Here is a 144,179-nt window from a genome sequence, read left to right on the forward strand (position 1 = left end):
CCTAACGGCTCGCCGGTGGGAAGATGCTACCTCAAAACTGGACTACAGAGACGGAAGTAAATTCTGGCACAAATTCAAAGTCCTAACAAAACAAAAAATATCTCAACCATCTCATCTGTTGGTCAACAATCACATAGTCAATTCCCCAGATGGGAAAGCTGAAGCATTCAGAAATTCGCTTCAAAACAATTTTCAAACTCCAGACAACCCGAACTTTGATCGCTTGTTTAAACTCCACACAGAATACATAGTAAATGTTGCTCTCAACTACCACGTTCCAGTCTATGATTCTATCATGGACCCCCTCACAAACAGGGAAACGGAGAGCATTTGCCAAATAGGTAAAAACAGCGCTCCCGGATCTGATGGCATCAACCGAAGATGCCTCAAGAAACTTCCAGAGAGGATCATCCCTCTTCTAACTAAAATATTCAATGCATGTCTCAAAAACAGCCACTTCCCTACTCCTTGGAAAGTGGCCAATACCATCACGCTTCTGAAAAAAGGCAAACCCCCAACCGACGTGGAATCCTACAGACCAATTTCTTTAATAAAAACTCTGGGTAAAGTTCTTGAGCTAATCCTTAAAGAAAGGTTCAATAACTTTCTCGAAAACCACAACATCATACCAAAATTCCAATACGGATTCCAGTCAGGTAAATCTACTCAACATACATTAATAGATTTCACAACTAAAGTTACTCAAACCATCAACGATGGTTCATTCGCCATAGCCACATTCCTGGATGTGCAGAAGGCTTTCGATCAGGTCTGGCACGACGGACTTGTTCGGAAGCTTCTGGACATCGGGCTACCACTACAATTTACCAAAATTGTACACTCATACCTCCACAACCGAACTGTTAAAGTGAAAGTAAGCGATCAAAAGACCACCCCCTTCACTCCACAAGCTGGAGTTCCCCAGGGTTCAGTCCTAGCACCGCTGTTGTACATCATCTACAACAGCGATATCACAAACCAAAATATCCCAGGCACTCGGCTGTTTCTCTATGCAGACGACACGGCTCTACTCACGACAACCTCTCGATACAACCCACAACTCATCCATAGAAGAGCCCAGGCTCTGTTGGACGCGGTCGGGGACTGGTGTTGTAAGTGGAGAGTCACGCTGAACGCGAACAAAACAACAACAATTGTGTTTCGCGCCCCTTCTGTGTCACAAAGAATCATAAAATATGAAGACGACCAATATCCACTGAGATTGCTGGGAGAAAAGCTTGTTGTTAGCCCGACTGCGACCTACTTGGGAGTACTGTTCACCAGGACTCTTAACTGGGACGCAGATCTAAAGGCAACTTTAGATAGGGTAAGGAACAGGGCCAGACTTCTCAACCCTCTCTCTGGACGAATTGGCAAGACACACAAGAAGACTCTCATTCACACTTACAAGACCTTTATTCGACCCATCATTGAGTACAAATCATGCCTCTACTCTCTTTGCGCTAGAGCAAAACAAGAGAGGTTGTTGCGAGTGGAACGTAGAATCTTGCGTAGATGCAACTACGAGCACTGGAGATATCCCTCAAACGAAATCCATAACATCTCAAACATCCCCAAAATCAGCGAGAGAATAAACTCTCTGAACAGGAACTTCACAATCAAAGTAATCAACGGTCCCCCCTCCGACACACAAGAATCTCTCAAATGTTCCTGTTCATCTTCCGGCCACGTATTCTACCGAAAGCCCAAACAAAAAAAGATTCATCCACCGTCTGCTCTAATGCAAACATGCATTGACGAACTCCCGGTAGAATACGAAAACATCCTCGAGGCTACCCCGTTAACCTTCCACACCCACCTATAACACATCCTCTTCCCTACCCCGAACAGGGAGAAGTTGGTTTTTTGCGGTTTCCAAACTTCATTGCACAATTATACCTGTTCGTCGCAAGAAAATAGCCGCAACTATTTTCACCACTCGAACGCTCACTGTCCACGCTGCGCTCAAAAGTCACCTCCTGACCGCCGACGAGGGACGCAGATTCGCCTGTAGTTGTACAAGGGTTTCTAGGGAGACTGGTCTAGAGCAAAGCACGGACAGTACACGTAAATGTCTATGGAACCGACAACAATCCATCAAACTTTCTTCTCTGTTTCCTTTTTAGCCTTCTGGACACCCCGTCCGGCATAACCCAGGAACACCAGGACACGACACTTGCCCCAGTGCGTTTCTCGGACTGTTTGCTTTTGCGACCACTTTCTCGTTGTGCAACAATATACATTCACTACAAACCCTGAAGAGGACTAAACCCTAAACGGGGACAATCATTGATAGCATTTCTACATAGCAATTTTTCTATACACGCAAATCAAACAATGATATATATATATATATATATATATATATATATATATATATATATATATATATATATATATATATATATATATATATTGATGTGATCTTGATTATTGATATGAGATAATATTCTTATATGTCACTTAATTTAATCAATGTATTAATACTAATCTAATTAATTAACCAGATCACATATCAATATGTTTTCAATCTCAGGGCGAATTATAAATTAATTACTTACTTTCGTGGCTTCAAATATTTCTTAATGGTTCCTAATCGGGATAGAAAAGAAAAGAGTAAAAAAAATACACATATGGGTTACAATTATAATCAAAATATTTTTTATTTTATTTAAAAGGCAATCAATGCTTAATATTTGCTATTTCTTATTATTCTTAAACATAACATTTACAAATGGGAATCTTATTTCCTTCTGGTTTTCAATTGAAAGTTTTTATTAACATTTAACTATTAGGAGTTATTAGGAACAACTCTATTTAACTTTGATGAAGCTTTTCTGATATTATTGATTATGTTATTAAATTTTTTATGTGGAATTTAATACGAAAAACCCATACATTCATGTCCAAACAAATGAGACTGACCTTTTCCTGGTGAACTGAAAATGTCCTCACACAAGACCCGTTTCCTGCTATCCTTGGCTGCGATCAAACCTCGTCCTGGCTTCCAGTAATGTTCTCCTTTGAAAAACTAGCTCGAATAGCTCTCGTTCCTGCTTTTGTCGTGATGCTGTGTTCTACCTTTTTCGAAACTGCTATCAGCTACCGGGACACTCTTGGCTCAAGGAGGTTCTTCTACTCTCGACCTGGCCTACTTCTCGTTCCACGATAGATACTCCACACTCACGGAACTACCGGCTTTCTCACTCTCCGTACACTACCGTCTACTCCTCGACTTCACTTCTCGACAGCTCAAAACATTCTGATCTCTATTTGTCATTCATTCCCCTACTTTCTAAATATCCCTTCCAGATTCACAAATCAAACTTCCACCACCAACTCTCATTCGCAGTATTCCTCAAAACCAATTTTTAAACTTTCTAAATATGCTTAATGGATTTCAAAAGAAAAATAGTTAATTCCCATTCTAAAATTACTTTCTACTAATTACAAAATTTTAATGACCTATTCTCTATTTCTACTAAGTCTTATTTAGCATAGGCTAATGATCGAAACCTTCCGCGAAAAACGATAATGAACTATCATCTATTTCACTGAGTTTTATTTAGCATAGGCTAATGATCGACCTTCCGAGAAGAACGATAATGGTACGCGTCATTCACTTTGTTTATCTAAGCACATTGCTCCGAGTTTCGTACGCTTATTCTAATCACTTCTTAAAATTAAATATAACAATTTGTTGTATACAGGTTGTTCTAAATTTATATGCCCGAGGTTGAGAAAATTAAAAATATTTTATATTAAAGTGAATTTTGTTTATAATTATCAAATTTTAATTTTTATATCAAATAGAAATATAACAAATCCCCGCCTTGTATTCGATAAAATTTATCTGCATTTTTAAATAAATTTTCTCGAGGCAAAACCAACTCCCTGTATATTTCCTTACTTTAATCTACGTCTTATACCCCTTCTTCTTGTATTACTCTAATTAGTCCCACCTGTAGAGTAATTGTTTCCTTATTTTCAGTGTCCTCATCCTGTGTTAGAGTGTCGGCTATTATGTTGTCTTTCCCTTTTTCCCATATTAATCTTCTGTCTTTTTCCTCAGATTTTTCACATACTTTTATCGTGTATTCTGCATCCTCGTTTTCATATGCCTCCTCTTCAAATGCCACTGTTTCGATCATATCTTTTTCGCTTTCATTTTTTTGCTTTATTTCTTCTTCTCCTGAGCTCGTCTCTTCTTTTGAGGAATCCCAGGTTTCCTTTGTTTCTGATACTCTCAAATTTTCTTCTTCTGAGCTCAACTCTTCTTTTGAGGAGCCACAGGTTTCATTTTCTTTTGTCTTTTTCTGACTTTTTCTCCCTTTTCTTCTTTGTCCTTGCTTCGTTGCCAAATTCATTTCCACTGTTTGTTCTTTACCTGATTCGTCCGTATTTTGTTTCTCCTGTTCCTTGTCCTGTTCTTCTTCTTTTTCTTCTGTTAGATTCATCGTATTATTTTTAAAATCTATCACTACATGTTTTTCTGCCAATTCGTCAACTCCTACTATCATGTCATGTGACATGTTTGGCATTATTACACATTGTAGTGCATACATCTTCTTACCCAGTCGTACCATCACTCGTATGCCTTCATTTATAGTTGCCAATGTCCGTTTGTTTGCGCCCACTAAATTTACCCTAGGTATTTTGTAAATTAAATTTGTTAAGTTAACTTCTTCTATTAGTTTTCTGTTGACCAATGTTATTTCAGATCCAGTGTCTATCATAATTTTAATTGGTTTCTCGTTGATAAATCCATCCACAAATTTTAAATTAACTCCATTTTTCTTTTCGTTGTTTCTTGCCAATTTAATAAACTCCTTGGGGTTACAAAAGATTCCTGTTTGATTTTTGGTTTTTAGTGAGCGCCGTCGTGAAAAAACGCCGGTTGCTCATCGTTGTTTATATTTTCGTCATAATGTCTCTCTCCGTCATATCCATCTGTCTGGGTATTATTTACTTCTCTTTTATTTTCTCTTGGTCTGTCGGATCTGTTTCGGTTTTCTTGATATCGCTGTTCATTTTGTCTACCATTATTTCTGTTTTCTTGATTTGAGCGTGTGGTGTTTCTATTCTGGTATTCTCGATTTCTGTCCTCATTCCATTGCCTATTTCTTTGTTCATAATTTCCTCTTCCGTTGTCTCTATTTTCGTTTTCCCTTCTGGGATTAAAATCTCGTCTTGTATAGTCCCTCCTATTTTGATTTCTATCTCTGTAATCCTGTGTTTCTCGGGGCCTGTAATCTTCTCGCGACCTTCTTGATTTTGTTTCTCTTACACGTAATTCTCTTATTTGTAGGAATTGGCATAAACTATCTATGTCTTTGTAGTTTTGCAATGTGATATGGTCTTCCAGCGTTTCTTCGAAATGTCTTGCAATCAGTTCGACTAATTGTTCCGATGAGTAATTATATTGTAAATGTTTTGCGTTATAGTAAATTTGTAATGCATATGTCCTTTCTGATATACCCATCCTATCATTGTATTTCCCATTTTGCAATTCCTTGTTAATTTCCAATTGTTGCACTTTTCCCCAGAAATAATTCAAAAATTTTTGTTCAAATTGTTGCCAACGGTCAAATTCTTCTTCTTTGCAATCGAACCATAGGCTTGCTTCATTTTTGAGATGGTTTCTGATAGTTTCTTTTGCTGTTTCGAAATTTCCGATGTGCTGTATTTTCTTTTTCAGGCTATTTATGAACGGCACTGGGTGTAATCTTCTTACATCCCCGCCAAACCTTATCTTCACGTCATCTGTGCTATGTATAACCATTTCTCTTCTTTCTCCGACATTTTGTTGCGTCCGGTTTTCGGTGACTTGTTTTTCTATTTCTGTGATTCTTTTTTCCACTTCTTCTCTGTCTACTTGAATAGCATTTTCCAACTTGTTTTCCAAACTTTCCATTTCTTTTTTCTGGCAATTCGTTAACTCCTTCATTTTTATTTCTTGTTCTTGCATGTGATCTTTAATTTTCATTTCTTGCTGTTCTATCTCGTTTTTCATTGTTGTCAAACATCCTTTTATTTCCTTTTCATACTTTTCTATGCGTTCCTCTATTTTCTTATTGTTCTCTTCTATTGCTTGTTTTGTTTCCTTTTGATTGTCATCCATTTTTTGCTGTGTTTCATCCATTTTTTGATCCACTTTATCCATTTTCTTTGATGTTTCTTCCATGGCTTGTTTCGTTTCACGTTGATTATCCTCCATCGTCCTTTTTGCTTCATCCATTGCTTGTTTTGTTTCTCTTTGATTGTCATCCAGTTTTTGTTGTGTTTCATCCATTTTCTGTTCCATTCTTTGTGACTGGAGTTGCATCATTTGCAATAATTTATCTATCCCTGATAATTCTTGCTGTCCTGATGCCATGTTTGTCGTGTCTAAAATATCTTCTTGGTCTGAATTATTCTCTTGATTTGAATGTTCTTTTTGTTTTTTGTTGTCCTTGCTTTGGCTTCTTGTCACAGACATTTGTTTTCAAGAAGTACTGTCCCCGCCAAATATGAAATTTTACTAGTATGTTACCAAGACGACTTTTTCTCACCCAAATATTATAAATTGTCAATAAATATATCAAATGTAAATATCGTAAAAATAAAATATTAAATCAGTCATGTAAAATTTGTACCTAAAGAGATCTAAAATTTTATGTTATCAAATGTAAGTATCTCACTTTTTACCACAGGCATATAAATTTTCAAATACCGGCTTTACTCTTTCTATCCTTCAAATTTGCCACTAGAAATACTTTTCAAAATTCCCCACGTTGGGCGCCAGTTGATGTGATCTTGATTATTGATATGAGATAATATTCTTATATGTCACTTAATTTAATCAATGTATTAATACTAATCTAATTAATTAACCAGATCACATATCAATATGTTTTCAATCTCAGGGCGAATTATAAATTAATTACTTACTTTCGTGGCTTCAAATATTTCTTAATGGTTCCTAATCGGGATAGAAAAGAAAAGAGTAAAAAAAATACACATATGGGTTACAATTATAATCAAAATCTTTTTTATTTTATTTAAAAGGCAATCAATGCTTAATATTTGCTATTTCTTATTATTCTTAAACATAACATTTACAAATGGGAATCTTATTTCCTTCTGGTTTTCAATTGAAAGTTTTTATTAACATTTAACTATTAGGAGTTATTAGGAACAAATCTATTTAACTTTGATGAAGCTTTTCTGATATTATTGATTATGTTATTCAATTTTTTATGTGGAATTTAATACGAAAAACCCATACATTCATGTCCAAACAAATGAGACTGACCTTTTCCTGGTGAACTGAAAATGTCCTCACACAAGACCCGTTTCCTGCTATCCTTGGCTGCGATCAAACCTCGTCCTGGCTTCCAGTAATGTTCTCCTTTGAAAAACTAGCTCGAATAGCTCTCGTTCCTGCTTTTGTCGTGATGCTGTGTTCTACCTTTTTCGAAACTGCTATCAGCTACCGGGACACTCTTGGCTCAAGGAGGTTCTTTTACTCTCGACCTGGCCTACTTCTCGTTCCACGATAGATACTCCACACTCACGGAACTACCGGCTTTCTCACTCTCCGTACACTACCGTCTACTCCTCGACTTCACTTCTCGACAGCTCAAAACATTCTGATCTCTATTTGTCATTCATTCCCCTACTTTCTAAATATCCCTTCCAGATTCACAAATCAAACTTCCACCACCAACTCTCATTCGCAGTATTCCTCAAAACCAATTTTTAAACTTTCTAAATATGCTTAATGGATTTCAAAAGAAAAATAGTTAATTCCCATTCTAAAATTACTTTCTACTAATTACAAAATTTTAATGACCTATTCTCTATTTCTACTAAGTCTTATTTAGCATAGGCTAATGATCGAAACCTTCCGCGAAAAACGATAATGAACTATCATCTATTTCACTGAGTTTTATTTAGCATAGGCTAATGATCGACCTTCCGAGAAGAACGATAATGGTACGCGTCATTCACTTTGTTTATCTAAGCACATTGTTCCGAGTTTCGTACGCTTATTCTAATCACTTCTTAAAATTAAATATAACAATTTGTTGTATACAGGTTGTTCTAAATTTATATGCCCGAGGTTGAGAAAATTAAAAATATTTTATATTAAAGTGAATTTTGTTTATAATTATCAAATTTTAATTTTTATATCAAATAGAAATATAACAATATATATATATATATATATATATATATATATATATATATATATATATATATATATATATATATATATATATATATATATATATATATATATATATATATATAAATAGATGAAATAGAGAATGTGGAAAAATCCCCTTACGAACAATTCACACATCCACCATTTCGGACTATATATATATATATATATATATATATATATATATATATATATATATATATATATATATATATATATATGGCTCACAAATGATAGGAAGCCCGCTACAACCTGCCGATGAATGGAAGCCCGCGGTTTACGGGGTAAGGGGATTGTAGCACTGTCTTATTCCTACAGTCTTACGAAGCCCACTCATATAAACGCGTTCACAGTGTATATGGATTACGCATTATACGAAGCCCGACGATGTTGCCATGTTTTAATTTACGTTTAAATAATACGACTGTTCTACGAGATCCTTATATGTGTATATAAGTCGTCATATTGCCTGTTATAAGAAGCCCAATTCTATTCAGCAATCTATACGAAGCATTTTAGAAGAGTCAAGATAGAACGAAAAGATGCATTGTTTCGGAGCAATTCAAACAAGATTATCTTTTTCTAAAACTTTTTTTGTTAGTTTATATACATGTTAAAGTAAAAAAGTTCTACTCACAGATTTTGCCGCTAATTGATTATTATTTGTTTAAACAATAACAATAATTGTTTTGTACAGTGTGTCCAATTAACACGTTGTCGGACACTGCGTCAAATGTATAAGCAAGTGTTGTGACACTATATGTATTTTGCAAAGTAGAATAGGGAAAAATTCAACGTATATAGACGTTGTGTCACATTACATCAATGGAAATTAGACGACTATAGACGTTCTGTTCGTCAACGTGAAAAGTTGTGCATGGTCTAAATTAAAAATAGAACCATCAGTTCATTTTTTTTAAGCCGTATACGAGATATTATGTCAAAAAATATGAATTTTACTCAAGAGTAAAGTAGCTTTATTATTCAAAATATTAAAAATTGTTGTAATGAAAAGTTGTTTGGAATTAAGAACTATATTCTAATGTTCCACTTCATCTTTCTAATTAAAAAAAAGTTGAATTTTTTAAATTATGGATATACAACATTATTTTCAGTTATTTCAATTATGATAACTATTTTATTATAGACCAGTAAGGATTTGTGAAAAAACGTCTATTTTTGGATGTGAAAGGTGGCATTCGAATTTTTGCAGATAAAGTAAGGTGATAACTTCGTTAATAATAATTTACTTATGCTCCTTCTCAAATATGGCCGGAACATTAATAAAAAAAATAAAATATTTAAAAATTCGAAAAACGTCGATTTTCTTCTGTTTCTTTGCTTATAACTTTAAAACGATTCGTTTTGGAACAAAGTCGTAGAGAAATAAAATAAAGATAATTGAATTTTGTATGATATCCGACTGGTCAAAAATGTCTTAACTTATTACCTTTTCTGCAATATAGCAATAAATACAAAATAAGGGGGCAAAATATGCCTGTTGTTATTCAATGTTTTTAACCACTTCGGTCGTACTTAGAACCTTAGTAATTCGCTTAGGAAATTCTTTGTAACATACTTAAACTGTGTACCAAATTTCATTAAAATCGACCTAATAGATTTGGCATAATAAATTTGCAATTTAAATGTTTTTAAAAAAGTTCAAATTTTTTAAAATCTTTCTGAACAAAAAGTAGACCATTTAGAAGTTATCTAATTTTTTTACATATAAAGAGGTGCTTTACCTATCTAATACACTTTACAGAATTAAAATCGGATTATTTAAGGGGCCTCAGCAATGTTTTAAACTTATAAATAATTTTTTGGCTTATAAACAAATAGCTTTGTTTAATAATAAAAAATTAATTTTTAGCAATGCAAATAATTAAAACCGGTATAATTTGATTTATACTTTCAAATTCTGTCAGCAGAATTGCTATTTTATTTTTTAATCAAAAGTTATTCGCGTTCAAAAATTGCACTTTTTCGATTTTTTGAAAGTTCCACTGCGTTTATCTCGAAAACTATGCATCCTACGAAAAAATTTGTAAGAACATTTTTTGCTTAGACTTACCCAAGAAATATAAAAAAGTGTTTTATTTTGCGAAAAATCGATGTTATGTAATTCCTCAAGTTGTTTGTTTATAACAATTTTATTGATATCCGGATCAACTGTTACCCAAAAAAATCGTGTTCCACGGGTCAAAAAATACATAAAAATCTTGGGTAAGTGCATCTAAATAAAGGAGCCCGCAGCACCCCCTCCTGGCCACAGGACTAATTTGTTTATAAGCCAAAAAATTGTTTATAACTTTAAAACATTGCTGAGGCTGCTTAAACAATCCGATTTTAATTCTGTAAAGTGAATTAGATAGGTGGAGTGCTTCTTTATATGTAAAAAAATTGACAAATCTTTGTATACACTAGTTTTTGTTGTGCAAGATTTTAAAAAAGTTTAATTTTTTAAAAAAAGTTTAGATTGCAATATTATTATTCAAAATCTAGTAAGTCAATTTTAATGAAATTTGGTGTACGGTTTTAGCACATTACAAAAATTTTCTAAGCGAATTAGGAAGGTTCCAAGCGTAACCTAAGTGATGGAAAATAATTGAATAATAACAGGCTTGTTTTGCCCCATTATTTTATATTTATTGCTATTTTGCAGCAAGTGTGATTAATTAAGAGACTTTTAACCAATCGCATCTGATAGAAAATTTAATTACCTTTGTTTTATCCCTATACGACTTTGTTCCAGAATGAATCGTTTTAAAGTTATAAGCAAAAAAATTAGAAAAAAAAAACGAAATTTTTTGAAATTTTTAAATATTTTATTTTTTTTATTAATGTTCCGGGCATATTTGAGACGGAGCATTAATCAATTATTAATAACGAAGTTATCACCTAACTTTATCCGCAAAAATCTGAATGCCACCTCTCACATCCATCTAAAAACAGATCCTTACTGGTCTATTATTAATTATACGAAAAAAAAGTTATCCTTTGTAAAAAGTTCTGCATGGCCAAAGACCTTAAATACAACCATCTTATATCAATTTTGATTAATTTTATACGAGGTATGTCAAAAAAGATAAATTTCGATCAAGAATAAAGTACCTTTATAGTTCAGAATATTTCAATGAGAAGGATGGAATATTGGAAGATGATTTTTAGTGTTGTTCTGAAGCTATTTTCTTGTGGCATTTTTATAATTATTTTGATTCGGAAATAAGCCACAATTTAATTGAAAAAATAATTTTATTAACGTTTCGACGCCCAAATCGGATGTCATTGTCAAAATACAAAATATTACCGAGTAAATATTAGTAATATTTTATATTTTGACAACGACATCCGATTTGGGCGTCCAAACGCGAATAAAATTATTTTTTCAATTTAATTGTGGCTTATTTCCCAACCAAAGATAGATTCCCAACCTAGCGATCCGGCATTGGTCGCTAGGTAGATTGTTACGCGAGTGGTCGCGCGTGAGATTTTCTCTCACATATCCAAATTTTACCTTTTTTTACAAAATAAAGTTTTTAAAACAGTTTTTAAACTTTTTTTCTTAACTAATAATAAGAAAAAAAATGTAACATAATATAGATAATAATATAATAAAATAAAAAGAAATAATCGGAATTAAACCAATATTAATCAATCTCCGTAAATTGATAATTTACGGCACAGCACACAAATATAACAAGAACGCTCTGGAAAAATTGATTGACGACAATTACAATTTTTTTTACATTATTTTAGGTTTTAAGTGCCAAAATAAAATTAATTTTTATGTACAGTTCGTAACGCGGGTGGTCGCTTGATGAGAGAATGTCTCACTTGAAGCGCGCTGACTCAACAATTGGGTGATATTAGGTCAACTGAGTCACTATCTAAGCGGACGATTCTATTAGATTGTCGAGGGAGGATAGTTAGGAGACTAGAAGGAACTACAGATCTTATAATTTCCCAGAAAAAAAATTCTGTGCAATTTTCTGAAACCGTGAGAGAAAATCTCATATAGCGACCACTGGCGGGTTAATTATGGTTTTTAGTTCTAAACAACTTTACATAAGCACAATTTTCAATATTGTGAAAAATAAGGGTATATTATTTAAGTACTCTTGGGAAAATTCATATTTTTTTTATATACCTCGTATAAAATTGACAAAATTTGATATTAGACGGTTGTATTTTAGGTTTTAGACCCTGTAGAACATTTTATAAAGAATAACTGTTTTTTGTAAAATGAATAATAAAAGAGTTTTCCACCTACCTCTACCGAAAGTATACTTTTCCGGACCTGATTGTAGGGAGCAAAGTTGTACTTTTCCTCCCTAGGGAAGAAAAGTAAAAGTGACATCATGGTATTTCATTCATAAAAATATAACTTATTGACGCCCTGTACAATATCTATTTTCTATTACGTAAGTTTGTATACATTTTAACGTTTATTTATAAAACACTCTGTATTTCACAGAATGGTAAAAAACTGTAAATTGTTATTTTGATTTAACAATGTTTACATTTTTATTTTGACTTATATTTTACAGTTGACAGTTATATTGTACGTACTTATTAGTTTTAGTTCTAATAAATTTTGTTGGTTAGTTACACAAATAAATTAAGTAAAAATGAAAAAATGACTTGTTATTTGAGGAAGGTGGACAAACCATATGTATAACATGGGAGTAAAGTGCCTTTTCCTCCCTTGAATGATTACTGCCCTCCGCTACGCGTCGGGCAGTAAACTTCATTCTCGGGAGGAAAAGAAGCACTTTCCTCCCTTGTTATACAAATATCTATATGTATCATAATTGAAATAAAAAACTAAAAATAATGTTGATTAGAAAAATTTTCAAAATTTTTTTTTCCATTAGAAGGATGAAATTGCATATCAGAATATAGTTCTTAATTCCAAACAATCATGTTAAATTATATAATTTAAAATAATTTTAAAAATATCGTTGAATTTTGTTTCTATTTTGTTTTTGATTATGCTGAATCCGAATATGGCATTACAATTTGAAAATGCTTATAAAGAAGCTCTTCTACACTATGTCTGCGTAGCAAGGAACCATATTTGAAACATTTTTATTACAAATTTTACGAAAAAAAGTTTATTCTTCATAAATTGCCCTGCATAGTCTAAAATCTAAAACCCAATCATCAGATATCAAGTTTTATCAATTTTATACGAGGTATGTCAAAAATACGAATTTTGTTAAAGAGTAAAGTACCTTTATATTCCAGAATATCAAAATATGGGTATTATAAAAAGTTGTTGGGAATTAAAAACTATGTTTTATTATAATTACATCATTATAATTGAAAAAAAAATTCAATGTTTTCTCAAATTACGGATACCCATCATCATTATTTTATTTCAATTATTTCAACTATTTTATTATTAATTTTACGAAAAAAAGTTATTCTTCATAAAATACTCTATTCTGGTCTAAAGTCCAAAAAACAACCATCAGATATCAAACAAATATGACTTTTGCTTAACAGTTCAGTATGGTTTGTTCAACAGTAAATGGTTGAGTTAAATTAGTGCGGTCGTAAATATTATTAAATTTATCTGACCTGGCCCATTGTTAAGACCCACCCGGAGCGATAAGCAACCGAGGTAGACAGAGTTGGTCTTTTGACAATTAACACTGACTAGACGGTAATCCCATAATAAAGCAAAGAAATTGTACCAGAAAACATATTTAAATTTTACCTGAAACCGGACCTTTTATACTATTATCGGTTATTCCAGGATATTTATAGTGGTAACTAATTGAATTCGACCATTTACTGTTAAACATACCATACCTTTATAGTTCACAATATCTCATTTAGAAGAATGTAATTAAACAGTGAAACATATTTTGTAATTCCAACCAACTTTTTTTAATAACAATTTTCGATATTGTGAAATCTAAAGGTACTTTACTCTTGAGTGAAATTCATATTTTTTTACATACCTCGTATGTCAAAATGTAAAATCGTATGTAAAACCTCGTATGTAAAATTAATAAAATTTGATATTTGATGGTTGCATCTGAGATCATATACGATGCAGAGTATTTTATAAAGAATAACTTTTTTCGTAAAACTGGTAATAAAAAAGTTATTAATAGGTTCGAAGTTACGCAGACATAATGTTTAAGAGCTAAAAATATTTTTTTGTTGAAAATTTATTATTGTTCAAGCTTATTATTAAATATATTTTAGGTAAGTTTTAGAGAAAACATTTTTGATCACTTTTTATAAACAATTTTTTAGTTGGTAATTTTCGGTTTTTGTATTAGGTACATTTTTGTTATCTTTCTTAATTTTTGTCAAAAAGGAATAGTTTCATTCATAGTTTCATAGTTTCATTTCTAAAATAAAATTATTGAGTAAATTTTAAAAATACATCAAATGCTTTAAAAAATCACCTATAAAATTGTAAAAAATCTTTTCAAACTTGAGTAATACCGTTTTAAAGTGCTGGTAATTCTGTAAACTACGTTTTTCCTTAAAACTTACGTAAAAGTTTTCAAAAATTGCATTTTTGCGTCATATCATTTGAATTAAATTTTTGGCATTTTTTTGAATGAAACATTGTTTAGTAAGATGTTTGAAAGGTAAGTTGTGCAAATTTGAGAGCTTTATAAGAAAAATTTTATTAGTTACACATTTTTAAATAATGTTTAAACAAAATTCAGCCCACACCGTACTTATGCTCATACATTTTATTTCTTTTTATTATAACCATAAGATAGCTTAATTGTTCTTCTTTCCAATTAAGCTATTCTTTCTTGTTCCTTCTCTTAATTTCCTTCTTTCTTGTCCAATTTGTAAAATTTTATTTGATCCATTAATTAGAGAAATACACTGAAATAACTCAGCTGTGCACTTCGCTAGTTTACAGTGCGCCAATGTTTGTGAGAAGGGTGACTTTAGCGTTATAAATAAAAAATTATAGAAGCTACAGATTTAATTTTATAAAAATTTTAATCTTATATTTAGGTTTTTTTCAATAGTCTGAATTTTTCAAGTCAAGACAGTTTTTTTCTAAAATTTATATTTTCGGGGTTATTTAAAGAAACATCTAATTTCGCAGTTCATTTGTTTAATAAAAAATTAAGTGCCCACTTCTAGAGTAGAACTTTTTAATATGTTGTTTATTAAACATTTCTTAGGGCCATCGGTACATAATTCGCAAATATTTTAATGCTATCCCCACTCTTTCTGTCTTTACACCGCAAATTACGTGTAGTAAAATTGTCACTGGTATGGATATGTAAACTTTACTTGACAACTTCATCATTAACTGTAAAGATGGCTTTTGAATGTTCTTGGATAACTTTTACTAGTATAATTAATTGCCTTAATTGTTAATTCAGTTAATTAATATGATTATTTCATATTTCCGACCAATAGAAAGCTACAGAAATACAAATTAAATTGATCATTTTTGATAATATCCCATCGTCAAGTATATTACGTCAGTTGCCCTTCGTTGCTGTGAAAAAATACATTCAGTGACATTAATGACAATTACTGTTTTAAAACTTATAAAAGTGATGACTTTCAATCGTCAAATATTTATAACAACTATGTGTTTAATTGTACTAATTTGTACTTACATAAATAAATTACAATAAAATTTTGGTTTTAAACAGTTTTATTCATGAAATAATCGCAGCAAATTGCAGCTCGATCTCTGAAATTATTATCGAATTGTTTCCCTCGTGCCACTTGACGTAATTTCACTCCCCTTCGGGTCGTGAAATTAATACTGTCAAAGTGTCACTCGGGAAAAATTCGATAATTTCAGAGCTCTTGTGCAATTACTACTGATAATTTTTTCACTACCTATGTTTCAGTAATAATTTATCTACTGTACAACAAAAGCTAATAATCAATCGAGAAAAGAGGAAAAGTGATAAAGTGATTTTTTAATAATATATTGTTACTATGAAACGCTTACAATTTTGAACATCTGTAACAACACAATACTTGGATCACTGAATATATCCTGGTGTATTCTCTGCTTTGGATCTTCCATAAATAATAAACAATAAATAACTTTTTATTAAGTTCACGTCTTAAATCAAGTATTTATTAAACACATTATCAATATTATTTAATCAACAACTGAAAATATTCCCAATGCCAGGTCAAATATTTAAAATTGTCACTGTCTGACTGACAATATGCTGGCAATATTCTATTTACTACTGACAAAGATTTGGAAAATATTACCACGGACATTTTGTTCATTTTTTTTCAAATCCTGAAAAAAAAAAACAATAAATATTTTTGAAAAATTTAAACGCAAAATGAAAGACTAAATTATTACCGAGGGCCGAAAGTCTCTTACAATAAATAAAAAGTTTATTTTGAATGAGATATTTTGAAATTAAAAGTCACACTAAATTTTCTTTTAGTTTTTAGCCCTGTAACTTATTAAAATAAACATTATAGAAGTTCTCAGGGACTTTCGGCCCTCGCTAATAACGTAATCTCTTATTCTGAGTTTAAAATTTTCAAAAATAATTATTAGTTTTCTCAGAATTCGAAAAAAAAAATGAATTCCATTTGAGTAGCATTTCAGCAGAAACTACGTGCCCATTCCCTTAATGAAATTAAAAAACATCTATATTGTTTGATTTTTTCCGAAGGGAAAATCTATATGCATTATTGTATTAAATATTTTGTATTTGTATTAAATGAGGCGCTCAGAGCAACAGTGGCACAGTCCACAAATTGAGCATTTTTAGATTAATACATCAATAAAAGCAGAAAAATTGGATATATGGTTCAACAGTGGTCTACACAATCTAGCTCTATATTTGGCAATATGGCACTACATAATGTATTGTTGCCTTGACAAATACTAAAAATACTAATGAAACAGTGGCCTAATCCTCAATTGTGTGGCTCAGACCCATCAAACAAGTGTTCATCGTATCAGAATCAGAATAATACGCATAATTCATAAGAATGACTATTTTTAATTTTATAAAGTAATATTTAATAATAATAACTTTAACTCCGTCCTTGACTGAGTGGTAAGAGCGCCTACCTTTGGATCGAAAAATCCGAATGGTTGTGAGTTCGAATCTCACCAGGGTCAGAAATGTTTCATTTATTATAAATTAATAAATGAAAATAGTTTCTGTCCTTGTGGGATCGGTACTCACCGGAGGAACCGCAGACATTCGGATACATTTAGCGTCCCTTTGCAAAGACAATGACGTCAACTTTGCAAAGTAACAAGACACTTACTCAACACACACACACACTACACATTACACTAGGTACCTAACTGTTAAAAATTACCGTACCTACCATGCCAATGGCCATTAGTTGTCGAGGCATTAACCTTTTTTAAATAAAAAAAAAAACAATAATTTAATTTGTCATATTAATTTCCTATTTGGTAGCAAATTATGTGGCTTATTACAAACTAAAATAGTAAATTAGTAATACAAAGTATTAATTTGTATTAATTGTATCAATTAAAATAAATAATTCTTTTGCGATTCAATTTTTAAATCTTTTTTCTGTCGGTATCTTACTGTGTACAGGTAATGCTAAGAATTACCATAATCTGTTCTCGGGAGTCTTAGTACACAAGATTAATGACGATGAACGACCCAAAAATACAAAAAATGTGCATTGCCAGGTAATAATAAAAATGTTTACAAGCTAATAGTACTTTGAGGAATATGCAAAAACGTTGCCAAACTTCAGGGCTTCTTATAATCGGTAGCTCAATGTGGGCTTCCTAACGCTGCTGAACTTCTACAGAGTATATACTTCTTTTCGCAGCGCAAACTGGTGGTAGATATCATGAACTACGAGTGTATGTTTTGATAATAATTCCAGGCATAAGCAGCCCGGGCTTCGTATTGTTAATCATGATTTCAGAGCTACCTATGGTACATTTCTAAAATTTGTCCGAATATATATGAAGCCCAAGCGTATTCACATGTTCTGAGCTTGGTTAAAATATCGAGAGATGGTGTAAAGTACGTTTTTTGGGGAAATAACATTAAAGAATTACGAAGCCCGAATCCGGGCTTCGTAAGGAGGTGTCGGGCTTCGTATGACCGGTGCGATATAGCGTTTTTGTCTTCCTAAAGTCGGAATCCATATATATATATATATATATATATATATATATATATATACATCTTTATATCATACCTGAACCATCTGGAAAACCGTACAATCCTGAACCTCCTATATCTAGAGTATTTAGAGTTGCCCACGGCACGCTTATATTCATTAATTCTAGCGGGGATTTCAAAAATGTATATATACAAAAGAAATTTTTAATATTTTTAAAGATATATAAATAGGGATTTTACATAATATTGACATAATCCTGATCCCCTTGTTATTTCAGTCAATTCTGAACCCAAACATATGTGTATATATACAAACCTGAGCCTAATAGATGTTGCCAGTTTTAAGTGAAATGGGATTCTTAAGGAAATTTTCGTATGGCTTCAGTAAGTAGTCAAAATAAAAATTAATTAAAATAATTAAGAAAAGCAAGAATTGTCTTTTACATATGCATAAGTTTACACCTTTGTGGATAGTTACAATTTATCTAGTAAATTATTTGTATTGTTCATTAAGTGAACAAATAGACAAACCCTTCTGTTTATTTATTTTCCGGAGAAGAATAAATTGAATAAAACTCTTATAATGTTAGTCTCTTATAATGGTGGTCCCTGGGATTGGGATCTCAGATTACAAGAACACTCGCCTGTGGAGTAATGACAGCAGTTATTTAGTTAGTTAGTTTATTTTTCAAAATAATAAACATCCAGGCTTTAAAAAATTACAAATTATAAATATCTCAAAAACAAACTATTAAACTGATTGTAATAAAGTATTATATATAAGAAATTAAAGCAACCTCTTTTATCAAACACAATGATAAACTCGTTGGCGTAAGTTTTGATTGTATCTCAACAACAACAAGTGTTTAAAAATGCAAAAATGAAATACATAGTGGATTGCACAGTAACGTTACATAGTATTTAAAAATAATACCTAATATAAAACTCATTAGTTAAAAAAGGGTTTTAAACAGTAACAAACTTGTCGGCGAAGGTATCACATTACTGCAAAAGATCCGTCCCACATAATGAATATCATAAAGAAGGCGAACCCATCATAATATTGCAAAACGATATTATGTCCCACCGAATTAACAGCGATGGCATCATATTACTATAAACTATACGTTCCAGGTTCCAGTTCTTATAATGAATGTCAAAAATATGACGTACCTATGTTGACAGCAATTTATGCAAATTAACAAAAAAGGAATAAATCAGGAAAGTATTCGGTACAATAATTTATTCTCAAAAGTAGGTACATTTGTACATTACTTGATTTTATTATTTATTATAGCTTAAGTAATGGCAATTTCAATTGCCTGCAAGCGTAAGAATAATGTGATACAGATCAAAAATAAAACAATAATGTCTTTCAAAATAGTGAAAAAAAATTAAACATCAACTAAAAAATATTTGAAAAATAGTGTTTAATATTTAAGTTTTCCTTTATACATATATTATAAACGACAGCTTTGATACTTGTGCATTTTCTTTCTATAAATACCTCGAGACTCATATAAGTTGATGCACTTCTACCTCAACAGGAGGCTTTCTGTTTTTAATATGGTCGGAAAAATAATCTGCGATAATGCTTTTTTGTTGCTTTGTCCATGGTTGTCTCCTATCAATAAAGATTTTCTTTTTTAAATGACCCTTTTTTGGTGGTTCTTTATTATTATCTAAGTTAGCTGAAGTAGATGGAATCTGGTAATCGGCGTTTAGATTATCATCCAATATATATTTTCCATTTATTCACCTTGCGCGTCAGAGAGAGGAGGTAAGTTAATGTCAATTTCGTCTAAAGTTTTACCTTTGTATTTTTCAGCTCCTTCCATCATTAAAAGTAAAAGTTTAGAAATTTTAGCAGTTTTATATACTTTTTCAGACAAAGGATAATAATTGCAATGCGTTTGTAATGTGTGTCCCATGAATTTGCTTAATTGCTCCATATCATTATTGTAAAATTGGAAAAGTTGAGTAATGGTGGTCAAATGCTTTCGAAGTTTTGTTGCTGTTATACTCGCAGGTCTCTCCAACTGACATTTGTTGGCATATTTATGAATAATTTTAGTTCCATCAACAAATCCTCTTCCAGTGGTGTGAAATACAAAGTCACTTTCAATTACAAAGTTATTTCTACAGTGTAAAATATAATCGAAATGAATTTTCATTGATAGTGATAACAACATAGGTACTCCTCTTCCACGCTTACCTCTTATAACAAAACGACTGTAAGTTTCTAATAAACATTTTTCAGCTTGAGTTAAAACATTTTTCGAATTCGGTATCATTTTCACCCCCTAAATTAATACATTTAAACGTTTGGATCTTTAGCTGAGCCACCTCTGCTGGTCTTCGTCTGTTAAGAAGAATGACTTGCGCATACAGTGTGTCTTTTAATGAATTATAGGTCTTAAAATCATACTCATCTGATTTCAATTTGTCAAATAATTCTTCTGCAGTTGTTTGCAAAAAAATGTTAAGTTTCTTGAGGTCGTTAGTAAGCGGCAAAAGTTCTTCCTTGTTCCATTTATTCTGATTGAAATTGGTACATGCTTGTGCAGAAACTTAATTGCACCATTGGGATTCTATAAGATTTTTCAATATTTTAAGGTCTTTTCTCTCATCGCTTGTGTCCTCAATCTGAACAAGATTAATATCTGCTAAGTCGCAAGATTTCTTTATAAATGTCCCAAAATTTATGGCCAACGTTGGTGACTCATAATTTTCTGTTTCTGGATTATATTTTGCCAGTTTATTAACTCCAGAAATTATTAGTTGAAAATTCTTTAGGCGAAGAATACCTACAAGTTTCTTAATCTCTGGATTTTTTAGTCTTGCAAAGTGTAAGAGTTTTGCAAGTCTTCGCATATTCTTTCTTACCAAATCCATATTGCCTTTACTTTGACGGCCTTTTATGTACGAATATGTATACTGACAAATTAAGGGATCTTTTTTGGCAATAATATTTTTGTCATCTGCGTGCATCCTGAAAATTTTTTTTGATTTTAATAAATCGTCATGTTTAAGAAAATGGTGTAGAAACAAAGTAGTTTGTCCGTCGCTTTGGGTCGTTCGTCTTCTATTATTATCCTTATCATAATTATTAGACGGACAAATTTTGGTATGCCTAAGTAAACATTTTTTCTTATAGTATCCCAAACAATACTTGCACGGTAGATATTTATCTGCACTTGACGACTTATCAGTAAGATTTGTCCTTTAACAGGTCTTAATGCGGCGTCTGCCCGATTTCCGATAAAATTTACCTTCTTAAGTTTGACAAAGCCAATCGTCTTTCAAATTAACTTTATGACATAATATTTAACTACCTCAATTTCTTTTGAGTGCCATTTAGAAATATGTCTAGCAAAATGAGATTGTACATCCTTTTCGCAATAGAAGCAAAAATCCCTTGGATCTTTGTAATTTTTCCTCAACGTTTTTTCAACAAATGGCTAAAAAAATGTACAATGAATCAAACACGTTAAAAGAAATAGGAAAGATTTAAGTAAAGTAACATTAAAAAAATAATCATAGTTGATTTTAACTTTATTAGACACAAAATCTTGTGATCAAGTTATTTCGTCATTTACGACTTGTCAGATAGGCTTTTTATACATGTAGCTAAGTTTGGTTTGTTTTGTTGGACACAAAAAACCGTCTTACGAGCCGTAAACGACAAAACAAAGTTACCAGGGTATGTCATGTCTAATGGATTAAAATCAATTCTGCTTCTTTCCTTACGTTATAGGCTTTCTCACAGATTGTTAGTTTGACAATTATTGGAGTTTAGGAAAGCGTAAAATACCAAATTGTTTTGTATGCCATATTATACTGCTTATATCGTAATTTAAAGCCATGGAATAGAGCCTCAATGTTAGGCATTTCTCGTAGGAATCGAATTACGAACAGGGAGATAAGACGGAGAAGAGGAGTGACGGATACCATACTAAAGTGGAACTGGGCTGGACACATAGCTAGAATGTCGGATAACAGATGGACACAGCAAATAATACACTGGAGACCAAGACAAGAAGCATATCGAAGTAGAGGTCGTCCGCCAACCAGATGGTCTGAAGAAATAAAACGGATCGACAAAAATTGGATGCAAACAGCACAAAACAGAAATGCATGGAAAATACTGAGGGAGACCTATATCCAACAGTGGATAGATCCGGGTTGAATGATGATCATGATCGTAATTTAATTGAGTTATTACCTTCTCTTCTAGAGCAAGAGATGATATCCTTTTAGCTACAGAACTGCTGCTTGTCTGTTGCCCCTTTTCACTTTCCTTCTCCACTTGATGTTCACTTTTTTGTTTACTATCAAAATTTAAGAGTTTCTGTATTATTAGGGATTCGTCCTTCTCGCGCTTCTCTCTTTCAACCGGTTTTTTTAAATGGTATTGAAGAAACGTTATTCGCGTGATCCGCTCCATCAACCACTTCTTCAAGTATTAACGAATCGTTCTCACGCTGCTTGCTGTCAACCAATTCTTCACATATTTGTGGATGGCTCTTTCTTAGTAGAATACTTAAATTTGAGAACTGCAAGAATAGTCTGGGCAGATTATCGGAGAATAAGCAATTTTTGGGAAAAGTTATTTACCAGCAATTTTATTGCTGGAATCGAATCTTATGATCCTATATATTAATAATATAGGTACGCAAAGTCCACAGATAGTGTGCTACTTTTCTATAAACAAAATGGCGCCCGAAAATCGTGTTTTTTTCAATCTTTGCACTACAACTCCAAAGATTTTAACTTTACACCAAAAACACCCAAATAAAAATTCACCCTAATGAAATTCTGCAGACAGATTTTTCTCGATTTACTTCGACGAAATTTTTTTTCGGTAAATGCGGGTTTTTTTCAAGAAAATTTTTAATTTTCAACTAAAATTTTAGGTTTGTAATTATTTATCAATAATTAAATAACTTAGTGATATAAAAGCTCTTTTGGTATCGACTTTATTTCCAGAAGCCGATTCGGGTCGCCATAATAACCACAATAATTATGATGCATAAGAATAACTATGAATTTTGTATAAAATGGCACTATACCTATCTAATGTACTTTACAGAATTGAAATTGGACTATTTGAGCGGCCTTAGGAATATTTTAAAATTATAAACAATTTTTTGCCTTATAAACAAATATAATATCTCGGAAAATATTAAATTAAATTAAATTATGAAAACGGTCTTGGAAAGAAAGCGGCAGGACGCTTCTTTTAAAAGAAAAACTGTTTAATTGCAATGCGTGGTTCCTCAGATACAACCGGTATGTAGTTGACCGGCATGTACGGCGAAGATATACATAATAGGATGGTAAATTTTCGAATCATCACCTTTCTATTTCGGTTCTCTTTCTCCGCACAAATTTTCATATCGTCAAAAGACATAACATATATTATAATAATAAAAACTATCGGTATTACGAGTGAAAAATACCAAAAATACCAAAATTTCAATAAAACATCAGGTTGGAGAAAATGGAATGTCAACGTTCAAAATCGGTATACGTTAAAAAAGATGCATTTTCTCGGCTTCCCATGGAGCAATTTTCTTCAATTTTTTTTGTTCTCAATTTTGTTCCTTTGACATTAATAAATGTCAAAGTTGTTTTTGTTTTGTTAAATAAGATTTAAATTTTCTGTTATGTTTTCTCTAGAAATTTAATATCCATTTAATCCTTAAACCCTTTTTCTCAAAGTGAGAATTTATTTTAATCCCTTCTGTATAACTTAACTTTACCTAACTTATAAACACATATCAACCATCAATTTACAACGTCCTTTATTATTCATATTCACTTTTAAATCGAGCGCACACAGCGACATTCCTGAACCAAAACAAACGACTGTTGCAAAGTTACAAAACTAAAGAATATAATATATACCTATTAACAAATCTGTCAGGCTAAAAATAGAATTCGCCGAATCTTTACACAAAATTACGACAAAGCAATGTTGCCACATGGTATGGATCAGGATGGTATTAATTGTGATATATACATAAAGATCATGTATATTCGTGAAATTGTTTCCAGCGCCAAAGTGGCAAATGTCTGAACTAAAAGATACAATGCTGAACCATACTACAAACAGGTTTCTCTCGGATTCCAAATGGCATATTGAATTGAAAGTTAATCAGTTTTGTCCGCTGATGACACCACTAGTTTAAAAAAATTATTTATATTGTAAGTTTCAAAATATATGTCAGTTATAAAAGGAAAACTATCCTGAACCAATATACAGGTTCAGGATGGTTAACGTGGTTCAGGTTTGTGTTTAAGTTTTACTATCGAAGGCTCAGGATTGTACTATAAATGAATGTATATATATATATATATATATATATATATATATATATACATCCTACTATCAATTTGGCATCGATACATTATGCATTTACCATCGATTTGGCATCGTCTTGCAAAGTGGCATCTGTATATCGATGCCACTTTACACTACCTTAATAACTTTTTTTCTGCACTTGTTACCAGAAGTCTAATCAACTCTGTAGTTAGAGAATTGACTTCTTGATGTTACTTTAATATATCAGCTTTCTTTGTTTATCCCTTACTAAGTTATATAAGTTTATTCCATAAAATGTTTGAGTCCAAAATGATGGTACAGTGAAAATATTATATACATTTAGTTCAGTGTTTTACCGTTTTGTCGCTGCCGCTATATACATGAAAACGTATATCCCACTTTCATTATCAATCATTTTGGCATCAGAAATTTGGCATCACTGTTGAATATAATATTATCCACACCGAAAAATAGGCAACTTGAGAATGTATATATTATTTTCATCAACAAATCATTCTGGCATCATGTTGTTTTCACCCAATTTTGAAAAAATGTGAAAACTTTGTATTATCCACGTCCGTCTGTCCGTCCGTCTGTCTGTAATCACAACTCCTCCGTCAACATACCAGCTAGAATGACAAATGAGGTGTCAACTGAAAGCTGATAATCCAAGGATGGTACTAAAGGTGAGATATTTGACCTTGGCGGTCTGTTTGTCGGTCTGTCCGACCGCGAATATAATTCCACCATCATTATACCAGGTAGAATGACAAATGAGGTGTCAAATGAAAGCTTATAATCCAAGGATGGTACAAAAGGTGAGATATTTGACCTAGGCTGTCTTTCCGTCGGTCCGTACGACCGCGAATATAACTTCTCCGTCATTGTACCAGGTAGAATGACAAATGAGGTGTCAAATGAAAGCTTATAATCCAAGGATGGTACTAAAGGTGAGATATTTGACCTAGGCTGTTTTTCCGTCGGTCCGTACGACCGCGAATATAACTCCTCCGTCATTATACCAGGTAGAATGACAAATGAGGTGTCAAATGAAAGCTTATAATCCAAGGATGGTACTAAAGGTGAGATATTTGACCTTGGCTGTCTGTCCGTCGGTCTGTCCGACCGCGAATATAACTCCTCGATCATTATACCAGGTAGAATGACAAATGAGGTGTCAAATGAAAGCTTATAATCCAAGGATGGTACTAAAGGTGAGATATTTGACTTAGGCTGTCTTTCCGTCGGTTCGTACGACCGCGAATATAACTCCTCCATCATTATACCAGCTTGAATGATAAATGAGGTGTCAGATGAAAGCTTATGATCCAAGGATGGTACTAAAGGTGAGATATTTGGCCTAGGCTGTCTTTCCTTCGGTCCGTACGACCGCGAATATAACTTCTTTGTCATTATACCAGGTAGAATGACAAATGAGGTGTCAAATGAAAGCTGATAATCCAAGGATGGTACTAAAGGTGAGATATTTGACCTTGGCGGTCTGTCCGTCGGTCTGTCCGACCGCGAATATAACTCCTCCATCATTATACCAGCTTGAATGATAAATGAGGTGTCAGATGAAAGCTTATGATCCAAGGATGGTACTTAAGGTGAGATATTTGACCTAGACGGTCTGTCCGTCGGTCCGTACGACCCGGAATATAACTCCTCCGTCATTATACCAGGTAGAATGACAAATGAGGTGTCAAATGAAAGCTTATAATTCAAGGATGGTACTAAAGGTGACATATTTTACTTAGGCGGTCTGTGCGTCGGCCCCTCCGACCGCGAATATAACTCCTCCATTATTATACCAGCTTGAATGATAAATGAGGTGTCAAATAAAAGACTATAATCCAAGGATGGTACTAAAGGTGAGATATTTGACCTAGGCTGTCTTTCCGTCGGTCTGTCCGACCGCGAATATAACTCCTCGATCATTATACCAGGTAGAATGACAAATGAGGTGTCAAATGAAAGCTTATAATTCAAGGATGGTACTAAAGGTGACATATTTTACTTAGGCGGTCTGTGCGTCGGCCCCTTCGACCGCGAATATAACTCCTCCATTAATATACCAGCTTGAATGATAAATGAGGTGTCAAATAAAAGATTATAATCCAAGGATGGTACTAAAGGTGAGATATTTGACCTAGGCTGTCTTTCCGTCGGTCCGTACGACCGCGAATATAACTTCTCCGTCATTATAGCAGGTAGAATGACAAATGAGGTGTCAAATGAAAGCTTATAATCCACGGATGGTACTAAAGGTGACATATTTGACTTAGGCGGTCTGTGCGTCGGCCCCTCCGACCGCGAATATATCTCCTCCATTATTATACCAGCTTGAATGATAAATGAGGTGTCAAATAAAAGATTATAATCCAACGATGGTACTAAAGGTGAGATATTTTACCCAGGCTGTCCTTCCGTCGGTCCGTACGACCGGGAATATAACTCCTTCGTCATTATACCAGGTAAAATGACAAATAAGGTGTCAAATGAAAGCTGATAATCCAAGGATGGTACTAAAGGTGAGATATTTGACCTTGGCGGTCTGTCCATCGGTCTGTCCGACCGCGAATATAACTCCTCGATCATTATACCAGGTAGAATGACAAATGAGGTGTCAAATGAAAGCTTATAATCCAAGGATGGTACTAAAGGTGAGATATTTGACCTAGGCTGTCTTTCCGTCGGTTCGTACGACCGCGAATATAACTCCTCCATCATTATACCAGCTAGAGTGATAAATGAGGTGTCAAATGAAAGCTTATAATCCAAGGATGGTACTAAAGGTGAGATATTTGACCTAGGCAATCTTTCTGTCGGTTCGTACGACCGCCAATATAACTCCTTCGCCATTATACCGGGTAGAATTACAAATGAGGTGACAAATGTCAAAGTTTAGTAAAAATGACTCAAAATTAGTAAATTCGTATATCAATCCACGCAAAGTTACACGTAAAATTCAAATATCGTCTTCCAGTTCTACTTTCGATTACTTTGGGTGAAAACCTAGGACTTACGAAGTCCAATTACTTGTTTTGTTTAAAAATAAGGCATATCATAGACATGCCTTAGGCATCATAGAAGACAATGACACAGAAAAATCAAAACACAGCAGCATGTCAAAAAGGCCTTAGTTATGTATCTTCGGTCCTGTTAGTCCAATCGTGATGTATAGCACCTCAAATGATAGGATTTGACAAACAGAATACAATGACATAGAAAAATCAAATACAACAGCATGTCAAAAGGGCCTTAGTAGCGTATCTTCGGTCCTATTAGTCCAATCGTGACGTACAGCATCTTAAATAATAGGACTTCATAAATAGAATCAAATTTGACACAAACAAATCAAATACAGCAACAAGTCAAAAGGGCCTTTGTTTTGTATCTTCGGTCCTATTGGTCCAATCGTGACATACAGCAACTCAAATGATAGGGTTAAACGAACAGAATACAATGACACAGAATAATAAATTACAGCAACATGCTAAAAGGGCCTTATTTACGTATCTTCGCTCCTATTGGTCCAATCGTGGAGTACAGCACCTCAAATAACTGGATTTGTCAAATAGAATACAATGACATAGAAAAATCAAATACAGCAGCATGTCAAAAGGGCCTTAGTCTTGTATCTACGGTCCTATTGGTCCAATCGTGATGTACAGCACCTCAAATAATAGTATTTGACAAATAATATAAAATGGCACAGAACAATCAAATACAGCAACATGTTAAAAGGGTCATGCAGCTTCGCTACAATTGATCCAATCGTGACGTACAGCGCCTCAAACGATGGGATTTAACGGGCAGAATGCGACTGTAGACAAATCAAAATGGCGGCATGTAATAGCACCTTAAAATTGTAGAAATAAAATGGATTAACGCACAGAGGTGTATGACATATTATGTGACAGTATTTAACAAATTGAATACGATTACATATGTCCAGTTTTTGACAAGTGACTTCTCTACATGATAAACGCGAAAAGGCTCCGTTCGGTCACTGTTCGACATAGGCCTCCCGTTCACTGCATATATCCACTGCTTCCTGAAGCCGTGACATAAGAGGATAGAATTTAACGAATTAAACGACAAAGAAGACTAAACAAGGCAGCGTGCGGGAAAAACAGGATCATCCTTTGTATACTCCACAGGAAAGCATTATATATTCAACGTTAGAATTATGTTATAGTATAAGGGTATATATTTTTAAATGATAAAAATATATTTTTTTATTTAGTACATTCCGTACGTTTTTTAAACATGATCAGGAGAATTTGTTGCCTGAAGTCTATAAAAGAATTTCCTAACAATCCTTGTGTTATGGATAATTTTTGAGAATGTGTTTAAAAGGTAGCTTACATGCTTATTGTTCAATGGTCTTATCACTTTTAAGCGCTTGTCTTTTTGTAGGGCTATTAATTGTGATTTCAACCATTCTTGCGGGGCAATGCCTTTTCAGTAAATGAAGTGAATATTGTTATACATTTAATTTTTTTCCTCAATTAATTGGATGCCCCCTACTGGTGTTTGGTCTAAGCTTACAGCTTTTCCCCATTGAAGCTATTTTATAACTAATTATAATTAGGGGTACGGAATTTTCGCAAACAAAAACATGAATTTCGCATTTACTTTTTTTATAATTACAAAATTTCGCATTTATTTTTAACTACGAATAAAACAACAGAAAACATTAATTAAAAGCTAACATCGTTGTAATTTCGACATTCGACTCTTTAAGAGCTGTTCTTCGATCTGTCACTACAATATTATATGTGCTGAAGAATCGTTCTGCGTCTACGCTGTTCGTTGGACTCCAAATGCTCTGTAATGCTGCTTTAGCAAATGACGGAACACTGCACTGTGTAGCAATTGTGTCTTGTGTCACACAGATATAGGTCATCTGTTGCAAATTCTTTGACTCGATCACTCAAAATTGTTTTAGGGCGTCCCATTTTAGGGGATACTTTAAGTAACTTTATGTTACTATGGAAACTTTTTTGATAGACCATGTTCTTAATAAAAATTGACGGAATGAGCACTGATTGTCCTGTTTGACTAATTTATATGTTTAGAAAATAAGAATTAGCCGACTTTTATTCCTACTTAGATTTTTACCAATACAAAAGACCGAAATGCAGATAACAACAGTCGGATTATTTATATTTCTCAAAGAATCAACATTGAAAAATATCAATTCCTTATCTTATCTTTATCTATTTAGTGATGAACAATGAAAGTTCCTTCTGTTTCAACACGTGTTAGAAAAATAAACAACCTTTCAAAAATTATGTACAATAGAAAACTTTCCGTAAAATCTTTCCATGCCTTATTTACTACGTAACTACCTACTTATTTACGGGCGAGTTGGGCACCTGCAGGTATTTCGCGGAAATAAACAAAAACTCCATATTTCACATTTATCGCATTTATGTTCAAAATTTCGCCGAAATTCGCATCTATTTCGTAAAAACGAAAATTCCGTACCCCTAATTATAATAAAACAGTTGGTCCAGAATCATTATCTCGTTGACTGTTTCTTGTTTATCGTTGATAATTCTGCCGTTTGAACCTTCTGATAATCCATATATTTTCTCTATCTGCTCTTAAAGTGTGTTTATTATATTATTTTCTTTCTCATTTAATTTACACCGATCCAGACTAGTATAGCTCCATATAACAGTTCTAGTTCTGCAGTAACGAATCAATACTTTTATTTAGCACATTAATTTTTGTTTTGTCTTCGGGTCTATCAAATAATTTTCTTGCACTGTTTCTCGCAATTTTTAATTATCCATTTATTACTCTACTTGTCTTATTTTTTGAATATACGACTTGAATAACGACTTTAATGTTTTTCCAGTCGTTATTGTTTAGTAGACCGGAATATTGAGATATTAATTCTTTACATTACATATTTGTCTTTCGGTGATTTTCTATTATTAATATGAAGCTGGAAGTGTTAGGTTACACTGGTTTTTGATATTTGGTCCAGAGTTCCCTCTCAATTCTTTTGTCGGGTTTCTCTTTAATATTATCGCAGCTGCATGCAATGGTACTAGGTTCTGAGTGCTCAGGTGACCTTTGAAGGACTCCCAATTACTCTATTTCGTCCACTTCTTCTGAGGTGGGTTCAGAAGTGGATATCAACTTCTATTCCATTATTCCATATCTATTTATATGCCATCTAATGATTTTACTTTAAATTTAGCTGCTTGATCTTCTTCATGAGTAATAAAATTTTTGTTATTTTTGCTACTTAGCATAAAGCATTAGAAAGTCTGTAAGTTTTTTTATGAACTGCTGAAGTGCGTCCTATAAAAGTAGACATATTTTCAAGAAAAACATGTTTTCATGAAAATTCTTTAATTTTATTCAATATGTTCAATACAGCGATTTTAACGGTTTTACAAATTTTTTATGTCAATGCCGTGCGCATAATACGATTCTGAAAGCTCTGAAAAATAGTTATTTTTTTCTTCAATTATCTCAGCTGATTTCTTTATTTACGAGTCATTTCTTCAGATTTGGGAACACTTAATAATCGGAGGGGGCCAAGTCAGGAGACTAAGCCGCATGAGAAAGTAATTCGAACCCCAACTCGAATTTTTGCTACTGTGACAACGCTCTTGTGAGTCGATGTATTGTCTTAGGTCTTGAGAACACTTTAAAGAACACTTTTTTCTTCTGCTTATGGAGTCGTTTTTCATTCATCACATACCGGAACTCACCACATAAATTTTGAAGCCCCTGACATCAAAACTGTATTAAATTATATGTGATCTAAGTAAGTTATAGAAAAAGTCAGAATAGATAGAGTAGAACACTTATAAAAAAATTGTAACAAGCAATTGGACATCGTAAGTTCTAATTTTTCACCCAAAGTGACCGGAAGTTGAACCGGCAGTCGATATTTGAACTCTTCGTGTAACTTTTTGTCAGTTGATATGACGGATAAATTTTGTTCACCGACAGACATGGACGAACAGACAGGCATGAAACCGGAAGTATGTATTTGTTCTGGTCTTTCTTAGTCGCGTTGAATAATAGTATGTACTATTTCGACGAATTTAAAACAGTACTTTCGGTTGCAACTCTGGAACCGCCAGTCCGAGGTCAAACTTCTCACATGTAATATCATATTTTGGTTATAGGCTTTCATTTGACACCTTATTTGTCATTCTTTCTGTCCTACTAACAGAGGAGTTGTGTTTATTGACGGACAGATATGGATAATTCTAGGTTTTCACATTTAATAATAAAAACAATAATTATATAATTCAGTTAACCTGACTATGTCATTGTGATAATGACTTCTTATCTAAAAGTGACAACGGCAATCATTCCATTCACTCACGGTAAAATATCGCAAAACCTCCAGATTTTAAAGAACCGCTTGGATTGACATGAAATTTGGCACACACGTAGCTAAAATGCCAAAGAAAAAATGAGATTATGCCGATATGTTCTCTTGTCCTGGATGTGACTTTTACCCCTTCTTGGGGGTGAAAAAACATACGTTCAAAATAAGTCCGGGAGTGGATAAACTGACTAATTCTAATTCTAAGCAAATTTTGTTCTATAAAAGTTTTAAACGGCTGAAAATATTATAAGAATTTTTTGCTCTACATTGTGCTTTCTATCTATACCTTTAAGGAACGCACTATTTTCGGGGACACCCTGTATATGATCTGTAAGTTGCATTGGTTAAAAATGCTTATTTTTGAAAGGGGTTTTGTTGAAAGGGCTCGAACGAATCACTAGTCACAAGTATGTATATGCAAATTTTAAACAGCCATATCTTAACCAAGTTTTGTCTTCCAGAAAATCAAAAAATCCCAAATATTTAAAAAAGCAAAATCTACATTTTTTACTTTTTAAGATATTTGGTATCACTAATAATTTTAAAGTTATTTTGAAAAAAGTCTTTTTTTTCAAAATTAAAGATTTAAAATTTACTTTAAAACCAAATTTTTTCACAAATAAGCACTTTGAACTGATGAAACTTACAAACACAAACAATACATAAAGTTACTTGTGAAGTGGTAACGATTAATTCCATTTGGGCTGTTAATTAGAGGGAGATTTTTACGATATTCTTAACCAAAAAATAAGGAACAACTGTATTTTGAGCGTAACTTGCTTACTCTTGCTGCTAGAAACTTTTTAAAAAAATAAAAATAAACGTTTTCTTAAACACTTTAAAAAAGTTGTAATAAGTTTTCCCAGAAAAGTGTTTCATTTTTTTTATTTCACGTTAAAATATTCGATTTGGAATTTGACATATAAGAGCTTATTTTTCACTATAGTCTGTGTTTAAACCAAGAGGAGTAATTCAAATTTCCCGCGCCGTAAACCTTGTTTGTAATTGGTACAACCTCAGGCAATTTTACTCATATCAAATTTTGACAATAATGACATTTATAAAATTTTAACACTATTGGCATTTCATAGGTTAGTTTATTTATTTTATCAGCGATTTTTGCATTTTCTGCGTTATTCCTTTTATTTTTAGATTTTTAGTCAATATTACCGTCAAAGGCCGATATGATCAACCAAAAAAGAAGATGTATCTGAAGATATTTCTAGTGACTTTCTTGGGTGTGAATCTGTATTTTTACCCTAATAGCACAAGGACGTCCAATGGACGTCCATATTACGTCCTTCACGGACTTTAAGGACGTCCGTTTACGTCCGAGGAACGTCCTTTATACGGACGTATACGGACTTCATAGGACGTCCCAGTTTGGTCCAATGTCGTGCTGCCGAACGTCCATCTAACGTCCTGAGAGGACGTTCGGTGGACGTCTAGCGACGATATTTAGACCTGTGGAGAATGTATTGTGGGAAATAAAAAATACATTTTTTAAGGAACTTATATTACATCTTATATTAAATTACAATTATTGCATATTACATTATTTACATTAAATTACAATTACACTTCTCCAAGAAATTAACGCACCACCTTAAAATGATGCATTTTTGATGTCTCGAATTTCCTAAACCTGTTGTCCAATCTCAGTGATTTTTTTTATAATATTATAGCCTAGGCTACAGGTTACCTCCTTAAGCTTGTCATGAACGGGGAGCTATACTGTAATATATTATGTATATTATATCATATCACTCCCTATAGAAATGAGTGAGCCTGGAGACACGGAACTAATGGTTCCGTGTGTGCAGGCTCACTCATTACTATAGAGAGCGATGTGATATAATATATATTACAGTATATAGCTCCCCGTGCATGACAAGCTTAAGGAGGTAACCTATAGCCTAGGCTATAATATTATAAAAAAAATCACTTAGATGGGACAACTGGTTTAGGAAATTCGAGACATCAAAAATGCTCAATTTTTAAGGTGGTGCGTAATGGGCTCTATATTATACATATACATATTATTTCAAATCGACACCTTGCTCATTTGGAGATAATGGATAATTTCTTAAAAAGAAGATATTCTATCTATGTATACTTATTATACAGAGAGCACGTAAAGGTTGGAATAAATTCATTTTTTTTGAGAATGGAGGATTTTGGAGAAAAATCCCGAAACAGGTCAATTTTTGTTTTTAAATTACGACTTTTTGGCATATATATCATACTAGTGACGTCACCCATCTGGGCGTTATGACGTCATCGATGATTTTTTTAAATGAGAATAGGAGTCGTGTGATAGCTTATTTGAAAGATAATTCAATTCTCTATTCAGTAATATAAACATTAACATAATTATTTATACAGGGTGTCCAAAAAATTTTTTTTTGATTAAATTAATTGACATGGAAAGAAGAATGTATGTAATTTATTTAATTCAAAATACATTTTACTGCTCTCAGAAAACAAAAAAATGTTTATTTGAAAAATATTCATGGCTTTTCGCTTAAATTAAATATTCAAACTGTCACGAGGCTGGTGGGTGGCTGCTTTAATATTGAATTTAAGCCAAAAACAATATTTATTTGCCAAATAAACATTTTTTGTTGTCTTCTGATAGCAGTAAAATGTATTTTGAATTAAATAAATTACGCACATTCTTCTCTTTATGTCAATTAAATTAATTCAAAAAAATTTTTTTTGGACACCCTGTATAAATAATTATGTTAATGTTTATATTACTGAATAGAGAATTGAATTACCTTTCAAATGAGCTATTATACGATCCCTATTTTCATTTAAAAAATTCATCGATGACGTAATCACGCCCAGATGGGTGACGTCACTAGTATAATATATATGCCAAAAAGTCGTAATTTAAAAATAAAAATTGACATGTTTCAGGATTTTTTTCCAAAATCGTCCATTCTCGAGAAAATGAATTTATTCCAACCTTTACGTGCTCACTGTATAGTGTAATATTATATTATAATATTATAATAATCATTCAACTTTTGTCTAATTTTTTTTCATCCGCCTTCGCTTTCTGTCTTTAGATAATTCAATATTATTAATAGATTATAAAATACTGAGATAAATACTTTTTGCTTACTAGGTACAATAACCAACCCAATCTGTTTGACAAAAGAACTTTATGGGTAGAGGTAATAAGTTAAGACGAACAAAAGCCGACCGCGGTAGCGAAACTTTCCTTTAACAATTGTAATTCAAAATTCAAGGAAGTCTATACTTTATAGAAAATCAAAAAGATTGGCTAGAATACAAATATGTACTTATACAGAGTGTTTGGTAAAGAATAGGCCATAGATTAACCTTAGATTTCGGAGGGTAAAATAGGTCGATTCAAGTTAACTTACGTTAGTACTAAAGTTGATAATAACCGAAATACAAGGTGTCAAATTTAAACTTTTATTTTATTTATTCTTGAATATTTCCTAACAAACATGGGATAATATCACGAAATTTGGTAAGCGGGGTTTTTTTGGGACAAGAAATCTAATTTCAACACCAAAATTGATGTAATGCCCAGGAAATAATCAAGAATAAAATAAAAGTTTAAATTTGACACCCTGTATGTCGGTTATTATCATCTTTCGTACCTACTAAAGTAAGTTAGCTTAAATCGACCTATTTTAAGCTCAGTAATCCAAGGTTAAGCTATGGCCTATTTTTTACCAAACACCCATAAGATTGAAAAATGTATGAAAAATATACCAGAAAGAATAAGAAATATATATCAAAGAGCATGAAAAAATATGCAAATGTAATAAAAAACGTAAATAATACCAATGTTTGGATACCAGTTGTCCTGGCTGGTGGTTTTTTCCATCATTCTCGGTGAGTTTGTCCTCTAGGCCATCAGGGATCGATAGGCTATGTCCAGACGGTTGTAGCAGCAGAGTCTGAATGCTTCCTCTTTGGCGTTCACTTACCAAGAAGTGACTGGCTGCAACGTGGAGCTCCAGTAGCTGTCTGGGGTTGATGGCTCCGAAAACTCCTCATCTGATCGAGGAATCAGGAACATAGACTGTTTCGGCACTTCAGAAAAACTCCAGGAGCAGGAATCCTCAGGGTGGTAGATAAAATGGTGTGCGCCTATGTCAAAGGGGCACATAATAATCCATTGGATGGGCTTATGCATTGATGCTCTAAATGGCCCGATGAGGCGGTCGGACTCTGTGTTATGTTGTGAAACAGCGTCTTCATAGTTTTACGTAATATATAGTATATGTATAAGTATATTATACTTTAATTCATATATAATATAATTTCTTACATTATGAAAATCAGTGGTTAATGAATAAAACTCTACGCGGGAGCCCTAACGACGACAACGACTGAGAGATCAACTCTCCAACTTCGAACTGATATCGGTGGGTGAATCGAAAATCTATCGCCTATCGTTAGTGGGGGTGATTTTCAGACGTCCACAAAAAGTCCGTATTTCGTCCAGTACGGACGTCCAAAGGACGTTCGTATTTATTCCACCATCGGACGTCCACCATCGGAAGTCCGAAGGACGTATATATTTAGTCCACCGTATTCATATTTATTCCACCCGAAGTACGTCTAACGTCGGACGTCCAAAGGACATCCATTTATAGTCCATAGACATTAGAACTAAGACTGGACCTATTTTGGGCACGGACACGTATATTCAACTTCAAAAAGATGCTCTTAAGATTCATTTTTAGTACAGATACATTGATAAAAATTATATTTTTGCTTACTAGAATTAATTAGCAAACTTATGTCATCTTGGTAACTAGAATAATAAAACATTGTAACAAATAATTTACAAAAAGATTTTCACACTTTACAAAAAAAAAACAAAAACATGTTTAGAATATTAAACTGCGCAATTTTGAATTAAATATAATTATCTTTTCGATGTAAACTATTTTATTAACATAATTAAGTTAATATTTTATTGAATTATTTTGCTATTTTATCCCGTAATTCGTATAATATGTCGAATATGGACGATCAGCAAACGTCCGTATTTCGTCCAGTACGGACGTCCAAAGGACGTTCATATTTATTCTACCCGAAGGACGTCCAACATCGGACGTCCGAAGGACGTACATAATTAGTCCACCGAAGGACGTCCAACGTCGGACGTCCGAAGAAAGTACATATTTAGTCCACCGAAGGACGTCCAACGCCGGACGTCCAAAGAACGTCCATTTATAGTCCATGGACGTTAGGACCACAAAGGGACCTATTTTGGACGTCCAGAGGACGTCGTGTGCTATTAGGGTTAGTTTACCTACTCCTCTTGGTTTTAAAACAAAGTTTAGCAATAACTCTGCTTCTACTGGGTCTACAGACCTGACACATATACCATTTTTTCACTTTTCTATAAGCTATATTTGCTATTTGCTATTTTTTTTTTTTCAATAAAGTAGGTACCTAATTTTTGAGTTATTTGCGAAAAACCATCTAAAAACATGTTTTTTTTTTGTTGAAAAATGAACATATTCACTCGCAAATATCTCTAAAAGTATTGACTTAGTGAAAAACTCTATAAAATAGAAGTTGCTTAGAATTAGTCAGTTTATCCAATTCCGGACTTATTTGAACGTATTTGTTTTCATCCCCGATAACGGACGAAACTCACCTCCAGATCAAAAGCACATATCGGCACAATATCACTTTTTTTCTTTAACATATTAGCTATGCGTGTCCCAAATTTTATGTCAAACCAAGCGTTTCTTCAAAATTCTGAACAAAAACCGTAAGTAAATTAAATGAAAATGTAAAAGGTACATTCCATGTCAAATCACTCAGGCAAAAAAATTTGGATCTCCGATTTGTCTGAAAATTGGTATATAGCTTCTGCGGGACGTAAAAAGAAGATATTTAAGGTCAAAAAATCTTCTTCTTCTTTTTTTCTCAAAATGTTATTTTATGCGATTTTACAGTGATTTGGTGTTTATTTAAACAAATTTGCATTTTCTGTCGTAAAGTATCAATGAAAAACATAATATTTTAATAAAAATGACACAAAAATGTCATTATATGGCATTGTAACAAGTTATTTTGAATCAAAACAAGATTTTAATCAAATTTTATAGTGTAAAAAACGCTAAAATACCGTTTTTTACATTTTCCTCCATTCCCAAAATACATCATCATCGATTTGGCTAAAAATTTTCCCGCAGATAGCTAAAAGATAGGACTTTAAGTGGTTAGAAGGATTTGAATTATACTACAATACCAAAAACGTTACATGCAGTAATATCATACTCAAAAGTATATATTAGTCCAGTCGGGATAGCATTTGACCTTGAATGCCAAGCTGCACAGAAATTTATTTTTCTGATCTTTAAGGGAGTCAATAGTAGCCTAAATTTAAAATCGCGAATGAATTCCTCCGTTACGTTAGCGGCCATCTTGATTTTAAAGGAGAACCTGTTTTGCTCAATATCTCCGCCATTTTTAACTTTTCGACAAAAATGGAAGGTACTGAAATTGTTCCAAATAAATCGTATTTACAATTATTACAATTTCTTTTTAAAAATTTTTGTCGTGAGGTCGATATTTTCGAGTTAATTTTACTTACAGTAGACGCCTATATTTTTGACTATAATATTGCATGTAACTTTTTGGGTATTGTAATATAATTCAAATCCTTATGACCACTTAAAGTCCTATGTTTTGTCTATCTGTGGGCAAATTTTCAGCCAAATCGATTATGATGCATTTTGGGAATGGAGAAAAATGTAAAAAAAAACGGTATTTTAACGTTTTCTACACTATAAAATTTGATCAAAAGCTTGTTTTGAATCAAAGTAACTTGTTATATTGCCATATAATGACATTTTTGAGTCCCTTCTATTAAAATATTATGTTTTCCATTGATACTTCACGAGAGAAAATGGAAATTTGTATAAATAAACACCAAATCACTGTAAAATCGAATAAAATAACATTTTGAGAAAAAAAGAAGAAGAAGATTTTTTGACCTTAAATATCTTATTTGTACGTCCCGCAGAAGCTATATACTAATTTTCAGACAAATCGGAGGTCCAAATTTTTTTTTGCTCCAAAATTGAGTGATTTGAAATGGAATGACACAAAATTAATTTTTCAAACAAATATTTTAAGTCGTTATGAGAAAATTATAATTTAACAGATGAAATAAAATCAACACAATTCAACTCGTAAAATATTTGGACCCTTACCAGCCGAACAGGTAAAGAACCCACCTTTTATAAATAGTTTATAATATACCTTTTCTACCTGGCCTCAAACGCTCGATATTTTTAACTCGTGGCAACATCGATTGACGGCAAATACACCGCAAATACACATTTTTATGTGGTGGAAGTCAAAATGGCTGTGAAGTGTAAAAATTTTTGTATATAATTTAAATTTTTAAAATCAAAATTTTAGAAAACTGAGAACGATACAGGGCATTAAAAAATGCGCTCAACAAACATACACGAATTAAAATTCGAAAATGATAGTATTTCTTAGTGATGCCAAATGACTGCAACATGAAAAGATGACATAATGATAGCGGGATGTATATATATATATATATATATATATATATATATATATATATATATATATATATATATATATATATATATATATATATATATGGCTCACAAATGATAGGAAGCCCGCTACAACCTGCCGATGAATGGAAGCCCGCGGTTTACGGGGTAAGGGGATTGTAGCACTGTCTTATTCCTACAGTCTTACGAAGCCCACTCGTATAAACGCGTTCACAGTGTATATGGATTACGCATTATACGAAGCCCGACGATGTTGCCATGTTTTAATTTACGTTTAAATAATACGACTGTTCTACGAGATCCTTATATGTGTATATAAGTCGTCATATTGCCTGTTATAAGAAGCCCAATTCTATTCAGCAATCTATACGAAGCATTTTAGAAGAGTCAAGATAGAACGAAAAGATGCATTGTTTCGGAGCAATTCAAACAAGATTATCTTTTTCTAAAACTTTTTTTGTTAGTTTATATACATGTTAAAGTAAAAAGTTCTACTCACAGATTTTGCCGCTAATTGTTTATTATTTGTTTAAACAATAACAATAATTGTTTTGTACAGTGTGTCCAATTAACACGTTGACGGACACTGCGTCAAATGTATAAGCAAGTGTTGTGACACTATATGTATTTTGCAAAGTAGAATAGGGAAAAATTCAACGTATATAGACGTTGTGTCACATTACATCAATGGAAATTAGACGACTATAGACGTTCTGTTCGTCAACGTGAAAAGTTGTGCATGGTCTAAATTAAAAATAGAACCATCAGTTCATTTTTTTTAAGTCGTATACGAGATATTATGTCAAAAAATATGAATTTTACTCAAGAGAAAAAATAGCTTTATTATTCAAAATATTAAAAATTGTTGTAATGAAAAGTTGTTTGGAATTAAGAACTATATTCTAATATGCCATTTCATCTTTCTAATTAAAAAAAAGTTGAATTTTTTTTAATTATGGATATACAACATTATTTTCAGTTATTTCAATTATGATAACTCTTTTATTATAGACCCGTAAGGATCTGTGAAAAAACGTCTATTTTTGGATGTGAAAGGTGGCATTCGAATTTTTGCAGATAAAGTAAGGTGATAACTTCGTTAATAATAATTTACTTATGCTCCTTCTCAAATATGCCCGGAACATTAATAAAAAAAATAAAATATTTAAAAATTCGAAAAACGTCGATTTTTTTCTGTTTCTTTGCTTATAACTTTAAAACGATTCGTTTTGGAACAAAGTCGTACAGAAATAAAATAAAGATAATTGAATTTTGTATGATATCCGACTGGTCAAAAATGTCTTAACTTATTACCTTTTCTGCAATATAGCAATAAATACAAAATAAGGGGGCAAAATATGCCTGTTGTTATTCAATGTTTTTAACCACTTCGGTGGTACTTAGAACCTTAGTAATTCGCTTAGGAAATTCTTTGTAACATACTTAAACCGTGTACCAAATTTCATTAAAATCGACTTAATAGATTTTGCATAATGGTAGGGGAGCCCAAGCGGGGATTTTTGCAGTTACTCGAGCGCGTCAGATTATCATATGGGGAGAAACCTGGTACCCTGCAGATGTATCTCTACCATATATTGGCTCTTTACACAGGGGAGTTCGTTAGGGGGGCCCGAAAAAAAAAATCTATCCTTAAAAAAACTCGAAATGGTCAGATTAAGATAAGGTAAGTTAAGTACCTGCAAAAGAGTATATATTTAAAAAATCTGACGATTTGAGCCGGGCGTAACGAAATGGGCGGGTCCCAAAATTTCACAAGAAAAAAGTGAATATTTCGCGAAGTGAATGACAGATCGAAAAACTAAAAAATATGTGCTCAATATTTTTTTAAAATCTATCGAATGATACCAAACACGACTTCCCACGGAGAGGGGTGGGGGGTAAATTTAATATTTTAAATACGAATCCCGCGATATTTCGCGAAATGAATATCAGATCGAAAAACTGTAAAATACACTTATTTAATATTTTTAAAAAATCTATCGAATGGTACCAAAAACGACCCCCCACGGAGGTGGGGTGGGGGGTTACTTTAAAATCTTAAATAGGAGCCTCCATTTTTTATTGCAGATTTGAATTCCTTACGAAAAAATAAGTAACTTTTATTCGAAAAATTTGTTCGAATTATGAATAAAGGGCGTTATAATCGGAAAAAACGATTGTTGGAAATGAAAAATTAAATTAAAAAATGGCAAGCGCCCACTAAAATGGAAAATGTTACTTAACTTTTTTTGGTTTTAGGACCTACTCTTCACAACCCAATAGGTCTCCAAAGCGCTCGAGTGACTGCACATTTAGCATACTTTGCTCCCCTACCATAATAAATTTGCAATTTAAATGTTTTTAAAAACGTTCAAATTTTTTAAAATCTTTCTGAACAAAAAGTAGACCATTTAGAAGTTGTCTAATTTTTTTTACATATAAAGAGGTGCTTTACCTATCTAATACACTTTACAGAATTAAAAGCGGATTATTTAAGGGGCCTCAGCAATGTTTTAAACTTATAAATAATTTTTTGGCTTATAAACAAATAGCTTTGTTTAATAATACAAAATTAATTTTTAGCAATGCAAATAATTAAAACCGGTATAATTTGATTTAAACTTTCAAATTCTGTCAGCAGAATTGCTATTTTATTTTTTAATCAAAAGTTATTCGCGTTCAAAAATTGCACTTTTTCGATTTTTTGAAAGTTCCACTGCGTTTATCTCGAAAACTATGCATCCTACGAAAAAACTTGTAAGAACATTTTTTGCTTAGACTTACCCAAGAAATATAAAAAAATGTTTTATTTTGCGAAAAATCGATGTTATATAATTTCTCAAGTTCTTTGTTTATAACAATTTTATTGACATCCGGATCAACTGTTACCCAAAAAAATCGTGTTCCACGGGTCAAAAAATACATAAAAATCTTGGGTAAGTCCATCTAAATAAATGAGCCCGCAGCACCCCCTCCTGGCCACAGGACTAATTTGTTTATAAGCCAAAAAATTGTTTATAACTTTAAAACATTGCTGAGGCTGCTTAAACAATCCGATTTTAATTCTGTAAAGTGCATTAGATAGGTGGAGTGCTTATTTATATGTAAAAAAATTGACAAATCTTTGTATATACTAGTTTTTGTTGTGCAAGATTTTAAAAAATTTTAATTTTTTAAAAAAAGTTTAGATTGCAAAATTATTATTCAAAATCTAGTAAGTCAATTTTAATGAAATTTGGTGTACGGTTTTAGCACATTACAAAAATTTTCTAAGCGAATTAGGAAGGTTCCAAGTGTAACCTAAGTGATGGAAAATAATTGAATAAGAACAGGCTTGTTTTGCCCCCTTATTTTATATTTATTGCTATTTTGCAGCAAGGGTGATTAATTAAGAGATTTTTAACCAATCGCACCTGATAGAAAATTTAATTACCTTTGTTTTATTCCTATACGACTTTGTTCCAAAATGAATCGTTTTAAAGTTATAAGCAAAAAAAATAGAAAAAAACGTAATTTTTTGAAATTTTTAAATATTTTATTTTTTTTTATTAATGTTCCGGGCATATTTGAGACGGAGCATTAATCAATTATTATTAACGAAGTTATCACCTAACTTTATCCGCAAAAATCTGAATGCCACCTCTCACATCCATCTAAAAACAGATCCTTACTGGTCTATTATTAATTATACGAAAAAAAGTTATCCTTTGTAAAAAGTTCTGCATGGCCAAAGACCTTAAATACAACCATCTTATATCAATTTTGATTAATTTTATACGAGGTATGTCAAAAAAGATAAATTTCGATCAAGAATAAAGTACCTTTATAGTTCAGAATATTTCAATGAGAAGGATGGAATATTGGAAGATGGTTTTTAGTGTTGTTCTGAAGCTATTTTCTTGTGGCATTTTTATAATTATTTTGATTGGGAAATAAGCCACAATTAAATTGAAAAAATAATTTTATTAACGTTTCGACGCCCAAATCGGATGTCCTTGTCAAAATACAAAATATTACCGAGTAAATATTAGTAATATTTTATATTTTGACAACGACATCCGATTTGGGCGTCGAAACGCGAATAAAATTATTTTTTCAATTTAATTGTGGCTTATTTCCCAACCAAAGATAGATTCCCAACCTAGCGACCCGGCATTGGTCGCTAGGTAGATTGTTACGCGAGTGGTCGCGCGTGAGATTTTCTCTCACATATCCAAATTTTACCTTTTTTGACAAAATAAAGTTTTTAAAACAGTTTTTAAACTTTTTTTATTAACTAATAATAAGAAAAAAAAAGTAACAATATAGATAATAATATAATAAAATAAAAAGAAATAATCGGAATTAAACCAATATTAATCAATCTCCGTATCTTGATAATTTACGGCACAGCACACAAATATAACAAGAATGCTCTGGAAAAATTGATTGATGACAATTACAATTTTTTTACATTATTTTAGGTTTTAAGTGCCAAAATAAAATTAATTTTTATGTACAGTTCGTAACGCGGGTGGTCGCTTGATGAGAGAATGTCTCACTTGAAGCGCGCTGACTCAACAATTGGGTGATATTAGGTCAACTGAGTCACTATCTAAGCGGACGATTCTATTAGATTGTCGAGGGAGGATAGTTAGGAGACTAGAAGGAACTACAGATCTTATAATTTCCCAGAAAGAAAATTCTGTGCAATTTTCTGAAACCGTGAGAGAAAATCTCATATAGCGACCACTGGCGGGTTAATTATGGTTTTTAGTTCTAAACAACTTTACACAAGCACAATTTTCAATATTGTGAATAATAAGGGTATATTATTTAAGTACTCTTGGGAAAATTCATATTTTTTTTATATACCTCGTATAAAATTGACAAAATTTGATATTAGACGGTTGTATTTTAGGTTTTAGACCCTGTAGAACATTTTATAAAGAATAACTGTTTTTCGTAAAATGAATAATAAAAGAGTTTTCCACCTACCTCTACCGAAAGTATACTTTTCCGGACCTGATTTTAGGGAGCAAAGTTGTACTTTTCCTCCCTAGGGAAGAAAAGTAAAAGTGACATCATGGTATTTCATTCATAAAAATATAACTTATTGACGCCCTGTACAATATCTATTTTCTATTACGTAAGTTTGTATACATTTTAACGTTTATTTATAAAACACTCTGTATTTCACAGAATGGTAAAAAACTGTAAATTGTTATTTTGATTTAACAATGTTTACATTTTTATTTTGACTTATATTTGCCAGTTGACAGTTATATTGTACGTACTTATTAGTTTTAGTTCTAATAAATTTTGGTGGTTAGTTACATAAATAAATTAAGTAAAAATGAAAAAATGACTTGTTATTTGAGGAAGGTGGAAAAACCATATGTATAACATGGGAGTAAAGTGCCTTTTCCTCCCTTGAATGATTACTGCCCTCCGCTACGCGTCGGGCAGTAAACTTCATTCTCGGGAGGAAAAGAAGCACTTTCCTCCCTTGTTATACAAATATCTGTATCATAATTGAAATAAACAACTAAAAATAATGTTGATTAGAAAAATTTTCAAAATTTTTTTCCATCAGAAGGATGAAATTGCATATCAGAATATAGTTCTTAATTCCAAACAATCATGTTAAATTATATAATTTAAAATAATTTTAAAAATATCGTTGAATTTTGTTTCTATTTTGTTTTTGATTATGCTGAATCCGAATATGGCATTACAATTTGAAAATGCTTATAAATAAGCTCTTCTACACTATGTCTGCGTAGCAAGGAACCATATTTGAAACATTTTTATTACAAATTTTACGAAAAAAAGTTTATTCTTCATAAATTGCCCTGCATAGTCTAAAATCTAAAACCCAATCATCAGATATCAAGTTTTATCAATTTTATACGAGGTATGTCAAAAATACGAATTTTGTTAAAGAGTAAAGTACCTTTATATTCCAGAATATCAAAATATGGGTATTATAAAAAGTTATTGGGAATTAAAAACTATGTTTTATTATAATTACATCATTATAATTGAAAAAAAATTCAATGTTTTCTCAAATTACGGATACCCATCATCATTATTTTATTTCAATTATTTCAACTATTTTATTATTAATTTTACGAAAAAAAGTTATTCTTCATAAAATACTCTATTCTGGTCTAAAGTCCAAAAAACAACCATCAGATATCAAACTTTTTCAATTTTATACGAGGTATGTAAAAAATATGACTTTTGCTTAACAGTTCAGTATGGTTTGTTCAACAGTAAATGGTTGAGTTCAATTAGTGCGGTCGTAAATATTATTAAATTTATCTGACCTGGCCCATTGTTAAGACCCACCCGGAGCGATAAGCAACCGAGGCAGACAGAGTTGGTCTTTTGACAATTAACACTGACTAGACGGTAATCCCATAATAAAGCAAAGAAATTGTACCAGAAAACATATTTAAATTTTACCTGAAACCGGACCTTTTATACTATTATCGGTTATTCCAGGATGTTTATAGTGGTAACTAATTGAACTCGACCATTTACTGTTAAACATACCATACCTTTATAGTTCACAATATCTCATTTAGAAGAATGTAATTGAACAGTGAAACATATTTTGTAATTCCAAACAACTTTTTTTAATAACAATTTTCGATATTGTGAAATCTAAAGGTACTTTACTCTTGAGTGAAATTCATATTTTTTTACATACCTCGTATGTCAAAATGTAAAATCGTATGTAAAACCTCGTATGTAAAATTAATAAAATTTGATATTTGATGGTTGCATCTGAGATCATATACGATGCAGAGTATTTTATAAAGAATAACTTTTTTCGTAAAACTGGTAATAAAAAAGTTATTAATAGGTTCGAAGTTACGCAGACATAATGTTTAAGAGCTAAAAATATTTTTTTGTTGAAAATTTATTATTGTTCAAGCTTATTATTAAATTTATTTTAGGTAAGTTTTAGAGAAAACATTTTTGATCACTTTTTATAAACAATTTTTTAGTTGGTAATTTTCGGTTTTTGTATTAGGTACATTTTTGTTATCTTTCTTAATTTTTGTCAAAAAGGAATAGTTTCATTCATAGTTTCATAGTTTCATTTCTAAAATAAAATTATTGAGTAAATTTTAAAAAATACATCAAATGCTTTAAAAAATCACCTATAAAATTGTAAAAAATCTTTTCAAACTTGAGTAATACCGTTTTAAAGTGCTGGTAATTCTGTAAACTACGTTTTTACTTATAACTTACGTAAAAGTTTTCAAAAATTGCATTTTTGCGTCATATCATTTGAATTAAATTTTTGGCATTTTTTTGAATGAAACATTGTTTAGTAAGATGTTTGAAAGGTAAGTTGTGCAAATTTGAGAGCTTTATAAGAAAAATTTTATTAGTTACACATTTTTAAATAATGTTTAAACAAAATTCAGCCCACACCGTACTTATGCCCATACATTTTATTTCTTTTTATTATAACCATAAAATAGCTTAATTGTTCTTCTTTCCAATTAAGCTATCCTTTCTTGTTCCTTCTCTTAATTTCCTTCTTTCTTGTCCAATTTGTAAAATTTTATTTGATCCATTAATTAGAGAAATACACTGAAATAACTCAGCCGTGCACTTCGCTAGTTTACAGTGCGCCAATGTTTGTGAGAAGGGTGACTTTAGCGTTATAAATAAAAAATTATAGAAGCTACAGATTTAATTTTATAAAAATTTTAATCTTATATTTAGGTTTTTTTCAATAGTCTGAATTTTTCAATAGTCAAGTCAGTTTTTTTCTAAAATTTATATTTTCGGGGTTATTTAAAGAAACATCTAATTTCGCAGTTCATTTGTTTAATAAAAAATTAAGTGCCCACTTCTAGAGTAGAACTTTTTAATATGTTGTTTATTAAAAATTTCTTAGGGCCATCGGTACATAATTCGCAAATATTTTAAGGCTATCCCTACTTTTTCTGTCTTTACACGGCAAATTACGTGTAGTAAAATTGTCACTGGTATGGATATGTAAACTTTACTTGACAATTTCATCATTAACTGTAAAGATGACTTTTGAATGTTCTTGGATAACTTTTACTAGTATAAATAAGTGCCTTAATTGTTAATTCAGTTAATTAATATGATTATTTCATATTTCCGACCAATAGAAAGCTACAGAAATACAAATTAAATTGATCATTTTTGATAATATCCCATCGTCAAGTATATTACGTCAGATGCCCTTAGTTGCTGTGAAAAAATACATTCAGTGACATTAATGACAATTACTGTTTTAAAACTTATAAAAGTGATGACTTTCAATCGTCAAATATTTATAACAACTGTGTGTTTAATTGTACTAATTTGTACTTACATAAATAAATTACAATAAAATTTTGGTTTTAAACAGGTTTATTCATGAAATAATCGCAGCAAATTGCAGCTCGATCTCTGAAATTATTATCGAATTGTTTCCCTCGTGCCACTTGACGTAATTTCACTCCCCTTCGGGTCGTGAAATTAATACTGTCAAAGTGTCACTCGGGAAAAATTCGATAATTTCAGAGCTCTTGTGCAATTACTACTGATAATTTTTTCACTACCTATGTATTCAGTAATAATTTATCTACTGTACAACAAAAGCTAATAATCAATCGAGAAAAGAGGAAAAGTGATAAAGTGATTTTTTAATAATATATTGTTACTATGAAACGCTTACAACTTTGAACATCTGTAACAACACAATACTTGGATCACTGAATATATCCTGGTGTATTCTCTGCTTTGGATCTTCCATAAATAATAAACAATAAATAACTTTTTATTAAGTTCACGTCTTAAATCAATTACTTATTAAACACATTATCAATATTATTTAATCAACAACTGAAAATATTCCCAATGCCAGGTCAAATATTTAAAATTGTCACTGTCTGACTGACAATATGCTGGCAATATTCTATTTACTACTGACAAAGATTTGGAAAATATTACCACGGACATTGTGTTCATTTTTTTTCAAATCCTGAAAAAAAAACAATTAATATTTTTGAAAAATTTAAACGCAAAATGAAAGACTAAATTATTACCGAGGGCCGAAAGTCTCTTACAATAAATAAAAAGTTTATTTTGAATGAGATATTTTGAAATTAAAAGTCACACTAAATTTTCTTTTAGTTTTTTAGCCCTGTAACTTATTAAAATAAACATTATAGAAGTTCTCAGGGACTTTCGGCCCTCGCTAATAACGTAATCTATTATTCTGAGTTTAAAATTTTCAAAAATAATTATTAGTTTTCTCAGAATTCGAAAAAAAAATGAATCCCATTTGAGTAGCATTTCAGCAGAAACTACGTACCCATCCCCTTAATGAAATTAAAAAACATCTATATTGTTTGAATTTTTCCGAAGGGAAAATCTATATGCATTTGTATTAAATATTTTGTATTTGTATTAAATGAGGCGCTCAGAGCAACAGTGGCACAGTCCACAAATTGAGCATTTTTAGATTAATACATCAATAAAAGCAGAAAAATTGGATATATGGTTCAACAGTGGTCTACACAATCTAGCTCTATATTTGGCAAGATGGCACTACATAATGTATTGTTGCCTTGACAGATACTAAAAATACGAATGAAACAGTGGCCTAACCCTCAATTGTGTGGCTCAGACCCATCAAACAAGTGTTCATCGTATCAGAATCAGAATAATACGCATAATTCATAAGAATGACTATTTCTAATTTTATAAAGTAATATTTAATAATAATAACTTTAACCCCGTCCTTGACTGAGTGGTAAGAGCGCCTACCTTTGGATCGAAAAATCCGAATGGTTGTGAGTTCGAATCTCACCAGGGTCAGAAATGTTTCATTTATTATAAATTAATAAATGAAAATAGTTTCTGTCCTTGTGGGATCGGTACTCACCGGAGGGACCGCAGACGTTCGGATACCGTTAGCGTCTCTTTGCAAAGACAATGACGTCAACTTTGCAAAGTAACAAGACACTTACTCAACACACACACACTACACATTACACTAGGTACCTAACTGTTAAAAATTACCGTACCTACCATGCCAATGGCCATTAGTTGTCGAGGCATTAACCTTTTTTAAATAAAAAAAAAACAATAATTTAATTTGTCATATTAATTTCCTATTTGGTAGCAAATTTTGTGGCTTATTACAAACTAAAATAGTAAATTAGTAATACAAAGTATTAATTTGTATTAATTGTATCAATTAAAATAAATAATTCTTTTGCGATTCAATTTTTAAATCTTTTTTCTGTCGGTATCTTACTGTGTACAGGTAATGCTAAGAATTACCATAATCTGTTCTCGGGAGTCTTAGTACACAAGATTAATGACGATGAACGACCCAAAAATACGAAAAATGTGCATGGCCAGGTAATAATAAAAATGTTAACAAGCTAATAGTACTTTGAGGAATACGCAAAAACGTTGCCAAACTTCAGGGCTTCTTATAATCGGTAGTTCAATGTGGGCTTCCTAACGCTGCTGAACTTCTACAGAGTATATACTTTTTTTCGCAGCGCAAACTGGTGGTAGATACCATGAACTACGAGTGTATGTTTTGATAATAATTCCAGGCATAAGCAGCCCGGGCTTCGTATTGTTAATCATGATTTCAGAGATACCTATGGTACATTTCTAAAATTTGTCCGAATATATATGAAACCCAAGCGTATTCACATGTTCTGAGCTTGGTTAAAATATCGAGAGATGGTGTAAAGTACGTTTTTTGGGGAAATAACATTAAAGAATTACGAAGCCCGAATCCGGGCTTCGTAAGGAGGTGTCGGGCTTCGTATGACCGGTGCGATATAGCGTTTTTGGCTTCCCAAAGTCGGAATCCATATATATATATATATATATATATATATATATATATATATATATATATATATATATTGATGCACGTTAAGTTGTGACTTCCGGTATACAGACGAGGCTGTCCGACTTCCACCTTTTCTACTAGGAATTATTTTTTAAAAATTGTGTATTTGGTAAAAGGGGGGCTTATAAAATGGGTCTACCTATTGAGGGGAAAGGATTTACCAAAATAAATTTTGTATATATATACGTATATACCGAAGCGTACAGCATACGTTATGGCTTCCATATATAGGGTAGTTCAAGGCGCGTTGTCACTTCCAGCGGTGTTGTCATATTTTGGAAGTCACAACGACTCGTCTGCTAGATTTACCTCCTATTTTGAGCGTAATGTGTGATCTTTTGAAACTTTTACTGTGAATACAGGTGTCTGTGTTTTAAAGTTGTCTATTTAAATTAAAATATTGATATTCTTTTGATTATACAGGTTTACAAAAAAATACATTTCGGACTATTTGACGAAACCATATGACTAGGGGGGTTTTTGGGTCGCTGGTTACGAATCCGGGGTTCGCTAACCTCTATCACGTCAGGTAAAGGTTATTTCAAGGACAAATCAAGATAAATCGACAGTCGCTCTGAAAAAGTATATTAGAAGGTTTTTGGGGTCGCTTATAGCGAATCCAGGATCCGCTGACCTCTATCACGTCTAGCTGAAGGTCATTTCGAGGTCAAATCAAGATAAATCAACACAATCGCTGTGAAAAAGTATATTAGGGTGTTTTTGGGGTCCCTGATCACAAAACTGGGGCCCGTTGAGTTCAACCACGTCAGGTAAAGGCCATTTCAAGGTCAAATCAATTTTGTTAACTCCTCCTGATTTGAACTTGAAATGACCTTTACATGACGTGGTAGAGCTCAACGGACCGCAGTTTTCATGATCAGCGACCCCAAAACTCCCTATACTTTCAGAGCAATTGTGTCAATTTATGTTGAATTGACTTTAAAATGACGTTGAACTAGACGAGATAGAGGTCAGCGGACTCCGGATTCGTCTTCAGCGACCCCAAGAACCCCCTAATATACTTTTTCAGAGCGACTGTCGATTTATCTTGATTTGACCTTGAAATTACCTTTACCTGACGCGATAGAGGTGAGCAGACCCCGGATTTGTGATCAGCCACTCCAAAAACCCCCTTGTCATATGGTTTCGTCAAATTGTCCGAAATTTAGTTTTTTTTTTGTAAACCTGTGTTATTTATGATAATATGATTGATATTTATTTTACAAAAATACTAATATATTATTATTGCTGTAAAATGGATTTATTTTAATTAATTAAAAAAGTGTTAATAGTAAGTCATTTATTTATGAAAATTATATCAAAAATGTTAATAAATAAATTTGAACTTATAGAAAATTTTAATATTTTAGGTTTTATTACAGGCACCGTTCTTTTAATTTTTGATGTACCAATATTAATATGTAATCAAAAATTAAATGGCTAAACCCTCCAGGTGGGGATTAGCCGCTAAAAAGCTATCTAGATCCATCTTTTTGGAGCAGATTTTTCCCAATCTGCTACTCGATACTATTGACTATGCTTCTCCATTTCTTTCTATCCTCTTTTGTTTTTCTGCTAGTCTCTAATTCCTGCCCTATATAAATCTTCCTTTAATTCCTGTAACCATTTATTCTAGTTCCTCCGCGTCTCCTTCTAACTCCGGGTCTCCATTGTAAAATTGAGTTTATAGTTGTTGCGCTACCTGCTCTACATATATGCCCCAACAATCCAACTCTGTGCCCAAATCTGAAAATCTGGAATAATATCTACCCGGGTCGAAACATTTTTTTTAATATATGAAAATAGTTATTTATGAAACGGAGCGAGTGCTATACATCGCGAAGTTCGCAAAAAGTACTTCACGCACAATTTCATACAATATTTTATCTACGATAAACAAATAAAAATACTGTAACTCTTCGTCACTGGAATTCATTTCTATTCTACAATTCTTAGAACTTTGACATATAAAAATTCTAATTTCTTTCAAACCACAAAACTGTCAAATTTTTTTTTGTAATTTATTGCTCATTATGTCATCACCTCTCTTGTGCTCTGCACAAGAGGTCTAAGGTTAGAGCTAAGAATAAGGTTGGCTAGGTGCTACGTTTTCTCGACTCTGTTTTACGGAATGGAAGCTTGGACCTTGAATGCGGCATCAATGAAAAAACTGGAATCATTCGAGATGTGGGTATATAGAAGAATTCTAAAAATATCATGGACAGAACACGTCACAAACAAAGAGGTTCTGAGAAAGGTGAATAAAGAAATGGAAGTCTTAAATACAATTAAAACCAGAAAATTGGAATATCTCGGACATATTACACGTGGAGAGAGATACAACTTGCTCCAACTCATTATGCAGGGAAAGATTCAAGGAAAAAGAAGCATAGGGAGACGCAGAATATCGTGGTTGCGCAACCTGAGAGAATGGTACGGATGTACATCAAACGAACTTTTCAGAGCAGCCGTCTCCAAGGTCCGAATAGCTATGATGATTGCCGACCTCCTTCGCGGAGATGGCACTTGAAGAAAAAGAAGATGTCATCACCATGAAACGCGAAAGTTAAGAAAGAATATTTGATTATATGAAAGTGTGTCAAAAACAGTGAGAAAAAGTAAATCCCATTTAAAATACATTGTTACTTCATGCTTACTTTAAAGCACTGCTATCTATAATGACAGTTTTCACAAACTAAAAATTTATATATAATATGACATAGAGTAGACAAAAGTCATTTATTAATTATTAATTGATTATAGTCAGAAGAAAATTAGATCATGCACCCCTTGTTCTTTATAATTGTTAACATACTAAATTACATATCCAATAATTATTGTTATCCATTAAATAGATCGATGCAGATCGGCCTTATATCGCATCCTCTTCTATTAGTCCGTTCGCTGACGGTAAAATATTGCAAAACCCATAAATTTTAAAAAACGACTTAAGATTGACATGAAATTTGGCATACACATAGGTAACATATCAAAGAAGAAAATTGATATTGTGCCGATGTTTTCTTTTGCCATGGGGGTGACTTTCACCTCGTCTAGGGATGAAAAAATATACGTTTAAAATAAGTCCGGAAATGGATTAACTGACTAATTCTAAGGAACTATTGTTCTTTTTTGTTCTTTTTTCAACAAAAAAAAAACACATTTTAACGGTAATGCAATTAACTCAAAAAGTAAGTATTTTATCGAAAAAAACATTCTTAAGAAAAATACAGCCCATAAAAAAATGGTGTACTTATGTATGAGATCCCTAGACCCAGTAAAAGAAGAGTTGTAACTAATGACAAATAGGTTCATACACGTCAAATTTCAAATTGAATATTCCAACGTGAAGTGTCAAAAACTAAAGCACTTTTTGGGGAACACTCATTACAACTTTTTTGTAGTGTTTAAAAAAAGGTTAAAAAGTTTTTAGCATTAAATTAAGGAAGTTAGCAAATAAAATTTATCGTCACCACTTCACAAGTTGATTTACTCGTGTATGTATTGTTTATAAATATGATCTGTAAGCTTCATTGGTTCAAAGTGCTTATTTTTGAAGGGTATGTAATTGAAAGGGATTGAACTAGTCACTAACCAACTGTGTATGCCAATTTTGAACAGCCATATCTTAACCAATATTTGTCTAAAAGAAAAAAACATAATCCTAAATATTCAGAAAAGCAAAACCTACATTTTTTACACTTTGTAATTTTTGGTAGCACTAATAAATTTTATGTCATTTTGAAAAAAAAAATCATCTCTTTCAAAATTTAAACAATTTTACTTTAAAACCCAATTTTTTCAAAAATTAGCCCTTTACTTAGCCCGAATTAAGGGGTGATTTTCGGAGTTTTTTAAGAAAAATAGGACCTACTATTTTGAAAGTATCTTTCTTAATTTTAACGCTAGAAACTTTTTTAGAAAACATAAAAAAAAATTTTTTTAAACTTTAAAAAGTTGTAATAAGTTTTTTCAGAACAGTGTATCATTTTTTAGTTGCTATCATTTTTTGGTTATTTCACGTGAAATTATTCATTTTTAAATTTGACGAATATGAACCTGTTTCCTGTTTTACATTAGCTACAAAGCTACAACTTTGCTTCTACTGATTCTAAAAAGTTATACGTACATCAATTTTGTTACTTTATAAGCTATATTTTTAATGTTTTTCCCGATAACATACCTACTTACTTTTTGAGTTATTGGCAAAAAACCGTATAAAAGTGTTTTTTGTTGGAAAATTGACATATCGACTAGCCAATAACTCAAAAAGTATTAACTTAGTGAAAAATTCTATATAACAGAAGTTGCTTAGAATTAGTGTGTTCAGGGTCGGCGATAACGGGCCTGCAAGGGATGCACTGCAGGCGGGCGCCCCTGTTTGGGGGGCGCCAAAATGAGCTTGTTTCTGCTGGTGTTATGTAAAATACTAAGATAAAAAAATTCATTTTTTAAATGTGGTTTAAATTCGTCATAATACCCTAATCTGTGTTTGTTAATTTTGATTATCACACAACATGTAAAATATACAAAAATATGCAATGCGGCAAAGAATTCTTTCCGTGTAGTAATATAATTTATTGGCCAAAGATATTATATCTCAACCAAACAACCTTGCTCTTAATGGGAATGCTTTGTTTATTTTCTCCAAATTTCTTGCAAGTTGTAGTTTAGTCAGCAGTTATGAGAGGAAGTGAATCATTTCTAGTAAAATAAACAAGATTGTGATACTGCTTTCTTGCGGCTTGTCTAATTTAAGTATTATGTATTTTACCTCTTAATTTAAGTATCGAGCTAAGGATTAATTCCATAAAAACATAATGTTTTGTATTTAAAATAAATATTTTAGTATTGTTTCATGTGATTATAATACAGAATAGTTTGTCAGTTGTATACTCTTCATCTGCAGTTAAAGAATCCAGTGTTGTATTCAATTAATATAAAATTATATTTGTTAAATACTCAGTACTATTATTAAAATATACTTTCACATTACTACAGAAGCATAATCTTGAGGTTTTAAAGTTATTATTTTTATGTAGGTAAATAAAAATGCATTCAAAAAAAAATTAGCAGAAAAGCCGAAAAAGAAGAAATGACAAAAGACAATCTCAGTTCTTTTAGCTAATTTCTTAAAAGAGTTAAAGTGAAGTTGTTTTGTCAGATGATGGGTTCAATAAATCTGTACGGAACTTTATTTACCGGGGACATTTGCGGATAGCGGGACACCGACTTAGTCGGTGCCCGGAACACACATTTTTAGGACACAGTCCAAAATCAAGCATTAATAGAGATAAAAGCTCTTCTAGCTACCCCTAAAATCAGGTGGTTTAACCATATAAAGTAAACCGAGGTAAACAAGGGCATCCTAGCAAGGGAATGCGAGGGCATCCAACGTAACGATTAGTACAAAGTCTCCTCATTCGTTATATACTGCGAAGGGGGATAGTGGTATAGCTTGGGGGTCAGATAGGTTACAACTCTAGGTTACGCAGTGTGACCGGTTTGATTTTCGTACATGTGGGTCTCACTGTTCCATTAGAACCCACATAATGTCCCCGAGGCTGGGGTTGTACGAGTATCTGTGTGTATGTGGGGGGGGGGGGCGCCTTTGCTAGTTTTGCAGGCGGGCACCTTATACCCTAGCGCCGGCACTGAGTGTGTTTATCCATTTCCGAACTTATTTTGAACGTATATTTTTCACCTCCGATTAGAGGAGAAACTCAACCCCCAGGGCAAAGTTTTCTTTTCACTTTTTTTCTTTTACATGGGTCCTATGTGTAAGCTAAATTTCACGTCAATCCGTTCTTTAAAATTTGGAGCAAAAACCGTTAATGAACTATACTATCTCCGTAAGATCGTAAAAAACGAATCAGAATATTTTTCCTATCGACTAAGATACAACCTGGAATACCTACTTTCAATACACCAATAATAATTATTGCGTTTTTTATAAATGCATAAAAGCATAATATTTTGGTGCATATTTCAATTCAACTGTTTTTTGCATAATTTAAGGTTTTTTAAGTGCATATTTCCCGATCTCTATTAATTTAATGTATTTCTCCACGTAGTCCTGTCGCCAGGGGGGGTACAACGGCCTCGTTAATTCAGATGGACTTACCCAAATTTTTTTTATGTATTTTGACCCGTAGAACACGAATTTTTTGGGTAACAGTTGATCCGGATGTCGATAAGATTGTTATAGACCAAGAACTTGAGGAATCAAATAACAGCGATTTTTGGCAAAACAAAACAATATTTTGTATTTTTTGGGTCATTTTAAGCAAAAAATATTTCTACAAGTTTTTTAGTAGGATGCACAGTTTTCGAGATAAACGCGGTTGAACTTTCAAAAAATCGAAAAACTGCAATTTTTAAACCCGAATAACTTTTGATTAAAAAATAAAATAGCAATTCTGCTTAGCGCCTTTGAAAGTTCAAGTCAAATTATGTCGGTTTTCATTATTTGCATTGCTAAAAATTTATTGTGTTATTGCTAAACAAAGCTACAAACAACTAGTGCGTGAGTGATGTTTCTATGATTTCTCATTTAAAATCGAACGAGTAGGTAGAATAGGTACTAGTGCAATCAAGACTATTTCTACGTTACATGCGTTAAAACGCATGTAAAAGCACGGGAAACCCTACGTGTTTATAGCTTTGTTAAACAATAAAAAAATAAATTTTTACCAATGCAAATAATCAAAACCGATATAATTTGACTTAAACTTTCAAATGCGGTAAGCAGACTTGCTATTTTATTTTTTAATCAAAAGTTATTCGGGTTCAAAAATTGCAATTTTTCGATTTTTTTAAAGTTCAACCTCGTTTATCTCGAAAACTGTGCATCCTACGAAAAAACTTGTAGAAATATTTTTTACTTAAAATGGCCCAAAAAATACAAAATATTGTTTTGTTTTGCCAAAAATCGCTGTTATTTGATTCCTCAAGTTCTTGGTCTATAACAATCTTATCGACATCCGGATCAACTGTTACCCAAAAAATTCGTGTTCTACGGGTCAAAATACATAAAAAAAACTTGAGTAAGTCCATCTGAATTAACGAGGCCGTTGTACCCCCCCTGGCGACAGGACTAACGAGTTTACAGCAAAAATCTTGATAATTATGTTTGTTTTGACTGTTTTGTTTGTATAATTATTGTTTTATCATAGAGTCAAAGTCTCCCTTCAATCCCAAACATTTTTAAACGAAAATACAATTTTTATTGGATATGTTCAATCAAGCAGACATTCCGTTAACATTTTTAGTCACAACATAATATCAATGTTAAAGTATTATTAGAGCAACGCGTTATGGTGTCACATTTCTTTTAAAGACCGACACACAAAATATTTTAATGACGGATCCCACACTAAGAGAACCAGATTTTTATTACCTACTGCTCATAAGGTAAAGAGTTGTCAAATATCACTCGTTGTCATCTCTGTGTTAATTTGAAATAATAAAATATAAAAATTTTAGTTTTGTATTCTAAAATATTTGGAAAAAATACCTATGTATTTTTTTTTTCATTTAGGTACACATCATTTTAAGGGATTGTCCGGAAGAGTACAGGCTCAACATATCGGCAAATGAATTTTGTTTTAAATACCGTCCGTATAGAGGAGATGCTCGTTGGGGATAGGCGCAAAATCTTAGTCCAATGCTAATTAAATGCATTAATTTTTTTCGAATTCTGAGAAAACTAATAAGTATTTTTGAAAAATTTAAACGCAGAATGGAAGCTTACATTATTACCGAGGGCAGAAAGTCCCTGAAAACTTATATAATGTTTATTTTAATAACTTATATTCCTAATATATGTTTATTTTAATAAAGATAATGAGATGAAAAAACAAGAGAAAAGTTAGTGTGATTTTTAATTTCGAATGTTTCATTCAAAAGAAACTTTTTTTTATTCTAAGGGACTTTCAGTCCCCCGTAATAATGTTATCTTTCATTCTGGGTGTATGTTTTAAAAAATATTTATTAGTTTTCTCAGGATTCGAAAAAAATAAATGTATTTAAATATCATTGGACAGAGATTTTGCGCCTACCCCCTTAAGAGAGAGTTTACTGTATTTTATATTATTACTAGAATTTATTACTTTAAACTTTTTATCGCTCTTGATTCATTTTATCGTGTATTTAATTCCATTCAATTGTAATTGTACATTCAATTTTTTTGTAATTTTTACACGTTTTATTACTTTCGAAATAACAATAACTATAAAATCGATTTTTCAGCCTACTTGGGTCAAAAAATACACAATTTTCGGAAATTTCGTTAAATGAGAACATTTACCTACATTTCTTGTATTTAAGCTTTTAATAAAATTTTTAAAAATAATTTAGATTATTTAATAGATACATTCACTTGCACGAAAAACGGGCACCCCAAAAAATGGGTCATTTTTGATGGCTCGTATCTCCTAAACCTATTCTCCGATTTAAGTATTTCTTTAATATGTTATATGTTATAGCCTTATTCTTTAACTATATCGCTGTAATAATATTGTTTCTAGACAGGTAAATTATCATTGTATACTGGGCGTACCAATCAAACTGTTTTTTTTTTCAATTTTCACAACACTCTGTGGAATATTCTAGTCTTTATACAATATTGAAATTAAAACCCAACTATAGCCCCAGGTTTTCTTAATGTTCTGTTTGTTATTCATTCGCTTATGTTGGATAATAAAAAAGTTAGGGACTTTAACAACTAAACATGTTCTTTATCAATACATGGTGTTTCTAAATAAGTGCGACAAACTTTAAGGGGTAATTCTGCATGAAAAAATAATGATCGTTTACTTGATAAAGCTATGTCTGCAAATGCTTGCAAATATAAAATTATTTTGCCAAACGGTCATTATTTTTTCATGCAGAAATAACCCCTTAAAGTTTGTCGCACTTATATTTAGAAACACCTGTATCGATAAAGAACATGGCTAGTTGTTAAAGTCCTTAACTTTTTTATTATCCAACGTAAGCGAATGAATAAAAAAACAGAATGTTAACAAAACCTGGAGCTATAGTTAGGCTTTAATTTAAATATTTTATAAAGGCTAGAATATTCCACAGGGTGTTGTGAAAATTGAGAAAAAAAACCCAGTTTGATTGGTACACCCGGTATACAATGAAAATTTACCTGTCTATCAACAATGTTATCATAGTTATATTGTTAAATAATAAGGCTATAACATATTAAAAAAATTACTTAAATCGGACCAAAGGTTTGGGAGATACGAGACATCAAAAATTACCCATTTTTTTGGGGAGCCCGTTTTTCGTGCCGGTGAGTGTAGATTAAATTAGAAGTTCATTGTAAAAAAGGAAGTAAACAAAAACACGAGAAAAATGAATTTATATAAGTAAATAGGTAAGTAAATATTATAGATTAAAATAAGTACAGAAAATATATAATTATAGAGATATATAATCACTTATTGTACCTTCATTTAAGGCTAACTTTAAAAGTAAAGCAGATCTGCTATTATCCATGTTTAAAAATAAAAGGCACACAAAACACTAAGTACGATTAGGACCGCGAATCTACAACAGATAAATGTCTGGAAACCGTTACACAGGGTTGCCAAAAAACGGAAGTCACACCGAGCGGTGTGGTATACGGAAGACGCTACGCGTTGTGTACATAACCTGTACAGTAGCACGGGAGCGACACTAGCGCTGGTGATATACCGTCGAACTAAAATCTGATCTTATGAGTATGTTAGATACGATATGACTTCCAGCGAAATTTTTAATATAAGCCTTCTGATACCATCTAGTAGCCAAATTCGTAAAAATATAGGCAAAACGTTGTGACTTCCGAAATCGGAAGTCATAACGGTATATATGAAGTAACAACGTATTACGAGAATCTACTTTGGAAGTCACATGGATACATGTATCAATATATATATATATATATATATATATATACAGGGTGGTTCATCTTATTCGCCTCGGTGTCTGTACGGAAAACCACTTGATATTTTAAAAAAATTTCTTCACAGTAATATACAGGGCCATTAATACTACAATCTAAAAATAATATGAATTATACAGGGTGCTCCAAAAAAGAGTGGTATATCAAAGTTATATTTTTTCTTATGGAATGCCCTATATCTGATGGCATTACTGAATTGACCTTAAAAAATAAGCTATACTTTTATAAGGGTTCCCTATACCTAAATACAGGGTGTTTTGATTTATTTCGATTTTTATGAAAATGTAAGGTTTTAGAAAAAAATAAATATCTACGAATCTAAGTATCAGTAACAAATTCCTTCTTGGATCTTAATAATAGACTATTTAGCATACTTAAACAGATGCTTACTGCAACAAAATTTCTTACAGGGTGGTCAAAATATGAGATTGTTCTATTAACAAATTCAAGCTGTAATAGCTTACTTAATTTAAATGGAACACCCTATATCTTACTAGTCTATCGCGTAGAAAATATATTTTTCTTTCAATTTGTATTAGGGTTTCCTACACCTATCTTTTTACAGGGTGGTCAAAATATTAGATTGTTCTATTAACAAATTCAAGCTGCAATAACTTACTTATTTTAAATAGAACACCCTGTATCTTACTAGCCTATCGCGTAGACAATTTATTTAGCTTTCAATTCTTATTAGGGTTCCCTATACCTATCTCCCTTCATTTGTTAAATATTTAAAGATTTCCTAATTTGCAAGCTTTAAAAATTAGAATTAAGTAAATATGTCGTGGTTACATATTATGTACAACACATCACCAACACCGGCAATATACTTAGACATGATACTGTCAATAATAAAATTTTCATTGTTATCATGTAATTACACAGAGTGTTGTATTATTTTAGTTGATTTTGGCCTACATGTGACATTGAATAATATGTTTATATTAAACTGCATACCCTATATTAGATGCCGTATTCTGGAAGATACTTAAATTATATTTCATTCCGTATAAGTATTTTCCATATCTTAAACCAATGGTTATTAAATAAATTTAAGAACACCACTTTTTGTTTGAATCTTTGAATCGCAATTACAGACAATTAAATGCAATGGCTACTATGACGAAAACGAGCCTATTGTACAAAAATATGTAAAAATGGGTATTTACAGAATAACATGGGAATTAACATTTACAGAATAACATGTGCATTGAGAATGTTGACATGGAATTGAAGAGATTTTAAATATCTTCCATTATAAAGAATAGAATATCGAGTATGCCATTTAAAATAAGAACACTCTGTGTGATTAAATGATAAAAATATGAATTTTATTTATTAACGAAAGTATCTTGACTAAGATATTTAAGTACATATATTGCCGGTGTTGGTGATGTGTTGTACATCACCACGACATAGGTACCTAATTCTAATTTTTAAAGCTTACAAATTAGGAAATCTTTAAATATTTCAAAAATGAATACTACTAAATGAAACCCTAATAAGAATTGAAAGCAAAGTAAATTTTATACGCGATAGATTAGTAAGATATAGGGTGTTCCATTTAAAATAAGTAAGTTATTACAGCTTGAATTTGTTAATAGAACAATCTAATATTTTGACCACCCTGTAAAAGATAGGTATAGGAAACCCTAATATAAATTGAAAGCTAATTAAATTTTCTACGCGATAGACTAGTAAGATACAGGGTGTTCTGTTTAAAATAAGTAAGTTATTACAGCTTGAATTTGTTAATATAACAATCTCATATTTTGACCACCCTGTAAGAAATTTTGTGGCAGTAAGCATCTGTTTAAGTATGCTAAATAGTCTATTATTAAGATCCAAGAAGGAATTTGTTACTGATTCTTAGATTCGTAGATATTTATTTTTTTCTAAAACCTTACATTTTCATAAAACTCGAAATAAATCAAAACACCCTGTATTTAGGTATAGGGAACCCTTATAAAAGTATAGCTTATTTTTTAAGGTCAATTCAGTAATGTCATCAGATATAGTGCATTCCATAAGAAAAAATATAACTTTGATATACCACTCTTTTTTGGAGCACCCTGTATAATTCACATTATTTTTAGGTTGTAGTATTAAAGGCCCTGTATATTTCTGTAAAGAAATTTTTTTAAAATATCAAGTGGTTTTCCGTACAGAGACCGAGGCGAATAAGGTGAACCACCCTGTATATATATATATATATATATATATATATATATATATATATATATATATATATATATATATATTATTATATATTTTTGAATTGTTAATATTTTTAATATTTTATTTTTATTTTATTTATATTATTAAACACTTTTTGTTATATCATTATTGCATTTTATTTTATTTATTGATTTGTATTGAATCTATTGGGCGCCATCTATTGATAAATTATTGTACCTACCAGCTCAGTTGATGTTTGAATCCATATATTGCAGGAAACTCTTTTCTTTAGAGGTGTGGGGTGAAATTAATTCTGTAAGAGGGATTAAGGACAAAATTGTGCAAATGTGTAACCAAAAAGATTGAAGAACACACTGTGATGGAAAATTTTATAAATATATTTAAGTGAAATAAAAAAAATACGCTTAATGCAACATCAATTTAGGTAAATACACAGAATAGTGTTAAATGTTTAATATTAGAACATGTCTATGATACATACTCTGGTTTATATATATTTTTATTCGCCACATGAAGGCATATGAAACAAAATGGAAGGTCAATGACTCTGAAAATTTGTGTGGTTATGGAATATAAACCAATTTATGTAAGTAAAGAATATTTCTCTCTTAAATTTATTTTACCAAAGCGGTAAATGATATTAAACTTATTAATTTTTTATTTTGATCATGCATGCTTTTCTTTTCAATTTCTAATTAATCATGATATCATGTTATAGTTTTGTAATGTCACCTGATAATTGTCCATCGACGCCCTATTTTATCTTCCAACACTTCCAGATGCTGCTTTTCTGTTGAAATCCAGGCTCTCCCAAGTCCATTCAGCTTACAATCCCATTTTAAGTGACTTTTTAAAGTCCAATCTGCTTAAAAACACTTTCCATACGAAAAGTAACCCTTAATGTTTATTTTTGAATACTTTTTTGATTACATTTTCCGAAATTTCTGTTTTAAAATCAAAATCTTTTGGGAATAGCTTCACAAAGCGTCTGTCCCCTTCGAATCTCTAGAAGCTTCCTCTTGAATTCAATTTTTTAAGCTTGGCTTCCTTTTTACAGCCAATCATATTTAAACAAATTAATAATTCATGCTTTGGAAATTTAAATGAACCAATGAAATAATTTTACAAATTATGACATTTAGTCAAAATGGTATTTTTTATCTAAAATTTGGAAATATTTGCCTAAATGGTGATTTTATTCTCTTATTTGAGTAAAATGGAATTAAAGAATTAAATTCATTGAACTTTATAGATTCTTTTCATATATTTTGCATATTTGAGGATACTCCCAATAAATTGTTATAACCACTTAATGCGAACACTGTCCGTACACTTTCTATACCTTTAATCACTACCTCTACAAATTAAAGTCCAAATATTTTCACTATTAATACATATAAAGTACTGAAATAACTTTCATATTATTCAGAAATAAATTACCAATCGATAGTGCATTAGCCATATCTCAGAAAATCATTTTTCCACCTACCTCTACCGAAAGTATACTTTTCCGGACCTGATTGTAGGGAGCAAAGTTGTACTTTTCCTCCCTAGGGAGGAAAATATTTTTCCTCCCTAGGGAGGAAAAGTAAAAGTGACGTCATAGTATTTCATTCATGAAATATAACTTATTGACGCCCTGTATAATATCTATTTTCTATTACGAAGTATCTATACATTTTAACGTTTATTTATAAAACACCCTCTATTTTGCAGAATGGTAAAAAACAGTAAATTGTTATTTTGATTTAACAATGTTTACATTAATAATTTGACTTATATTTGACAGTTGACAGTTACATTGTACCTACTTGTTGTTTTAGTTCTAATAAATTTTGTTGGTTAGTTACATAAATAAATTAAGTAAAAATGAAAAAATTACTTGTTATTTGAGGAAGGTGGAAAAACCATATGTATAACATGGGAGTAAAGTGCCTTTTCCTCCCTTGAATGATTACTGCCCTCCGCTACGCGTCGGGCAGTAAACTTCATTCTCGGGAGGAAAAGTTACACTTTCCTCCCTTGTTATACAAATAGCTATTTCTTTGTTAAAATTGATATCGAATTCTGACATTTCCCAAACCTACAACTTTAAGAACTATTTTCAACATTTTGGTCAAATTAACATTAATAAAATCTAAAATTGATCTAACTATTATTCTAAATTTTTAGATTGGAGCCTCTTCTAAGATACTTTCATAAATTTATAAACTTAACCAAATCATGGAGACCGTAGTACATCAATGAACATTTTCTCCAAGTGATCTTTAGAAAAAAGTAATTTTTTATGATTATTAAACAGAAACAAGGTCATCATGGAACAAATTTGTAAGTTATTCTTTTGGTAAGACTAAATTTCAAACTATTGCATGTTTAGCAACAAATTCATACATTCAATGCCTTTTACATAGCTTCCTTTATATAGTACGGTCTATTTCAAACTTTCTTGTTACTTAAACTGTATAACTCTAAATAAATTCGTTCTATAACTATTAAATTAATTAAAATGCAACTTTAATTTTAATTTCCTTTAGTACTCTCATTCTATTCAACTCTCCAAACCAATCACGTTTCTCGAACAAAACCTATATCAAGATACTTACTTAACTGCTTTGGGCAGTGCAAAATCATTAAATTGTTTATTATTTAACTTATTCTATCAATTTGGTATCTTAAAATCATGACAACTTGCCCTAAATGAAAAATTTACAATTTTTTCTAAATCAAATTTAAATTTTTCATTTAAAATTTTAAACTATTCACTAATCATATTTAAAAAATTTATACTACATCTTATTATCTATTTTATACCCCAGGAAGGTAACACTATCTTGGAAAAATTGACATTCCTTTATATTGATTTTAAGACCCGCTAAATCTAATTCTTTTAATAGTATCTCAATATGTTTTAGGTGTGATTGTTCGTCTTTTGACAGTATCAAAATATCATCAATGTAGTGGAGGATAAAATCATCATACTTATTTAAAATATTATGGAGAGCGCGAACTAAAGCACTACAGGAACTCTGCAAACCATAAGGCACAACACAAAATCTGTAAAGAACACCATCAATCATAAAAGCAGTATAATCTCTGGATTCATGGGCTAAAGGAATTAACCAAAAACTGTGTCTCAAATCTACTTTGCTAAAATATTTTGCCCCCGTTATTCTCCCGAAAATAGTTTCTGTTGTAGCAGGTGCTTCGTATTGTGGTATGGTATGATTATTTAAATTTCTTGCATCAAGACAGAGTCTTAATTCTCCACTACTCTTTTTAACTACAACTATTGGATTTATTATTCTTGAATTACATTTTTCTATTATTCCATTTTCTAACATCTTTTCTACTTCTCCATTCACCTCACTTCGGTATCTATATGGTACCGGATATGTTTTTGGGCTAAAATCTTGAATGTTTCTAACTTCTATGTTGTGAACATAATCTTTAGCGAATCTGTTTTCCTCATTTATGAGTCCATCATATTTTAATAATATTTTCTTCACTTCTCCTATCCACTCTTTCTTACATATTAATTCCTCCTCCATTATATTCATACTACCTTTACATACATCACCTTCAATATCTTCATATAATACATTATTAATATACATCAATTCCTTGTTCTCTTCTGGACATAATTCATTAAATATTTCATCATCTTCCATATACATTCTCCTCATATTCATTAATTCCTTGCCCTTTTCTGGACATAATTCTTCCTCAAATTTCACACACTCCTCATTTACTTGTACCAATCCTTTCTCATAATTGATCACCATACCCATTTTATCTAACATATCCGATCCTATCATAATATCATATTTCATCTTATCAATGACAATCAGTTGTATTATATAAGCTTCTTTAATTAATTTAATATTACTAACAATACTTTTATTAACATGAGTAGTCACTTTATTATTTGCACCTACTAAACTTAACTTAGGAATCTTAAAACATGAATCTTCTAAATTTAACCTTTTTATAACTTCTTGACTAATTAAGGAAATCTCTGATCCTGTATCCAATAAAACTTTAAAATATATACCACAAAATTGAATTCTAATAAAAATTAATCCCCTGAATTTTTTAGATACTACATGAGCTCCCATGTCCAAAAATCCCCTATGATGTTCATACAGTTTGGTTGCAATATTGCCTAGCTGGTGCGATCTACAAAACCCGGTTCAAATGTTTCCATCTGTCCGGATGACATTGATGGTTGACCTGAATCATCACCATCCATCACTACATTATTGACTTCAAACCGTGCCCTCCTATCATTGTTACCACGACTATTTGGAGGTTGATCAGAACTCGAGTTGTCGTAATCTTGTCTTAATTTGTTATTACCATTGTTATTGGAATTATTATAATTGTTATTGTGGTTATTTTGATTATTAAAAGAATTGTTATCTGTGTTATTGTTATTATTGAATCTATTATAGTTGTTATTCCTATTATTGTTATAACCTCTATTATTGTTATAATTATAGTACCCTCTATTGTTATTAGAATTATAATTTCTATTGTTGTTATTATTTCCCCTATTATTATATTGACTATTAAAACCCCCACGTTCATTATTATTGTTATTATTTGATCTATTGTTATTTTGACTTCTCTGGTTATTATTATTAAAATTACCATCCTTAAAGTTTTGTGAATTATTGTTATTATTATTTCTTTGCCTGTAGTTTTGCAAAGCTCTTTCTTTTTCTATTAAAAAATTACAAAGCATGTTAAAGTCTGTAAAATTAAAATTTAGTCTAATATTTTCAATTTGATCTTCAAAATGAACTATTATATGGCTAATCAACTCTTTCTCTGTCAATTTGCCATCTAAATATTGGGCAGCACTAAATAATCTCATAGCATATAAATGCATACTTGTTCGCGAGTTAGAGTTATATTTTCCTCCGAACAATTCAGATCTTACTACTTGTTGTCGAGATCGTCCCCAGAAAAATTCTAAAAATTTTGTTTTAAATTGCTCAAAATTTTCTAATTCATTTTCCACATTTGTATACCAAATTAATGCTTCTCCTCTTAATTGGTTTCTTATAACCTCCCTAAATTCATCAAACTCATTATACTGTAAATATTTTGTCATGAGAATCTTTATGAATGGTACTGGATGTTGTGATTTATAATCCCCATTGAAATATATCCTGTTATCTGAGGTTTCAATTGTGTGTATTATTGTTCCTTTTGTTGTATTTCTTATTTTCTTCTCCATTTTTTCTATTTCTTGTTTCACTTCTTTTACTTCAATCTTCCATTTATTTTCCAATTGATCCTCCTTTTCTTTAGATGTTTTCTGTTCTTTCTTTATTTCATTTATATTTTCATCTACCATCATAAATCTCTTGTTCGTCCATTCTGCTTCCTTTTCCATATCTTCCTCTACCATATTAATTCTTTCTTTATGCTGTTGTATTTGAATTATTATTTCTTGATTTTCAGAAGTTAATTTTGTTTCTAATGTTTCATGTTTATTCATCATTTCTTCATATAACATTTTTACTTCTCCAATACTCCTGCTTACCCTTTGTTCAATCTGTTCTTCTAGTCTCTTAGAGGTCTCCTCAAGTTCATATTCCATCTTCTCTAATGTTTCTTCTAATTTCTCCCCTAATCTTTGTTCTAATAATTTATTGTTTCTTTCTGATTTTTTACTATTTTCTTCTAATTTCTGCTCTACTGATTTATTATTCTCTTCTGCTTTTTGACTATTTTCTTTTAATTTTTGTTCTACTTTTTGGCTATTTTCTTCTAATTTTTGTTCTAATGATTTACTATTTCCTTCTGCTTTTTGACTAGTCTCGTCTAGTTTTATTCTCATTTTCTTGTTGTTTTCATCCAAGTGAATTAATTTTGTTTCTATTTTATTATTATTTTCTTCCATTTTTGTTAGTATTAATTCCATAAATTTTTCAAGGTCAGATTTCTCTTCCTTCTGTTCCTCTCCCTGTGTCGTCTTCGAAACAGATCTACGTCCATCCGCCATTTTGTATTTTTATATATCAAACTCTAACTTTTATTTTTAATCTGACAATTTTGCCCTTTATCTATTTATTCGTGCCACAACGTTGGGATATTATATATTTTATCTATAACGTTGGAATTATTATATATTTTTTATAATAATTGACCTTAATCTGACAATTTTGTCCTATATTTATTTTATCGCCCCACGTTGGTTGCGACAATTATTATATATTTTTGAATTGTTAATATTTTTAATATTTTATTATTTATTTATTTATATTTTATTTTTATATTTTATTTTTATTAATTATTTTATATTTATTTTTATTTTATTTATATTATTAAACACTTTTTGTTATATCATTATTGCATTTTATTTTATTTATTGATTTGTATTGAATCTATTGGGCGCCATCTATTGAGAAATTATTGTACCTACCAGCTCAGTTGATGTTTGAATCCATATATTGCAGGAAACTCTTTTCTTTAGAGGTGTGGGGTGAAATTAATTCTGTAAGAGGGATTAAGGACAAAATTGTGCAAATGTGTAACCAAAAAGATTGAAGAACACACTGTTATGGAAAATTTTATAAATATATTTAAGTGAAATAAAAAAAATACGCTTAATGCAACATCAATTTAGGTAAATACACAGAATAGTGTTAAATGTTTAATATTAGAACATGTCTATGATACATACTCTGGTTTATATATATTTTTATTCGCCACATGAAGGCATATGAAACAAAATGGAAGGTCAATGACTCTGAAAATTTGTGTGGTTATGGAATATAAACCAATTTATGTAAGTAAAGAATATTTCTCTCTTAAATTTATTTTACCAAAGCGGTAAATGATATTAAACTAATTAATTTTTTATTTTGATCATGCATGCTTTTCTTTTCAATTTCTAATTAATCATGATATCATGTTATAGTTTTATAATGTCACCTGATAATTGTCCATCGAAGCCCTATTTTATCTTCCAACACTTCCAGATGCTGCTTTTCTGTTGAAATCCAGGCTCTCCCAAGTCCATTCAGCTTACAATCCCATTTTAAGTGGATTTTAAAGTCCAATCTGCTTAAAAACACTTTCCATACGAAAAGTAACCCTTAATGTTTATTTTTGAATACTTTTTTGATTACATTTTCCGAAATTTCTGTTTTAAAATCAAAATCTTTTGGGAATAGCTTCACAAAGCGTCTGTCCCCTTCGAATCTCTAGAAGCTTCCTCTTGAATTCAATTTTTTAAGCTTGGCTTCCTTTTTACAGCCAATCATATTTAAACAAATTAATAATTCATGCTTTGGAAATTTAAATGAACCAATGAAATAATTTTACAAATTATGACATTTAGTCAAAATGGTATTTTTTATCTAAAATTTGGAAATATTTGCCTAAATGGTGATTTTATTCTCTTATTTGAGTAAAATTGAATTAAAGAATTAAATTCATTGAACTTTATAGATTCTTTTCATATATTTTGCATATTTGAGGATACTCCCAATAAATTGTTATAACCACTTAATGCGAACACTGTCCGTACACTTTCTATACCTTTAATCACTACCTCTACAAATTAAAGTCCAAATATTTTCACTATTAATACATATAAAGTACTGAAATAACTTTCATATTATTCAGAAATAAATTACCAATCGATAGTGCATTAGCCATATATCAGAAAATCATTTTTCTTTGTTAAAATTGATATCGAATTCTGACAATTCCCAAACCTACAACTTTAATGAACTATTTTCAACATTTTTGTCAAATTAACATTAATAAAATCTAAAATTGATCTAACTATTATTCTAAATTTTTAGATTGGAGCCTCTTCTAAGATACTTTCATAAATTTATAAACTTAACCAAATCATGGAGACCGTAGTACATCAATGAACATTTCCTCCAAGTGATCTTTAGAAAAAAGTAATTTTTTATGATTATTAAACAGAAACAAGGTCATCATGGAACAAATTTGTAAGTTATTCTTTTGGTAAGACTAAATTTCAAACTATTGCATGTTTAGCAACAAATTCATACATTCAATGCCTTTTAAATAGCTTCCTTTATATAGTACGGTCTATTTCAAACTTTCTTGTTACTTAAACTGTATAACTCTAAATAAATTCGTTCTATAACTATTAAATTAATTAAAATGCAACTTTAACTTTAATTTCCTTTAGTACTCTCATTCTATTCAACTCTCCAAACCAATCACGTTTCTCGAACAAAACCTATATCAAGATACTTACTTAACTGCTTTGGGCAGTGCAAAATCATTAAATTGTTTATTTAACTTATTCTATCAATTTGCTATCTTAAAATCATGACAATATATATATATATATATATATATATATATATATATATATACATATATATATATATATATATATATATATATATATATATATATATATATATATATATATATATATATCTCACTAATTGTCTCACAACATTGTTTCACAAAATCTTAGATAGAGCAGAGCTACCACAATATTGGCATACCAGTATCACAATGCCGACTTTTAAGAAAGAACAAAGACCATGTTCAGGCAACTACAGTGGAATAGCGCTTTTAAATACGACTATGAAATTATTCACACGCATACTAAATGATAAATTGGAATCACAGATAAAGAACAGGGAAGAACAGCAAGGACTCAGATAAGACAGGTCGACGACGAACGCAACATTTGTCATGAAACAAGAGGAAGATCAGTCGATAGAATATAACAAACCCGCATATATTTGCTTCATAGACCACACCAAAGCATTTAGCAGAGTCTGACTTAACGTTATATTACGGAAAATTAAACAAAAAAGAATACCGGCCAAAATTGTGGAAGTCATATAGTCCAGGGTAATAAGGTTTTTTCCATGACACTCGAGCAGCCAGGGTACTGAAGCGTTTTTTCGACAGGTAATACCTATAAGAGCAAATTGTAACTATTTCCTGCGTAGGATCTGGCGGCCATTTTTATTTATAAACAATTAACTGTCAAAAAATGGGATTTCTCCATTGTTTTTCAAATCAATGGAAAACAGTGAAACTTATGATTTTTTTAGTAGAAACATCATTGAGATTATGGAAAAAGCTTTAAAATGACATATTACAAAGTTTAAAATACCCATTTATTGTTAATATAATTGCGAAAAATGGTCGGAATTGCAAAAAAAATTAATTTCGCAATATCTATTGTAAAAATTAGAGTATAGCTTTGAAATTTTTGTCATATAAGGGTTCTTTGGTGCTTAATATGTGATAAAAATTTTAAAGAGATTCATTCAATTGTTTAAATTTTATTCAAATTGTTTATCCCGGAGAGCATTTTTTTTACAATAACATAAGTCAGAAAAAAATGAAGAAAGAACCATTCCACAGGTGTCAAATGAAAGAGCATGAGCTATATTTTCAACTTGGTTTCAAAAAAGCGAATAAAAATTGCATTTAGTAGTAATAAATAATTATGCAAAAGTATCGTAAATCTTTCCTTATAAACTTTTTATTTTGTTATATAAGAAATTATATATATTTATTACAATTTTTTATTAATTATGATATAAATAACATTACTTGGTAGTTGTGCACTTAAAACAGTTTAAAAAAGTTAATTTTTTTGGAAAAAGTTATTCAAAAAGTTTATAAGGAAAGATTTACGTTACTTTTGCATAATTATTTATTACTAATAAAAGCATTTTTTATTCGCTTTCTTTAAACTAAGTTGAAAATATAGCTCATGCTCTTCCATTTGATACCTGTGGTATGGTTCTAACGTCATTTTTTTTCTTACTTGTGTTAGTGCCAAAAAAATGCTCTCTGAGATAAACAATTCGAATAAAATTTAAACAATTGAATGAATCGCTTTGAAATTTTGATCACGAATTAAGCACCAAAAAACCCTCATTTGACAAAAATTTCAAACCTGTACACTAATTTTTACAGCAGCTATTGCGAAAATAATTTTTTTTGCAATTCCGACCATTTTTCGCAATTATATTAATAATAAATGGGTATATTAAGTTTGCAATATGTCATTTTAAAGCTTTTTCCATAATCTCAATGATATTTGTACTCAAAAAAATCATAAGTTTCACTGTTTTCCATTGATTTGAAAAAACAAGGGAAAAATGCCATTTTTGACAGTTAATTGTTTATAAATAAAAATGGCCGCCAGATCCTACGCAGGAAATAGTTACAATTTGTTCCTATAGGTATTACTTGTCGAAAAAACGCTTCAGTACCCTGGCTGCTCGAGTGTCACAAACAGGGTATATTTTTGTCTTATTACCCTGGCCTAATAAACGAATGTCCTCAAACGATGTCTCCAAAGCAATTTTTAGTTGTTTGTTAGTTATTGACGGTTATTGTGATGAGTGCAGTAGAAAATTTGTCGTGTATAAATTATTGAAGTTTATTGCATTAATTATTTAAAATATGTTTTTAAAATTCAACTGGTTGTTACCTATTAATTATCAAATATGAATAAAAATCGAATAATTCATTTAATAGTAGACATAATAAATATGTTCATATTATGAAATCAGAACAAGAATGGTTCCTCGTATGGAGAATCATCCATACTCAAAGGTAAGAGATTGATAAAGAACTTTATTAAAACCATGACAGTTTCGTGGCGGATCAAACTACACGCACGTATATATTATATACATGTATATTTATATATTTTGACCGGCTTAATTTGAATTTCAAACTTGGATTTGCGTCGGAAGTAACGAGAATTTATTATAAACCATTTAATTGTTTATTATAATTCGTAAAATGACAAATATAAATCATCCTTACCAAATGCATTTTGTTCTTTTAAAAAAATCTACAAAATGATGTTTGGTAAACCTTGACCAATAATAATTAGAACCACGGTTGCTGCAAAATTAGTGCAAAAACATTGCAAAATTACAGAATTTAGTCAATTTTCTCTTGTAACTTGGCTGTATTTTGAGTAAAATAACTTTATAATAGCCCAAATTAATACAAAAACTACAAGCTGTAAAACTAAACCACAATCTAAATATTATATAAAACAAAGTTATAACAATAAACGGAAATTTTTTATTAAAAAATGTATAATATAATTTGTTTACATAGAAAATTTAATATAATTTGTATATGCATACAGAAATAATAGAGAAACTTATTTCTTTGATGCCTGAAAACGGAAAATCGTTTTGGCGTAATTGTTCAGTCTCTGAGATCCAATTGCACAAGTTTTTCCATAACCCTGGATGGCAGTAATTACATGACCCAGACATTGACCATTAAATTGTTGCAATTTGTTATACAGGGTGTGCGAAATGATTGGTCGTACATTATACCACACATTCTAGGGTCAAAAATAGTTCGATTGAACCTAATTTACCTTAGTACAAATATGCTCATAAAAGAAGTTACAGCTATTTGAAGTTACAAAATGAAAATCAATTTTTTTCAACATATCGAAAACTATTAGAGATTTTTTATTGAAAATTGACACGTATCATTCTTATAGTAGGAACATCTTAAAACAGAATTATAGTGAAATTTATCCAAGCCATAAAAATTTTATGGGAGTTTTGTTCCTTTAAACCCCCAAACTTTTGTGTACGTTCCAATAAATTCATTTTTGTGGTACCATTAGTTAAAAACAACATTTCTAAAAAATTTTCCCTCTTAGTATTTTTTCGATAAGCCAGTTGTTATCGAGATGCGGCTTCTTTTTTAATAAATTTACATAAAATTTTTATGAGGGTTTTGTTCCTTTAAACCCCCCAAATGTTTGTGTACGTTCCAATTAAACTATTATTGTGGTACTATTAGTTAAACACAGTGTTTTTAAAACTTTTTTGCCTCTCAGTCTTTTTTTAATGAGTCACCTTTTATCGAGATGTGACTTCTTCTTCAAAATATACCTAAAAATTTAAATTATAAATAAATTTTCAGATTATCAACAGGTCTCTATAAATCGTACTTAACCATACACAAATATGTGGTGAATTCGAAAAATATTCAAAATATCTCGATAAACACTGGCTTACCGAAAAAGTACTGGGAGGCAAAAAAGTTTTAAAAACATTGTGTTTAACTAATGGTGCCACAATAATAATTTCATTGGAATGTACACAAAAGTTTGGGAGGGTTTAAGGGAACAAAACCACCATAAAATTTTGATGGGGTGCACAAATTTCACTTTAATTTTTTTTAAATGTTGCTGTCATAAGAATGCCACATGTCTATTTTTAATAAAAAATCTCCAAGAGTTTTCGATATATGAAAAAAAATCGATTTTCATTTTGTAACTTCAAAGGGCTGTAACTTTTTTTGTGTGTACTATTGTAAATAGGTAAGTGAGGTTCAATTAACCAATTTTTGACCACAGAATCTGTGGTATAATTTATGACCAATCTTTTCGGGACACGCTGTATATATTTGTTAAAGGAATTTGAATAAAGTATCATTTGTAGTACTTAATGTCTTTAAAAAGTGAGATGCTATATTTTCAGGTTTCCCAAATAAAAACACTGTATGTGTTCAAAACCTAGTGAGAAAATAAAATACAGGCATAAAAATATTTACTAAAAAACAAGATTATTTTTTGCTAAATTAATGTCTGTTCAATTTTATTAACAAATCAGAAATTTGAAAAGTTGAGACCTTTACGTTTTCTACTCTGGTGAACATTTTTCGAATTGACGCTTACATTTATTCTACTTGGGACAGTCGAAGTGTTCTCTTACACCAGATACCTTTTCTTAACTTATATTAAGCTCGATATGAATTTGCTTATGGAGCGTACTATTTAAATCCTGCAACAAATCCTGTTCTCTATTTGACCAAACAACTTCACAACAGAAATAATATTTGCTCCAGCACGACACATCATGCCACTGTAATTCAGATCCTTCTCTGTGAAGACCAATACATTCTTCCTGTCCGCCATTGGGTTGGTTTCTATGCCAGTTCAAATAGGTAAGTGTTTTGCCACTTGTTAGAGAAACATATTTACCGTCAGGTATTCTTGTGAAAGAAGTCAACATATAATCATCAGAACCCTCTAAACCATCTAAAATTAAGAAAGGTTATATTTGGGAAAGTAATTAATGCCTTGTTGCACCAACAGATCTTAAGTTCCAGATTAGCTAAGCTCTACTTTTTATAACCTCCTAAATAGGGCCTCCTTGAGTATCACTTACGTTGCACCATAATTTTAGATTCTTACCTTATTATCAATTATATCTATTATTATATTATGGTATTCTTATTGTAATATATTATAATTATATTAAGTTAATTGTTATGATATTCTCGACTTAAGCTTAAGATGTGTTGGTGCAACCGGGCATTACAGATGTAAAATAAAATTCGTGTAAAAACAGAAATATCTCAAAACCACTTCGAATATATCCGCAAGGCGGATCAACAAACATAGACAAGGGCCGATTGTTCGAACGCTAATCAATATTGATCACTATCAGATATTTAATTACTGTCACAACTGTAAATGTCAACTTTGGTTGGGTTGCTAAAAACATAGTTAATTATAATTATGAGATTAGTTAGTCAATTAACATAACAATTATTAACATAATTGATTAACTAAGTTCATAATTGTCATCAATAATTATGTTTTAGGCAACCCAACCAAAGTTGACATTGACAGTTGTGACAGTAATTAAGTATTTGATAGTGATCAATGTTGATTATCGTTCGAACAACCGGCCCTTAGGGCCGGTTGTTCGATCATTATCAAATATTTAATTACTTTCACCAACTGTCAATGTCAACTTTGCTTGGGTTGCTGAAATCATAATTATTGATTACAAATATGAAATTACTTAATCAATTATGTTAATAATTGTTATGTTAATTGATTAACTAATCTCATAATTATAGTCAATTATGTTTTCAGCAACCCAATAGAAGTTGACATTGACAGTTGGTGACAGTAATTAAATATTTGATAGTGATCATTATTGATTAGCGTTCGAACAACCGGCCCTAAGAGCCGTATAGGAAAAATTTACTAATCATTTTAGGCATCATAAGAGTATATAAATGAAATAGTAGAACCTAAAAGAAAACGTTTGAGCGCTATGCCGTCACTTTTCAGTGGCACATGTGCTGACAGTCGCGCATCAAATTTTCCACTTTTGGACCAGAAAAATAAATTATTTTTAAATTGTAGGCATTAAGATATAATAAAGATATTACAAAAATAAGACATTCAAACTATATGCCGTACACAAATAATGGTTCTGTAACGTAAAAATAATTTTCATTTTCTACATATTTTCACTGACGAAAAAATTATAGAAAACTGTACGGCATGTATAATTTTAAGTAAATATATCTATTTCAAAGCTATATTTTACTATGCCGTACGAATGCACTGGCGCAAATGGTTTCAACCCTTTTGTAAATATCCTCATTTCAACCCCTATTGAAAAAATTGTTCAGAAAAGTACGGCACCAATTTTAGGGTATTACTTACACTGTAAAAGTATGAAATACATAAGTGCCGTACAAATTATTTCGCGAAAAAAATTATTATTTCATAATTTTGAGTGTTCTATATTAAACGCCATTTTTTGTGTTGAAAAATTATTACTTCCTGAACGGCATACATTTTAGAAGATAGTTATTACAGTTTATAAACTTTATGTGAAAGTGCTCTACAAAAAGGAGGACACAAAAAAATTTATGGTTAAAAAAAAATTATTTTTTCAATTTTACTATTTGGAAAATTCATTTCCCAGCTACTATAATACTATTTAATATTTCCACACATTTTTAAAATATTATATGGCTAATGATGACGAAAATATTCATGCCGTACATTTTTAACTTTAGGGTTTCCCAAAATAAGTAGGATTTTTCAAGCAATTTTCATCACCTTATGAAATCATATATTCCTGTGCGGCACACACTTTTTAACGTTAACAATATCTAAATGATGATGAAAAAATATAACGCCGTTTATTTTTAATGGAACATTTATCGACAGTAATAAAATATATTTAAATGATTTAGTCTCAATTTTACTATACAGTGAGCACGTAAAGGTTGGAATAAATTCATTTTCTCGAGATTGGATGATTTTGGAAAGATCTCCCGAAATAGGTCAATTTTTATTTTTAAATTGCGACTTTTTGGCATATGTATCATACTAGTGACGTCACCCATCTGGGCGTGATGACGCCATCTATAACTTTTTTAAATGAGAATAGGGGTCTTGTGATAGCTCATTTGAAAGGTAATTTAATTCTCTATTCAATAATATAAACATTAACATAATTATTTATACAGGGTGTCCAAAACAGTTTTTTGAAATAAATTTATTGATATAAAAAGAAGAATGTGTGTAATTTATTTAACTCAAAATACATTTTACTGCTATACAGGAAATAATGTATATTTGACAAATAAATGTTGTTTTTTGCTTAAATTCAATATTAAAGCCGCCACCCACCTTCCTCTTGACAGTTTGAACATTTAATTTAAGCAAAAAGCAATGATTATTTTTCAAATTAACATTTTTTTCTGTTTTTTGAGAGCAGTAAAATGTATTTTGGACTAAATAAATTACATGCGTTCTTCTCTTTATGTCAATAAATTTAATTAAAAAAAAAATTTTTGGTCACCCTGTACAAATAATTTCATAAATGTTTATATTACTGAATAGAGAATTAAATGACCTTTCAAATGAGCAATCACACTACCCCTTTTCCCATTTAAAAATCATCGATGACGTAATCATCCCTTTATGGGTGACGTCACTAGTATGACATATATGCCAAAAAGTCGCAATTTAATAATAAAAATTGACCAGTTTAGGGATTTTTTCCAAAATCGTCTATTTTCGAGAAAATGAATTTATTCCAACCTTTACGTGCTCACTGTATATCCAAAAATTCGCAATACTTACCTGTACGGCATTCATATCAGATTATGAAGAAAGTAATGTTGAAAAATCATATTGCCTTTAAATCATGAAACATTTATAGTGTGGTTTATCGAGAGAAACATGCTTCAATTTGATTTTTTTCAATAAACCTCTTTTGTCAAACTGCTAGTCATTCTTATGCATACAAAATTTGACAAAATTTTAAACATTAGTGATTTTCTCAAAATAGGTTTAATACTACAATTGATTCCAGTTTCTGAATATTTAAATGTACTATGTACTTTCACAATTTAAATGTGAAACAGGTTTTCACAAGTGCACAGAATTCGCAGATTAGTGGTTAGAGGTTCCCCTGAACAAAAATTATCCAATACATATAATTTCAATTTCACATCAAAAAAATATATAATCCTTATTGAACGCCTAGTTTTTTATTACATGTTTTAATCTCCAACAAACCAATTAAATAAATATTTATTATTAACTAAATTCCAGCCATAATTGGTTGGATGAATCATAGTTGGAGTCTTCATAATACAATTAATTATTATAATACTATCCAAGAGTCGATTTCATATATGACTACCTCCCCTAGTTTCTTAAATGGACTGCTCCGGACTTACTTAACCTAGCCACAATCTAACTGCAGGGCAGCGGTACCTAGATCGGTACGTATTTTCGGCTGCAATGCTATTCAAATGGGGATTCATTTTTTTCGAATCCTGAGAAAACTAATAAGTATTTTAAAAAAAATTTAAACGCAGAATGAAAGATTACGTTATTAGCGAGGGCCGAAAGTCCCTGAGAACTTCTATAGTGTTTATTTTAATAAGTTACAGGGGTGAAAAACTAAGAGAAAATTTAGTGTGATTTTTAGTTTCAAATATATCATTCAAAATAAACTTTTTATTTATTCTAAGGGACTTTCGGCCCTCGGTAATAATTTAGTCTTTCATTCTGCGTTTAAATTTTTCAAAAATATTTATTGGTTTTTTCAGGATTCGAAAAAAATGAACACAATGTCGTGGTAATATTTTTCAAATCTATCTTTGTCTTACAACGCACTCAGCCGAATATAATATTGTCAGCATATATTGTCAGTCAGACACTGACAATCAGTGACAATTTTAAATATTTGACAACATACATAAATTATTACAATCACTAAATACATAGTTAGTGAAAAAATTATCACATTTATTAACTGAATTAATAATTTGCAATTATAAAAATAACAGTTATCCAAGAACATTCAAAACCCATCTCTCTAAATTAATGATGACATTTTCAAGTGGAATGACATTCTAGTAATGTTTACATATTCATACCAGTGTGAATTTTACTACACGTAATTTGCCGTGTAAAGACAAAAAAAAGTAGGGATGCACGTAAAATATTCGCGAATTATGTACCCATAGCCTTAATAGTTATTTAAGTTAATAGATTCTCATGGTGCCCAAAATGGTTTTTAGCTTGATTGTTTTTTTAGATAAATTATATTTTTAAATAATACATAATATTATAAAAATAAAAATTAATATAAATTTTACAATTTAGGCTTATTCTGTATCAATCACCTTTGTGTGTTGAACTATTTTAAAAATATAATATAAGGTTTTATTTAAAGTTAAAAAAAAATTTGTTCGCAAAACCAATTGTGTCGTAGCCGCGCGTACAAAAATTAAAAAAAAAATGCATGAAAAAAATTATTACAGTGAATGTACAAACGGTTTTCGAGAATATTTATACGGGATTATCTTTTTAATAGTTAATTTTGAATAAATTTGAAAAGGAAAATAATGCGGTACAGGCATTTTTTACTAACTCTTAAACGGAAAATTTATTTTCTTACTGTAACGTCATGTGCCATTCAAAATGTACGGCATGATAATTTGAAAAATATTTTTATATATAACTTGCTAAATTTTTTGGTTTTAGGGTGCCTGAAATATATTATCTTATTTTACCTAAAACATAAGACTTGCGCAAGGATCAAAATGCACTTGGGCTAATGAATTTGTACGGCATAGTAAAATATAACTTTAAAATAAATATATTTACTTAAAATCATGCATGCCGTACAGTTTTCTATAATTTTTTCCGCCAGTGAAAATATGTAGAAAATGAAATTTCTTTTACGTTGCAGGACCATTATTTTTGTACGGCATATAGTTTGTATGTATTATTTTTGTAATATCTTCCTTACGTCTTAATGCCGTCAATTTAAAACTAATTTATTTATCTGGTCTAAAAGTGGAAAATCTGATGCGCCACTGTCAACACATGTGCTACTGAAAAGTGACGGCATAGCGCTCAAACGTTTTCTTTTAGGTTCTACTATTTCATTTATATACTCTTATGATGCCTAAAATGATTAGCAAATTTCACCTTCACATGCTTGCGTGTGTAGACACCAGGGTGTTGAAATCAGTTAGGGTTTGGAGAAACGGTACATTTACAGATGCTAGCGCGTGATGACACCACGGTGTTGAAACCAGTTAGGGTTTGGAAAAACAGTACGTTTACAAATACTAACAGATTTGGACACCAGAGTGTTGAAACCAGCTAGCTTTTTTAGTGGTTATACATGCATAGATGCTAACGGCTATTGACTTTGATTTTATATACCAACTGTTGTGGAAAAATATTTAAGTGATTTAGGTATTAATAAATAATTAAACGTTGTTGGGATATAAACAATAATATATTAACACAAAAAACAACATAAAAAATAATGTTGTTCTGAAGCTTTGTGCTTGTGGCATTTTTATAATTAACTATTTAGATGGAAATAAGCCACAATTAAATAAAAAAAAAAAAATTTATTAACGGTTCGACGCCCAAATCGGGTGTCGTTGTCAAAGTACAAAATACGTACTACTAAATTAAACAAAAATGTTGTTGTTTAGTAAAAAATACTTTAAAATGTATAATATATGTATGAATTGCCAATATAAATGAGTCAGATTAAAAAAATTATTGGTAGAATTTTTTACTAAGCAACAACATTTTTGTTTAATATACAGGGTGTTTGGTAAAGAATGGGCCATAGCTTAACCTCAGGTTCCCGAGGTTAAAATAGGCCGATTTAAGCGAACTTACCTTAGTACAAAGTTTATAATAACCGAGATACAGGGTGTCAAAGTTAAACTTTTTTTTATTTATTATTGAATATTTCCTGACAGATGAGATAACAACATGAAATTTGGTATGTGGGTTTTTTGGTGTCAAGAAAACTGAATTCCCTACCAAAAATTATATATTGCCCAGAGGGCGCCACATACGCCTTTCAGAACTTATTTATTACGTTAAATTTTTTTTATCCCTCACTCTGTATAATTTTCACATTAAAATTTTTATTCTTCTATTAGTTTTACTTAAAAAAGCTATACTTCTTTCATCTCTCTAAACTCAACGGTTTTCGAGATAAACGCATTTTAAATCTGCGATACACCATCATTTTTAGCATATGTAGTTAAACTCGAAAAATAACTTAAAACCATAATAATTGTGCCAGTTCTCAAATTTATGGCATTGCATCGCAAATTTCATTTGAAGAAATTTGCGATACATTTTCAGATAATTTTATGGTTTTAAGTTATTTTTCTGATGTAACTACAATGATATTATGCTAAAAATTATGTTGCACCGCAGATTTAAAATGCGTTTATCTCGTAAACGGTTGAGTTTAGGGAGATGAAAGAGATATACCTTTTTTAAGTAAAACTAATAGGGGAATACAAATTTTAATGTCAAAATTATACGGAGTGATGGATAAAAAAAATTGAACGTATTAAATGAGTGCTGAAACGCGTATGTGGCGCCCTCTGGGCAACACATAACTTTTGGTAGGGAATTTAGTTTTCTCGTCCCGAAAAACCCCCACATACCAAATTTCGTGTTGATGTCTCATGCCTGTCAGGAAATATTCAATAATAAATAAAAAAAAAGTTTCATTTTGACACCCTGTATCTCGGTTATTATAAACTTTGTAGTAAGGTAAGTTAGCTTAAATTGGCCTATTTTAACCTCAGGAACTTGAGGTTAAGCTATGGCCCATTCTTTACCAAACACCCTGTAGTAGTATTTTTTATTTTGACAACGACACCCGATTTGGGCATCGAAACGTTAATAAAATTATTTTTTTCAATTTAATTGTGGCTTATTTCCCATCTAAATAGTTAATTATACAAATTCCACAAGCAAATAGCTTCAGAGCAACATTATTTTTTATGTTGTTCTTTTGTGTTAATATATTATTGTTTATATCCCAACAACGTTTAATTATTTACTAATACCTAAATCACTTAAATATTTTTCCACAGCAGTAGGTATATAAAATCAAAGTCAATAGCCGTTAGCATTTATGCATGTATATTAATTACTAAGAAAGCTAGCTGGATTCAACACTCTGGTGTCCAAATCTGCTAGTATTTGTAACTGTACTGTTTTTCCAAACCCTAACTGATTTCAACACCCTAGTGTCAACACACGCTAGCGTCTGTAAACGTACTGTTTTTCCAAACCCTAACTGATTTCAACACCGTGGTGTCAACACGCGCTAGCATGTGTAAATGTACTGTTTTTCCAAACCCTAACTGATTTCAACACCCTGGTGTCTACACACGCAAGCATCTGTAAATATGCATCCCGGCTCTTAGTCTAATACTATTACAAAACGCTCCTATGGTACTCATTAATTTTTAACGAGCATATGGTAGAATTTATACCATGTTCTAATATTTTAGATGTTTAGTGAGCGCTAGATAAGAAACGAGTTCCCAGTAAATATGCCAAGAAATTGGAAGATACTCATTGGAAAATAATAGATTATTTTTCGGGCAGATGAAGGACAGCCTGAGAAATTTTATTTGAAAAATTGTGTTTTATTTTATTTATGTATCCATTCCAGAATTCCGAGAACCCGGTACCAGTTTATAGGTCTAGTGCTAGTGGATTGGTACTAATTGCACTAATTGGACGTCTTGCAGTCAAGTAATACATGGTTGTCCCTTTCAGATTTTCTATTAAAAAGGCTATTTCTGAGTCACCCTAATGGTTTGAAAATGTCTGTTGACTGACGCATGTCCCATAAGCAAGCCTGTTATAACTCCAAGCTGTTTACGGCTTATGTTTTTCAGTACTTCAACTCTATTAGTGCATGTTCCTTCCAATATATATTTTGCCATATGCTTGGCAACAATTCAGAGCGCAAATTATAAAAGCAAACATCCTAAAAATTTTTTTAGATTTTTTTATTATGAAAATGTCAGAACCTCGAGTATATGATTAAAACTTATCTACACTCACCGGCACAAAATTCCACCACCCAAAATTTTTGATTAAATTTGACAATCCATAACTTTATTATTTGTACTCCGATTTTCAAGATTCTTGCATCAGTTTGTAGGTACATGTATTGGAGTCGTTTGTTATTATTCCGGTAACAAAAGTATTTTGCTTAGATGACATTATACGGGGGTGAATGGAAGCGTTGTATTTTCTCCTAACTTTAAAAAATTCTGCGGAAAAATTGGAGGGCTGATTTTGTTTCGTACTCCTTTTGTATTATCCTGAAGATATCACTAAGGTTTTGTTTTTTGAATTATCCGAATATCTCTTTTCTTGTAAGAGCTGTCAATAAAAACACCGCTTTTAAGGTTCATTTAATTAAAACTATCAAACGCACTAAAATTAACAACAAAACCAAACAATTCTATAGCGGGTATGTCTACCTCTTGCATCAACGACTGCTTGCAATCTGTTTGGCATCGAATAATGATTGGTTATCCTTGCCTGGGGAATAGCCCGATATTTCTCTACTAGGGCCATAACTGTACCAAATTTTCTGGAGGCCTAGGATGACGGCGAATAGCTTTAATTAATTCATCCAATAAATGCTCAGTAGAATTGAGATCTGGGCTGCATGCGAGCCATTCCAAACTTATCAATCCAACCTCTATTTTATGAGTCAATCAGTGTTTTTATTTACAAAAAATGGCACAGGTCTTACCAGAAAAGAGATATTCGGATAATTCAAAAAACAAAATTTTAACGATGCCTCTGGAATAATATGACAGAACTATGAAACAAAATCAGCCCTTCCATTTTTCACATAATTTTTTAAAGTTAGAAGAAAATACAACGCTTCCATTTCCCCCTGTATAATGTCAGGCAATCAAAATTTTTGTTTTATCCGAATAATACCAAACTATATTAATACATTTACCTACAAACTGGTGCAAGAATCTTGAAAACCAGAGCACAAATAATAAAGTTATAAATTCTCAAATTTAATCAAAAATTTTTGGTGGCGAAATTTTGTGCCGGTGAGTGTATTAAGTACTTTTATGATTAAAACTAATATAGGAGTTACTCTCAGTAACCTTAAAATCGCGGAATAATAATTTTCAGCAAATTTTACGACTTTCCATAAAATTTCCGGATACGACGTAGATAGATGGCAGCAGGTAGCACGTACAGCATCGTTGATGCAATATTCGTGTTCAGCGACTTCAAAAATCCCGTCGTAATAAATTGCAGCTATTTTCATAACGAATTTTCATAAAACTCCATGAGATGATGTAGATACCGGACACCAGGTACTTCTTACAACTTTGTAGACGCGATATTCGGGTTCAGCTACCTCAAAAACTCCCGAGTATGAAAATTGGTCTCATTTCCATGATTATCTTCCGAGTTGTGAATTTTTACTTTTTGAACACTTTGAGATGCACTTTGGATAATTCATTTTCTGTTTTAAACAATGCAATGTTCATTAGTCCGTCATGCCAAGCCTTTAAGAATTTTCCTGAAGTTCTGCTGAATCGAATACAACAGATTTCATAACGATTTGTTTTACTTGAAAAAAGTTAGAAGTTTAGGCGATTCTTTATTTCCTCGCCTGTATGTAGAATGTAGATATATGCAATAATAAGCTTAAGACGGAAAAATCGCCACTTAAATAATCAGGCGGCATCAAAGAGGTCGTCAGATTTCAATAGAATTTCAGCCACGATTTTATCCCATATAGCTTTGGGAGCACTAAATTATGAAGGTAACGAGAATAAAATACGTGAAATATATGGGATTGTCTAGGGGTATCTGCGTAAAAATTGAATTTTGTAAAGAAAATCGCATATGTTGCGACGATTTTCTTCCTTATGCTCTTTTAGCGAACGGCTCCACGAGCGACAAATTGACGCTAGCAGTAGTAGTAAAATTACGGCGGCAGCACAGCTGTAAAATCATGGCTCCATGAGGGCGACATTTTACAGCGCGCATAGCGCCGCGTCTTGGTCTTGAATTTTTGAAGGTCCTATTTTTATCACAATTGCAAAGGCACGTGTTAATCTTACAACAATAGGAATTTTTAGAAGTGACCATCCCTATATAAAATTAAGGTATAAACTGGTAGATTTACCAATATTATACTCATAGGACAGAACTATAATATCTAGAGATATTGAAACATCTGTCTGCGACATGACCTTGACGACGCTCCTTTTCCCGATCTTGAGCGACAATTTACAGCTCCGTGGAGCCGCCCAGTATTATCGCTGTTAATAACTAACTATGAAAATGTAGTGTCAATAGGTCAGTGTCCCAGAGAAAGAGGATATTAAGAGACCCTCTTTAAAGTATTCACTTCCCGTGGTCGACGCAATTGACAGGTAGTCACAAATATCAGGCAAACAATAGCCAAACCAAAACGGACTGACTGACCTCTGACGAGATCTTTGGTTCTCACAAGGTCAAAAAGGTTATTGAAACTTTTCCTAAGCTTCCTCAAGCGGGTCTGGAAATAACCATGGGTCCACTGATCACAACATTTTGATCTAGTCCTGCTCTGGGATTTATTTCCAAAGCTTGGAGAAGGACAAGGGTGGCGTTTATTCCCAAACAGGGAAAACAGATTACACCTTAGCAAAATTCTACAGGACTAGAAAACTATGGAAAAAATCTTGAATGAACATCCAAGAAAAACAATCTAAATGAAAATCTACTGCACCAACGGCAACTGACGTATCAGGCAGGAAAATCAGGTGAAGCTGCCCTCCACAATCTAGTGTCGGAACTTGAAAGGAGTCTGCAAGATAAAGAAGTCGCCCTTGCTGCATTTTAGATATAAAAGGTACAATTGATAATACCTCAATCGAGTCTATACAAAGCGAACTAGTGATGAAGAAAATCAATTACACAACATGCAAGTGGATTATTCAGATGCTTCAGAGCAGAATAATATGCACAGACAAGTATGAAGATGCCATAAATCCGAGGGCAACTAAGAGATGCCCTCAAGGCGGTGTATTGTTACCGTCATTATGGAGCATAGTTGTCGATGATCTGATTCATGGACTAGGGGAAAATTTCCCAGCACTGTTGCGGATCAGATACGACATGCCTTGCATTAGATGGAGAACTGGTGTTTGAAATTGAACCTCTCCGTGAACTTTTTTAAAACTTAACTGGTAGCCTTTGCAAATTAGAGAAAGCGCACTGGAATGAGTGAGCTAAAATTACTTGGAGAGAAACTTTAAGTAACCAATGAAGTTAATTATCTAGGGGTAACCCTGGATTCGAAACTCAATTGTTATACTCATATTACCAGTATAACCAATATTGCTAAGCGACTCTTCTGGAACTGCAGACGAGTTGTAGTTAAAACCTGGGGATTGAAACCAAAGGTAATCTCTTGGTATACACATCAGTGATACGACGGATAGTCACTTATGGTTCAGTACTCTGGTGAAGAAAGACGGCTTTGCAATTTTGTGCGACCACTATCACCACCCTACAACGACAAGCGCTTCTAAATATAACAGGAGCCTTGAATAGTACAGAAACGGCCTCATTAGAGGCTATCACAGGTTTCCCTCCGAGGGAATTATATATTTCCCGCATTTGTAGCATTTATGACTAGTCTGACTCAAAGGAAACCATACTTGGAGGAAAAACACTACTGGGGCTATACTTGAGGAATCTTTTTGACGAACTCAGATATGATGACACCAGAACTAATCTTTACTGAGAAAATTAACACAATAATATCTAGAGGACAAAAAGTCCCAAATATTAATGTGGACTTAATGTGGTTCACTGACTGATGGATCTAAAATTGCCTATGGTACTGGATTAGGAGTCTTTGGGCAACCATGTGACTATAATAAATCTTACAGCCTAGGTCAACATACAACTGTGTTCTAGGCTAAATTTTTTGCTTTGGTTGCCTGCATTGATGGAATAATTGATGAAATCATTTATGAAGACCCTAAAGCTAAGAGAATCAACATTTACACAGATAGCCAATCGGTTATTCTAAGGTGATTCTATACCAATTCCAAACTGGTGAGAAACTACAAATATCTACTGAAAAACCTCGCAAAAGGCAGTAAATATCTTTAATATGGGTGCCGGGTTATGAAGGGGTGCATGGGAACGAACTAGCAGATATGTTAGCAAAACAAGACTCGAGAAAATTTTTTGAAGGCTAAGAACCTTTCTGTGGCATCAATAAAGATGCTACGAAAAACTAGATATAGAAATGGCTGATAAAGAATAATCAAAAGAAACGCGGAACCACTCAAGGGCATATCCAGACTAAAAAATAATCAAAAATATTGATAAAAGAACTCTCGAACAGTTAGATGAATCTCAATAAACAAGAGGTCAAAACGGTAACTAAAATGGTGACTGGACATTGCCATTTAAGAAATCACCTATACGAACTAGGTAAAGTGAATGAACCATGATGCAGAAAGTGAGAAATGGACGAAGAGACTGCCATACGCGTACTGTGCCATTGCAGTGTGCTAGGTGTGATATAAGGCAGGAATTCACTGGTCAAATGATATTTCAACTAGAGGAGATCCTAAAACTACTAATAAGAAAACTGATGAAAAACTGAAGGTACAAATGTATTACGACTAAGTGCCAGAGACTAACGAGTGTTGCCTGAGTTAAGAAAGAAGATTTTTTTGTGATTTTCTCCATGGCAATTAAAAGTTTATCAGCATAACGAACCAGCAAAAACAAGCCATAACGGCAGGTCGTGTCAACGAGAAATTTTATATTCGAAAAGTTGCGAAAAATAAGGAAAATTGGATTTTTGGAAAAACGAACTAGGTTGAATTCTAAATTTTCTTTTGCTTACCTCATATAAAATTTTTGTTACACAAAGAGGCATAAGGGATAAAATCGTGGTTAAACTTCATATCGAAATCCGACGGTCTAAAATCTAAAATCTAAAACAATCAAGACGCGCTCAACAGTAAAAATGAATAGAAAAAAAATAAATAGAAAAAAGTTTATACGTGCAGACTAATGACTAAGTAAATAGATATTTTATTAAGAGTCTTACCTCTCAAAACTTTTTACTTACCTCCTAAACTACCTGTTTCAACGATTATTTTTTGCAAAAAGTCGTTCTCTTCAGTTGATTCTATATTCACCAAATTCATACCGTGGTATCTGCAAAATTGCTCGGCTTTAAGTAGGTTGCCCTGCAAAGTCAAATATTTTTATGAAATGTTTTTTGAAAAGTGTAGTAGTCTAAAAAAGTTTTAATGTGAAACTGAAATCACAAGAAGTACAATGGACAGGCCACCGCATAATCCAAAGATGAAATCATGATATTCATTATTGTTGTCACAGCAAGTGACATGAATTTGAGACAGCCTTTAGTGAAGCACTTATAGATTCTCTAGGCAAGCTAATAAGTCCACGAATGAGCTGCTCAAGAATTAGGGGCTCATTAAATCAATTTAATTAAACTTGATAATACCCCTCAAGAAATTCCTTGTGATACGCCCGCGATCGATTTTAAAACGACATTTCTTTGCTCACGCGCGACAGCCTCTTTGAAGTGGAAAGGAATCGATTTTTTGATTGGGAAGGTTAGTTGGTCAAGAATAACTCTATCATCACACGGTATCTTGAGAATCCATTCTCACCTTTAAGTGACATATTTGGACCGGAAAATATGGGATAAGAATGAAACATATATAACAAAAAGCAAGGAGCACTAGCCAAGATCATTTTTAGAATTGGTATTCAATCAAAACTACATTTATCTTTGGGTTTTTACACATAAAGGATATACCGCCGGCGTACTGCTTGTTTCAAGTAAGTAATATATTGACATATCTATCATTTCTTTGTCATAAAATCCAATTCACCATCGTAGATATTCCGTTTTGTTATCCGTAGATTAATTATTTTGGTTAAGAAACCACATAAATTCCAAATTATAGCATAATATCCTTTATTCATTTGCAAAGAACATAATAAGGTTATGTTTTTTCTATTGCCAAACTTTAATTTCAATTTATTTCATGTCTTATTATTAGGTTTTTTCTTGTAATTTTTTATATGTGAAGATATATAAAAAAAGTTTCAACAAGTAGTATACAGCCTTCTGTCATGCGCATATACGGGGCAAGTCTCTGTCATGTCTGCATTGAAAGTAGCTTCAGAAATTCTGACATGGCATATACCTAACCTGATGTTTTTGTTTTGGTCCAGTACGGTGAACCAGTACTGGTACACAGGTTGTAATTAAGAATGTATATAAATTTGATAAAATTTAAATTTTGGATTCCGTCACTTGAATACTTACGTATTTAATTATGTACAAGTATAATTGGTAGCAACTGGGTTATGGTTTACCCGTAGAGTGTGCTGTGTTTTTTTTTTGTTTGAGAAGACCAGCAGAGCTGGGCCGGGTACTGATAAATTGTACTCAGGTACAGAGTACCGGGTACTTTTCACATTTGAGTAACGAGTACAGAGTACCGAGTACATTGCTCAAAAAAAAGTACTCAAAGCACAATTACCCGAATTTCTCAGGTACTTATTTCGAGTACACTCGAATATACGACCCGAAAATAGTAAGAAGGTAATAATTAGGGAGCGGATTTATATGCGATTAATTTTGATGAAATATGCGCATACATATATGCAGTAAAACATTTTGAAATATGCACAAGGTTCGTACAAAATTCAAAGAATGCATATTTCTTGAAGCCACATATTTTCTGTTCTATTCAGTGAGTTTTATAAAAATATCTTTCAAATAAAAACATTATGTTTTATATAATATAGGTACGCAACAGGTAGAATCTTGAAAGTAACTATTTAGAATAAAACACAATATGACTAACATAATGTATATTATACAAATTTGTTTCAAACGATTTTCTACTGTCAATGGATAACTGAACAACTTTCGATTCGCTCATCTTTTTGAATTTTGACTTTCTGTCCTGACATATTTCTGTCCTGACTTGTTGTGTGACCGAAAATTTTCGCTGAGATGGTATCAACGACAATAACACGTACTTTTTCAAACTGTTTAAACTTTGAAAGTTGAGGATGCAGTCAAATATTATTTATTAAAGAAAGAAGAGGAAAAAAGTAATGTTAAAACCCACGTTGGTGTAAAGAATAAACCAGGCTAGAGTCTTTCCGCATAATGCACTATTCACAAATAGAAGTACTTTTACACAAAAACTAAGCATTCGGATTGACCGACTAAAAGTGGCTAATTTTACTGGCTGATTTACTTTCCCCTTTAGAAAATTATTACCATCAGAAGCATTATACCCATTATTAGCAAAACCAACGGATGTTTCCATACATTTAATAATATCTTCTTTAATAATAATAACATCCCCTCTTATCGGCTTGAAATACTTTGCAATTAATCGGGTGGTTAATAGGTCTGGATCCCGCGTATGAAAAAAAAGTTGATTATTAGCAAGCTGAAAATTTGTTAATAGCTTAAGGGTGTCTAGTCGGACAAACTTTGATATATGGGAACACTGGAACAGGGGAAGTTTTAATTGTGGAACAGGTTAAAAATTTTGAACGGTCAAACCACGAAAACGGCACATGTATTTTGTCCGACAGAACAGACTTAAACTCTTCGAACAGAGATTAAACTCTCATGCAAAAATCAAACTGTTATTTATCACCAAATGGACGTTTTAATGAGTGGAACATGTAGAATATGTCAAATGACAGGAATTATGACAGGTGATAAATAGCAGTCTGATTTTTGCATGAGAGTTTAATCTCTGTTCGGAGAGTTTAAGTCTGTTCTGTCGGACAAAATAAATGTGCCGTTTTCGTGGTGTGACGGTTCCAAATTTTTAACCTGTTCCGCAATTAAAACTGCCCCTGTTCCAGTGTTCCTATATATCAAAGTTTATCCGACTAGATACCCTTAAGCTATTAACAAATTTTCAGCTTGCTATTAATCAACTATTTTTTCATACGCGGGATCCAGACCTATAATAGATACCTACTCTCAATGGGTGGTCAATACTTTTTGTTCGACGAACAAAACGGGACCTGATTTAAATCATATTATTAAATTTCCGTCAAAGAATCACAAAAGGATGGTTAGAGGTGTAAATATTCTCTTAACAATAGGGTACCTATTTAAAAGGATCGCCAAAATTATACCTACTAAGAGTAATAAAATTTAAATAAATCCGAATTTCCTGATCCTTACAATAATTTTATGACGGCGTACTATGCGGTCTTTGTGGGTAAAGATCGGGTGTTTTCTAAGAAAAACCGAAAAGGCGGTGAATTAGCCGTTCCCGAAAAGGTACGACCGCATATGTGCAAGGAAATATTTTGTGTTGAATTAAAAAAATTTAGAATTTTTTTTGTATAGACAGAAATGTTTTTAAATAGACACATAATAATAATATATGCATGTTTCTTTAAAAATATGCAAAATTTGGTAAAGTTCTCAAATAGGCGATATATCAAGCAATCTGCTTGTAGCATAAAATCCACTGCCTAGTAATAATTATTTCTGCATTTCTAATAGTTATTTATGTATTACGAGCGAAAAGTGATACATTATTGCTTGAGAGTAAAAGTTACATTAGAGTAAGTGATACATTATTGCTTGAGAGTAAAAGTTGCTCGACGCGTAGCGGAGGTAATTACTCGAAAGCAATAATGCCATTTTGCGCTTGTAATACATACATTTTTTCTACAATCACGTAATAAAATGAAAGTATGTATTTTTAAATCATTAACTTTATTGTAGCTATTTTATATCTGTCATTATAATGTCATAACATTAACTTTTATATCTATCAGTTTGAATGTTCAATGTGTTTGTATTGTATGGTTGTACGGTTGCTATGGACAACGCGCGTAAAATCAAACTTTACACGCTAGAGTGATAAAGTGACGGTACTCAGTAAACGTCAACTTTTCGTTGCCATTGACAAGCGAAAAAGTCTTCTTTATCAAGTGATTGTAGAAAAAACTATTTATTTATGAGCCATTAAAACATAAAATACCGTACAATTCCAACTAAAATAAAAAATTTAGAATTTTACAAATTGATCATCGATTAATAATCAGTATAACCAATGGAAAGGATACCAAATGGGTAAAAAACAACTTAAAATAATCTGCTATCGGACGATGCAATAGTAATCTCTCAAAGTGAAGATGATTTACAACTATGCTACACCAATTCAACATAATCGCCAGAAAATTTGTTAATTTCCTAATAAAAGACAAAATGCATGGCTATAACAGCAGATCCAATAAGATGTACATTGGAGCTGGAAAGTGAAATATTAGAACAAGTGATAGAGTTAAAATACCTAGGCATCACACTATCCAGCTACGGAAGGCTCGAGACTGAAGTTGAAGATCAAGTGAATAGAGCAAACAGAGCCGCAGGTTGCCTGAATGACGCAATATGGAGAAATACATATATCGGAAGAGAAATGAAAGGCAGAATTTACAAAACAGTCATCAGACTAATAATGACAAACGCGGCAGAAACACGATCCGACATAGAGAGGACAAAAGATTGCTCGAAACAGCGGAGATGAAAACCCTTCAAAAAATCGATGGTAAGACTCTGTGGTGCAGAGCTAGAAGTACAGATATACGACTGAGATGCAAGGTGTGTAACATTAATAACTGGGTAAGAAACATAAGAATAGAATGGAATGACCAAATAAGCCGAATGACAACAAATAGGATAGTGAGGACAGCGAGAGTCGGTTCCCCAATAGGAAGACGATCAGTGGGAAGACCATAAAAATGATGGAACGACAACTTACTAGAGGCACATTGAAAAAACAGACAGAGCCATGTCTATACAAAGAGAAGAAGAAGAAGAAAAATGATGTTAAGATAGTACGTAGTCGGAGATCTGAATGCAACAATAGAAATGGAGAAAATATATCTACCCCACATTGATAATAATAATAATATAATAATATTTATTCATCCTTTAAGACATACAATGTATAGGACATGTCATTAGTTTTACAAACAAACAAACAATAAAATTAATACATTTATAAATTTTATAAACATTTTAAGGTAGATAGAATTGATAACATTTAGGTAATATTTCTGTCCGAAACAAACTCTTCCACAGTATAATAACATTTGGTAAGCAATAAGCTTTTAATGGATTTCTTAAATAAATATTTATTCATTGTTCTATATTTTTTTGGTAAAACGTTAAACAATCTAATGCTCATAATATACTTTACTGACATTTCAAATTTACTCGATCTATGACCAGGTACCCTCAGCAAGTCGCCACCTCGTGTCGAATAATTGTGGAAACTAGAATTTCTGTCATACATATGAATATTATCAACAGCATATAGTAACATTCTGAAGATATAAATACATGGAAAACTTAAAATATTATTCTTAATAAATATGGGCTTACAGCTCTCAAGAGGTCTAATTCCAAACATTTTTCGTATTATACGTTTTTGTGTTATAAATATTCTGTCACTGTTGACTGCATTCCCCCATAAAACTATGTTGTAACAAAGTCTACTTATAGTAGGCTATAAGGCTATAGTATACATTTAAAAGCGCAGAGATGGGCATAATATTTTTAATACGGGATAATGCGTAGTACGACTTATTAAGGGACTTACTGAGCATGTCTATGTGAACTGACCATTTTAATTTTGAGTCGAGATGGATACCTAAAAATTTAGTATGATTTGAGGAATCCAGTAGTACATTGTTAAAACTTAGATGTAGTACAGGATTAACAGAATTTAAGTTATTAAAATATATTACTTTTGTTTTGTCTACATTTAAAATTAGGTTATTAGATCGACACCGGTCATTAAACCGAGCTGAAAAACTATTGCAAGTAGATGCCAATTTCTCATAGGTCTGTGCTGAGACCACAAGAGAAGTATCATCTGCAAATAACGTCAGGTCCAAAATATCAAACTGGTTAGATGCATCGTTAATAAACAACAAAAAAATCAGGGGTCCTAATACAGAGCCCTGTGGAACTCCCAGATTAATAAAACGTTCCTCCGAAATAGCTTCATTGATTTTAACAGAAATGATCCTATCTGATAGATAATTGATTAGCCAATCTAAAAATATGCCTCTAAAACCAATATTATACAGTTTATTGCTAACAAAACGACTATCAAGACAATCAAAGGCACGGGTTAGATCAAAAAAGAGACCTGCCACATATTCACCTGCATCCAAAGATCTGTAGACCCTTTCACAAAATCTGCAGGCAGCAGACTGAGTGGATCTACCGGTACGGAAGCCATGTTGACAATCACTTACAATTTTAAATCTACCCAAAAACTCAGACATACGGTTATACACAATTCTCTCAAATACTTTGGAAAGTACACACAATAAGGAAATAGGTCTATAATTTGAAATGTCTTCCGGATCGTCTTTTTTGTAAATAGGAATAACGATTGCTTTTTTTAGAATACTTGGAAAGACTCCTTTACCTATTGATAAATTTATCAAATATGCAATGTGGTTTATTATATCAGATGACATAGCCTTTAATACTCGTATCGAGATAGAATCAAGTCCAGTACTTTTTTTATTTTTTAAATTATTGATCACATTCATTACCTCATTACCAACAACAGGTCTAAAGAAGAAACTGTTTTTAAGAATAGTAGAAGATGTGCAACTATTAGATCGAGAATTCCCAAAATGATTTGACAGTTTCTCTTCGGTTACTGTAGCAAAATAATCACAAAAAACTTCAGACAACTGCTTAGAATCAGTACAACTTTCACCATCTATATTTAATGCTATGTTTTTTTGGATAGACTTCCTGCCAGTTGCCTTGTTAACAAGATTCCATACAGTCTTATTTTTATTACTTGAATTATTTATCAATTGATCATGGAATTTTAATTTAGATTTTTGTAATAGTTCCGCGTGGTCTTTCTTAATTTTGTTATAATTTGCAAGAGAATTGGCATCTTTTAGTTCCTTATTAAGCCAGTAAGCATTTTTTAAATGAACACTAGACTGCTTAACTTCCGGAGTAATCCATTTTTTATTGCAAGTATGCTTACTGATATTATACCGTTTTACTGGACAGCAATAATCTAATACATATATTAAACTACTTATAAAATTTTCAAAGGATTTATCAACATTATCGGTTAAATAAATATCGTCAAAGTCAGTTACAGATAGCACAGAAGAAATTTGTTTAAGGTTGTTGTCAGACAAGTCTCTAAAATATTTATAATTAGGCTGGTCATTGGATTTAGTACAGCTACTATTAATGTCTACTACAAATTCCAAACTGATTGCTCTATGGTCACTTAAATGCGCTTCAAAAACATTAGAATTGCATTGAAGTATATTAGCTGTATTGGTTAAAATATAGTCAATCTTACTGATAGAAGTTTGGTTCAAACAATTTGTCGCTACCCTTGTGGGAACCATAGAGGTTATGCTAAGATTGTAGCTCATTAGAACATCGTTAAAAAGAATTTTAAATAAACTATTTTCTAAATAATCAATGTTTAAGTCACCACAAATAAAAATATCGTCAACATACCTATTACAGAGTTCAATCGTATAGGAAAACTGCTTCAAAAACAAATAAAAGTCTCCACTGGGAGGCCTGTAGATACTGATGACTGCAACTTTTCTCTCACAAAACATTATTTTTACCGCACTGCACTCATAATGCATCTCCACAGCGAACTGGCACACATTGATGATCTGATATTCATACCCACATTTCACATACAGAACTGATCCGCCATGCTCATGGATAGATCGACAATAACTGGTTACAAGATCGTAACCCGGAGTTACCATTAGAGATATTTCATCCTGCTTACACCAGTGCTCCGCAATACTGACGACAATGGGATTTTCTTGGTCAAGCAGAATTTCCAACCTTTCAAGTTTGTTTCTAATAGACGCTATATTTAACTGTATAATTTTAAAAATTGCCGTATGTTTTGTTTCATTGTCGATAGATACTTCTACTCGATTTGCTCTTTCTTTTTCCTCAATTGAAAAAAATTTCGTATACAGGCTTTGTTTGGCCAAATCGAGGCATCCAACGCCTTATTGTAGTTTGCTTTCGAGATTTCCACTTTGAAAGAAGAATATATATCAGGACGACGAGATGGAAGAGCTGAGCAGCTGGCTTCTGGCAGGTTTTTTGATAAAAATGATTGAAGGTCTTCTGCAGATGTTTGCGGTTTCAGATTAAATACGTGTAAAGCAACTGTTTGATCCACTCCTTCTACATTAGAATTTCCAGAATAGTTACCCACTAATAAGTTTTTTTTGGGTGTTCTTTTTTTGTACGTCACTTTCTGCCAATCAGTAGGAATGTTACTGTTTATTTGCATGTTGGCATCTCCAGTCTTTTCGGTTCGGCTAGATGCAGGTATTATATTTTGCGCTCGGTTTATGGCTTCGCTGACATCTTTAGCGCTAATTGAATTGTTCTCCTTATATTTCTCCTGGCCTATTGTTGACTCTGGTGAATTGAAGACTTGTTTATTGCTATCAGCTTTGTGTTTAGATTTTTTAAATAAAGAATAGTCAGTTTTTTCCGGAACTTGTTTTGTTTCTAATTGTTTTAATGAGTCAATTTGGGTATTTAATAGAAATATTTTTTCCTTTAGTTCTGATATTAAGAGATCTTTTTGTTTGATAATATATTTAAAGATGTGTATATCTACCTTATTTTCTGTCGACGCAGCTAAGTTTTCGATGGCATCGAAAAATTTGTCATCACAGTCGCCGTTTGCTTTATCTTCGGTTTTTTCACAACATTTAGTAAAAACTTTGTCAAAAATTTGTAACTCCAGTTTTTTGGCACAACTGGGATGATAACAGCTATCACATATTATACACTTTACCGGTGAAACTACTTTAGATTTACATTTTCTGCAAACTATATTACTACTGATATCGGCAGTGTTATTTGAACGTGCTTCTCCTGCCATGGCTACTGACTGAATGCATAGTCTCTACATCTTATTACCAATTCGAATGGGAACCGACTAGTCAGTTCTGCACCCGCTGAGAACATCTTGTTCTTCTTCTGGTAGCACTAGAACCCGGGGTGCGTCTTAGCTGATTGCACAACTCGCTTCCATCTCGAACGGTCGTCCATGATAGTTGGGTCAGTGGGTAGCCCCATTGTTCTTAGATCTAACCATATATTTTCTCTCCATCGTATTCGTGGGCGCCCTAAGGGCCTTCTTCCTGTGGGGGCTTCCTCCCAGATCAGTTTGGTAAGGCGGTTATTAGGGAATCTATGACATGGCCAGCTCATCTTAGACGCTGAGATTTAATTTTTTGGACTATGTCACTCGCCTTATACATCTGCTTGACCTCAGCATTTGTTCTCATTCGGTATTGGTGGCTATTAGGGTCGTGATAAGGTCCAAATATTCTTCTGAGGATTTTTCTCTCAAAACATCTAAGTTTTTTTTTAATTGCTTTGGTCAGAGTCCACGTCGCACACCCATACATGAGCACCGGTCTAATGTCGGTTAGATAATATAAAATAAATGAATATATATTCTGCTCTTTGATGCTCGTGTTATGCTCTTAGATTTAATAGTATTGTGGAGGCTATACATACATCTGTTTGCTGCCTGAATTCTCCATTTAATATGTTCCGTGATATCGTTATCTGCAGTGATTGTTGCTCCTAGGTATTTAAAACTCTCCACTCTTTCAAAGTTATATGGGTCTATCGTAACATTTTGCCCTATTCTATCTCGTCCCTTTTGTCTGTTGATGCACATGTATTTGGTTCTCTTTATTTACTCTTAAACTAGTTTTTTTGCCTCTACCTCCAATTTATTGAAAGTTTCCTTTACATTGGCGACTGTGTTTTCCACAATGTCGATGTCAACCGCGTATGCTAGTAGTAATTTTGGTCAATTTACTGTCAGTAATTATGTTCTAATTTGTACTGTTCTGACTACATACTTTCTCCAGGATTATATTAAAAAAAGAGGTGACAGCGCATCTCCTTGTTTCAGGCCACTGCTTATCTCGAACGAACCTGAGAGTGTGTTACCTATCCGTACTCTGGATCTACAGCCGTTTACGCATATCTTAACAAGCTGGATAAGTTTTTAGAACTGATAGTTCTGCCATTGCATTCCATTTTTTCTTCTTCTTCTTCTTCTTCTTCTTCTTCTTCTTCTTCTTCTTTTTCTTCTGTTTATGTAGATAGGACTCTGTCTGTTTTTCAATGTGCCTCCAGTAAGTTGTCATTCCATCTTTTTCATGGTCTTTCCACTGATTGTCTTCCTATTGAGGAACCGTCTCTCGCTGTCTTTACTACTCTATTTGTTGTCATTTGGCTTATGTGGTCGTTCCATTCTACTCTTCTATTTTTCATCCAGATATTAATGTTGTCCACCTTGCATCTTCGTCGTATATCTGCACTTCTAGCTCTATCCACAGTGACTTACCATCGATTTTTCGCAGTGTTTTCATCTCTGCTGTTTCTAGCATTCTTTTATTTATTTCTTTTTATATCACAATTTAATATGTTTTTCCTCTTTTGCGCTATTTTGCCGGTTGTTAGCCCGCTCGTCACTGTATACTAATTTTATGCCTACTGTGACTTGCTACAAACAATATTTTTTGTAAAAGTAAATAAATAAATCTATCTATCAATACAACGGTTCTTAAAGTGTTTAGCCAATTTAAAAAGTACGTAGTACTTCTGCCGTGTAACCATATTTGTGTTATAACACAGGCTAAGGCGTCCTTTCTTTCTCGAAGTACCCATTACTTACTTTAAAAATCTTGTATTCTGTATTAATACATTCTTACACGGTTTTTGCTGTAAATTTTAAAGAACCGCTTGGATTGATATGAAATTTGGCATACCCATAGCTAACATGTCAAAGAAAAAAAGTGATATGGTGCCGATGTGTGTTTTTGCCCTGAGGGTGACTTTCACCCCATCTCGGGGGTGAAAAATATATGTCCAAGATAAGTACCGAAGTGGATAAACTGACTAATTTTAAGCAACTTTTGTTCTATAGAGTTTTTTCATCAAATCAATACTTTTCGAGTTATTTGCAAGTGAATATGTTCATTTTTCAACAAAATAACCACGTTTTTAGACAGTTTTTAGCAAATAACTCAAAACTTAAGCATTTTGTCGAAAAAATATTCTTATCAAAACAATAGCCTATAAAGAAGTGAAAAAACGGGTGTATATATTGGGTCTCTATACCTAGCAAAAGCAGAGTTACAGCTAATAAAAAATAGGTTCATATTCGAAAAATTCCAAATATTCCAAATAATTCAATGTGAAATATACAAATAATAAAGCATTCTTGGAGAAAACACATGACAACTTTTTAAAGTGTTTAAAAAAAGTTTTATTTCTGTTTTTATAAAAAAAATTTCTAGCATCACATGTAAGCAAGTTACGCTCAAAATAAAGTTGGTCCCTTTTGTTTTGGCAAAAAAAATCATGAAGATCACCCCCCAAATTAGCAACTTATATGAAATTATTCGTTACCGCTTCACAAGTAACTTTACTTATGTTGTGTTTAGATGATCTCTAAGTTTCATCGATTCAAAGGGCTTATTTTTAAAAAAATTTGGTTTTAAAATAAAATTTTTAAAAATTTTAATTTTGAAAAAAAAAATTTTTTGAAATTTTTCAAAATAACTTAAAAATTGTTAGAGATACCAAAAATCTTAAACAATAAAATAGTCGGCTTTACTTTTCTGAATATTTTTTAATTTTTTGTTTTTCTGTAAGACAAAAATTGGTTAAGATTCGGTGTTTCTAAATTTGCATACACTCGTGATAATTGACTCGTTCAAGCCCTTTTAACTATAGCTCTTTCAAAAATAAAGATTTTTGAACCGATGAAACTTACAGATCATATGATCAATACATATGCGAGTAAAAAACTTGTGAAGTGGTAACAGTTCATTTGAAATGCTAATTGGGGGGTGATTTTCCCGATTTCTTACCAAAAGAAAGGGACCAATTTTATTTTGAGCGTAACTTGTTTACTTTTAATGCCAAAAAATTTTTTTAAAAAACAAAAATTAAACAATTTAAAAAAGTTAAAACAAGTTTCCCCAAAAAAGTGCTTCGTTTTTTTGGTTATGGCACGTTAAAATATTGAATTTGGAATTTGACGAATATGAACCTATTTTTTATTAGCTATAACTCTGCTTCTACTAGGTATAGTGATCTAATAAATACACCATGTTTTTCACATTTTTACGTACTATATTTTTTATTAGAATTTTTTTTCGACCAAATACTTACTTTTTGATTTATTTGCGAAAAACTCTCCGAAAACGTGGTTATTTTGTAGAAAAATTAACATATTCACTCGCAAATAACTCGAAAAGTATTAACTTGGTGAAAAAACTTTATAGAAAAAAAGTTGCTTAGAATTAGTCATTTTATCCATTTCCGGACTTATTTCGAACATATATTTTTCACCCCCAAAAGGGGGTGACACTCACCCCTAGGGCAAAAGCACACATCGGCACAATATCACTTTTTTTCTATGACGTGTTAGCTATGTGTATGCCAAATTTCATGTCAATCCAAGCGGTTCTTTAAAATTTAGAGGTTTTGCAATATTTTACCTTTAAAGAACGTACTATAATATGTATGTGTGCTTTGCTATTTACGAGAAGCAATAATAAAGCACTGAACCTCCGAAAAAAAAACGACAAGACGGATCTTAATAATTCTTTTTACATTCGATTCGTGAATGCGCAAGGAAACTTTGTGACCCAGAGCCATGATATAATATTACAAAATTGAATAGGTACAAAAAATGCATTCTCATAGTGCATCTCAAACAGACAATAAAAAAAATTCAGAACTCGTCCATTATCGGCGTAAATGAGTTCAATTTTGTTACTCGGGGGTTTTTGAGGTCGCTGAAAACGAATATGACGTCTAAAGTGATCTCCGGAGTACCTGGTGTTTAGGGTACCTACTGTTTACCTCGTCTTGTGGAGTTTTTGACAAAGAATTTATCAAAAAGTTAGTCAAAAATAATTACTCGTGGGTTTTTGGGGTCGCTAACGACGAATATGACATTGGAAGTGTTCTACGGAACACCTGGTGTCCAGCGTACCTACTTCTTCTGGAGTTTTCAGCAAATTCATTAAAAAATTAGACAAAAATCATTACTCGGAGGTTTTTGGGTCGCTGACGACGAATATGACATCGGAAGTGATCTACGGAGTACCTGGTACCCAAGGTACCTTTTCTATCATTTTATTAGGTGCAAATTTACAATCTACTCTAATTACAACACAGAGTATTTAGCAAATAGTAGCAAACAGTCTTGAATCCTGGCATGCTTTGGGCACCATACATCGATGGTTCTCCAATGCACCTAATCAGCCATGTCCTTTTCAGTCTTCTTCCCACAAGTGGCGGCTGGTAGAGTTGTTGAATAGTTTGATTTTCATGGGCGAAATTTCTTTCTTGGGCTTTGTTTGCGTGTAGTTTCATAACATCTTCGATGAATGGTATCTCAAGGTAATTATGGATAGTTATATTGGAAACGTACCATGGTGCATTCGCTATGATGCGCAGCGTCTTTGACTGGAAAGTTTGCAGTATTTTAGTGTTGCTCGGTTTGCTGCAGCCCCATAACTCTATACCATAACTCCATACCGGCTTTAGTATAATTTTGTATATTAACACTTTGCTTTCTAATGATAACTGGGATCTTTTACCTAGCAGCCAATACATTTGTCTGACTTTTAAGTTTAGTTGTATTTTCTTGGTTTTGATATGGTTCTTCCATGTCAGCTTTCGGTTCAAATGGAGTCCCAGTTACTTGACATTTGATTTTAAGGGTATAGGAATGTAATTAATAACCCAAGGTACCTACTGTTTACCTCGTTTACTGGAGTTTTTGGCAAATTTATTAAAAAATTTGTCAAAATTCACTACTCGGGGGGTTTTTGCGGTCTCTGACGACGAATATGATATCGGTAGTGTTCTCCGGAGTACCTGGCGCCCAGGGTACCTACTATTCATCTCGTTACTAATGATTTGTGACTAATTTTTTTAATGAATTTGCCTACGATTCCAGAAGACGAGGTAAAGAGTAGGTACCCTGGGCACCAGGTACTCAGGAAATCACCTTCGATATCATGTCCGTCGTTAGCGACCCCAAAAACCCCCCAAAGTAATGATTTTTGTCTAATTTTTTAATAAATTTGCCAAAAACTCCACAATACGAGGTAAACAGTAGGTACCCTGTGCACCTGGTAGTCCGGAGATCACTTTCGACGCCACATTCGTTTTCAGCGACCTCAAAAACCCCAAGTTACAACATTAAACTCATTTCCGCTGATAATTGACGAGTTCTGAATTTTTTTATTATCTGTTTGAGATGCACTTTAAGAATGAATTTTTTTGTATACAATTTTTCAATATTATATCTTGGCTTTAGGTTACAAATTTTCCTGGTGCATTCACGAATCGAATGTAAAAAGAATTAGTCTTGTAGTAAGATCCGTCTTGTCGTCTTTTTTTTTTCGGAGGTAAGGCCGATTTTAGTGCTTTATTGCTTCGCCTAATTACTTACTTTAAAAATATTACCCAAGTAATAGCTTTTCTTTCCTCGATGATGTAATTTTAATGTTGGTATTGGTTCTTTTAATCCAAAGGATTCTAAAAACGAAAATTTATTATATATTGTTATAAGTAAATTAAAATAAATTAATAGCGTAGGCGTAAAAATTCGTCCCAATGCTTTTTAAAAGCGTTCATTTTTTTCGAATCCTGATAAAAATAATAAATTATTTTTGAAAAATGTATTACTACTGACATAGAAAATCCCTTAAAATTTTTATGATGTTTATTTTAATAAGTTATAAGTTATAAGGGTGAAAAATTAGAGAAAATTGGTTGTGATGTTTAATTTTAAATAACTCATTCAGAAGAAACTTTTTGTTTATTCTAAGGGACTTTCTACACTCAGTGTCTGCGGTAAATTTAAGTGTAAAATGCAAATAAACAATAATTGTTTATTTGTTTTAAGTATTAAAAATGCCGAAAAAAGCCAATTAGCGTTTTTTGAGGCCATATGTCAATGTCTTGAACATCGAATTTAGATTACAAAAAATTTGAGTTGAAAACTTATATGTCAACCTGTTTGAAAATGCACAATAATTATATTTTGACTTTACTTGCAAAAGTCAGTTTAAAATATCCATAAACAAATTGAAAGACTATTGCGTTTCGCAATATTGTCCATAGATTTGACGATCGTCTGAACTTTAATGTTCGAAACACATTGTTTATTTGTTATTCACAATCTGAATATTATTATTAGGTATTAAAAATAATACTTGGACAAAATTTCGGTCAAATGGTATTTAAATGCATTAATTTGATTCCCATAAAGATATGGGAACAGGGAATGGGAACAGGGAATGACTTAATTCCTCAATCCCAGAATAGAGAGAAATTTGCCATATTGATCACCAACCTCAATAGAGAAGGCATTTAGGAGAAGGAGGATCAAAAAATATTCAAAACCTGAACGGAAATAGCTATCTCTGATGTTGCAGATGACGACATCGCTGTCAACTAATGTTTACATCCAGTACGTACCTTATGCGAATAAACTGTACAATAAAATCGTTATTCATACGATCTGTGGCTAATAGATTAAGTCCGAAGCCAACCTCCTCTATGTACACACAATGAATATCGTATAATGCAAAATTTTGTAATATTACATAAAATTTATTTAGTACATTAAAAACATACCTTGAACTCCATTGGGATGACCATCACCGTACGAAGATTGTAAAATTAAATATATGGACAATACAATTAAATTTATGCTTCTTAAATTCATTTTAAGTGATGTATACCACGTTTAATTTTTAAACTAATTACAAGTAAATAATCTGCAAATTGACTGATACGTTGGTGCTTTTATATCACGTGCAAAATACAAGTAGGGGAGACTGTGATGAAGATCGTTTTGATTTTGGTAATTCCATTCTGGATATTTCCAATTTTTATGGGTCATTGAGTTCCATGATAATTACGATAAATATTGTATATTTTATTCCGTTGGATTTTTTTTACGAAATTTACGTATTACATCATATTGAAACAAATTATGTATCTGTTAATATTATAAAACTCATAAATAAACAAGACAAGTAAAATATTGCTACATTTCTCAAGAATGAATAACCATTTTCAATTTCTCATGTTTACTGTGATTTTAGTACAATAGTCTAGTAAAATGTAAATCAAAATGTAAATTCGTACAGGTTGAAACAAATTTTATATCAAAGTTTAGGTGGGTACAAAAGATATTTTCAAGAAAGTATCCAAATCATACAAGGGGATCATTGTTTAAATAATTAAAAAGGGGTCATTTTTGTAAAAAAAATTACTTTTAACTGCTGAAATCATTCAATTACTAATGAAGGTCTATAGGATTGTTTTCTGTAAAGTTGTAAATCTTTCACATAAGTCTTACTAAATTAAATTTGACCCCCTATTTATTTAAATAATTATACATAAAACTTTAAAAACAAATTCGCAAAAAATTATTTTTAGCGTTTTAGATAAGCACTATAAGATATCTTATTTTACAGGATAAATTGTGCTATGTTATCAGTATTAGGCAAAAAAAATTGGTGGAAAAATATTTAATATTTTTTGAGATATTCAATTTGTTTTTTAAATGTTACTATATTTTCTATTGCAAAAACGCGGTTGGTGCCAAAGAAATATTCACCTGTATTAAATCTTATTATTTTTATTTTTATGTATATTCTCGATAAATGTATTGATAAATTTAAATTTCAATTAAACTGCCCCCTTAAATTGCATTTGAAAATAATTCAAATTTGTTTATAATTTGTTGTTTTAATAACGTCGCGGTGATTAAATATTTTAAAATGCCGTTTCGATAATTGGGTTCCTGGGAATTTTTCACTAATTAACAAATTTTTTTGTCTTTTTTCCTCTTCTTTTTTTTTTCTTTGCATTGTATTACTACGGGCCCTTTTTGGGTTAAGTTTCATTAAGAATGTCGAATGTCTAAGTTGTAGATTCTAGACCTAAAAATATTAAGATTGGTCTAAAATCACCTAAATAAAATGTGGCTACTTACTGAGTTACAGGGTGTTTTATTTAAAAATTTAAAAATTATTTTCACCAAGTACTTTCAAACTATTTGACGTATCCTTATCATACTTTACAGAAAGTGTGGGTACTATACAGTCTACTAAATTGTGATAAATAAAAGTTTCTAGCTACCACCAGAGGCGTACGACAGGGGCCAGTTAATGGTTGATCCTTCCCAAATTCTACGCCACTGAGGGTATTACTATTTTAGCGAAATTTTTAGATTCTCCAATACTTTCTATGTAAATAATATACTCTTTACTGGTAATGATTAAGTCATTAGTTTTCGAGATATTGGACGTTAAAAATGAAACGGCATAGTTATTTTGATTCATTCATTCATTCATTTTAAACTTCCAATATCTCTCAAACTGATGACTTTATCAATACCAATAAAGTTATTTACATACAAAGTATTGGAGAATCGAAAAATTTCGCTACAATAGTAATTCACTCAGTGGCGTAGAATTTGGGAAGGGTCAATCATTCACTATCCCCTGTCGCACGTCTCTGGCACTAGCTAGAAACGTTTATTAATCACAATTTAATAGGGTGTATAATAGCCACACTTTCTGTCAATTATGATAAGGATACGTCAAATAGTTTTAAAGTACTTGGTAACAATATTTTTTAAATTTTTAAATAAAACACCCTGTAACTCAGTAAGTAGCCACATTTTATTTAAAAGATTTTAGTTAAATCTTAATACAAGAATAAAAAACCGCTAAACGCCGTAAAAATGAGTGGCGCATAAAATATTCCAGCTACAAAAGATCTGATATGAATATTACGTGGCGCGAAAATGGATTTTCATTTGATGCAAAACAAAATTCTAGTTTTATTTTAAAAGATTTTTCCATAATATTTGCTAAATTTTAAGTAAACGCGGCACAAAAGAGTAACTTTGATACAGTTTGAATTTTGAAACTCTTTTGTGGCGCGTTTACTTAAAATTTAGCAAATATTATGGAAAAATCTTTTAAAATAAAACTAGAATTTTGTTTTGCATCAAATGAAAATCCATTTTCGCGCCACGTAATATTCATATCAGATCTTTTGTAGCTGGAATATTTTATGCGCCACTCATTTTTACGGCGTTTAGCGGTTTTTTATTCTTGTATCAAGAGTTTTTCAAAGTTTTTTATAAATTAAATGTATGAAGTTGAATACAATGTTCCTCTATTACACGTCAAGCTTTATAAATGGTCACCTTTGTTGCATTATCTCCCAAATGATCTAGTGTCCATCGAATTGAAAAAAAATATTGAGTTGGCCGGTAAATGAAGTCGGATTGCCCGTTGCCAGATCAAATTTAGCGTCTTAACCACTACAACTACATACATTAACATACGTAAACTATTTAGGGAATAATCGTTAATTGGATTATACTTTGTAGCTTAATAACTCCAAACGGCTTAACCGATTTTGATCAGTAAACATGAGTTTGAAACGTATTGACCAGTAGTATCGGATGGATCTAAGGTCAAGTATGATAACTGAAGCTATTACAGGAATTATTGAGCTTGAGAAACCGTTTTTCCCACATGAAATAGATTTTATCATACTTATGAAGCCTATAACCTAAAAATTCGAATATTCCCGGATATGAGGTATACACCGTTATATTCGTCTTGAGTCCTTCTACAAACGCTAAGTTATTGGCGCAATTCGTAGGTTGAAATGTTGAGTAATTGTCGAAAAAACAAAATTTTCACAGTTTAGTTTTTCAGTTTTTCGGCTATACTGAGTCGTGTGTATGTCTGATCCTGACGGCTTGAACACCATTTGAAAGCTTAAGTCAACACTAATGATTTGATGTATTTGCGGTTCTTCGTTTTGTACATACCAAGTCCTATAGCTGGCTTATGGGTGGTCAAAAGTCACAAACTACACCGGTTCTAAATCGGCCCTGACCTCCTCTTCAAACACGGAGAAAAAATAATCAAACATACATATCCACGAACATTTTCCCTTTTTTAAATAAAAATTGAGTCACATTTCTAAGCTCTATAACTTTTGAATGGTATAACCGATTTTCAAAATTAGACATCCGTTGGAAAGGTAATGATCAGTACTGTTAGAAGCCGCAAAGGTCTGACTTAAATTTTCGAAGTTTTTGGGAGTTTTGGGGACCAGAATGAAAAAGAGACCCTAAATAGGAAGGGCATTTACGGTCAAAATATAAAAAAAATTTCCACCCTCGAGATGAGGTGGCAACCATCCCATGGTAAAAGCGTCTTTCGGCAATCATATAGATTTTGATCCTTGAACTATCCACTACTTATTGTCAAATTTTCAAGCAAATCTATCCATTCTGTAAAAATTGCGAAGTGAAAAATTTCAGTTCCTGGACTAATTATACATTTGGAGCTCTATAACTTCTGAACGGCTTACCTGATGTTGATTACTGAACATGAATTTGAAACGTATTGACAAGTAGTATCTGATGCATCTAAGATCGAGTATAATAACTGAACGTATTACAGGAATTATTGAGCTTGAAAAACCGTTTTCCCGTAAGAAATAGATTTGATCATACTTATGAAGCCTATAACTTAAAAATTAGAATTTTTCCAGATATAAGGTATATACAGTTAGACGCATCCTGAGTCCTTCTACAAACGCTCAGTTACTGGCGCAATTAGTAGGTTGAAATTTTGAGTAATTGTCGAAAAACCAAAATTTTCAAAGTTTAATTTTTCAGTTTTTTGGCTATGGTGAGCAGTGTGTATGTCTCAGCTTGATCGCTTAGGCGCCATTTGAAAGCTTAACTCAACCCTATTGATTTGGTGTATTTGCGGTTTTCCTGTCTTTCCTTGAACCTAAGATATATACGCCCAAAAAATATGCTATTTTGTATCTACCTAGCCCTCTAGCTGGCTTATGGGTAGTCAGAAGACTAAAATTAGACCGGTTCTGAATCGACCCTCACACCCTCTTGAAACACAGAAAAAAAATTCAGATCGGTGGAACTTTTCCACATACATACATACATACATACATATCCACAAACATTTTCCATTTTTTCAATAAAAATTGAGTCATATTTCTGAGCTCGATAACTTTTGAATGGTACAACCGATTTTCAAAATTAAACATGCGTTGGAAAGGTAATGATCTGTGCTATCAGAAGTCGTAAAGGTCGGGCTTAAATTTTTGAAATTTTTGGGAGTTTTTGGGGACGAGAACGAAAAACAGGCTTTAAATGGGAAGGGCCGTAAAATCCACACCCTTGGACCAAAGTGGAGAGGTAACATATGGTTGGACGAGTCTTTTCCTAAACTTTAAGATAGGATTTGGACCAATTTTAAATTCAGTCAGGTTTAGAAAATTGAAAATTTCGTGTATATATGGTGTCGCATGTAGGGGTGTTGTGCGCCACTGGTGAAAACTGCCGTTCTCTGTGGATTTTTAGGTCTAGAATCTATAACCCAGAGATTCGACATTCTTAATAAAATTAACCATAAAAGGGCCCGTAGTAATATAACTCCAAGAAGAAAAAACGACAAAAAAATTTTGCTAATTAGTAAAAAAATCCCAGGAACCCAATGATTGAAACGGCATTTCAAAATACTTAATTCCCGCGACGTTATTAAAAAAAATTATAAACAAATTTAAATAATTTTCAAATGCCATTTTAGGGGGGAGTTTAACTGAAATTTGAATTTATCAATACATTTATCGAAAATATATATAAAAATAAAAATATTGAGATCTTAAGCAGGCGAATATTTCTTTGGCAACAACCGCGTTTTTGCAATTGAAAATATAGTAACATTTAATAAACAAATTCAATATCTCAAAAACTATTAAATATTTTTCGACCAATTTTTTTTTTGCTTGATACTGGTAACATAGCGCAACTTAGTCTGTAAAATAAGATATTTTATAGTGCTTATTTAAAACGCTAAAAATAATTTTTTGCAAATTTGTTTTTAAAGTTTTTTATATATAATTATTTAAGTAAATAGGGGGTCAAATTTAATTTAGTAAGTCTTATGAGAAATATTTACTCTTCAACTTTGCAGAAAAAAACCTATAGACCTTCGTTGGTAATTGAATGACCTCAGCAGTTAAAAAAGTATTTTTTTTGCAAAAATGACCCCTTTTTAATTATTTAAACAATGATCCCCTTGTATGATTTTAATACTTTCTTAAAAATATCTTTTATGCCCACCTAAACTTTGATATAAAATTTGTTTTAACCTGTACGAATTTACATATTGACTTTTTTTATTTTATTAGACTACAAAGGGAACCATTCTCGTTGGAACTTTACCGCGCTGAGCAGAATGGACGTGAATTATAAATTGTAAAGTACCTTCATCTTCTTTTTTTAGTCTCAGCATCCTTTATGGCTTGCAAATTTTAGAAGCCTCGGAGGTGTAACCAGAGAAGATTCCCATTGTTTTCAATCTGGTGGGATGTAGAGCTTAGACCATAAACACTGATAGACACGCCGTAATGCTATTCTCTCGTCTCGAAGAGTGAAGCCAACATAAAACGATTCGCACAGCTGTGGGTGACGTCAGTTTACGGCAGAAAACGTTAAAGATTAGAAGTGTTTATAGGCGTTGTGAACTATTTAAAGTGTACACAGTTAAGTTTTTAAAGCGAACAATTTAAAATTTTCCCAATACATTAATTTTTTAATTATGGTGTTATCTTGCAATGCATTTAATTGTACACAGCGACAAATAAAAGGGACAGATATATCATTTCATGGGTAAGTAAATTCACAAATTAAACTTAGAAAACATACCAGAAATTTGGCACCTATTATTTTACTTTTCCCTTCCAGTGTATTTAAAATAGATGCATATGAGAGAGAGAGAGAGAGAGAGAGAGAGAGAGAGAGAGAAAGAGAGAGAGAGAGAGAGAAAGAGAGAGATAGAGAGAGAGAGAGAGAGAAAGAGAGAGAGAGAGAAAGAGAAGTAGTAGCTTGTAACCCTGGGTTTCAAAAAGAAGCAGTGAATGTATTAAAACAAAAAGTAGTTGAACTTAAAAATAAAGGAAAATCGTGTATCTGTGCTTTGATGGTTGATGAAATGTCTATACACCAGAAAATAGAATGGGATGGTGAAAAGTTTTTAGCGTAGGTGTAGCTTATTATTTATTAGCAATTATAAAAAGTATCGTAACATTATATTTTCTATATAAATAATTGAAAACATTAATTTTAGGTATGTTGACATAGGAAGTAAACCTCAAAGCGATTCTTTCGAAATTAAAGCAAAAGAAGCAATTGCTTTCTTAATTAATAGTTTAAATGATTCATGGAAGCTGCCGATAGGCTACTTCTTAATCGCTGGGTTATCAGGTGTTCAAAAAAGTAATCTAATAAAAATATGCTTAAAAATAATGCACGAAGCTGATGTCACAATTACCAGTTTAACGTTTGATGGTGCAGTATCAAATATTAGCATGGTTAAGGAACTTGGAGTTGATTTATCGATTAATTCCAATAAAGTGTATTTTCTACATCGAGCAACAAATCAACCAATATATGTAATATTTGACCCTCCCCATATGTTAAAACTTAAGGTTTATTTACTTTAGGTTATTACAAAATTTTTTTTGACGGGAATAATAAAGCGATTAAATGGGAATATTTGCAAAAATTAGAAGACATTCAAGAAAAGGAAGGCCTTCATCTTGCAACTAGGATAACCCGAAGGCATTTAAATGGGTATAAGGAAAAAATGAAGGTGAAATTAGCTGCCCAAACGTTCAGCCAAAAAGTTGCTAAGGCAATACATTATTTGAGAAATAAAAGCTCGAAAGAATTTGTACATAGCGAAGCTACTCAAAATTTCATTGAACAAATCAATGATAGTTTTGATATTTTCAATAGCCGAAATTTATTGGCAAAGCACCTAAAATCCAGTTTATAGCAGCATAATAAACGAGCGATTTTTCAAAAAATTGAAGAATCCATAAAATATCTTAGTTCACTTAAATGTTCCAAAAATGGTGAACCCCTATACCTAAGCCAAAGAAAAACGGGTTTTATTGGTATGATCATTAGTTTAAAGTCACTAATGGAAATTTGGAAAAATTACGTGGAGGATATGGATGGAGGTCTGAAGTATCTTTCGGCCTATAAACTTACACAAGATCACTTAGAAGTTTTCTGTAGTTCTATTAGGTGTCATGGAGGTTACAACAACAACCCAACGGCAAAACAATTTAAAGCTGCATATAAAAGGCTCTTAATGCACACAAGTGTTACAGGATCTACCCAGGCTAATTGCATAGAACAGGCACCTTCCATAATTTTAGCAATGAGCACAACAAATATAGGTCTGGATCCCGCGTATGAAAAAAAAGTTGATTAATAGCAAGCTGAAAATTTGTTAATAGCTTAAGGGTGTCTAGTCAGATAAACTTTGATATATGGGAATGCTGGAACAGGAGCAGTTTTAATTGTGGAACAGGTTAAAAATTTGGAACGGTCACACCACGAAAACGGCACATTTATTTTGTCCGACAGAACAGACTTAAACTCTCCGAACAGAGATTAAACTCTCATGCAAAAATCAGAATGCTATTTATCACCTGTCATAATTCCTGTCATTTGACATATTCTACATGTTCCACTCATTAAAACGCCCATTTGGTGATACATAGCAGTTTGATTTTTGCATGAGAGTTTAATCTCTGTTTGAAGAGTTTAAGTCTGTTCTGTCGGACAAAATAAATGTGCCGTTTTCGTGGTGTAACCGTTCCAAATTTTTAACCTGTTCCACAATTAAAACTGCCCCTGTTCCAGTGTTCCCATATATCAAAGTTTATTCGACTAGACACCCTTAAGCTATTAACAAATTTTTAGCCTGCTATTAATCAACTTATTTTTCATACGCGGGATCCAGACCTAATACTGTTAAAATGAAAACTGTTGATCATCAACTCATTGACAACTTTATGACTGATGAAAATAATAGGGATACAATAAGTAGTAACCACGATTTTACTATAAATAATTTAAGTTTTTCAAAAACATTGTCTTCTTATGTTTGTGATGTTGTTGACTATATCGCTGGGTTTGTAGTTAAGAAAGTTAAAAAAACATTAGATTGTGACATATGTTTGTGTGCAATTGAATGTAATAATTTACAATCTCCATTCATAAGACACAAAAATTATAGCGTATCAAAATTTTTTTTAATTCAACCTTCTAAAGACGTAATTCATATTTGCAAAATTGCTGAAAGTGAAATTAGAATTATGTACAATTCAAAAAAATTAAACGATTCTAAATGAATGACAAAATTGATCTTAAATGTCATGAGTAACGTGCATAGTTCTGTATTTAACGCATACAAAGAACATATGTTTGATCATGATTTTGAAACAAACCATTTGTTTAATCTAATAAAGATAATTTGTTTTCATTATTGCAACATCAGATTGTACCACGAAGGTGAAAAACTAAATAATGTAATAAGAGTTAGAAGTAAGTTAACAAAAGCTATTTTGTTTAGTGGTCAATAAATTAATCAATAAATTAATAGATTTCCTACATATTTTTTTCACCTAACCTGAAACTTCCACCCAAAAGAAAATTACTCTCCTTTAAATTTATTTTTGATTATCAAGCAAGAAGAGATATACCAACGATATAAAATATGTACTTTCAAATAAAACATTTATTTTTACAAAATTACTTTGAGTCAAAAATATTTATTAATTACTTTGCTAAATGATTTAGGTATCTTCTATATTTTTTACAAAATATTGAAGTTTTATTAAAATGAATCTAAAATTGGGTAATTTTATTAAAGTTTTGCTAAGAATCCAAACGGGTTCTTGCCGTATTGTGACGTCACTTTCGCGGAAGGTGTTTGCTTCAACGGTTGGGTACAAAGCGTGTCTATCCGTTTTTATGGTCTAAGATGTAGAGTAATATTTTTAATGTTATTTTATATGCTATTAGATTGAAAACTTAGTCTTTTTTCTATATACATTTCTCTTTGGCGTTTCTATTTATTTACTTATTTTTCCATATTTTTAGTCTGTTTTGCAAGAATATTTTAAATATATCTGAAAATTTGCAACATATGTGCAAGGGGTCCTTGGAATTCCCTATTAGTCAAGTATATAAAGCAATAAACTATTATTAGTCGAAAAATTACTATTTAAAGCATAAACCTACCAATTTTTTAAAGTTGGTAGGTTTTTTGCAATGAACATTTTTGGCATTCCATTCTCAAGAAGCTAAGGAAACTTTGTGAACATAACTGATGATGACGAAATAAAAATAACATTATTGAACAGGGAATATGCATTTTCCAAATTCAGAAATAATTGAAGGAAATGAGTTTAATATATTACTCGAGAGTTTTTGGGCTCGCTAAAAACGAGTATCATGTCGGCGATGGTACCATGTACCCATTATGGTGTTCATAATGATGGGCTTCAGTTGGAGTTTTATGGAAATTACATACAAAATCAGTGAAAATTGCCTGCGCAACTGGTGACCAGTATGGGCTTCGTCTACACGAGTTTTTTGAAGATTAGATACAAAATCATTTAAACCTGGATCCCTCGTACCAAAAAAAGGTTATTAATAGCAAGCTGAAACTTTGGTAATAGCGTAACGGTGTCTAGTAGGACAAAATTTGATGGATCGGAACACTGGAACAGGCGAAGCTTTAATTGTGGAACAGGTTACAGGTTTCGAACATCAGACTACAAAAACGTCCTATGTAATTTTTCGGACAAAATTTCCAATTGATTTGTTACCCTTTCATTAAACTCTCATGCAAAAATCCGACTGCTATTTACTACCAACAAAATTCCTGCCATTTGACATGTTTTTCGTGTCGGACTTATTAAAATGCCGTCAACATATTTGTCGGAAAACATTTTTTCATATATTATACATATAAAGTTTTCTATTGAATTAACTTAAAAACAACCTGCTAGTTTTCACAACCATAAACTTGTAATGATGACACGTTCCACAATTAAAATCATGTTCCACAATTAAAACTTCCCCTGTTCCAGTGTTCCGGTACATCAAAGTTTGTCCGACGACTAGATACCGTTAAGCTATTAACAAAATACCCCGCACAAACCTTATGGAAATTAGGGCCCAGTGGATTTCGTTCATACTTTGGGAAAATACTCTTTGAAGCATCCTGATAAAAAGTTCTCATGGGTTCAACTCAATCGTATGAAGAATTTTCAAGATATAAAGGCACAAACTCGGAAAATTGTAAGATTTACTGGGTATTCCAATTCCCTGAGTTACTGGTTATCTGGCAACATGTAGAATTTTGGATCAAAGAAAAGTACTGGTAGTTTAGAATTTTTTCTTGGTTATCCAATGGCGACCTTTACTTTGACCTTGACCTTCAACGGACGTCATCTTCTAGAGTTTCGAAGGTTTTTGGCATTAAATTGATTTAAACAGATTACTCATGGGTTTTTGGGATTGCTAAATACGAATATGCCATCAGAATTGACCACCGGAGGACGTGGTGGCCAGGACCACTGCAAGGGACATCATCTTCTAGATTTTCGATGGTTTCCGGGATTTAATTGATGGAAATGAATTACTGGAGGGTTTTTTGAGGTCGCTAAACACGAATATGCCACCAGAACCGACTCCCGGAGCACCTGGTTTCTCAGGTCAATGAAAGGCGCTCCTGGAGTTTCGAGGATCTTTGGTACTACATTAATGCAAACGGATTTGTTATGGGTTTTTGGGGTTGCTGAATACGAATTCGTGATCAGCTCAGACACAGGAGCATCTGGTGCCTAAGGCAGGTTATCTTGTGGAGTTAAAAACCTAAGAGTAATCCATTTGATTCCTTCATTTGATTTCTCCGAAACTCCAGAAGATAACCTGTCTTAGGCACCAGGTGCTCCTGTGTCTGTGCTGATCACGTATTCGTGTTCAGCAACCCCAAAAAACTATAGCTAATACGTTTGCATTATTGTAGTACTAAAGACCCTCGAAACTCCAGGAGCCCCTTTCATTGACCGTGGAAACCAGGTGCTCCGGGAGTCGGTTCTGGTGGCACATTCGTGTTTAGCGTCAGCAAAAACGCTCCAGTAATTCATTTGCATCAATTAAATGCCGAAAACCATCTAAACTCTAGAAGATGACGTCCTTTCCAGTGGCTCTGGCCACCACGTCCTCCGGAGGTCAATTCTGATGGCATATTCGTGTTTAGCGATCCCAAAGACCCATTAGTAATCTGTTTATATCAATTTAATGCCGAAAACCCTCAAAACTCTAGAAGATGACGTCCGTTGAAAGTCAAGATCAAAGTAAAGGTCGCCATTGGATAGCCAGGAAAAAATTCTAGACTACTAGAACTTTTCCTTGATCCAAAATTCTACATGTTGCCAGATAACCAGAGAATTGTAATACCCAGTAAATCTTATAATTTTCCGAGTTTGTGCCTCTATATCTTGAAAATCGTTCATACGATTGAGCTGTGCCCATGAGAACTTTTTATCAGGATGCTTCAAAGGGTATTTTCCCAAAGTATGAACGAAATCCACTAGGACCTAATATCCATAAGGTTTGTGCGGGGTACTTTTCAGTTCGCTATTAATAATCTTTTTTGGTACGCGGGATCCAGGTCTAATTTTGTAAAGTGGTTAATAGGAGGATTTTGGGTGGCTCATCACGAATATCATATCGGCAATAGTCTCCGACTCACTTGGTAATCATGGCAGGCCTCGTCTCTTGGATTTTTTTAGAAATTTGATACAAAATCAGTGTCCACTCGCTGCTCAGAGTTTCTTGGGATCGCTGAATACGATACTATGACATCAATGATATCAAATCCACCTGGACCTAGTTTTATGGGATCCAAAAACCTCCCATTAATGAGTTTGCACCACGATGTGCATCAGGAACCATCGCCAGAATGATAGTGGTAATCAGCGACCCCCAAAAACTCCCCGATTAATGACTTTGCACACTGATTTTGAAAATAGTAGATAAAAAATCAAATTGTATTAATAAGAAATCTGACATCAATAATTTAAGCATTATGTATAATAACTAATAACATTTCGTCTTATTAATTATTAAATATTTTTAATATTCAAAGAAGTAACAAATCAGAAATAAAAAGAAAACTCGTAATAATAATTTGGTTACCTTATCTATTAGTATTTTAATTCCATTTTTTTATTGCTACTAATTCTACTTCAAAAATTTTCTATCTCCTTTTTATCATTTTTGTACACAATGTTTGTTTTATTTCCGTTTTTCCTTTCTAGCCTATGAAATTATTATAGTAGTTTAACGAAGCATTGGAGTGATGTCTGTTTGACATATTTTACAATCATGTTACGTTTATTTTTATATTTTTTAGCAAAAATCTTCATGTTTTTCATTAGTAGCATTGTATTTATTTTGTAACCACGAGTAGTTTTATCTAAATTTAAACATATTTATTTTTAGAACGTCTTGATAAAAGCAATAAAATATCTAAATTCGCTCACGGTAAAATATTTCAAAACATCTAAATTTTAAAGACTCGCTGGGATCGACATGATAATATTTTGCGCACGCATAGTTAACACGCCAAAGAAAACAAGTGATATTGTGCCAATGTGTGCTTTTACTCCAGAGTTGAATGTCACCCCTTCTCGGGGGTGAAAAAAATACGTTCAAAGTAAATCTGAACTGGATAAACTGACGAATTCTAATAACTTTTGACACATAGATTTTTTTCGCCAAGTCAATAATTTTTTCGCTAAGTCGCTCTTTTCATAGATCAATATAGGTTAGCGGCACACCCCTAATTTGAGGCTTAGAAATCGAGAAAGCGACATGATAGGTGAATGGCAAATTTTAGTCATTATTTATTTTCAAATCAAGATTTTCAAAATTCAAATTTTAAGCAAAAATGCGAAAAATCAATTTTAATGATTTTTCAAATTTAAGTCAGTATATCTTTGGTCGCTGTAATTATTTGTTTTTGAAAATGTTACTGTATTATCCATTAGGTATTTAGAAAACAATGAAGTTTGTCCGAGATGTCCAAGAATTAAAAGAGGAGTTGTTAATTTTTAAAAATTTTGTCGTCAGATTTAGTTAGTTTCATGTTTAATTGAAAAAGTTAAGTGACAAACTTTTTAGTTTATAATTTTAACCAAGACATCATTGAAACATAAGTCATGAAGAAGTTTTGTGGAAAGTTTCAAGTCAAAATATGTAATAGGAAAAAGTTATGTGATACCCCAAAAATGCTTTTTTCTCGAGATACTGACCACGGTGTGGTGAACGGCTAATTTTGGTCATACTTAATGTTTTGATGGTGCCGAAAACGAAAATGAAGTTTATATATATAAATTCGGGTTCAAAACGTCCTCCAACGTTGTCCGATGCCTTGTTGCCAATATCTTCTATCATTTCAGTTTTCATCTTCTAATCCTCGTACACTCATTGATCGTCTTACTCCTTGTATTCATGTCGTTCTTGGCCTACCTCTTTTTCTGTTTTCTGTGGGTATCCATTTCATAATTTTCTTTGGCAGTCTTTCCTCCCCCATTCTCTGAACATGTCCTACCACGTTAATTGTTTCTTCTCAATGCATTCTACAACCGTTTCCTGTAAATTCACTCTTCGCTTTACTTCCTCGTTTTTAACCCGGTCCAATCTCGATGTTCTACTTGCTCTTCTTAGGGCGTCCATCTCAGTAGCTTCTATTTTTCGTTTTAGGTGTTCCTTTATTCTCCATGTTTCGGATCCGTATACCAATGTGCTCTTAATCATGGTGTTGTATATTCGCATTTTTCTTTGTTTCCCTATCTCGGTACTCCAGAAAACTCCGTTCAATGATTTAATTATCGTTCTTGCTTTATTTATTCGGCTCTGAATTTCTGCATCGTCAGTACCTTCCTTGTTGAAATTAATGCCCAAATACTTATATTTATCACAGCTAGTGATTTTCTGATTATTGTCCAATATCATATCAGTTGAATCCTCACCTAGGCATAAATATTGTGTTTTTTCTACATTCATCTGCAATCCTCATTTTTCGTATTCTTCCTTTAATTTGCGAATCATATATTCCAAATCTTCTTTATCGTTTGCACATATTATCTGATCGTCTGCAAACTGAAGGGTGTACAGGCAGGTGTTGTCGTCGATTTGGATGCCCATTTCACTGCATTTGCTTTTCCATATTGCAAGGGCTATGGCGATATAAATCTTAAACAGACTCGGTGATATGCAACATCCTTGTCGTAGACCTTTGTTGACTGTAAACAAATCTGTTATTTTGTTTCCTAATTTTACTGCAGATTTCATGTCACTGTATAAATTTTGGACAGCTTTTATGAGAGTAAAGTTAATGTTGGAGTTTTGCAGTACTTCCCATAGTTTCAGTATCGGTATATTGTCATATGCTTTTTGTAAATCTATAAAAACTAGGTGTATTGGCCTATTCCGTTCTAATTTTTTTTCGATGATTTGTTTCAACGAAAATACATTATCCGTACAGGACCTTCCAGCTCTAAACCCACATTGCTCTTCTTCTTCGTATCCTGAGTATTCTTGTTCAATCAGTTCTCTTAAAATTTTTGTATATACTCTGCTTATTGTATTTGTTACTGATATTCCGCGATAATTGATACATTTTAGTTTATTGGTCTCTTTATGAATCGATGGTATATAAGCTATTTTCTAGTCACTGGGTACATTTTCGCCATTGATGTACTTTGTAAATACATATGCCAGAGATTCGAAAAGTTTTTTAGTTCCATTTCTCAGTAGTTCGGCATTGATTCCACCTGGACCAGGAGATCTTCCATTTTTTAGTTGTTAAATTGCATTTAGTTGTTTAGTTGCACGAAGGCGATGAGCGCAAGAGATCTTAGAGAGGGCCAATGGGATGATAGAGTGTCATGGAAATTAGGCATCGGACAACGTCGCAAGACGTTTTAAAACCGATTGATATATATATATATATATATATATATATATATATATATATATATATATATATATATATATATATATATATATATATATATATATATATATTAATTGCATTTTTAACTGCTACACTGTTTATGTTTATTTCTTCCCCTACAATTTGTATTTCCATCTCTGTTGGTTGTGAGTATTCGGGCCTTTGTTCCGTTAATAAGTCCTTATAATGTTGAACCCATTTATCTGTTGGTATTAATTGTAGTTTGTCGTTGCGTGTTTCGTTATTCTTGATCTTGTTCAGAAATTTCCATGATTCACTGCATTTTCGTCCTCCTATGTGTGCTTCGATTTCTTGGCACTTTCGATCCCAGGTCTCTCTCTTACTTTGAATGATTTTATGTCTTGATTCTCTTTTCTTTTCTCTGTATCTGTTGTAGTCTTCTTCATTTTTTGTGTTAAGCCATTTTTGGTATAGTATCTTTTTTTCCTTGACTAGTCTCTCTGTCTCTGAATTCCACCAGTGTTTGTTACTTTTTCTAATTTCTCTGATACCAAGGGCTTCCTTTGCAGCTGCTTTTATGCTGTATACTATATTATTATAAACCTCTTCTGTTGTTAGATTATTCGGGCTTAGTATGTAATTGTCGAGTCTCGTTTGATAGAGATATTTAACACTTTCATGTAATAATCTCTCTAAGTTATATTTCTCGTCTGTTATATTTGATGTATTTTTGTCTGCATCCGGGATTGTTTTCGTCTTCGTTATTGTGTGTCTTATCGGGAAGGATATTTTAGCTCTTAGGAAATGATGATCTGATATGTTACATATTCCTCTGCATACTCGTATATCTTCAACTTTCAATAAGGTTTGTTGTTTTTATAGTATTGCGTAGTCAATTATTGATCTTAAATTTCTTGTAGGCTGTGTCCATGTATACCTTTGTACCTCTTTGTGGTTAAAATAGCCGTTGTTAATTCTTAACTGAAGTTGGTCGCATAAGTCTATAAGTCTTTCGCCATTGTCGTTGACTATTTCTTCACCAAAAGGTCCTATTATGTTGTTGTTTTCCATTTTCCCCGTTCGATTATTGATGTCTCCTAATATAATTATTTCTCTAGTGTCACCAATTTTCGATATCTCTTGATGTAACGTTTGAAAGAATATTTCTTTTTCACTGACGACACTATCATTTGACACACCGTATACTGCAAAAACAGTGAGTTTATGATGTAAGATATTTATGTTTACTCGTATGATATTTTCATGTATTGCATCCCAATCTGTTATTTTATTCTTTAATGTCTTTCTAATTAATAAAGATACACCTCTACTTGCATGTTTACCTTTTGTGACGCCACTGTAAAGATGAAGGTAACTGCCAATTATTTCGATACCGCTTCCTTTCTTCTTTGTTTCAGTTAGTGACAAATGAAGTTTATTATTAATTTTATATGGGGGCACATTGCCCCGACATAAAAATTAAAAATAAAAATTAAAAAAAAAAGAAATCAAGTTTTTTGCGTTTAACTCGCTACAACTTTCTGAAGACAATAGGACCTGTTTCAATCTTTCAGTCATATTGTAATAAAAGTTATGAGTTTTTTTAAATAAAAAGTGCAGATTCCTGAATTGCAAAGTTTAATCGCAAAGGTTGAGTGACAAAATTTGAAATTTAGCTTTTTAATCGAGTTTATGATAAAATATAGAGTACAAAGAAAAAAATGTTTATAAAAAAAAAAACAACTCATAATAATTAAAAAAAACATGATTTCATTTTTTTTATTTTTAGGGTAAAATTGCCATTTTGATAATGTTTCCCCACTTAAAATTAAAAATAAACCTTAAATTCGTTTTCAGCACCATCAAAAACATAAAGTATGGACAAAATTAGCCATTTACCACACCCTGGTCAGTATCTCGGGAAATAAGCGTTTTTTGGGCGATTGCCACTTGTCTATAAAGTCACATAACTTTTTTCCTTACACCAATTTAACATAACCACCAAAAAATTTAACTTGTTAATTTCCCCAAATAATACAAAATGCATAGTTATAACAGCAGATCCAATCAGATGTAAATTGGAGCTGAAAGCTCAGATAACAGAAAAAGTGATGGAGTTTAAATACCTAGGCATCACACTATCTAGCTACGGAAGGCTCGAAACAGAAGTGGAAGATCAAGCGAATAGAGCAAACAGAGCGGCAGGTTGCCTGGATGACACAATGGAGAAATAAAATAAAATGGAGAAATAAAAATATCGGAAAAGAAATGAAAGGCAGAATTTACAAAACAGTCATCAGACCAATAATGACGTACGCGGCAGAAACACGACCCGACACAGAGAGGACAAAAAGATTGCTCAAAACAGCGGAAATGAAAACCCTTCTAAAAATCGATGGTAAGTCTCTATGGGACAGAGCTATAAGTACAGATATACGATGGAGATGCAAGGTGGATAACATTAATTAACTGGGTAAGAAACAGAACAATAGAATGGGGTGACCACATAAGCCGAATGACAACAAATATTGTAGTCAGGACAGCGAGAGACAGTTCCCCAATTGGAAGACGATCAGTGGGAAGACCACGAAAACGATGGAGCGACAACTTACTAGAGGCCCATTAAAAAAACAGACAGATCATGTCTATACAAAAAGAAGAAGAAGAAGAACTTTTTCCTATTGCATATTTTAACTTGAAATTTTTGAGAAAACTTCTTCATGACTCATGTTTTAATAATGTGTTGGTTAAAATTATTATAACCTAAAAAAGTTTGCCACTCAACTTTTTTAAGTAGGTAAACATGAAACTAACGAAATCTGACGACAAAATGTTTAAAAATTAACATCTCCTCTTTTAATGTGTCTATACCTTTCGAACAAATTTCATTATTATCTAAACACTTTATAGATGATACAGTAATATTTTCAGAAGGAAATATTTACAGCAATCAAAGATACAGCGAGTTAAATTTGAAAAATTATCTAAATTGATTTTTCGCATTTTTGTATAAAATTAGATTTTTAACCATGTTCCACCAATTTTCGATGAAAACAAACTTCATATTCGGATTCAGCGACCTCTAAAACATAAAGAATGACAAAAATGGTCATTCACCTAAAAGTTGATTTTCGTGGTCGGTATAATGTGATTTTAGGGGTTGCTGCCTCATTTTTAAACACTTCAAAATACATTTTGAAAAATACATTTTTCGGATGCCATAATGCAATTCTCAATTCATTACCATAATTTTATTTCACAAAGTTTCCTAAGACTATTACGAATTAACTGCAATAAATTTTATTGAGATGCGTCCCTCTGCAAAAATAGTGTAGGAACTTTTACGACGTTATTGCCTCGCCTAACTAAAAAAAATAATCATACACCTTATAAAACCTAAGCATGCATTATACTTCTCCCAGTTGAAATGGCTAATGTAAATTATCAACAAGGTATATTCTATTTTATAAACAACGTTCTCTTTAACAACCAAAATGTTTTAATAATTAAAAAGATAACTAACATTTCATTTCCTAATTTACGATTTACACTACTTAAGAGCTTAGGCGCAAATACACTGGCTGGCAAAAACTTTAGGTCACATTTAAATCTTGTATTTTGAGGTAGTAATTTGTTTACGGTTGTATCGGTTCCTTAGTAGGCGCTGATATATTGCTTTCCAAGAAACGATGTATCATTTGTTGTTATTATTTGTCAGTTCAGTTTCGTACTGTCATTGCAAAAATCTGCAATCTATCTAGTGAAAGATTTACAGTTATTGATAATTTTTCCAATTAAGCGTTATTTTTTTTTTTCTATAAAACCTATCAACGATACAGTGTATTTTTATTGGTGGATATCTAACGAATCATGATGTATTTAGATCCTGTTACTACGGCAAGAATTGTAGCATGGACAAAAAATGACAACGGACAACTTGAAACTGCAATAATTATTAGCAGCAGTCTATGTGTAGTTCAAAATATTTACCAGCGCTATGAGGAGATTAGCCGTATAACCAGAAGACCAGGATCCAGGCGAAATCTAATCACCACCCAAACAGAGGATCGGTTTGTGTTGTCTGCAAGTTTGCGGAATAGAAGAGCCTCTGCGGTTTTCTTGTGGAATCAACTAGAGGTGAGAAATGTTAATGTTAGTGAATTAACCGTTAGGAAAATATTTCGAACTGCTGGATTATCTTGCAGAAAGATGGCTACAGGCGCACCATTGCAACGGCAGCATCGTATAGGAAGATTAAATTTTGCCCAGACTTACCTGTATTGGAATAATGTAAGTTGAAGCAACGTACTGTTTTCAGCTGAGTCGCGATTTTGTATCAACGGGTTACACGAATGTCGTCGAGTATGGAGAGGATCCGGAGAAAGATATGCTGCGGCTTTGTATTGATGAGTGACTGCCATTTGGCGTGAGCGGCCGTGGAGTAACGGCATATTCGTTGGCCTCATACGCCAGTCCACGTAGGTTCGAGCCCTGCCAAAGACAAACCATTTTCATTTCCAATAATAACACGAGCCGTCTCACCGTGCCTCGAAGAGCACGTAAAGCCGTCGGTCCCCCTGGGCTAGTGTACATCGGCACTAGTTACTTGAAACAGGGTTAAAGATGTAAATGGCGCCGGAACTGTCCGAAAGGATCTCCCCGGCAAAAATACCATACGATATTATTATTATTACTGCCATTTGGCGGTTGTTCGGTTATGGCCTGTGCAGGAATTACTTCACGAGCACGCACAGAGTTGGTGTTCACATAAAATGGCCCCCTTAAGGATCACAGATACATTACAGAAGTTTTAGATGATATTGTATTGCTTTTCTTGAGTAGTATGGGCGAACATGGCATTTTCATGCAAGATAATGCTAAACCCCACACTGTGGGAATTAGGCGGCTCGGTTGGCCACTACTCAGTCCAGACATGAATCCTATCGAACATGTCTGGGATGAGTTGGGCCAAAGTATTCGAAGGCGTAGACCCGCTCTAATGTGATTCGTAATTTCATTGAAAGTAGACCTCGTCATCTAGAAACTGTCATTAATGCAAGAGGAGGAAACACACGATATTGATGAACTTTTTTTTTCAATAATGTTAATTTTGATCATTTTTTTGTCAGTTTCTTAACAACAAGTCGCACTTTGTTTTAACTCTAAAGTTGTTACTTCTCCTAAATAAAGCACAAAAACCAAAATATTGCTAATAATGTAATCTTGATTATTAAGGTTAGTTTACAAAATACATTACCAAAGGTATACAACCGCAAACAGAAGTTTACAACAGAAAATCTCAACGAAACATCACAATTTCAATGTGACCTAAATTTTTTGGCCGTTGTATATTACGGCTATCCTTATTTTTATTTCTTTACACGGCAAATAAAGTGTAGTAAAATTCTCACTGGTATGGAGTTGTAAAATTAGTTGACAATGACATCGTCATCATTGACATAGAGATGGCTATTTCGTTCAGTTTTTGAATGTTATTGGATAACCGTTACTATTATAATCGCTTAAATTATTAATATTAAGTTAATTAATAGGATTATTTTTTCACTATGTATTCAGTGACTATAATAATTTATATACTATAGATACAATAGAAACTAATAATTGAGCAAAGGGAAAAAGTGGTAAAGTGCTTGTAATATTATATTGTCACTATGGAACGCTTAGATAAATTTTGAACATTTTAACAACAAAATACGTAGATCACAGGATATACATACTTACACTCGTGTATTTTTTGCTTGGATCCTTCATAAATAATGGACAATAAATAACTTTTTATTAATTTCACGTCTTAAATGAATTATTTCTGTTACTCCGGTGAATAAGTGGTTGAGTCGATTTTTTGCCAAAATGGGTTAACTGCACCAATGGGTGCAGAATAACTTCTCAGATGTTGTGAATAAGTAGTTAAGCTGTGAGAGAAATCTAGACAAGGTTATACGGATGTGTATCTTTGTCCATCTTTGAAATTGATGTACTATTTAGATTAAGTCGACATACCTAAAAACTTAATAAAATAATATCTTAGGAAATAAATGGTTAAATTGACCTGCCGAGTTACGACAAATAATAGTTTACTGTGCTTAACAGGTTAACTCAAGTTGACGTCTTTTGGTCCACTCTGACCACTGTGCATAACTGGTTTACTATAATACTTATAGTTATTACATCACGACATTTTATGACTAATTTACAATCGAAAGCAGATATATTTTGTCATTTCCCACTTACGAGAGCCACTATTGTCAAAATCGAACTAATAAAAAAATTTTACAGTCCAATTTGACTATTTCAAAAATGTTTGATTTGTATAAAGAAGGACTAAAGAAGACTGAGTATATTCTGCTTGCCTAACTATTTACACTAAAATCTTTCGTGATTTAGGTTTAGCTATTAAAAAACCGAAGCAGCACACATGTCACAAATGTGAGAATTTTAATTTACAAATTAAATAGTCCTCAGGAGAAACCAAAACCCAATTAATAGCCGAAAGAGACGAACATCATAGCATGAGAAAAGCAAGCAAGAGCAGAAAAGGCAAGACAAGGCAATTGCTAAAGAAAATCAATCGAAAAAAGTTTATGGATTTGAGTTGCAACAGTGCCTGCCTAGCCCTTACCTTACAACCGAAGTTTCTTTACTCAAGAGGTAGCTGTGGAGCTTTAACCTCACGGTGCATGACATGGTAACACACAATCAGACAAAGCAACTTGCTATTTGTGAGATGAAACCATATCTGGCGGGGGAGCCAATGAAATCGCCTCATGCCTTAATCATTTTTTAACACACTTGCTTTATGAAAAACAGAAGTAAAATTTTATTCCGATACGTGTGGTGGTCAGATTAAAAATAATTTCGTTGCATTAATGTTTCTTAATTTTATTAATCAAAAATCAATCCTGAAGATCAACCACAAATTTTTGGTTAGTGGTCATACGCATATGGAGTGTGAGACTGACCACTCCGCTATTGAAAGAGCCAGGAAAAAAACCAATTTAAATAAATAACCTTGACGACTGGGTACAGCTAATCAGAATTGCTAAACAGAAAAATCCCTTTGAAATTGTGATGATGTTGAAAGGTAACTTCTTCGATTTCAATTCACTTGTGATGATGGCGAGAGGTTTCTGTAGAAATCAGTCTAATGGCTTCAATATGTTAAAAGCGGCAGCCAAATTTCATTTAAATGCTCAATAAAACAATAAAATCTTTTTAAAACAATAAATTTTGCTTAAAGTAGACGTCCAACTATATTATTTTGTTTACCTAACATTAACATGGAATCAGTACAGATAGCCACAGACAAGAAAAAAACTTATTGTCTTTAATGCCTTTAATACAGCCTTCACTCCATGCATTTTATCAAAAACTGAAAACGAAAAAGGATGTCGCCAATGATCCTGAGCTAGAGGAATTGGATCCTGACCAAGATATACAACCTAATTCAGAATAATAGTTATTTATGATATACGTGTTAAAAGTACACGTTTAGGGCACGCATGTGAAAGTTTGCAGAATGAGCGATAGCGAGTTCTGTAACTCACATGACTGCCTTAAAAATGTACTTTTTAACATGCATATCATACAATATTTTTTCTACAAACATAATTACAGGACAATATCTACAAAAAATTTTACTTGAACTTGACTGACATTCCATTTTTATATTTTTTTGACATTACATCAAAATTGTCTATACGGCCAATACGAACTGCAGTTCCTTAAAAAATTTTTAAAGCACTAGTGCCTTAAAGTAGCATTTTTAACGCTCGTATGGAGTGCTAAAAATTACATTTTTAACACGGTTGTAGAAAAATGTTTTTTAAACTATACCTAAAACTGTTTTTGTTAAGTTTTAAATAAGGAAATAATCTTTTTAAGTCATTAAACTGAATAATAAAATACATAAATGCACTTATTTTCATTAACATATTGAGGTGAATAACTGGGTAAGTCGACGGTGAATAAATGGTTAAGTCTCATATCTCATTAACCTAATCACTTAGCAGTAATAGAATGAGACCAATAACATGTCTGCATTCTATCTTAATTTTATGTAAAGTTTTAGCATTCTATCATATAAAATCGATTTATGACATGTCAAAACTTGTAAGTCGTCTCCTGAAAACTATGCAAAATTGACTTAACCACTTATTCACTGAAGTAACAGATTTATCAAATACACTATCAATATTATTTAATAAACAACTCAAACTATTCCAGAAGCCGTGTCAAATATGTAGTAGCCTTGTTTGTCATTGTCTTAGCACCACATTCTGTTCGACTGAGTGCGTTGTATGACAAAGATAGCGAATGTTCGATTTATAAAATATCACCACGGACATGGTGTTCATTTTTTCCGAATCCTGTAAAATCTGATAAATATTTTTGAAAAATTTGAACGAAGAATGAAACATCGTCCCTTATAATATACAAAAAGTGTCTTTTGAATGAGATTTTTGAAAATAAAAATCACACTCAATTTTCTCTTCTTTTTCACCCCTGTAACGTATTAAAATAAACAGTATGTATAGAAGTTTTCAGGGACTTTCTACCTAAGGTAATGATGTTATCTTTTATTCTGTGTAATTAAAATTCTGTTATTAACGAAACCCGATTTGGGCTTCGAAACGTTAATAAAATATTTTTTTTGTTAAAAATGTGGCTTATTTCTCATTAAAAGTAATTGATAATCTTTTATTCTGCGTTTAAAATTTCAAATATATTTATTAGTTTTCTCAGGATTCGGAAAAAATGGATGCATTAAAAAAGCATTAGAAGGAAATTTTACGACTACGCTCTTAAAAAATTGTTTGTGAAAACCTGCATTCGAATCGAATGTTTCAAAAAAAAATGTAAGTCGTTTTTGGTTAATAAATATTACAGTTGCATTTGTTGTTCTGTACTACTTAACAAAGCGGAATGGTAGTCCCAGAGTTTCCGTCATGTACAAAACGCGCAACAATAACAACATAATCTTAATTAAATCTAATTGTGTGTGGCTTAAATCCTAAGCAAAAATAAGCGAGTGTTACACGGAAGCTCACACGCCCCTGTCCCGCGTCAACTATAAAGGGCACACTAATTACCAACTTCCTAACTCCTTCCGTGTAGTAAAACTTACCTTTTGCAACTTCCCCGCCAGGGAATTGAAATTCGCACGTGTGTAACTCCTAAACAAAGGGGATGCAACAACCCCGGCGAACTGCCATAGAGTCAGAAAGTCGCAGTCAAAGACATGGCATCGCCAAGGGCATTTCAATTAAAGTTTCAGCCCTACTAGGGATCGCATTTTTCATTCGCTTTTCAGGGCAGTATATTGTTTCTTGTCTGTTTGGTACACATTCCTCCGGATCCCAAAGTCTTAAATAATATATTGGTTTTATTGATCCACACTTTGGCAAACGAATCAGAAAAAGTCAACGGAAAAATAAACTGAATTGCATCAGACTGCAGGAAGTAGAAAATGGATCAGATAATCATTTTTAAAATATTATTTTATTTTTTAATTGAAAAAAAAAACAGCTCGAATGTGCATAATAACATAACCAAAATAGAAAAAAGAGAAGCTATGAAACTAAAAAAATTTGTTTTATATCACATTTTTTCTGGAAATTCTTTTTTTCTTTTTTTTGCACTTACCGGTACGAAAATAAAGTATTAAAGCGTTTAAATACATACTTCTTCATGCAGGTGATAAATCCATTATTATTTTTTGTGTATCTATTATAGTTTTTTAAGTTCAATTTTGTACAATCAGGAGTATGTAAACTTGTAATATTTATGGCTGTAATAATTTTTTTAACTCCTCTGAATCTAAGTCTGCATTTTTCAGAATTAACTAAAGTAATAATTGTTTAAATAAATCAAAAGACAATATACAGAGAGGTTCAAAATTATGGAATAAATTAATTATTTCGAGAATAGGCCACCATAAAGAAAAATCCTAACACAGGTCGATTTTCATTTTTAAATTATGATTTTTTGGCATGTCATACTAGTGACGTCATATGAGAATAGGGATCATGTGCTGGCTCATTTTTAAGGTTATTCCAAATAGTCAAATTTTAAAGTAATTTAATTGACACAAAAAGAAGAATGTATTTAACTTATTTATTTCAAACATTTTACTGTTGTCAGACAACAAAAATATTTTTTTTCACGAATAAATTGTTGTATTTCGCTTAAATTAAATATTTAAACTATCAACGGGCAGGTGGGTGGCAGCTTAAACATTGAATTTAAGGGAAAGTCAATGCTTACCTACCAAATAAATATTTTGTATTTTTTTTTCTGACAGCAGTAAAATGTATTTTCAATTAAATAAATTAAATACATTCTTCCTTTGTGTCAATGAAGTTAATTATAAACAAATTATTTTGGACACCTTGTCTAAATAATTAGGTTAGTGTTTATATTACTAACTAAAAAATTGCATAACCTTTCGGATTAGCTAGCACACGACCCATATTCTTGTTTAAGAAAGTAAGAATGTCATCGATTACGTCAACACGTACAGATGGATGACGAAACTGGTATGGCATTATGCCAAAAATCATAATTTAAAAAAAAAATCGACCTGTCTTGGAATTTTTCTCCAAAGGGATATATTTTCGAAAAAATTAATTTACTCCATAATTTTGAACTTCTCTATATAAATTGTATAGAGTGAAGTCAAAAACTTCCCATGTGATTGGTTTATTTTTGTTAAAATAATTAAAATAATGAAACTATCCAAACCGAATATAATTTTTCAAAATGTTGTCGATCCTACGAGACTATTATTAGTGAAAACCTGAAAGTAAGTAGTCCTACTTAAGGAGGTAGGCGCAAAATCTTGGTCCAATTTTTTCCAATCCTGAGAAAACTAATATATTATTTTTGAAAAATTTAAACGCCGAATAAAAGTTTACATTATTACCGGGGCCGAAAGTTTCTTAGAATAAACAAAAAGTTCCTTTTGGATGAAATATTTCAACCCTGTAACTTATTAAAATAAATATTATAGCAGTTTTCATGGAGTTTCGCCTCTCGGTAATAATGTATTCTTTCATTCTGCGTTTAAATTTTTCAAAAATATTTATTAGTCTTCTCAGGATTCAGAAAAATGAATACATTTAAATAGCATTAAACCAAGATGCCCTATCCCTTAATATAATAAAGAAAAAGTAAATAAAATTTTGAACTCTAATCTAAAAACATGTGGTTTTAATTATTTACTTGAGTTCTTGCATAAAAGCCTTCAGCAAAAAGGGTTAAACTTGTTTAGATTACATTTTAAGGTTGAAAAGATTCAAATTAAAAGGACACAATGATATTAGATTTAACTGAATGGGAACATATCGGCCCTTCCTCAAAAACACTACCCACGTGTGTCTGACAAAAGTGACCACCCAACTTAGTTGGAGGACAATGAAGTAAAATTAACTGAATAAATGGCAAAGAAATTAAGATACGGTTGACAGATTGTTTTTAGACAGTAAATAAAGTTAAAGACCTTTATATGGGTATTGTTTAGAACTAACTTAATATATATTTGAGTTTGCATTTATCAAAAATTATGTGATGTTTGTATAAATTGACTACTTATACAATTAAGGAGTTAGAGGAATATTATGAGAATTAAAAAGAAGATATATAATTCGATGATAAGATAAGCAAGTGTGGGGAGTTTGGAGAGACAATGCTCAGAATATCTTGGGTTCAACGCATTTCAAACAGAGAAGTCTTAAACAGAGTACTTTAAGGCGAAGGTGACTTAATCAAGATAATAAAAAAGAGAAAGCATGAATATCCTGGGCATATAATGAGAGGTAGCAGATACAGGACACTGCAGTTAATACTCAACGATATCGGAAAATTGCCATGGAAGCTACCCACGCCTAAAATTTTTAGCACGTTATTTAAAGAAGGAAAAGGACAGTTGACAGACTATCTAAATTAATAATTGTAGTAAGAAATGTGTGTTGATGTTTATATGTAATTATAATGAATACAGTAAAAGAGTGTGTGTATATCCATGCACTCAATTAACCATTAATTAGCAATAATGCGTTTAAACTACTGATAGCTTAACTTAAACTACTGATCTAATGGTATGTATGATCTGGATTCTGGATCTTGAGCAAATAAATGAGAAGAGTAGTTATTTTTACAGAACAAGAACTGATAACTTGTAAGAGAGTAACTTCAAATTATTTTTTTTAATGCAAGTTGCAAGCTGCATTCCATCGAAGCGGTTCTATTAAGAGGAATAACTTTCACTACATAGTACTATTCAACAAGTAATTTATATCATATTGTAAAACATTTTTCAAACAAGATGTGGCTAAATTTGTGGGGATTTGTCGTTGATAAAATTATGTAGTAGAACCATATTTTTTTAATATAACTTGTCATGATTAAATACTGTTCCGCCTCCTTATGGTTTAATTAATTTTTGTTTCGATTTTATTTTACATGTAGATGCATATCAGAACGTTCCTAAAGCTTGGGTAAATTATTTTCCAGAAAAATCTTAATAGATTAAAATACATTCATTCTTACCCATAGTTCTGGTAATATATGTCAATTGTATTCCTGATTCTTTTTATAAAGTTAGGTATTTGGAAAGTTTGTGCGAGGCAAGCTATGTTGCTGCTTCTTAGAAGGACAGTGATGACGAGTTGTTAATTACGTTTTTTTCCAAAGTGAAATTTTGTAGAAGAGGTAAAGACATTTTTGCTTTCCCCACCACACGGGATTTCTGGTCGAGCGCTTTTTGTAATTTTAGTAGTAGTAGCGAACAAAACTTTGATCTGTAAACACCTCTAGCAATCAATAAAGAGTTCTATCGAAAAGTGTCGCCGAATATTATTTTAATTACTAAAGTAATATTTAATAGCATCGTATATTCACGGTAAACTAATCGTGAATCAAACAAATACTAATCTAACATACAATAATAATGTTAAATCAGCGGATACAATTAGCGTCTCTTTGCAAAGACAATGACGTCGACTTTGCAAAGTAACAAGACACTTACACAACACACACACTACACATGCCACTAGGCACCTAACTGCAAAAATTCATCGTACCTACCATGCCAATGGCCATTAGTTGTCGAAGCATTAGCTAAATAAAACAAATGTTAAATCAGTTTTTAACAAACTAATCAGGGCCAACTCACAATAACTATTATTTTAAACATTTAATACGATAATATCTAAAAATAATAACTTTAGACCTTTAAATAATTAAAGTTATGCGTACTTTTAGATAGTGATATAAAATACAGGGTGATCTGTTTAAAAATTACATAGAAAAATAATGTAGATTAGAATGACAGTGGAGATGTACAAACTCTATGAAATCGTACGAGAGATCGATTAGCGGGTTTATTGATATATCAGGTGGACATATGCAATTACTCTAACTGTTTAATCAATATTACACTAGATCCAGAACAAGATATACAAAAATTGTGGGATAGAACAGACCGGAACAGTTTTCCTTAAAATAAGAGAAATTTTTATTTTAAATGATCTTAAACTTATGATCAGATACCGTATGGTAAATACGACAACGTAACAACAGATTCACTCAGAAAAGAAAAAGTTTCATGATAAAGGGCCATATGTCGTTACAAAATCAAAAGATAGCTTAAATTCGACAGAGGGATATAACTTTCTACAACTTAAAAAATAAAAGAAAACCAGTAGATTGAGTAGACCAGTTCTGAGCAGGCGACAAATAACGTAAAAACAATCAACAATGGACCCGCTTAGTTACCTATTTAGTCACTAATAAAAAAATCTCAAGTAATATAATAAAGTAATCTCAACAGTTCTTAATAAGTTTTACCGCTTGAAAGATTTAAATAATGAGAAGCCTACAGTTGGTAAAGTGCTAAGGGCATCGACCGCTATGATGCCTGATAACCAAGAGGTATTCTACTGAAAGACCAAGCTACCAGGGCATATTGGAAAACATATATATTATATCAGAAGATTATATGAAACATTATTTAATTGATTTTACGAAAACATAATGCACTTCAAAGTTAGTAAGCTATTAGATCTAAGGTAGCTCCTCCTATAGTAATATCTAGGCAGTGCTCTCTAAGTGTTTAGTATTTACTATTTAACCGAAAAATTTTCTTCCAAATATTTTTTTGAATTTATTCCAGAACTTTTTTCAAAATTGCCAAATTTTTATTATTACCTATTTGCAAATTCAAATTCGCACTAATAACAGGAGAATATACGTAAACCAAATTTTTACAAACAGATTTTTATATTTTACACAATATTTTACTGAAACTTTGTCTATAACTTTTTTCAGGCAGTAGCTGCTTACTTATTTCGCTGTTGTTGGTGCGGACTACCCTCCAAGGAATGATTTTCTACAGACTACAAAACCGCGTGATGCGTTACGCAGTGTTTTGCGGCAATCCCATCGGGACCAAACTACGTACCTACACATATATCCAACCCCTCACGTTTGTACTTTCTCTTAGTGAATCATTTATTTTTAAGTTTTTGAGCTCATGAAAAATGTACGAACGTCTGTCTTGTAGAGGTCAAACGACGACACAAAAAGCCCTTGGGGTAAAGTTGGGCGGGTCTACTGGCTCTTAAGTATTCGGAAAGTATATAAACATATCTGCTATTAAATGATTTATTATGTGCTTTGTTTATACGTACCGTTTTACTTGCCACATACTTACAGAGACTGTATAGTGCTGTCTTATACAGGGGTAGCAGATATGTTGGAACTACTGAGTTATATTTAAATTCATCATAAAATAACCGAACGAAAAGAGTTGCAATATTTTTCAGATAGTGTTTTATCTAAGTTGGAATGATATATTTCATTTAAGAGGTTTTTGACCATGTATATTTGTATAATATAATAAGCGAGTCATCCACAGCTGTCGCCGCTTCTCGCATCCTAATTTCCAGCGTTTTCTGTCGAACCAATTTTCAGTTTCTAGGTCTCTGGCGCTCATTGCAACTTCGGCATTTTCTCTCCTGAATCGTCTTGGTGTACCTCGTTTTCTTCTAGTGGGTGAAGTCCATTTTCCTATTTTTTTTGGAACATCTCTTTTCAGGCATTCTCTGAATGTGTCCATAACAGCTAAGTCTTTTGGTTTCGATTGTGTCTATTATATCTAGATCAATTTCCATTTCTCTCCCAATATCTTCGTGTCTCACCCTATCAAGTCCAGTGAGTCGGCAACACCATCTCCAATAGTTCATTTCCGTGGCCTTAATTTTTGACTTGTTTCTTTGATTGATTTCCCAGAGTTCAGCGCGGTACAACCCAATACTTTCTATTATTGGTTTATACATTCTTCTTTTATTTCCTTTTGTTATTTTATTACTCCACAATAGTCCGTGGAGCTGTCTGGTGGCTGATTTTGCTTGGCCAATCCTGGAATATATTTCGTCGTTACTCCTTGCTTTTGAAGTTATTTGGACTCCTATATATATATATATATATATATATATATATATATATATATATATATATATATATATATATATATACCGGGTGGTGAATTGGAAAGCGGGCCATAGGAAACTCAATGTAAAATTCTAAGCTGTTAAATTCCTGCTTCCCTAATTATTTTACATCAAAAGTCATCAGAAACTATTTGTAGAGAATTGAATTCTCTATTGAAAACAACTGTTAATATTGTTCTATGAACAATAATTATTCAAAATTTTGTAAAAATATAATACAATTTTCAGAGTAATACGCCAAAGCTAGGCCACACACAATACAATAATGTGTATAAGATTGCATTTGTTGACAATGAATTTATTATATTAACAATTAGAACTGTCAATTTTTTTAATTATTTTATCATTTTTTGTTTAAAACACAATAAAGTTGATAAGATACCCTTAGTTAAGGAGAAAATATTAATAATAAAGATATTTTCTTCAGTCAATAATGTGCTCACTGTCAGTTAAATAGTAACGTGTGGCCTAACATACCCACACATACCTACTGCGGTAAATACATTATATTTTTCAAAATTTTGGAATGTGTTTAAATCGTAGAACAATTGTAACTTCTGTTTTTAATACAGATTTCAATCCTCTACAAATAACTTCTCATGACTTTTGATGTAACATAATTAGGGAAGCAGGAATTCAACAGTTTAGAATTTTACATTGAGTTTCCTATGGCCCGTTTTCCGATTCACCACCCGGTATAATCCTAAACCCATTTACCCTAAGGTGTCGGGTGTAATGTCTTTAGTTAGTTGCATGCACAATTTTCTCCATTGCTTCTTATTCTTTGTTTGGTTTCTTGCTTGTTCTTTGCTAATTCCTCGTGTCTCTAGGATTGAAAGTACATTATCATCCCATGTCTTCATTGGCGTGCCCCTTGGTCTCTTGGTTTGTCTTCTGGCTTCCCATAATTTTTTAACTGGTCTTTCTTGGTTCATTCTAACCATGTGTCCATACCATCTCAATTGGGCCTCTTCAATTTTCTTAATAATTGGTTGGACCTTAAGATGTTCTCTGACTGCTACATTTCTAATCCTGTCTAACCTGGTTATACCCATTATTCTTCTAAGAAATTTCATTTCTACGCTCTGTATTTTCGATTTTAATTTATCAGTAAGCGTCGAACTTTTACTACCAAAAGTTAACATCGGTACAAACACCGTCTTGTATATGGACACTTTGGCTTTTTGGGATACTTCTTTTTTTGACAGAAACGTACTTTTGATTGCGTGGTTCATCCGAGCAGCACTTTCTATTCTGGAACTTATTTCAGTTTCTTCAGTTCCTCTGCTCTCTATTTGTACTCCCAAGTATTTGTAAGTATCGACTTGTTCAAGTGTATTTCCGTTAATTGTTATCTTCGTTTGTTTTCTATTTTTTCCACATACCATTACTTTCGTCTTCTCATTATTGATCCTCAGATTTCGTTTAATTAGTGCAGCGTTCCATACTTGTAAATTTAGATTGAGTGCTTCTTCATTTTTCCCAAATATCACTAGATCGTCTGCGTATGCACACTCTGAGATCCACACTGCTTCTAAATTTCTATGTCCGGCATATAACTTCAATGTTTCTGCTCTAGGTTCTTTAATTATGTCATCCAAGACAATGTTAAACAGTATGGGGCCTAGGACTCCTCCTTGACGTAGACCCTCATTTACTATGAACTCTTCGGATTCCATATTATCGGTTCTAATTCTGTTCCTTGTATGTCTATATATACTCATAATGGCTTGCCTGAGTTTGATTTTCACACCTTTCTTTTTTAAACATATGTCAATCACCTTCCTTGGAGTACTATCAAATGCCTTTTCTAAGTCTATAAAGGCTTGGTATAACTCGGTGCTTGAGTACCGTGCATTTTGTATCAATTTCTTGATAGTAAAAATGTGATCTTGGATGCTTCTGCCGTTTCTAAATCCACTCTGTGATTGTTCCATTTTAAAATCAACTTCTTGTAAAAGACGTTTTTCTAATATTCTCTCATATACTTTGGATGGGATGCTCAGTAGTGTTATTCCTCTGTAGTTGCTACATTCGCGTCTGTCTCCCTTTCTGAAAATGGGTAGAATAACTCCCACTTCCCAATCTTTTGGCATTTGGCTCTCACTCCATGCCCTATTACACACTCTTGTTAGCAGTTCAATGCCCTTGTCGCCCATGTTTTTAAGCATTTCCGCTGTGATTTTATCAAATCCATCCGCTTTACCTTTCTTGAGCTTTTGTATGATTTCCTTTGTTTCCGCTATAGTTATTTCGTCTTGAATTTGGTCTTCCTTCTCTACCTCTTCTGTTTCTTATGTGATGATGTCTACATCGTTTTGGATATTCAGTAAATCCTCAAAATATTGCTTGCATCTATCTAGGATGTGGTCATTGTCATGAAGTAAGTGTCCTTCTTTGTCCCTTATTTGCTTTGGTGTTTGTGGAGCCTTTTCGGTTCTTAAATTCTTCAGGGTTTTAAAGAATAACTTTTCCTTAGAGTGGTAGTCTTCTTCCATCTTATTTCCGAATTCTTCCCAACTCTTCCGTTTCGCTGCTAGTACCATATCTTTGACTTTGATTCTTTGCAGTTTGTATATTTGGTAGTTGTCTGCTGTTTCGTTTCTTAAATAATTTTTCCAAGCTATCTTCTTAGACTTCACTTCTGCTTTTATTTCATTGTTCCACCAATTTGTACACTTTTTGCTTCTGTTATTTCTTGTTATTCCGGTTACTTGTTTGCCACCGTTTAGGAGTGCTTCTTTCAGTATTTGCCAAGTTTGGTCTAAGTCACCGTCATGTTCAGCGTGCTCTGTTAGGTAGTTATTAACGTAGTTTTTAAACTTGTTTGCTGTCTCCTTGTCTGCTAGCTTATGTGACTTGATTACTTCTATAGTGGGTGTATCATGAGCTTTACTGGTTTTCTTGGTCTTTTTCGTTACTAATTCTTGTCGCACTCCCAAGCTGGTCCTGGCTACAACTAGATAGTGGTCACTATATAATTCAACTCCTCGTTTTACTCTTACGTCTTTAATACATTGCCTCGATGATCTATTTACTAACACTTAGTCTATGGTGGATGTTTCGCCTGTACTTTTGACTTCTCTTGTATATTTATGTGCATCTTTGTGTTAAAAAAATGTGTTTATTATTATTAAATTATTTTCTCTGCATATGTCAATAATACGTTCCATATTGTCATTTTTTGTTTCTTCTCCATATGGTCCTAATACATCTTGGGTATGTTCATCTCTTACACCCACTCGACCATTTAGATCTCCTAGTACTATAGTACTGCCTTCTAAACTGTCTATTATTTCTGAAGCCTTGTCCCAGAATAAATTTGTCTTTGCTAGCTGCTCTTTCGTCATCATTTATTCCATACTTAACGATGATATTGACTAGTTTGTGTTCCTCGGTTACCAGTCTTATCTTTATAATTCTTTCGGAAATGCATTCCCAATCTTTAATATTCTTTATTAGGTTGCTGTGTATCAGGCAGCCCACCCCTTCTTTGAAAATATATACACAAATTAATTCTTTGACAAGGTTGTCAAAACCAAACTTTCAATATAATTAGTTAGCATGACGACGATCTTGGTTTCCATGACGATGATTCAAAACGACTGTTATTGTCTACCGATTTGACTTTTGAATATTATGTCAAAATAAGTTTATTTCATCGAATTGTCGCGTTAATTTCATTAAAACAGGAACACAATAAGATATATTTGAAATAAATTAGTAAATAATATCTAAATATTAGTTTATTGCATGTATTGTAATTACTTTAAGGCCATATTAACATATCTAAATTAACACGCGTGCGGAAAAGTAATAACCGCGTGTGGAAAAGTAACACGCGTGGGGAAAAGTGAAACTTTCTAAACTAAAATACGTGAGCGAAAGTAGACATTTTTGCACGCTCGTAGAAAAATAAATATGTGCTGTTTTCGACTTAACGTTCGTATAAATAAAATTCTTATTCCTATTTTTTACTAAACTTGGCAAGTCTTCTAATAAAAACGTATGAAATATGGGCATAATATGCAGTAATTTAAAAAATTATGCATGTTGTTTTCATCCAATCATGAGAAAATGTGAAAGCGTTGAATTATTCACGCCCGTCTGTCCGTCCGTCCGTACGTAGACGCAACTCCTCCGTCATTATACCAGATAGAATGACAAGAGGTGTCGAATGAAAGCTTATATTCCAAGGATGGTACTAAAGGTGAGAAATTTGACCTAGAACTTCCGGTTTAAGAGTTGCAACCGGAAGTACTGTTTTAAAGTCACCGGAATAGTACAAGCGATATATTATTCGATGCGCCTAAGCAAGAGGAGAACAAATATATACTTCCGGTTTCATGACTGTCTTTCTCTCTGTTCGTCCATCCGCGAATATAACTTCTACGTTACTAATACAAATGAGGTGTCGAATGAAAGCTTATAACCCAAGGATGCTATTAAAGATCAGAAATTTGACATCGGGCATTTGTTTTAGAGTTGCAACCTGAAGTACCGTTTTAAAGTCACCGAAATAGTATAAGCGATATCGACGTGACTTTATCAAGACGAGAACAAATGTAGAGATACCTTTGTTTTTATATAATTTCCGGTTAGAAAGTTCTAACCGAAAATGCCGTATATTATAGTCGCAGAAATAGTACATGTAACACATCAATCGAAGCGTACCTACATGTGGCATATCAATAAAATCGTATTGAATAGTTGAGCTTGAATCTTTAATTCCGGTTTTGAAGCTATTTCCCTTTAAGCAATTATAACTGAAAGTTTAGTAAAAACGACTAAAAATTAGTGAAATCGTATATTAACCTACGCAAAATTTCACGAAAATTTCAAATATCCACTTCCGGTTCTACTTTCGATCGATCACTTTGGGTGAAAATCTAAGACTTACGAAGTCCAAATAGTAGTTTATTTGTCTAAATTTGTCTGCCATTTTGTCTACAAAAATATTTACAATATCTTCATACTTATTTTATCTCTTACAGTTAGAGTTCCATTTTCCCGGCCCCTTTTGATTTCCCGGGAATATGGAGATTTAAAAATAAAGAGAATAAATTTTTATTCTTTATTATTTTTCAATGCAATTAGCATAAAAACGTATATATTTGATTAAATATTAAACATTTTCAGAAAAATTCAAATATTTAAAAGAAAATTTAAAACTTTAAAAGGAAATTTGAAAACCAGGAAAATTATAAATTTGTGTTTAATCTAAATTTTCGTTGTTTTTATTATTGAAATAAGTTTTAAGAAAATAATAAATTGTTCAGTGTTTGATCTTTCCGGCTGGCTCCTTTTTTACACAGAAATTTGCTGAAGTTATAAACACACATTCACTTACTGTTGATGAAGGTCATAAGGTCTGATGCTTTTAGTGCAGTGAGTAATTTTTTAAATGTCCGGTCAGCTGATTTGAATTGTCGTACAACGCGACCATTTTTTAATGACCGTTTATAATTCTTCATAAACATAAATTTAATTCAAAATAAATATTAACCTTATAATTCTGGACGCTCCAAAATGAATCAGATCTGTTACATAAACAATAGAATGTTTATGCTGACCGATATGGTACATTCTGATTTAACGCCAAAGTTGGAAAGTTTCACATATAATTGAAAAAGAGATATTTTAAGTGGAATACTACAGACAGAGGTAATTACTTTTAAACACTTCTTATTTCATAATGGGATTCAAAAAGAAGCCACAAAAGCTCAAATAAACACAAATTTAACGAATTTATAAGTGAAAATGTATGTTTACTGCACGGTAACTTTTAAAACAACTCTGTGAGTGACGTAGTTCGCGCCAAGGAGGATCCGCCCACGACTGCGCACCATCCTATCTCTGGTTAAGTGTATCGGGGTTAAAATTCGATAAACCAATTTTTGTCCGTCGCCATCGAAGGAAAAGGGTCATCGTACACAGTACTCGAGCGCTCATTTATTTTGCTCTGCGGTTTCCCATCCTAAAATAAGAATGGAATCACCATGCACTGTTATCCTTAATGGCAATTACGGTTCATTCTCTTTAATTCTTGACTAAACTGGAAAGGTGGCGCCACTAAAGACTTTTCCAAATGCGCATGTCATCGCATCTGCAGAAACTGCAACAGCGTTGTCACATTTAGTAGATTTCTACTTTTTTGGTAGATTTTTGATATTGTTTAGGCAATATTTTTTAGTAAATTTTTGGTATATTTCAACATTTTGTTATGACTGAAATAAAATTTGCTTTTTATAGTATTTACCCCATTTCTAAATTAGTTTTCAGACATTTTATTACAATTTCCCAATGTCATTACAGAAAATAAGATTCAGAACGTAAATGATGAATTTAAAGGCAGCGTCTCACAAGTGACGTCACAATTGCAGTTTTTTTGAAATTCTAAAAATCTGTGCTCTCACTATCAGTCTAGTTTGATCAAATATTTTGAATTGAGTTGTCTAACTTGTTTGTACTTTATTTAAAGTTAAAATTTTTCATTATTATCCACAATGAACACTCAGGATGTGACGTCACTAACTGTCACTTTCAGTTTGTTCAAACCAGTTTGATCAAATTATTTGATGGTGGGACGCGGCCTTTACAGAGAAATGAAACTGGATTCTGGTGCAGTTTCAAAAAACTTGCAGATTTCAAGTAGCAGTGCAAGCAGTATATCAGGTGTTATTGAAGAGTTGTGGCATTCGGTGAGCCTATTAGAAGCTAACGATGGAAAACTAAAATATCTACACTAGGTTCGCTTTCAAGATGCAGTAGAAATAAACAAACCAAGACACGTTAAATGGCACTAGGAGCACAACCGAATCATAATGTACAATGTATATACATTGTAAATCCCAAATCATGATTTCCCAAGTTTATACATTGTAAATTATGATTCGGGAGTGCTCCTAGTAGCATTTAATGTGTCTTGGTTTGTTTATTTCTACTGCATCTTGAAAGCGAAGCTAGTGTAAGCATATGTAACTTTGTAAAACAAAAAATGTTGTGTTTACGTGTTTCCAATGTAAAATGCGAAAGAATTGTGTGAAGAATTTGATCCTGACATGCAGAAATCAGTGGATGACAAAATATTATATACAAATATTAAATATGAAACTGATAAATAGTACATTATATACCGCGGGACTGAAGTAGTACATTTAATCCTGAAGGTAAAGTTTATGGCCCGACCGCAGGGAGGGCCATAATTTACCTGAAGGATTAAATGTACTTCAGTCGCAAGGTATATACGATACTTTTCGTACTTCCGGTATGATTTTATTAATTATTTCAATAATTTCAATCAGTTTTTTCTCTCTTCAACTCATTTAATAAACTGTCTTTAAAATAAGTTACCATAGTAACATTGCGTTGTGACAGTTATAATTTAGAAACATTGTCATTACTAGTGTCATTGTAAAGAAACATTGTTATTGATAATTATTGGTATCATGAGTGAAGAAGGTGTATCTGATATTGATAAAAGAGCAGCCGAAGTAGGTGAAGAATTGTTACCACCGAAATCTAGAAAACTATACGAGCAGCAGTACGATGCTTTTAAAAAGTGGTGCCGCTTAAAAAATGTGAGACAACCTACTGAAAATGCGCTGTTAGTCTACTTCGATGATAAATCAAAAGCGGTTTGTGCCTCAACTCTCTGGGCACATTACTCAATGCTGAAATCGGTTATTAACATTAGAGAAGATATTGATATAAGTAAATTTCCAAAATTATTAGCTTTTTTGAAGAGAAGAAATGAGGGATTTAAGCCAAAGAAGTCAAGAATTCTCACGTCTGAGCAGGTAGATCAGTTCTTACGGGAGGCTCCGGATGATAAATATTTAATGCTTAAGGTAAATTTGGAAATTTGTTTATATTCAGAAATTTTAAGAAATCAATTTTTTTGTAGGTTGCACTTATTTTGGGCGTTGCGGGAGCTTGTCGTGGAAAAGAGTTGGTTGATTTAGAAATCGACGATGTGAGAGATTTGGGCGATTCCTTCCTAATTGCGATTAGAAACACCAAAAATAAAATTGACCGAAATTTTGTGATCAAAAATTCAGAAAACAGTGCCATCAGTTTTGTGGCGATATTTCGGAAATATGTGGTATTGCGAAAGACAGGGACAACTCATTCAAAATTTTTTGTTCAATACATCAACAAAGAATGTACTACGCGAGTAGTAGGAAAAAACATGTTTGGTACAATTCCACGGCAAATAGCAGCTTTCTTGAAATTAGAAAATGCGACGTCTTATACGGGACATTGTTTTAGACGCACATCTGCGTCTTTGTTAGCTGATTCGGGAGCAACAATAGACGTGCTGAAGAGACATGGAGGATGGAAATCCTCCAACGTGGCCGAGGGATATATTGAATCGTCTATTAAAAATAAACTAAAAATTTCAGATAAAATATTTGGTCAAGTCGCCGATTCGTCCACTATAGTTATGCCACAGTCCTCATTCTCGCTTCCTGTTTCCGCAGGATCTTCGAAACAAACACCAGTTCAATATGAAAAGGACCTATCTGTTACTCGTCAGTTACCTGCTGCATTAACCCAGGAAAGACTGGTCAATATGACGAACTGTCACAATATTAATTTGAATATTAACGTTAATTACCATTCTAATTAATTATATTTTTCAATAAAATATCCCTTAAATTCGTTTGTTTGTGATTTAATCGTTCCGGGAGTTTCGTCAATAT

The 144,179-nt window shown here is 32.1% G+C and overlaps 2 protein-coding genes across 2 annotated transcripts; both read right to left on the reverse strand.

The window, feature by feature from the left end:
* Positions 1-20,895: 20,895 nt before the first annotated feature.
* On the reverse strand, positions 20,896-68,662 carry LOC126880839 (uncharacterized). The gene is made up of 3 exons (XM_050644907.1): positions 68,452-68,662; positions 67,749-68,391; positions 20,896-21,316 (listed from the first exon to the last, which is right to left on the reverse strand). The coding sequence occupies exons 1-3, from the start codon at positions 68,660-68,662 to the stop codon at positions 20,896-20,898; spliced, it is 1,275 nt and encodes a 424-aa protein (XP_050500864.1).
* Positions 68,663-73,705: 5,043 nt separating this feature from the next.
* On the reverse strand, positions 73,706-104,890 carry LOC114336474 (snaclec coagulation factor IX/factor X-binding protein subunit A). The gene is made up of 4 exons (XM_028286848.2): positions 104,652-104,890; positions 103,462-103,547; positions 88,938-89,058; positions 73,706-75,715 (listed from the first exon to the last, which is right to left on the reverse strand). Exons 1-4 carry the CDS (start codon positions 104,740-104,742, stop codon positions 75,405-75,407), a joined length of 609 nt encoding a protein of 202 aa, XP_028142649.1. The 5' UTR covers positions 104,743-104,890; the 3' UTR covers positions 73,706-75,404.
* Between the last annotated feature and the right edge of the window lie 39,289 nt (positions 104,891-144,179).

This window comes from Diabrotica virgifera, chromosome 2 (genome assembly GCF_917563875.1).
Source record: "Diabrotica virgifera virgifera chromosome 2, PGI_DIABVI_V3a".
NCBI classification, from domain to species: Eukaryota; Metazoa; Arthropoda; class Insecta; order Coleoptera; family Chrysomelidae; genus Diabrotica; species Diabrotica virgifera.

Bases quoted from the DNA above. Each gene is read 5' to 3' on its own strand.
- LOC126880839 (XM_050644907.1), bottom strand. From the start codon at position 68,662: ATGGCGGATGGACGTAGATCTGTTTCGAAGACGACACAGGGAGAGGAA. The intron at 68,392-68,451 runs GTAAATCATTAG...AAAAATTAAAAG, and splicing joins TCAAAAAGCAGAAGGAAATA to AAAATAGTCAAAAAGCAGAA. The intron at 21,317-67,748 runs GTATAATGAGTT...AAAAATTTTCAG, and splicing joins CTCATGACAAAATATTTACA to GATGCACGCAGATGACAAAA.
- LOC114336474 (XM_028286848.2), bottom strand. From the start codon at position 104,742: ATGAATTTAAGAAGCATAAATTTAATTGTATTGTCCATATATTTAATT. The intron at 103,548-104,651 runs GTATGTTTTTAA...TTTCGTTTTTAG, and splicing joins TCATCCCAATGGAGTTCAAG to AATCCTTTGGATTAAAAGAA. The intron at 89,059-103,461 runs GTAAGTAATTAG...TTGACTTTGCAG, and splicing joins ACTTGGGTAATATTTTTAAA to GGCAACCTACTTAAAGCCGA.